This window comes from Coregonus lavaretus (assembly GCF_964263955.1).
Source record: "Coregonus lavaretus genome assembly, chromosome: 5".
NCBI classification, from domain to species: Eukaryota; Metazoa; Chordata; class Actinopteri; order Salmoniformes; family Salmonidae; genus Coregonus; species Coregonus lavaretus.
Genome location: NC_139992.1, coordinates 35,566,685 through 35,707,555, shown reverse-complemented (window position 1 = coordinate 35,707,555; position 140,871 = coordinate 35,566,685). Strand labels below are relative to the sequence as shown.

At 42.4% G+C, this 140,871-nt stretch overlaps 9 protein-coding genes and 2 pseudogenes across 18 annotated transcripts; 7 read left to right on the top strand and 4 right to left on the bottom strand.

Annotated features, from left to right (window-relative positions):
• Nucleotides 1-8,431: 8,431 nt before the first annotated feature.
• Nucleotides 8,432-15,786, top strand: strap (serine/threonine kinase receptor associated protein). The gene is made up of 9 exons (XM_084162560.1): nt 8,432-8,953; nt 9,207-9,342; nt 11,110-11,191; nt 11,379-11,451; nt 11,535-11,634; nt 11,980-12,117; nt 12,413-12,549; nt 12,779-12,928; nt 15,006-15,786. The coding sequence occupies exons 1-9, from the start codon at nt 8,842-8,844 to the stop codon at nt 15,071-15,073; spliced, it is 996 nt and encodes a 331-aa protein (XP_084018686.1). The 5' UTR covers nt 8,432-8,841; the 3' UTR covers nt 15,074-15,786.
• A 268-nt stretch (nt 15,787-16,054) lies between these two features.
• tmpoa (thymopoietin a) lies at nt 16,055-33,562 on the top strand. 5 transcript variants are annotated; one of them, XM_084161785.1, is made up of 9 exons: nt 16,082-16,662; nt 24,638-24,755; nt 25,186-25,335; nt 25,571-25,686; nt 30,847-30,912; nt 31,063-31,278; nt 31,596-31,727; nt 32,100-32,203; nt 32,418-33,562. In XM_084161785.1, the coding sequence occupies exons 1-9, from the start codon at nt 16,432-16,434 to the stop codon at nt 32,767-32,769; spliced, it is 1,485 nt and encodes a 494-aa protein (XP_084017911.1). In that variant the 5' UTR covers nt 16,082-16,431; the 3' UTR covers nt 32,770-33,562. The 5 variants fall into 5 exon arrangements, with proteins under 5 accessions (XP_084017915.1, XP_084017912.1, XP_084017913.1 ...); XM_084161786.1 differs by lacking the exon at nt 31,596-31,727 and having other exon boundaries at nt 16,057-16,662; XM_084161787.1 differs by lacking the exon at nt 31,596-31,727 and having other exon boundaries at nt 16,077-16,662; nt 31,063-31,161.
• Nucleotides 33,563-38,135: 4,573 nt separating this feature from the next.
• On the top strand, nt 38,136-44,361 carry LOC311130083 (solute carrier family 25 member 3-like). Of its 4 annotated transcripts, none has more exons than XM_084162737.1 (8): nt 38,179-38,227; nt 38,685-38,842; nt 40,989-41,119; nt 41,596-41,775; nt 41,995-42,176; nt 42,887-43,059; nt 43,419-43,529; nt 43,879-44,361. In XM_084162737.1, the coding sequence occupies exons 2-8, from the start codon at nt 38,701-38,703 to the stop codon at nt 44,037-44,039; spliced, it is 1,080 nt and encodes a 359-aa protein (XP_084018863.1). In that variant the 5' UTR covers nt 38,179-38,227; nt 38,685-38,700; the 3' UTR covers nt 44,040-44,361. The 4 variants fall into 4 exon arrangements, with proteins under 4 accessions (XP_084018866.1, XP_084018863.1, XP_084018864.1 ...); XM_084162738.1 differs by lacking the exon at nt 40,989-41,119 and adding an exon at nt 39,851-39,975; XM_084162740.1 differs by lacking the exon at nt 40,989-41,119 and having other exon boundaries at nt 38,136-38,227.
• Nucleotides 44,362-53,261: 8,900 nt separating this feature from the next.
• LOC311129896 (L-lactate dehydrogenase B chain) lies at nt 53,262-63,463 on the top strand. Its single transcript, XM_084162425.1, has 8 exons — nt 53,262-53,461; nt 60,132-60,271; nt 60,577-60,694; nt 60,926-61,099; nt 61,398-61,571; nt 61,919-62,036; nt 62,426-62,549; nt 62,695-63,463. Exons 2-8 carry the CDS (start codon nt 60,143-60,145, stop codon nt 62,860-62,862), a joined length of 1,005 nt encoding a protein of 334 aa, XP_084018551.1. The 5' UTR covers nt 53,262-53,461; nt 60,132-60,142; the 3' UTR covers nt 62,863-63,463.
• A 2,872-nt stretch (nt 63,464-66,335) lies between these two features.
• Nucleotides 66,336-77,742, top strand: LOC311129242 (glycogen [starch] synthase, liver-like; annotated as a pseudogene). The gene is made up of 17 exons: nt 66,336-66,456; nt 70,516-70,697; nt 71,081-71,272; nt 71,498-71,566; nt 71,668-71,775; nt 72,107-72,251; nt 72,457-72,575; nt 72,680-72,800; nt 72,903-73,033; nt 73,213-73,272; nt 73,576-73,654; nt 74,821-74,934; nt 75,921-76,026; nt 76,170-76,265; nt 76,528-76,695; nt 77,003-77,100; nt 77,510-77,742. The product of its transcript is annotated as a glycogen [starch] synthase, liver-like (transcript).
• A 2,113-nt stretch (nt 77,743-79,855) lies between these two features.
• spx (spexin hormone) lies at nt 79,856-81,021 on the bottom strand (the record flags this gene model as incomplete). Its single annotated transcript, XM_084161484.1, has 5 exons — nt 80,974-81,021; nt 80,700-80,838; nt 80,352-80,414; nt 80,093-80,179; nt 79,856-79,920 (listed from the first exon to the last, which is right to left on the bottom strand). The coding sequence occupies exons 1-5, from the start codon at nt 80,977-80,979 to the stop codon at nt 79,856-79,858; spliced, it is 360 nt and encodes a 119-aa protein (XP_084017610.1). The 5' UTR covers nt 80,980-81,021.
• Nucleotides 81,022-85,984: 4,963 nt separating this feature from the next.
• Nucleotides 85,985-89,269, bottom strand: LOC311129078 (vesicle transport protein GOT1B-like). Its single transcript, XM_084161347.1, has 6 exons — nt 89,113-89,269; nt 88,547-88,638; nt 88,015-88,193; nt 87,669-87,750; nt 86,892-86,924; nt 85,985-86,681 (listed from the first exon to the last, which is right to left on the bottom strand). Exons 1-6 carry the CDS (start codon nt 89,135-89,137, stop codon nt 86,586-86,588), a joined length of 507 nt encoding a protein of 168 aa, XP_084017473.1. The 5' UTR covers nt 89,138-89,269; the 3' UTR covers nt 85,985-86,585.
• A 344-nt stretch (nt 89,270-89,613) lies between these two features.
• LOC311128954 (ATP-dependent DNA helicase Q1-like) lies at nt 89,614-105,145 on the top strand. Its single transcript, XM_084161188.1, has 15 exons — nt 89,614-89,685; nt 94,144-94,216; nt 94,965-95,186; nt 98,270-98,449; nt 99,343-99,449; nt 99,559-99,757; nt 100,055-100,221; nt 100,399-100,480; nt 100,592-100,858; nt 101,113-101,251; nt 101,381-101,472; nt 101,646-101,862; nt 102,190-102,319; nt 103,386-103,508; nt 103,955-105,145. Exons 2-14 carry the CDS (start codon nt 94,195-94,197, stop codon nt 103,479-103,481), a joined length of 1,920 nt encoding a protein of 639 aa, XP_084017314.1. The 5' UTR covers nt 89,614-89,685; nt 94,144-94,194; the 3' UTR covers nt 103,482-103,508; nt 103,955-105,145.
• Nucleotides 103,547-104,647, top strand: LOC311129241 (uncharacterized protein; the record flags this gene model as incomplete). The annotated part of the gene is made up of 2 exons (XM_084161539.1): nt 103,547-103,588; nt 103,955-104,647. 2 exons carry the CDS (start codon nt 103,547-103,549, stop codon nt 104,645-104,647), a joined length of 735 nt encoding a protein of 244 aa, XP_084017665.1.
• A 709-nt stretch (nt 105,146-105,854) lies between the features above and the next one.
• Nucleotides 105,855-114,553, bottom strand: LOC311129536 (pyridine nucleotide-disulfide oxidoreductase domain-containing protein 1-like; annotated as a pseudogene). Its single transcript, XR_014615312.1, has 11 exons — nt 114,099-114,553; nt 113,935-114,015; nt 113,593-113,712; nt 112,019-112,136; nt 111,852-111,925; nt 111,462-111,756; nt 111,113-111,215; nt 109,570-109,682; nt 109,327-109,447; nt 109,038-109,175; nt 105,855-108,860 (listed from the first exon to the last, which is right to left on the bottom strand). The product of XR_014615312.1 is annotated as a pyridine nucleotide-disulfide oxidoreductase domain-containing protein 1-like (transcript).
• A 20,827-nt stretch (nt 114,554-135,380) lies between these two features.
• On the bottom strand, nt 135,381-137,303 carry LOC311129418 (islet amyloid polypeptide-like; the record flags this gene model as incomplete). The annotated part of the gene is made up of 3 exons (XM_084161703.1): nt 135,381-135,555; nt 136,602-136,736; nt 137,224-137,303. The coding sequence occupies 3 exons, from the start codon at nt 137,301-137,303 to the stop codon at nt 135,381-135,383; spliced, it is 390 nt and encodes a 129-aa protein (XP_084017829.1).
• Between the last annotated feature and the right edge of the window lie 3,568 nt (nt 137,304-140,871).

Below are 140,871 nucleotides of genomic sequence, written 5' to 3'. Positions count from 1 at the left end.
TTGAAATTCCAAATAACTGTTATCATCATAGCCATACCAAAGTTAAAATGCAAGACAATTGGATAATTGTTATGTAATTTGGTTTACGTGCTAACATTGCTTTTAATTTGAGTACAATAAAAAAAAAATTGTCATGACCCGGAAGTGTTTGGCCGCAGTTTTTGCTGCTGGTTTACACTAGTTTCCATCCATAATAGAAAGAAGCTTCATCTTTGTATCTGTGCCATAATTGCTTATATCATTATTTATTTATTTTTTGCCTGTTTTGCATGTTATTTTGGAATTAATACGTGTCACAAATCAGTTTGCAAACAATGTAAAAAATAATGTCTTGAGTTAATAAAGCCGCATACAAACATGGTCTCTTTTTTGCTTTCTTGAGTAAGGCAACTCCAAAATGCAGGTGTTTCAGCCTAGCTCAGTGCTTTCTGTGGTGGAGGGACAGCCAGCGAAAAATACAGTTGGTAATCTTCTCTAGTTGCGCCGTGATAGGCTCAGTGTTCTGGAACTCATGGGGACACTACGTCGCCGCAAAATCTACAGGGAGAGCTAGAAAGTTCAAGCCCCCTTGGGTGCTGCCATAGATTTACATTAGAAGTGCCCATCCAAGAAGTCTCAAGGTCATTGGCCACAGATAAAAGGACGTCAAATAACGTTATATTTATCGTAGCTTTGATTGGACTGATCACATCAACATCATACTTTCAAAATCTTAGCTAGCAAGCTAGACAAGCAGTCATCATCATGAATCACGTCCACAATCTACTGGCAAATCCTTTTCAATCATTGTCATATGAAGATAAATTATAGATAAAACATATCAGTGCTCATCGGCCATTGGTCATAAACATTAGACAACAAATTGGAAATCACAAATTCAACAATGAGTGGTTTGGAAGGAATCAGTGGCTAACTGCAAGTGTTGCAAAGCAATCACTATTTTGCTTCCCCTGCTATTCGGTGGTCCAAGTGTGGGTTTAAGGACTCTTTTCCAAGCTTAAAAGGATAAACATTCACACGCGCAACACCATAGGCCAGAAAAGGTTGAATACATTGGCCATGCTGTCAATCCAGCATGACTTCTGCCGCGTTCAAGACAACTGGGAACTCGGGGAAAAAACTAGCTCTGACTGGGAAAATACGTTTTGAACGGTCATCCAACTCGGAATTCCAGTTCGGGAACTCTGCCTCTTTCTAGAGCTCCGACCTGAAGATCACTGACGTCATGATTCAACCTTGTTTTTTTCAGAGTTCCCAGTTGTCTTGAAAGCACCATAAATCCAGAGAATGACAGACTTTGATGACCGCCGCACCACCCTCCTGTTCAAGTGAGCACAGCACAACGGTGAGTCAAAAATGTCTAATATGCTGTTGCATAAATGATGTAATATGCCAGGGAGATATGTATACTGTAGCTAAGAAAGTAATTCTAAGTGTATGTTGTGTAGTAAGCTGTTAGTAGCCCATGTGCCTCACCCTAATAATTTGGTCCCTTTCCCCCTCATAATTTAGCCTTCAGTCATTGGCTGATTGCTCCCAACCCATAGTAATCCCCACCCAGTTGACTACTTTGTCCATGATGAAAACAAGATACAGTGGGGAGAACAAGTATTTGATACACTGCCGATTTTGCAGGTTTTCCTACTTACAAAGCATGTAGAGGTCTGTAATTTTTATCATAGGTACACTTCAACTGTGAGAGACGGAATCTAAAACAAAAATCCAGAAAATCACATTGTATGATTTTTAAGTAATTAATTTGCATTTTATTGCATGACATAAGTATTTGATACATCAGAAAAGCAGAACTTAATATTTGGTACAGAAACCTTTGTTTGCAATTACAGAGATCATACGTTTCCTGTAGGTCTTGACCAGGTTTGCACACACTGCAGCAGGGATTTTGGCCCACTCCTCCATACAGACCTTCTCCAGATCCTTCAGGTTTCGGGGCTGTCGCTGGGCAATACGGACTTTCAGCTCCCTCCAAAGATTTTCTATTGGGTTCAGGTCTGGAGACTGGCTAGGCCACTCCAGGACCTTGAGATGCTTCTTACGGAGCCACTCCTTAGTTGCCCTGGCTGTGTGTTTCGGGTCATTGTCATGCTGGAAGACCCAGCCACGACCCATCTGCAATGCTCTTACTGAGGGAAGGAGGTTGTTGGCCAAGATCTCGCGATACATGGCCCCATCCATCCTCCCCTGAATACGGTGCAGTCGTCCTGTCCCCTTTGCAGAAAAGCGTCCCCAAAGAATGATGTTTCCACCTCCATGCTTCACGGTTGGGATGGTGTTCTTGGGGTTGTACTCATCCTTCTTCTTCCTCCAAACACGGCGAGTGGAGTTTAGACCAAAAAGCTATATTTTTGTCTCATCAGACCACATGACCTTCTCCCATTCCTCCTCTGGATCATCCAGATGGTCATTGGCAAACTTCAGACGGGCCTGGACATGCGCTGGCTTGAGCAGGGGGACCTTGCGTGCACTGCAGGATTTTAATCCATGACGGCGTAGTGTGTTACTAATGGTTTTCTTTGAGACTGTGGTCCCAGCTCTCTTCAGGTCATTGACCAGGTCCTGCCGTGTAGTTCTGGGCTGATCCCTCACCTTCCTCATGATCATTGATGCCCCACGAGGTGATATCTTGCATGGAGCCCCAGACCGAGGGTGATTGACCGTCATCTTGAACTTCTTCCATTTTCTAATAATTGCGCCAACAGTTGTTGCCTTCTCACCAAGTTGCTTGCCTATTGTCCTGTAGCCCATCCCAGCCTTGTGCAGGTCTACAATTGTATCCATTATGTCCTTACACAGCTCTCTGGTCTTGGCCATTGTGGAGAGGTTGGAGTCTGTTTGATTGAGTGTGTGGACAGGTGTCTTTTATACAGGTAATGAGTTCAAACAGGTGCAGTTAATACAGGTAATGAGTGGAGAACAGGAAGGCTTCTTAAATAAAAACTAACAGGTCTGTGAGAGCCGGAATTCTTACTGGTTGGTAGGTGATCAAATACTTATGTCATGCAATAAAATGCAAATTAATTACTTAAAAATTATACAATGTGATTTTCTGGATTTTTGTTTTAGATTCCGTCTCTCACAGTTGTAGTGTACCTATGATAAAAATTACAGACCTCTACATGCTTTGTAAGTAGGAAAACCTGCAAAATCGACAGTGTATCAAATACTTGTTCTCCCCACTGTATGTCCATCTAGAGCCCTATTTCTACCCCTATGTCACCACCTGAAAGACACTCAAGAAGCCCTCAATGGCAATGTCCATGCTAAAACTGTCACACCCTGATCTGTTTCACCTGTCTTTGTGACTGTCTCCACCCCCCTCCAGGTGTCGCCCATCTTCCCCATTATCCCCAGTGTATTTATACATGTGTTCTCTGTCTGTTGCCAGTTCGTTTTGCTTCGTCAAGCCTACCAGCGTTTTTCCCCTTGCTCCTGTCTTTTTCAAGTTCCTGTTTTCTAGTTTTCCCGGTATTGACCTCTGCCTGCCCTGACCCTGAGACTGCCTGCCGTTCTGTACCTTTTGGACTCTGATCTGGATTACTGACCTCTGCCTGCCCTTGACCTGTCATTTGCCTGCCCACTATTTCTATAATAAAGTTTTGTTACTTCGACACTGTCTGCATCTGGGTCTGATAGTACAAACTGGCCATTACTGACCCAGCAGACTCGGACCAGCTCCGCAACGCCATCTCCTCCCAAGGAGCAACCATTAGTTCACGGAAGGGTTCCAGACCTTGGCAGAACGCCATGACCGAGCGTTTAACACATTGCTGGAGCAATTCCGCGGGTTGTCTGTTAGGCAGCCTACCACGACGGTAACCTCCCAGCACCTCAGTAACCCGGCTGTTAGCAGCACAGCCTCCCTGGCCACCCCGATTTCCAGAGAACTCAGCTTACCTTCGCTGGAGAGTCGGGAACCTGTCGGGCATTTCTCGCTCAGTGTTTTCTCGTCATCGAGCTGCAGCCTTCCTCCTTCTCCTCGGACAGCTCTAAGATAGCGTACCTCATCACGCTGATGTCCGAGAGGACTCTCGCCTGGGATACGGCAGTGTGGGAACAACAGTCGGCCGTATGCTTCAGTCTGGAGGAGTTCATGCAGGAGGTAAAGAAGGTTTTCGATGCTCCATTGTCTGGGAGAGAGGCTGCCCGGAAGTTACTCCAGCTTCGGCAAGAATCCCGCAGTGTGGCAGACTATGCAGTAGATTTCCGCACGTTGGCAGCTGAGTGTGCCTGGAACCCGGAAGCGCTGTTCGACACGTTCCTGCACGGAGCATCGGAGGAAGTAAAGGACGAGCTTGCAGCCCGGGAACTACCAACGGACCTCGACTCAGTCATCACCCTGACCATTCGGGTCGATGGGCGACTACGGGAACGAAAGAAGGAGAGGAAGGATTCCACCTCACCTCTGAGGCATCCCGGAAGTCCCCGACGGCTCCGTTGCCGAGAGAACCCGAGTTTCCCAGAGAGTCTCCGAAGTCTGCCGATTCACCTCTTCCCGAGCCGATGCAACTAGGCAGAGCTAGGCTGTCTCCAGCCAAACGGCAATACAGGCTTCACACGAAGAGTTGCCTGTATTGCAGGACTACTGGTCATTTTGTGTCCACCTGTCCACTAAAAGACCAGGCTCACCGGTAGGAGCGAGTACTCTGGTGGGCCATACGGATAACTTTTCCTCTCCCCTTACTCACATGCCATCTTGCTGTGGGGGAACCAGTCGAAATCTCTCTGGGTACTCATCGACTCTGGGGCCGATGAGAGCTTTATGGACGCTACCCTGGCATCCGAGCTGGGCATCCTCACTCAGCACCTCTCCATTCCCATGGATGTTAGAGCGCTGGACGGGCGCTCTATAGGCCGGGTCACCCACAATACCACCCCCACAACCTATGAGTATCAGGGAACCACAGCGAGACGATCCAATTCCTGCTAATTAAGTCTCCTCAGGTTCCTGTGGTATTGGGTCTCTCTTGGCTCCAGCGACACAACCCCTTTATTGACTGGTCTACTGGTGCCATCATGGGCTAGAGCCCGTTCTGCCACCCTCATTGCCTGAAGTCAGCGCAGCCTACCCCAGGACGTCTTCCTGGGGGCTTGGAAGTTGTCTCGGACCTCTCCGCCATTCCCGCGGAGTACCAGGACCAACGGGAGCTGTTCAGTAAGGCCCAGGCCACTTCGCTTCCGCTGCAATCGACCTTCTCCCAGGCACCACTCCGCCCCGGGGACGACTGTACTCGCTGTTGGGTCCGGAGACCAAGGCTTTGGAGACCTACATTGAGGACTCCCTAGCTGCCGGGTTCATCCGTCCTTCTGCCTCCCCCGCCGGCACAGGGTTCTTCTTTGTGAAGAAGAAGGACAAAACCCTGCGCCTGTGCGTCGACTACCGGGGCGCCTCAATGACCTCACGGTGAAGAACCACTACCCGCTCCCACTCATCTCCTCGGCCTTCGCGCCGCTCCAGGGGGCCAACGTGTTCTCCAAGCTGGACCTACGAAACACCTACCACCTGGTGTGGATACGGGAGGGGGATGAGTGGAAGACTGCCTTCAACACGGCCAGCGGTCACTACGAGTATCTGGTCATGCCATTTGGCCTTACCAATGCTCCAGCTGTGTTCCAGGCCCTGATTAATGATGTTCTCCGCGACATGTTGAACCGGTTCGTCTTCATCTACCTCGACGACATCCTCGTCTTCTCCCGCTCCGCCCAAGAACACATGCTCCACGCCCGACAGGTCCTCCAACGTCTCCTGGAGAACCAGCTTTTTGTGAAAGTGGAGAAATGCGAATTCCATCGCTCCACCATCCCCTTCCTGGGCTTCATCATCACTGCAGGGAGTGTACAGATGGATCCCGGGAAGGTGAGAGCGATGGTGGATTGGCCCCACCCTACGTCCAGAGTGCAGCTGCAACATTTCCTGGGATTTGCTATCTTTTATCGCCCCTTTTCCGGGGTTACAGCACCCTGGCTTCCCCCCTATCTGCACTCACCTCTCCCAAGGTTCTGTTCACATGGTCCCCAGCTGCTGACCGGGCGTTCCGGGACCTCAAACACCATTTCACCACTGCTCCCACCTTGTTCCTCCTGACCCGTCCCGCCAGTTCGTGGTGGAGGCCGATGCTTTGGATGTCGGAGTGGGGGCGGTCCTGTCCCAGCGTTCGGGCCCTGGACTTCAAGTTACATTTATACATTTTACATTATAGTAATTTAGCAGAATGCATACATTTTTCATACTGGCCCCCTGTGGGAATCGAACCCACAACCCTGGCGTTGCAAGCGCCATGCTCTACCAACTGAGCTACAGGAGGCCTTACATCCCTGCGCCTTCTTCTCCCATCGCAACAACACCACAGAGAGGAATTACGTTGGGGAATCGTGAGCTTCTTGTGGTGAAGATGGCGTTGGAGGAGTGGAGGCACTGGCTGGAGGGGGCGGAACATCCGTTCATGGTGTGGACATACCACAAGAACTTGGAATATCTCCGCACCACCAAGCGTCTCAATTCCCGGCAAGCTAGGTGGGCCCTGCTTTTCACCCGGTTCAACTTCTCCCTCTCATACCGGCCAGGATCCAAGAATGTCAAGCCAGATGCGCTGTCACGCCACTATAGCCCCGCGGCTACACCCCCTGAATCCGAGACCATCCTTCCCACCTCGTGCTTGGCAACGGCACTCAGTTGGGGAATAGGGAAGCAGGTCCGGGAGGCGCAGCGTTCCCAGCCGAACCCTGGGGGGGCCCAGATAACCGGATGTTTGTTCCTGACGCTGTCTGCTTCTCGGTCCTGGAGTGGGCCCACTCCCCCAGGCTTGCCTGCCACCCGGGCTCCCGTCGGACCCTGGCCTTTGTGCGACAATGCTTTTGGTGGCCTACCATGGTTCCTGACGTCTCCGCGTTCATCGCCGCCTGCACGATCTGTGCTCAGAACAAGACTCCTCGGCAAGCTCCGGCTGGTCTCCTCCAACCTCTGCCTGTTCCTCACCGTCCCTGGTCTCACATATCCCTGGACTTTGTCACGGGTGTTCCCCTGTCTGATGGCAACACCGCCATCCTAACAGTTGTGGACCAGTTTTCCAAAGCCGCCCACTTCATTCCTCCCCCCAAGCTACAACATTTTCTATGCATTAGAATCATCCACTTCGTCACATATGCATTATTTGAATCGAGCATTGAGGACCAGCAGTTTTTTCCTTGAAGTTTTTTCCTTGAGGACCAGCAGTTTTTTCCTTGAAGATGAACTCGTGGATAGCATTTTTATGTCTCTGCGTGCAGTTTGAAGGAAGTTGCTAAATAGCGCTAGCGCAATTTCTAGTTAGCGTTGGCTCGTGAACTACCTCTAACTTCCTTCAAACTGGACACAGAGACATAAGAATGGTATCCACGAGTTCATCTGACTCTGGGGAAGTAGATAAAGACTCATTGGCAAAATCCTTAAGTATCCCTTTAACAAAAAAGCTTGAAAAGTAAAAACTTTTGTTTAATGTTCGCAAGTATGTACCCGGTATGTTAGTTTCCCTGGCACCGTTTCCACATGGTAACGTTTTAGCATTTGTGGCACAAATCCCATTCAAGTCATGGGACCGATTTTAGCATTTTTTGCGCATCATGTCCAAATCATCCCAAACTATCTCAAATGTATTGTGAAGCTCAACAAAGTCACTTATAGATGATTTGAACATGATGCACAAACAATTATAATATCGGTCCCATGACTTGAATGGGAAAGCATTTCATACCTTGTCCATAGACTGCTTACAGGGAAGGAAACCCAGTTTGATATTTTGTAATTTGGGTGAATTATCCCTTTAATATCTTTTGGCTGTAAGGGATGAAAAAATAATCAGCATCTGCTAAACAAGACTGCTAAATAGCTAATCAAATGGCTACACGGACTACCTGCATTTACCCTTTTTTGCACTAACTCTGTTGCACTGACTCTATGCACACACTACCCAAACACTCACACATACTTACACTGACACCCCAACACACACACATAACATGTGCACACAAGCATACTGACGCCACACACAAGCTTACATGTTATTTTCAACATCATAAAGCTCTAAGAGCTTTCTTTGCACAAATTGTACCCCTCACACTCCTGATGCTCTAGATTTTCATAGGTCCACCAAAAAAGTTCTGTAAATGTTATAAAATTATAATATCAAATGTAGCACATTAAAATAAGAGTCTTGATGATACAGATAAATACAGACAGGAGGATCAATCATTTGGAGTCTAAATGTAATGAATCAAATATTATCCCAAAAAGTTGGTGAAAACTTTTAAAATATTTGACAAAGTGCGAAATTATAGATGATTTCATTGTACCACCAATGATCTTGACCATTAACTTAGATCTGGAACTTTTATTTTGAAAAGACGTTTGCGTTCATGATACCGGAAGTATTTCTATATTTACAATGTTTTTTAAATACCTAAGGCCGCTAACTGCACGTTGCTAGTTAGTTGCAATATTGTAGCTATTAGCGCGTTATTTCCTAGCTGGGAGAGAAGCCCTTTGCCTTCACTGAAACATCAATATCTTCGCTTAATTCCTTCTCTTTTTTTCATAAAATCTAGTTAACGGTGGTTGCGTTAACTTCAAACTAGCTAGAATCGTAACTTTGGTTCCATTGGAAGCTAACGTTAGCTATTCAGCACTAGCCAGAGTTTTAGCAATCTCATTCCATACATTAGCTAGCCAACGTTAGCTAGCCAGTTGCAAGCTGTCATTTATATTCATTTACTAGCTCCATACATTTGGCGATTTTATTTAGCATTTTGTATTGTTAACTAGCTAGTCAGTCTGAAACCAAGGTGAGCATGGCAATGAGACAGACACCACTCACCTGCTCTGGCCACACAAGACCTGTGGTGGATCTAGCCTTCAGTGGAATCACCCCATACGGGTATTTTCTCATCAGTGCCTGCAAAGGTAAGATATATTTGCTAGATACGGTCCTTGTTGTAGTAGATAACCATAGATCATTGTTTAGAAAATATTGAATGTAAAGTTCCATCACCCCCTTTTCTTAGGGGGGAGTCAGAATAGAGAGGGGAATTGAATAGATGTATTTTGAAAATGATCATCATAGACTTTCACTTATGTATGTGCTACAGTTGAAGGTACTGTAGTTGTCTAACCACTTGTGAATGTACTAACCACTTATTAACGTTCCTTCTTGTAGATGGCAAACCCATGTTGCGCCAGGGAGACACAGGGGACTGGATTGGAACGTTCCTGGGTCACAAAGGTGCTGTCTGGGGGGCCACTCTGAATAATGAAGCCACCAAGGCAGCCACGGCTGCTGCAGACTTCACTGCGTATGTATTTAGTCCTACAACATAGCCTGGCCATGACCATGACCATGATATGACAACAATATAGAGAGCAATAGTAATGGTGTCTTTTTGTAGGCACTAATGGAGGCTAGCTCTTGATCATGACGCTCAGTTCCATCACATAAGAGTCATTGGACAAAGGCATCTTCTGAATGGGGGAGTTTTGTTAAGAGCCGCAACGCTCAATCTGAATCTGAACATTAACACGCGTCGCTTGAGGAACTGTTTTGGAAGAATAAGGACCTTATCTTTCATATCAGCGAGAAATAATAAAAATAAAAAAAGTTTATTTGATACACCTTGATAGGGTTAGTGTTGCCACACAGACATATTTCCATGTTACAGCGCTTATGGAAAACAGATGGAAGACAAGCGGCGACCACCTGTACTAATTGGCTATCTAGCATTCTCCGAAAACCTGTGTGTAAAATTAACTCGGGAGGTGTAGCGGAAGTGTAGTTTTGTCGGATGGAGGCACCCGTAGCTGTATGGATCTGTGCAAAAATGTTACAGTAAGTTTATATTTGATTTGAAGGATGCTTTCTCGCTGATGAAAGACAAAAGGCCATGTTTCAAAAGCTGTATTGCAAGCGATGGTTATTGGCATTTCTAAACGTTAAAACAAAGCATCAGGATTGTAGTTCACATGAGCCAGTCGTGGGCGCAATTTATGGCTGAAAACTGTAGGGAGAAGGCAGAATGAGTTTGATGGCTATAACGGAGTCTAACTTCGCCATGGCTCGTTGGCCAACGCCTATGGGAAAATTAATATTTTTGGTGGGATAAACGGCGAAAATAAAGTCTGTGGTAAAGAAGGGCTTAGGAGGTCTTATACGTTTTGTTCTATGAGATAATTATGAAGCATTTATGTAATGAAAACAAGGAATAAGCTAACAATATGTTAACATGTAAAATATAAAACTACACCTCAGGTCGCATACCTTTGATGTCTGGCTAACAGGCTTAGTTTACCTTATCTGAGTCAATTCTGGACAACATCGTTCGGGAACCAATAAAACAAGCACCTTCCCGCTGAAGAGATATGGTTGCAGCCTGGAGCAAAACAATATACCATCCTTGCGTTTTTGTTTGAGTTGGTAGCTAACTAGCTTTTTGAAAGACTAGTATAGTGTAGACTAGTTCGCGTGGTGATGTGAGACATTTTGCCACTTGTTGTAGTTCAATTTCTCTGACAGTTAGCGACTTGTTAGCAACTGACTTCTTTTGAGCACATAAAGGCTTCATAATTCATAAAGGTCATGTTAACTGACTAATATTATCTCATAGAACAAAACATATAAGATCTCCTAAGCCTGTGTTAACCTCATACCTTACTTTCGGCGTATATCCCAAAACCCCATTATTTCCCCCATAGGAATGGTGAACGAACCATAGGTAGAAAATGCCAACTCATTTCTGATGTTTAGGACTACAAGCTGGCGGGCTCTATAAGAGTTGGATACAGCACATACAGTATAGAACCAGGTTATAACTCTATACTGTACTTCAGAACAGAATGAGTGGAAAGTCTTCCAATTATTCAGATTGTTCAATGAGAGATCTCCAAGATTTCTGACATTATCTTATTACTCTCCTAGCCTGGGTGCTAGTCTGTCTGCTTTAGCCAACTCCTTTGTCATTTCAACAACAGAGTTGGTGAAAGCAAAAGCAAGTCTGGCAAGTGGTAACTAGGCCACTGTATTATTTTTCTTGGCTGATATACTGATAATGACTATCTCTGCTCTTCAGGAAGGTGTGGGATGCTGTGACTGGAGATGAGGTCCTCACGCTGGCACACAAGCACATTGTCAAGTCTGTCAATTTTACTCAGGTACTACGGTTACTTGGTACTAATATGGGTTTTACTGTATGTGTCAAATTTATGAGATTGAGGACTTACGTTTTCCCTGTCATGACAGTGTAAACCTGTTTACATGTCTTGTATCTTATTTGTTCTGGGGATATTGTTACTGGACTTTCATGTATTGGATATTTCCCCCTCTATTTCTCTCTGGCAGGATAGCAGTTGTCTGTTAACAGGAGGGAATGATAAGATAATACGCATATACGACCTCAACAAACCTGAAGCAGGTTCGTACCAATGCAAGCCCTCGTTTAATTGTTTGTCAACGTTTGGTTGTGTTTAGATAAGTATTGTATTTTGTTTCCCTCAGAACCGCAAGAGATTACGGGGCACACGTCTGCCATAAAGAAAGCCCTGTGGTGTAACAACGACACACAGATCCTCTCTGCCGCTGATGACAAAACCGTACGGTCAGTGCTCTTTGATCTACCTGGTTCTACATTTGTCAAGGATATTTTCAGGATGCCAAAAGGCTGATAGGATGACCACACACTTTATATCCTATCAGGAACATTTGGAAGCATTTGCAGTCATTTTCTCTTGGGGCAAAAAGTCTCTCCCACTATGAACACAGGAGGGCAGTGTGTGACTATCAACATTGAAAAGTCTTAAACATTCTATGGTCATACAAGTCTGGCCATCACTCGCTCTTAGATTTTTGCTGTCATTTCTTGATGGCTTTTCAATTAATAAAGTACTTGATCTATTGATCTAAAATAGCTATTCCTATGTATGGTCTCTATTCCCTTGTGTAGACTGTGGGACAGGAATTCCACTGAGGTTGTGAAGCAGCTCTCCTTCGACATGTCAGTCAGCAGCATGGAGTACATCCCTGACGGAGAGGTTTTGGTCATCACCTATGGAAAGACCATCGCGTTCTACAATGCCCTCAGGTACAATACAGAAAACCCAGGCATTGACCTCAGGCATAGCTTGAGGTAGACTTTGCCACTAACCACAGATCTAGGGTAAGATTTTTCCCACCCCCAATCCTAGCCTAAACCATTAAGGGAGTGATCAAATATCTGACCCTGTGTCATTGGTTAGGGACTACTTTTACCTACTCCTCAGGGGTGGTCATAGCATACAGTATATGACATAATTATAGTTTGATTTAGCTCATATTTTATTGTAATTGCTAGTGCTAAAGCTGTGTGTTTCCTTACTCTGACTTGTGTTTCTCCCTAGCCTTGACATGATCAAGACTGTGGATGCCCCTGCCTCCATTCACTCTGCCTCGCTGCATCCAGATAAGGACTTCTTTGTTGCCGGGGGAGACGACTTCAAGCTTTACAAATTTGACTATGGCACCAAGGAGGAGTTGGGTAAGCAGCAGCTCACACTACAAAAAACTTCACAAGGAGTCAAATAAAATCACACCAATTTATATAAGAGAATGCTCACTCAATCCTAACCATCTCGCTGACATTGACCGTAAACTGTTGGACATAAGTGGCTGCTTCACATGTATGGCTTTATAACCTGTGTGTGGACATGTTTAGGGTTAGGGTCATGTTTAACACTGCTGTGGCTCTCTCGCCACTCCTCCTGTAGAGTCGTACAAGGGCCACTTTGGGCCAGTACACTGCGTGCGGTTCAGTCCAGACGGGGAGCTGTATGCCAGTGGCTCTGAGGATGGTACGCTCCGGCTGTGGCAGACTGCGGTCGGCAAAACCTATGGCCTGTGGAAGTGTGTCCTTCCTGGTGAGTTTTCATGCTTAATTGCAAATTAATAGGGACTCCTAGTTCCTAGGAACTTTATCTGAAATGACTGGGTAGGTATAAGCAATATGGCAAATAAAATTACCTACAGTGCATTCAGAAAGTGTTCAGACCCCTTTACTTTTTCCACATTTTGTTACGTTACAGCCTTATTCTAAAATTGATGAATTTTTCCCCCTTCAATCCACACACAATACCCAATAATGACAAAGCAAAAACAGGTTGTTAGAAATTTTTGCAAATTTATAAAAAAGTGATATCACATTTACATAAGTATTCAGACCCTTTACTGAGTACTTTGCTGAAGCACCTTTGGCAGCGATTAAAGCCTGGAGTCTTATTGAGCATGACGCTACAAGCTTGGCAGACCTGTATTTGGGGAGTTTCTCACATTCTTCTCTGCAGATCCTCTCAAGCTCTGTCAGGTTGGATGGGGAGCATCGCTGCACAGCTATTTTCAGGTCTCTCCAGAGATGTTAGATCGGGTTCAAGTCCGGGATCTGGCTGGGCCACTCAAGGATATTCAGAGACTTGTCCCAAAGCCACTCCTGCGTTGTCTTGGCTGAGTGCTTAGGGTTGTTGTCATGTTGGAAGGTGAACCTTCGTCCCAGTCTGAGGGCCTGAGTGCTCTGGTGCAGGGTTTCATCAAGGATCTCTCTGTACTTTGCTCTGTTCAACTTTCCCTCAATCCTGATTAGTCTCCCAGTCCCTGCCACTGAAAAACATCCCCACAGCATGATGCTGCCACCACCATGCTTCACCGTAGGGATGGTGGCAGGTTTCCTCCAGACGTGACTAGGGCTGTTGCGGTGACCGTATTACTGCCACACTGGCAGTCACAAGTCATGAAGGCAGTCAAATTCCACGTGACCGTTTAGTCACGGTAATTAGGCTTCTCCAAGCTCTGATGCTGCTGCTGGTCATTAGTAGCCTACCAAACTTGCTAACTGCCTGGTAGTCAGCACTCCATTGTCCCTCTAATCACTCTGACATCAATACTGCCACCACCATGCTTCACCGTAGGGATGGTATTGGCCAGGTGATGAGCGGTGCCTGGTTTCCTCCAGACGTGACGCTTGGCATTCAGGCCAAAGAGTTCAATCTTGGTTTCATCAGTCCAGAGAATCTTGTTTCTCATGGTCTGAGAGTCCTTTAGGTGCCTTTTGGCAACTCCAAGCGGGCTGTCATGTGCCTTTTTACTGAGGAGTGGCTTCCGTCAGGCCACTCTACCATAAAGGCCTGATTGGTGGAGTGCTGCAGAGACAGTTGTCCTTCTGGAAGGTTCTCCCATTTGCACAGAGGAACTCTGGAGCTCTGTCAGTGACCATCTGGTTCTTTGTCACATCCCTGACCAATGCCCTTCTCCCCCGATTGCGCAGTCTGGCCAGGCGGCCAGCTCTAGGAAGAGTGTTGGTGGTTCCAAACTTCTTCCATTTAAGAATAATTGAGGCCGCTGTGTTCTTGGGGACCTTCAATGTTGCAGACATTTTTTGGTACCCTTCCCCAGTCCTCGACACAATCCTGTCTCGGAGCTCTACGGACAATCCTTCGACCTCATGGCTTAGTTTTTGCTCTGACATGCACTGTCAACTGTTGGACCTCATAGACAGATGTGCCTTTCCAAATCATGTCCAATCACTTGAATTTACCACAGGTGGACTCCAAGTTGTAGAAACATCAAGGATGATCAATGGAAACAGGATGCACCTGAGCTCAATTTCGAGTCTCATAGCAAAGGGTCTGAATACTTATGTAAATAAGGTATTTGTTTTTTATAAATTTGCTAAAATTTCTGAAAACCTGTTTTCACTTTGTCATTATGGGGTATTGTGTGTAGATTGATGAGGAAAAACATGAATTTAATCAATTTTAGAATAAGGCTGTTACTTAACAAAGTGGATAAAGTGAAGGGGTCTGAATACTTGCCGAATGCACTATATCTTATCGGAAGGGGTACTGACTTCGTTAAGACGCATGAAACCGAAATGGAACCAACCATGCATTTGTCACACACTAATAGCTAGAGGCAAATGTCATTGAGTGGTATTTTCCTCAACAGAAGAGCTGGTGTCCGAGAACTCTGACACAATATACTGCACTCCTGCTGCTCCTGAGATCAAGGCCTGAGCCAGGGGAGGAAATCAATGAAAGGAGAGCAGAAGAAGGAAGTAGGTGAGGAGAAGAACAGGGTGTTCCAATTTCTTCAGAACACCAAGCCCCAGCAAGGACCTGAGCCCCTCTTCACCAGGAACTGATCTGGAGTTGAGCTCCCGATTTACACACGTGTTCAGGCAGACCCAACACACACTCATGCAAGCACTAATACACACACACAAAATGGTAACTAGTGGTAATTAGAAGAACACACACACACACACACACACAGATTGGGCTCCAGAGGAAAGTAGTAGACCTGTGAGCATCAGGCTCATCGCTGCCTGCTTTCTCTCTGATCAGCTCAGTCTGTCCCCCCTGATCTGTCTGTCTGTTCAACACTGTGACCCCATGAGCAATTTTTGTTTCAAATGTATTGACTTCAGGGGCAATTCGGCTTTCTGTGATGTTTTTTCTCCATTTTACAATAAGGGAATACACACATAGTTACATGGGGGAGGGAAACCGATGCTATCTTTGAGAAGTTATGTTAATATTCTCAATGAAATTATCTTAAATTCAGTAAAAGTGGTATTTTTTCCATAGGTGTACCTTAAACTAGTATATGGGGAAATGTTCTGTAACAGGCGAGAGTAAAATTACTTAAGTTGTTTGCTTTGTATTTTTGTCCTTGGTTGCAACATTGCAGTTGTTATGTAATTAAATAAAGAGATGCATACATTTTATTTTTTTAAGCACAAAATGTTTTTTGTTGCGGCAAGACAAGTTCTTGTATCAATTAAATGATAGTGCTTTGCAGTGCATTGTGCAAATGGCTTGACTCACAGATGAATGTGCTGTATAAGTTAAAAATGTTAAGAGGGAAAATATAAATAATTTATGTATTTCGGTAGCTCATGAACGCCTAAGATGTGCATGTATCCTCTACCAATGGCAAAGGCCGATGTTGCCGCGCTTGCCCAATAGTGTCAGCTTTCACAGGGCAGTGGTTTTACACACAGATGGTTCCATTCTCACCCCATAGCTGTGTTCTCAGCGCGTTGGTTCCTTCAATGTTGGCAGAGGGCTGGTGTCCTAGCAAGCTAGCAGATATTAGTATGATAGCCCAAACCCACGTAGTTCAAATGGGAGGTTTGTCTTGTGTTTAGCGCTTTCACATATTCATTCTACTGAGAAGAGCTTTACAAAAGAGGAACCACAACGAGTAAGCTAACTTGCTAAAATTGATACAGGAAGCTTGAAGTATCAAGTTTATGTACACGGGTAGTTTTGCAGATTTAATCCAACGAGGCGCTAGTTAGCTAACATAGCCAGCTAAATACTTCATTTTGTTGTTACCGAGGCGGAGTTGCTTTTTCATAGCGAGCAACATGCCGGAATATCTGGATGACCCATCTGTTCTCACCAAAGATAAACTCAAGAGCGAGCTTTTGGCCAACAATGTTGCTCTCCCGACCGGAGACCAGCGAAAGGACGTTTATGTACAGCTGTATCTTAAAAACTTGACCGTGCAGAACAAGAAGATCCCTTCTACAGACGCCTTTTCTAGCGATGAGGAGTTGCCAGTCCCCGTAGTCTCAAACAAAAGTCGCTCGGGCAGGGTGAGTTGAGATTTTTCTTTCCCGCGCGCGAATATAATATTTGTAACAATGTTTCCAGTGTGAATTCTGCAAGTACATTTTTGAAGGAAAGACGTTATTGTTTTGTAGTGTGTTTTTAATCTCCCTTATCGATGTGTTTTGGACTTCTATGTAATTACATTTAATGTAAGATTGTTTTAAATGCCTACAATTAAAATATCCATATTTTCAATTACAGCGAGTTCCATCTCGTTTAAATATAAAAACAAACACATGTTGGCTTTATTGTATTACAAATAAGATGTAAGTTTCCCGCTTAAAATATCTGCCACTGCTGAATGCTTTATCTTGCCAGGTCGCAGTTGTAAATGAGAACTTGTTCTCAACTGGCTAACTGGTTAAAGGTAAAATAAAAAATGCATCATTATAGAAACATTTTATCGCCACACATTTTTGTGCATACTATCTAAACATTTCGAGATATGTAAGTAAACATGGCCATACTAACTCGAAATTTAGATAGTTGAACATACAGTGCCTTCAGAAAGTATTCATACCCCTTGATTTATTCCACATTTGTTGTTACAGCCTGAATTCAAAATTGATCAAATAGATTTTTTCCCCACACCCATCTACACAATACCCCGTAATGACAGTGAAAACGTGTTTTTAGAAATGTTTGCAGATGTATTTAAAATTAAATACAGAAATATCAAATGTACATAAGTATTCACACCCCTGATGCATGTTAGCATCACTTTTGGCAGCGATTACAGCTGAGTTTTTCTGGATACATTTCCAAGAGCTTTTCACACCTGGATTGTACAATATTTGCACATTCTTTTTGAAATTCTTCAAGCTCTGTCAAGTTGGTTGTTGATCATTGCTAGACAGCCATTTTCAAGTCTTGCCGTAGATTTAAGTCAAAACTGTAACTCGGCTACTCGATGTCATCTTGGTAAGCAACTGACCTTGTGTTTTAAAGGCGCTACATGGTCAATCTGACGTCTGCGTTGCCTGTACAGCATTTACGGTGATACGGCCTCTGCAGAAGTCAGGGCATTCATAGTTCTTGCACTTCACAAGCAGGGGAGCGCTGTTGTCAAGGAAGTGAGTTTGTGTTTATACAGGACCTACTGCACCCACCTATTGTCAACCAATCGTGTCAATACAGAGCCCTCCTCATTGTTAACAAAATTTGGGAGGTGCAAGGTGATGCGGTACTGAGCTAAATTTGGCCTCTGCATGCTCTCGGAAGCTCCGCAAATGCCTCCCACTACATTTTGGATCAAGCATAAATTGGCTTTTAGGTTATTGTCCTGCTGAAATGTGAATTTGTCTCCCAGTGTCTTTTGGAAAGCAGACTGAAACAAGTTTTCCTCAATGATTTTGCCTGTGCGTAGCTCTATTTTGTTTATTTTTATTTAAAAATACTCCCTAGTCCTTGCTGATTACAAACATACCCATAACATGATGCAGCCACCACCATGCTTGAAAATATGAAAAGTGGTACTCAGTGATGTTGGATTTGCCCCAAACATAAGACTTGGTATTCAGGACATAAAATACATTTCTTTGTCACATTTTATGCAGTTCTACTTTAGTACCTTATTGCAAACAGGATGCATGTTTTGGAATGTTTTTTATTCTGTACAGGATTCCTTCTTTTCAGTCTGTCATTTCGGTTAGTATTGTGAAATAACTACAATGTTGTTGATCCATCCTCAGTTGTCACAGCCATTAAACTCTGTAACTGTTTTAAAGTCACAATTGGCCTCATGGTGAAATCCCTGAGTGTTTTCCTTCCTCTCCGGCAACTGAGTTAGGAAGGACGCCTGTATCTTTGTAGTGACTGGGTGTATTGATACACCATCCAAATTGTAATGAATAAATTCATGCTCAAAGCGATATATTCAATGTTTGCTTCTTTTATTTTTACCCATCTACCAATAGGTGCATTTCTTTGTGAAGCATTGGAAAACCTCCCTGGTCTTTGTGGTTGAATCTGTTTGAAATTGACTACTCGACTGAGGAAACTCACAGATAGTTGCATGTGTAGGGTACAGGGTTGTGGGTTCGATAAAATAATGTATGCGCTAACTGTAAGTCGCTCTGGATAAGAGCGTCTGCTAAATGACTAAAATGTAAATGTACAGAGAGGTAGTCATAAAAAAAATGTTTAACACTATAATTGCACACAGTCCATGTAACTTATTATGTGACTTGTTAAGCTAAGTTTTACTCCTGAACTTATTTAGGCTTGCCATAACAAAGGGTTTTAATACTTATTGACTCAAGACATTTCAGCTTTTCATTTTTTATGAGTTTTTAAAAAAATGTCTAAAAACATAATTCCACTTTGACATTATGGGGTTTTGTATATACAGTTGAAGTCGGAAGTTTACATACACCTTAGCCAAATACATTTAAACTCAGTTTTTCACAATTCCTGACATTTAATCCTAGTAAAAATTCCCTGTCTTAGGTCAGTTAGGATCACCACTTTATTTTAAGAATGTGAAATGTCAGAATAGTAGTAGAGTGATTTATTTCAGCTTTTATTTCTTTCATCACATTCCCAGTGGGTCAGAAGTTTACATACACTCAATTAGTATTTGGTAGCATTGCTTTAAATTGTTTAACTTGGATCAAACGTTTCGGGTAGCCTTCCTCAAGCTTCCCACAATAAGTTGGGTGAATTTTGGCCCATTCCTCCTGACAGAGCTGGTGTAACTGAGTCAGGTTTGTAGGCCTCCTTGCTCGCACACACCTTTTCAGTTCTGCCCACACATTTTCTATAGGATTGAGGTCAGGGCTTGGTGATGGCCACTCCAATACCTTGACTTTGTTGTCCTTAAGCCATTTTGGCACAACTTTGGAAGTATGCTTGGGGTCATTGTCCATTTGGAAGACCCATTTGCGACCAAGCTTTAACTTCCTGACTGATGTCTTGAGATGTTGCTTCAATATATCCACATAATTTTCCTTCCTCATGATGCCATCAATTTTGTGAAGTGCACCAGTCCCTCCTGCTGCAAAGCACCCCCACAGCATGATGCTGCCACCCCCGTGCTTCACAGTTGGGATGGTGTTATTCGGCTTGCAAGCGCCCCCTTTTTCCTCCAAACATAACGATGGTCATTATGGGCAAACAGTTGTATTTTTGTTTCATCAGACCAGAGGACATTTCTCCAAAAAGTAAGATCTTTGTCCCCATGTGCAGTTGGACTCTGGCTTTTTTATGGTGGTTTTGGAGCAGTGGCTTCTTCCTTGCGGAGCGGCCTTTCAGGTTATGTCGATATAGGACTCATTTTACTGTGGATATAGTTACTTTTGTACCCGTTTCCTCCAGCATCTTCACAAGGTCCTTTGCTATTGTTCTGGGATTGATTTGCACATTTCACACCAAAGTACATTCATCTCTAGGAGACAGAACGCGTCTCCTTCCAGAGCGGTATGATGGCTGTGTGGTCCCATGGTGTTTATACTTGCGTACTATTGTTTGTACAGATGAACGTGATACCTTCAGGCGTTTGGAAATTGCTCCCAAGGATGAACCAGACTTGTGGAGGTCTACCATTTTTTTCTGAGGTCTTGGCTGATTTATTTAGATTTTCCCATGATATCAAGCAAAGAGGCACTGAGTTTGAAGGTAGGCCTTGAAATACATCCACAGGTACACCTCCAATTGACTCAAATGATGATTAGCCTATCAGAAGCTTCTAAAGCCATGAGATAATTTTCTGGAATTTCCAAGCTGTTTAAAGGCACAGTCAACTTAGTGTATGTAAACTTCTGACCCACTGGAATTGTGATACAGTGAATTATAAGTGAAATAATCTGTCTGTAAACAATTGTTGGAAAAATTACTTGTGTCATGCACAAAGTAGATGTCCTAACTGTCATGCCAAAACTGAAGTTTGTTAACAAGAAATTTGTGGAGTGGTTGAAAAACAAGTTTTAATGACTCCAACCTAAGTGTATGTAAACTTACGACTTCAACTGTAGGCCAGTGACACATCTCAATTTAGTCCATTTTAAATTCTGGCTCTAATACAACAAATAGTGGAAAAAGGCAAGGGGTGTGAATACTTTCTGAAGGCACTGTACCTGTTAATGAAATGTCAGACTAGAATGGCAGTTTTTTAAAACTCAACTCTACAGTGTGTTGTCAATTATCAAGGTAACACCTGCTACCTTCATGTGTAACAGTCTGGGTGTTTTTCCTAATCCACCAAGCCCCCCTTTCTTCTTTGGGTAAGTTGCGGGGCGGCTTTAATTAACTGATATTTGTGGATTTTTCTAAGCAAAGCATTTATGAATGAAACAGCTGTTCTTAGACCGTTATGGTTAGTGTACTGTATAGTAGGCCTACACAATTGGAATGCATTGTATGCGTGCTTCAAATAAAAATGTATTCAGGTGCACACACCTTGTCGCCCTGCATCAGTCTTGAATGACTGAATGAAAGTGACTTTCTGTCACACGGATAACAACTTTTGTTGTTCACACTAGTCTTCATACATTGAGGTAAGGTTAACGTCACCTCACCTGTATTTGCTCAGTTTTAGGTTAGGGAATACATAGAACCATTGACATTTATTGAGAGGTGTGGACAGTGAGAATATCAATCACTTTGTCTTCTGCCAACAGAAACACACTGAAACTTGATGGGTTGCAGCTTGCCTCAAAGGGCCTTTTTAGTGGCTCTCTATCCAATTCTATCCTTGTCTGTAGTAGTCAGACTAGTGTCACTAGAGCTGCTTTTAGCAACACTGGTGTATTTACGTACTCTAGAGTTGCTTCCGATTGTATTGGGTTGCACAAAAGAAGTCAGCGGGAAGCCAGAAGTTAAATCAAATTCAATTTCAACTTACTGTGCTGGTGGGCAGGACGGTTTGTCATTATGAAGGGGGGGAATTTGAGACTAAAGACAACAGACCCACGTTTGGAAAGTATTTTTAATAATATGTTATTTTAGATATTTTGTCTCAAATTCTCCCCGTTATAATGACCAAACGTCCTGCCCACCGATACAGTAAGTTGAAATTGAATTTTATTTGACTTCCCGTGGACTGTTTTTATGCATCGCAATACAATAGGAAGCAACGATGGTTTATGCAAATACACCGGCGTTGCTTAAAGCAGCTAGTGTCACTATAGTATTGAAAATGAGTCAAGTGGAATGTATGGAAGGGATGGAGCTGGACCTGATACGTTTTGTTTATGTTGGGGGGAGTAGCCTATGTATGAAGAGAAAAGGAACTTCAAGGAGTTTTGAGTGTGCTGGAATTGGGATTAAAGAAGAGGAAATGGGATTGAAGAAGAGGAAATGGGATTGAAGGAAATCGAGGCTCCTGGTGTGGTGGATAGAGCTATTTTCCTACTGGGTTTGGTCTCTTTATTGAGGAAATACTTTCCCTGGAAGAGGAATGTGTGCACAGACTATCACTACACAGATGTGTGTGGTTAACTGTGTGAATTGTGTGCGACAAGTGGGGGTGTGTAGGCTAGTACTTTTTTCATTAGATTTAATTGCTATCGTAGCGGTGCTCTTCCTGATGTTTTCATACAGTCACCTGACTCCCAGGCATGTCTGTCTGTGTGATTATAGTTTACTGATTAAGCTTAGGAAGCGTTTGAGGCAAACATCCACTGGCACACTCAGAACAGTACTGTTTTTCTCTCCTGAGGTTTAGTTCAACTAAGGTTGAATGGTTTATTGTCATTGAGTTTTTCGCTTGCAGCGGTCATGAGGACCACAGATATGAAAACGTATGTCTGCCATAACGGTGATTAACCATATGCACATCATCATTATTCACAGCCTAGCAGTTTGTTATAGTTTACCCCTAAAGCCACACAAAATAGTCAGTTTCACTATTACATCACCAAGCCACGATTTCTGAGTATAAACAACCACTCAGTCTGACTGAGAGCATTGTGAAAATCTAGGCGATCATGTGACTGACTAAACTATGTTAATCCATATTGTTCAGCAATGCATTGATGCAATGTTAATTCCATGTAATTTAAACCTCTAGTCTACAACCCTTCTGCAAGTAGCCTAGCGCAAAACAAAAAGCACAGGGATTGGCTGGTCCTTGGGGCTAGCCATGAGCTGAGTGTGTGGACACAGAGAGGAAGAAAAGTGAGGGAACAAACTGGAAGTCTGGAACTTTTTTCTTTTTTTTCTCCCCCCTCCTTTCTTCATTGGAATGCTGTGATAATGAAATGCGCTCAGCTGGGCTGAGATCCAGCTCCAACTTTACTGAGGCCTACAGTGAGGAGTCTCATAGAGGCTAGTGGGAAAATGATAGCTGCTGAATCCCGCTCTGTCTGTCTGGGATTCTCTCCCGGTCTTTCTCTCTCTCCTTACTACTCCCACCCCATCACATGTTCCATGGACTGGAGAACCATGGCAGAGTTCCAATGGAATGTGGCAAGAACCATAGAAAAAGTTAGAACTTCCCAATTCCTGCCACTTTTTTGCTTGCATCATTATAAGTTAGTCAGCCAGACTATTCCCAACTCCTACATGTTGAACTGACCATGGCAGAGATGTTAAGGAATTTCATTAATTTGTTATCAGAGGGGGAGTATTCCTAAACAAATTAGGCCGACATGCTTTATAAAATGAAATGTCTTACCGTCAGTACCATTTTTACATTGAGTTGAATCCAAAACTCATTGGATGGTGCTATATTATCATGGCTGGTGTGTTTGCTTCAAACAAACAGATTCTAGACTAAAGAGCAAACTGAGTAGCTGCGTGACCGGATTCTCTGGACTTCCTGATAGCTAAACAACTGTACCTTATGCGCATTTGCTACTTTAAGTACAAGGCACAACAGACTACTCTGGCAAATTTCAATGATGTGCTGTCTATCAAATCGTGCGGTGTTGCATGATCATTGAAAAGCTAAATAATAGTTATGTTATTTATGGTTAAAACAGTCCCCCCCCCAATTCATCAGGGCATGGACTCTACAAGGTGTCGAAAGCATTCCTCAGGAATGCTGGCCCATGTTAACTTCAATGCTTCCCACAGTTGTGTCAAGTTGGCTGGATGTCCTTTGGGTGGTGGACCATTCTTGATAAACACGGGAAACTATTGAGCTTCAAAAACCCAGCAGCGTTGCAGTTGTTGACACAAACTGGTGCGCCTTGCACCTACAACCGCACCCTGTTCAAAGGCACTTCAATATTTTGTCTTGCCCATTAGACCAATCCATGTCTCAAGCCTTAAAAATCCCTTGTTAACCTTTCTCCTCCCCTTCATCTACACTGATTTGAAGTGTATTTAACAAGTGACATCGATAAGGGATCATAGCCTTCACCTGGTCAGTCTGTCGTTGAAAGAGCAGGTGTCCTTAATGTTTTGTACACTCAGTGTATATGATGCATGTCTTGCATTAGGCAAACATATATTTCTGATGATTCATCTAAGCGGTGACTTGTTTCTTTACGAGCAGAGTTTATCAATCTCACGATGGTTTAGGTCAGGAGATGGCGTTTAAACTAGCTCTGCTGATAATTAGTGTGTGATTAGAAACCTGTTAAGGGGTTTAACATCTGGGGTGTTGCTTGCTAAAGCAGCCCAGGGAGCTGGGTAAAGCATACACTAATCTAAAGATCAGTCAACGCCCGCATACACACACACACTGCAGATTTACAAAACCAATACAAAGAGGTCATCTGGACATTCCAGTTTGTGGATTTCAAATGTTAAACCCTGTAATGTTCAGGCATGTTCAGTAGCACAACAGGGATTTCTTTGCTTTGCTTCTTTGGATTTGTGTTTAGGTGAGCTGCAGCACAAATCGAATCAGACCTTTTATTTGAAGTGCATTAAAGGAACTCAAAGAAATATAATTACTGGAACGAGCATTCCCATTCAAGTCATCGTTCGGTGATGGGTGGTAGGCTAATTCTGTGACTATAGATCTCAACACTTCACGTTACACCAATCTGACCTCTGATCCCTCTTTCACAGAAAGCCACGAGGAAAACAGACAAGCCTCGGCCGGAGGACCTGGATGTGACTGAGCTGACCAGTGAGGGCCTGAAGGACGAGCTGCTCAAGTATGGAGTCAACGTAGGACCCATCGTGGGTGAGTCAGTCAGTCTGCTAGTTCCTTTTTAAAAGGCATTGTTTTTAGAAAACATTGGGTTCATTCTGTGTTATTATCGAGTCTATAATCGCCTGTTATTACCTGTTGATTGTATGGTAGGTGGAATATGTATGTAATTGTGCTGTGCTCCTGTGTCCAGTCCATGTAAATAAAACGAATTGGTTCAATTTCTTTGGTCCAGACAAATAATGCCTTCTATATTTCTGCAGAAGGGAATTAATAGAGTTGTATTGAATTTATTTTAATAATGGCCATTATTGTTGCAGACTTCATTAGTTTATTAATACAGTTGTGTTGAATTCATTTGAAAAATGTCTGAACTTTTGGCAGCCTCCACCCATAAACTGTATGAGAAGAGGGATTAATATAGTTCTATTGAATTTATTTGAATGTCTTGTTGTCATGGCAGCCACAACCCGTAAGCTGTATGAGAGAAGGCTCCAGAAGCTGTTGGACCATGGTCCTCCTGAGACCGTGACTCTACCGATGGTCATCACTCAGGTAGACAGCAACCACAACGGCAACTCTGACTCAGACCGCTACAGCGACAAGGAGGAAGGTAAGAAACGTAACACTCAGTCATCCTCTTTCTTAGACCAGGTTTATTACAGATTCAAATCAGATTCATCTCGGCAGTTGACACATTAGATTACACATGAGATCTTTTTTTTCTGAGATGCCTACTTGCAAACCAAATTGGCCCTCTGGGATAATACGAATCATGGATTGATTGGTTGGTTAATAGACTGAATGACAGAGCATGACATTGATGGAAATTGTGTGTATGTGTTTAGAGGTGACGACAGTCCCAGAACCAGAGCCAGTCACAGTCCCCGTGGTGGAGAGACCTGTCAGAAGCAGAGGGAAGACCCCAGTCACCACCAGGACCCGCAGCAGCCAGCACAACCGGGTGAGTCCCTCTTTATTTAATCAGGGGACAAAAGCACATCCTCACGTTAGGCCAACTTCATGGTTTGCATTCCTTCAAAGCTCGCCATACAGAATGTGTTGAAATCTGAGTTAAATAGCATGCATATCTCAAGTTGTGATTTGTCCCCAAGTGCTACACATTTGGCAATGATTAGTAGTCACATTAGAGGCTATAGGATGCGCAGCGGCACATCTGGGGTCGGTTAAACCTGTCTCTAATATATTATTGAGAGAGAGGAGGTGTGTCCTTTATGAGACACCTTATAGGGGTGGAAGTTACGTGTCTGTGGAAAACGAAGCACCAAATGTGTCTGTCTGCTGGGAGTTAGTGCAGCAGGCTTTGATTTCACAACCTGCCACATTTACATTTACATTTACATCATTTAGTTGATGCTCTTATCCAGAGCGACTTACAAATTGGTACATTCAACTTATGATAGCAAGTGGGACAACCACTTTTTTTCTCCTTTTTTTTGTGGGGGAGGTGGGGGTAGAAGGATTGCTTTATACTATTCCAGGTATTCCTTAAAGAGGTAGGGTTTCAAGTGTCTCCGGAAGGTGGTCAGTGACTCCGCTGTCCTGGCGTCGTGGGGGAGCTTGAATGAATTGGATTAGCTTGTTTTCTCTAAGGCCACTATTTATTTTCCCTCTCTTTCACACTCTCTATCCCCCTTTCATTCTTTCCTCACAAGAACATACTTAAAAGCCCCTGCTTAATATTTTTTTCTTCACAAAACCTATCGTTTAAGTGTTTTTTAAATGTTTTTAAGCCCTTTTACTTTTCTCCTCCTGGTTTCTTGATACTTTGGGAGGTGTTGGTGCCATCTGGTGTCGAAATTCAGAACGTCCCAGATGGTAACCTACTCAACTGAAGCTGTGGATATTATAGCTGTGGATATTATAAAGGGATGGTTTGAGATTTTGTAAATGAAGCCCTGTATCTACTACCTCAAGCTAGCTGTTCCTGTGTGCTTCCAGTCATGAGCTAACTCTAGTTAGCATTGTCTCGCACCTCTAACTTCCTTCATACTGGACGCATAGACAGAATGGTATCCCAGAGTTCATCTGACTCTGGGGAAGTCGATGGGCTTCATTGCCAAAATCTCAAACTATCCCTTTAAAACATGTGTGTGCACTGCCAACTTTACTCACTGAAGTTGTGGACTTGGCTTTATAAGGCGTGTTCGTGAAGAGGTGGAAGGTCGGGTGTTCTGAGAAAAGTGTGTGTTTAGATCTATGCTCCAGACGATGATGATGATGATGATGATCTTGAGGAAGAACATCCTGTGTTAAACATAAAGAGACCATCGAGGAGGTCGTCTCGTGGAGTCGACCAGATGGTCCCTGCCAGCGATGATACTGTAATATACACTGAACCTATCCATCTCCCTTGGTTTGTGGTGCACTGGAGAAGTGTTCAGCTTGATAATCACCTTTTTTGTGGATGGTGTTAGTCATGTTATATATTTAAGGTTTATTTGGAATTGTACACATTTGCAGCTAAAAGCTGAATTGCAGCATACATAGGCCTAAGTAAGTAAAAAATAAAAAATGAGATGTAGTATACAATTAGTTAAGCAGCATTAAGCAGTCTCACAAAGTAAGGCATAGACCTATGTCTTCACTCACTGGGTTCTCTACAACCACTGTTGAATGTTATGTTTGGATTTGTTTGGGAAGGTACTCTTGTGTGGGTGGGTGTGTCCTCCCTTTCACCACATCACCTGGTGTCAGTGTCTTCCTCAGCTAGAGAGACCAATGAACACTGCACAGGTGGCAGGTCTCACCTTAAGCCTAGCTGCCTGATTGCCTCCATTATTACACCGCCGCCTCATGATCCTCCTCCTGCTCCAGGATGTCTCTGAGCTATCAGCTGGTGAGGTAGTTCTTCCCCCTCCCAGAGAGGCAAAGACCAAGGCACCTCTGCTTCTGGTGGGTTTGTGATCAATTGATATGGGTTTGTGATGTCCTGAGTAAACTTTCCACTGATCTCTTTGTCAGTCCCTCTATTTAACTTCCCTTCGCCTCGCTCTCCCCGTCTGTCATGTTCCAGGAAGTCCCTAAGGAACCTAAGCCTATACTGGCAGACAAGCCAAGCTCTAAGCCCTCTCCCTTACTGCAGGGCCTAGCCCATGCCCAGTCCCAGTCGACTAGGACTTACCATCAGGAGGTTGTTCTAACAGCCACGGCTGAGTCTCCCTCACCCAGACAGACTCAGGTACCTGTAGGTTCCCAGCTCAGGTGGTGGGGTTCACTATGGTTACTTGTCACTCACTGGTGCTATGAATGGTTGTTGTGTTCATGGCACATAGTCACAGTGGTGTCTCATAGTCATAGTAAGATATTTTGGACTGTGCCATTATGGATATATATTTGTTTTCTTATTGCCAAACCTTAATGTTGAAGAGCCACTCACCCACCTGATGTTTTGGCTATTTAGTCTAGTACTCTAAAGTCTCTACTGTGTCTAACCCTCCTCAGTCTGTCCCTGACCGAGCCTTCCCCCTGAATGTGAATGCTGCTGTGCTCTGGGTCCCCAAAGGCAAACCCAGCAGCCCCCCAGTCAAGACCCCCAGCCACGGTGTCCCTGAAGGCCACAGAGGTCCGGAGAGCCACCGCTCCCTCAATCCCAGGCAGACTAGTAGAAAGGTGCTTTCCTTGCCTACCTCACTTACTGGGAGATAGAAATAGCCTTTTGGTCAATCACTAGGAACTATAAATGATTTGTTCCATTTTAACAATGGTTTGTTAGTCTACATTTTTATGTATACATTTGTGTGTGGGCACACTTTACTAACTTTGTTGGTTTTGATGTGCTTCTCGCCTGTGCGACTTAACGTTAACTACGGAGACACAAGATTATGTAATTAGATAGTTGAGAGCGCCGCCTTCTTCAGAATCAGGATGTCTGTCCCAAGATGGAAGTGAGGTGTGGCATTAGATTGAGTTTATTAGTCACATGTACAGGGATGCAGATGTAATTGCAGGGTACAGTGAAATCTCATGAAATAACAGTGCATGTCAAAATAAATTAAAAATATAAAATAAAAGAGAAGTGACTATAAGAGAAAAATATGGATAATAATATACACAATAATAATATACAACTGTAGCAATGATAAATGACCGTTGGGTGGTGGGGACAGGGGAAGAGTCCGTTGGGGAATGTCCATAGGGGGAGCAGCAGGGAGGGAGTGAGAAGTGAATGGAACAGTAATATATTTTATTTATATATATATATTTACGCTGTAACAATGATACATGTCCATTGGGTGTGGGTGGGGGCATGGTAAATGTTTGTTGGGGGGGTGAAGGAAGCGGGGAGAACAGACCATGGCTCGGGTGGCTGGGGTCTACGATTTATCTTCTTGGCCTGCTAACAGGCAGATGGAGGAAGTAGGGTGTCCAATCAAAAACGCATATTTTGACCAATTGGTATGTTAATTGTGTAGATACTCCTCTAAGAAAACCCATAGTCCAAACCTCATGTCTCTATCATAATCTGTTCAAAAGTTATTGGCGTTTCTACCTATGTCGGATGGCCCAAATTAGGGTGACTAAATCAATGGAGGCCAGAGAAAAAAGTGGTCATAACCAGGAAAATAGCATTGAGTCAGCTAGGCTGGTTGCTGTGCGAGAATTGAGGCTAAACGGACAGGTTCGCTGTTGAACTCATCTTTCTTCTCGAATCCGGAGGACATAAAACAATATAGAGATGGATATCATTTTTGAGACATGACAGAAGATTTCTCACAAAAACAAGCTTATCTCTGTGAAATGCATTTTATTTTCAATGCCTTTTAAATGTATCGTTTCATGCTAATTTAGCTTTTTGCGACCCGCAGAAACATCTTTGCAGACTACCACTACAACATGTAAAATCCTCAAAAGTTCCTGTGAGAAAGCGGCAGCGCTCTGTCAACGGAGCTCGGTGCTTATCGGATGTATTAGGTTACGAAATCCAACTTTTTGGATATGTTAGATGTTATGTTATAGAAAGACCCCACTGAACGATTCAGAACATGAAGAATCATATTTGTCTTGGTAAAATGTATTTTATAAAATAAGGAAGTGAAAGTTCATCACCAAACCGTGTTTTCACTCACTCTGGGCGGAGTGGGTGGGGTTGCCCAACCATGTTCCTGGAGAGCTACCCTCCTGTAGGTTTTCGCTCCAACCCCAGGTGTTACTAACCTGATTCATCTTATCAACCTGCTAATTATTAGAATCAGATGTGCTAGATTAGGGTTGGAGCAAAAACCTACAGGACGGTAGCTCTCCAGGAACAGGGTTGGGCCGTCCTGCCCTAGAGGAAGCCAAATGAGGGGTGTGGCAAGAGATACAGCGGAAACCAAATAGGAAGAGAGGAAGTAGGGGGAGACTGAGAGTAAAACTTAAGGAACTATGGAAGGTATTCCCACCGCTCCCATTTGATAGTTCTAGCTAGTCTCTAGTCTCAGTATTAAAGTGGATGAGCTACATGTCAATGTTCTGTTCCAATGGGCATATCTTGACGCCAGCCTGAATTGGTTTACTGAACATGGTTGGTTGATTTGATCGTCTTCGAACTGAGTTTGGATGGGTTCGGAACAATACCTACCATGTGTAAATGGCGAGTGCAGCACAAAGCAAAACACCTCGACTGTTTCAATTCAATGGACAAGTTTGACCTCTGGTGTAAGGAGAACTTCCTGGAAGATTTTTCTGCCACCAAGACCAAAGACCTTTTCATCCACTTCGAAAATCTGTTCTCGTGACTTGTATAATGTTTGTATCAGTCTTGTGTGTGTATTGTTTATATAATCCGAAATCCACAACTGGTCTTTCCCCTCTGTGAAAAAATAAAGCCATTCTCTTCTATTCTACTTCTAGCTGTGCTGTGAGGAGGATGGTGGTCTTCCTCTCACTCTGACTACTAAAGCTCCCAGTCATGAGCCAACCTCCCTACTCAATATAGCTCTTATGGAGGTTTGGGACATCTCTCACCTGCTTTAGTACTTGTGACATCACTCTGTTTTGGGTGATTTGTATGATTTTGATCTGTTCACAATTTGCTCAATGCTCTCTCCTGGGTCTGTATGGATATCAACCAACCTCTTCTATAACTGATATTTCTAATCCATATTTCTGGTAATCTCAGGAACCTGCACCAAGTGTCCATGCTCCAGTAGGACAGAGCATTAGACCCCTGAAACAATGGCCTCTGGTGGGTATAGGATCTTAATCACACTGTCCTCTTATACCCACTACTGTAATAATGCTCACTGGATTTTAAATGCACCTGTTTAAGTGATGGCCAAACTCTACTAGTATAGGATACTGATCCAGTGTGTTACTTACCCTCTCCATGTTAAAGGGGGTACTACAGGAAGTCTGCCCGCTCCTAGTAGCCAAGCCTTCCTCACTACCTCGTTTGTCTGGAAGTGACCCCTTTGCCTCCTTCACCGTCAGGCCTGTAAGCTACGTCTCACACACCCCCTCATCTCCATCTCCTCAAGTCCTGAAGGAACAACTGGAATCCCTATCATCTCTCTCTGCCAAGTTTGACATGCTGTCCAATCGCTTTACTCGGGTATACAGTTTACAGTATATTGTCCAATAGTTCTCAATAGAGTTCTGTTTTCCTCACAATGGTTTGTTGTGGTGGCACCTGGAAATTGGAACTTAATTGTGGAGTGAAAGGGATCTCACTGTTTTTCCTCAGACATGGTATAGTTGTAAACATATGGGTGATGATTATGAATGGGGCTACTGTAGTGTGTGTGTGTGGCGCACAGCTGTCTGCCTGTACTAGGACAGCTGCATGAAAGACAGCTGATGTGAGGGGAGTGAAAGAAGACTCTAACCTCCCCGGCTCTCACTAACACGCATGCAACTCTCTCTAACCAGCAGGACCAGCATGAGTCTAAAAATGAACTCCAACCTAAGTGGAAACAGCAGAAAAACACCCCCTTCCTCTCCTCGGTCACCCCAGTGAGGGGGCAGGGCAGTGTCACCTCCAGTATCTCTAAGGAGCCATGGGTACGAAAGTAATCCATTGCTATGCCTTATGCATGTATCGCCCAGGGTCTGTGCTGGTTCGTTTGTCAAGGCAGTATTATTCACAAGACAAGGTAATGGTGTTTGTGGTCAAATGGGTTGGTCACAAGCCTTAGGTTTACTGCTGGTGTGGTCACATGGGCATAGGACTGCAACAGGGCCACCTAATGGTCTTTAGGTGTACACACCCTCTAGCCTATTCCAAAAAGAATACCCCTCTAGCCCTTATCTGAATGTGGCGGTTTTGGCAATGACTTTGTAACACGCAAATGGAACAATGTCTCATCCTAACCCTAATCGCTCCTTGTCGGCCTCAACGTTTAAAGAATGTGTACTAAAATATGTGTGTTGCAGGTGGAGAAGATAGCAGCTGGTGAGCAGACACCCAGCAGGGTGGATGAGAAGGATGTCCTCAAGGAGATGTTCCCCTACGAGACCAACACTCCAACAGGAATCAAGTAAGACACACACACGTTATTCTATCAACATACAAAAACTTTTATAAATCCTTGTTATATCTGGCAGACTGCCACCCACAGTCTTGTCATTCCTATAAAGCAGTGTCCTGTAACTAATTTGTTAAGAGCTTGATAGTAATTCTTGCCTGATGGCAACTCAAATGTGTGAAATGTCACAATGAAACTCAACTTTATTCCTCTCCCATCCCTCTAGCGCAACCTGTCGGCGGCCCATCCGAGGTGCAGCCGGCAGGCCCCTAAAGTCTGGTGACCTGTGGACAGATGAGACTCTCCTGCGTTCCACCTCTAACTCTTCCTACTCAGAGAGCCGCACCGCCACCGTCCACAGAGTCACCACCCTGCCCCCCTCCACCAGGCTGGTAACGTCAGTGACGCCCCCTGCTGGCAAGGCCGTAGCACCACCCCGTGGCCTGCCTTTCTGGCTGAAGCTGCTGCTCCTCAGCGTTGTAGCTGGCTTCATATTCTTTGTCTACCAGACCATGGAGACCAATGCTATGGCCCCCTTTGGAGGGTCCTCCGATTCCACGCAGACCAGTGACAGTTAGGTTAGCAAGTAAGGCTGGATGACGGTGCTCTGGCAGCATAATGTTACTGCCACCATTTTCATCATCGTCATTGTCCCTCGCTTCCTTGGCATTCTTGTTTTTTTTTCTTCCCTTGTTTCTGTCACTTATAATTGGTTAAATGGTCTGGTAAGGTAGCCTAATCTGTATCAACACCTCATGAAGACGACAATGTCCAATATGATATATTGAACCTTGAAGATGACCACCGCTTCTCATTCTGAAATGACAATACTGTCTTCTGTTTGTTTCAGTTTGTCCTTTTCCCATCTCTGAGCCTGTGAGGCTGAGAGAAAGCCGGTCACACCACTCATCTCCAGATAACATACATACACCGATACAATGACTTCCAAATTATGTGAACTTGCTTTATATGGTCTATTGTTTTATTTCTCTGCATGGTGTAGTCGTATGATTGCATTTCCTTTAGTCTGTGCGAGAGAATTGCCTGTGTGTGTCAGGTATGTGTTTCACACAGTTTGCTTTTGTAATGCTGTTATTGAAATCTAATGCAGTTATTAGCAAAAACAGTCAGGAAAAGACTGAAGGAATTTCAACCAATTTTAATCAGTTTTTTCTTGATCTAACAATCTGTACAGCGGGTATGTGTGTGTGTGACAGGGATTCTTAAAACTCATGTACACATATAGCTCTTGTATGCCCCCGCACCGTTTTTTTTGTTTTTGTCTTTTATTTGATTGAAATGGTCTATGTAGCCTAATTAATAATGTATGTATTCATTGTAATAAATAATGGAATGTCCTCTCAATAAAACTGTTGATATTGTAATATGTAAGGATAATTTGTCTATTGTGGATCAGACTTTTTTGTTGTTACTAAACTTGAAACAATAATAATACATGGGATTTAAAGCGCCATTCAAAAAACCCAAGGACCCTGTACAGCAAAGAGAGTAAAACAAAACAAGGATAATACGACTATAGCTGCGAGCAGCAATGAACAGGGTTCACAGCATGAAAGAAAGGAAACAAGATCAGTTGGATAACAAAGCAAGCACTATCACGTAGAAACAATCAGTGAAAGCATTACCAAGTTTATCTCTCAATACCACAAGGAGGACGCAAGTGAAGTTAAGTCAAGTGCTGTAGGTTGGTTATCTTTGAGTGTAGCAGGTAATCATTCTTAAAGTCATTACTTAATGTATTGATTTTATATACCAATTCTGGGGTCAATTTGACTAATGGTTTATGTTAAGATTAGTTAAATATTTTCAGCGTTAGTGTAAATATTTGTTAGTGTAAATGATTTAAATCTGTTGGTACACTCCACATTAACGTTCCAAAATACTTCAATACACTCTCACAGCTGTAATACGCTGACTGTGCAAGCGGCAGGACTTCCGGTTTCAAATTTTCCAAAATGGGTCTACTTTTCACTACGTTCAGACCACATAATAGGTAACAAAATGTGATTATACAGATATACTAAAAGATATTTCACATTGTGCGTCTGCATAATTTAAATGTAACATTAATTTGCATTAGACCAAGTCCACTTGATCAATAGTTATTGCTCTAGTATCCTATGGCGCCAGTGTGCCAATGACATCTATAGTGTCACCAATTGGTCTGGTGCAGCCATCTAAGTTTGCAGTGACTTTATATTCACACAGCTTCTATGGGACATAAGGTTTACATACCACATTTCATTGCCCCATGTCCATCGGTTCAGTTCTTATAGCCCTGGTGTGATATGATTCCATCTAGTGCTGTAGCGTGGCCGACTATGAATGCAGCAACTAATCATTATCAAAGCCATTACACTGATGTAATGAGTTTAAATACAAAATCTGGAGTGAATCTGAAGCATGGTTCATGAGAAAAAGATGATTGCAGATTTTGAGCATTAGCGTTACAAATGCAGAGAATTAGTTAATAGTTTCCTTGTTTTTTGAGATGTCAATACCAAATTCAGTGTGGTTCATCTTAGGGACGTCCATGATAGTGATGACAAGTTTCAGATGGAGGAAATTTACAGTGGTTTAAATGGACACGTAAAATCTGTGATTTGTCAATAACTCAGCCACCTTTTTAACTCAGCTTTTCTCAAACTAAGTTAAGACTAGCCATGGGCATACATTCCAAATATGGTGTCATTTGGTCCTATGGTTCATGAAAAGAAGCATAGGAGCAAGAATGTTTAGCATATTAGCATATATACTGGTATAGTGTGAATGCATCAACATTATTTTCTCAAACTCTTTAAGGACTATTATGATGAGTACAAAGAACACATTTGGAGTGAATCTGACTTTTAGTCCATGAGAAGAAGATTTTGTATGATTATTTTAAGCATTTGTTTTACATAGTGAAAACAGTTCATTGTCAATAGTTTCCTTTTTTTCATAGATATCAATGCAAAACTTAACATGGTTCATCATGGTAATGTCTTTGATGACCCTAAAAAGTTTGAAGTTGATAGGCCGTTGTGGAGTGGATTTACAGAGGATTTAAATGGACACAAAGTCTGATTTCCTAATTAACTTAAGGGATTGGTTAAGAGATGGCTGAGTTATTGATTAAGAGATTTACCATGGGCCTACATACCGAATTTGATGTTATTTGGACTGGAATTTTGTGTTATTTGGCGTTATATGGTTAAAAGTTTTCAACGTTTTTCCCAAATTTTCAAGATGGAGGAAAATCTATCCTGACGGACCTTATGAGTCCTTGAGGTAAATTTGTTCAGCATGAATAAAAACAACTACATACAAAGTTTCAAGTCTTTAGGTCAAACGGGGCAGTGGATATGAGGGTTTAGGTGAGACTGCTTATAACAGCACCACCTAAAGGCCAATCTGTGCCATTCTTTTTGATCGAGTTACTTATGGCCTCTAGTTTCTGTGCCAAATTATATAAAAGTTTCCAATCTATGCTTGATTTATTTGACCATGTCAAGATTTTTGTTTATATATATAAGATTAACAATAGGTTTCACAGCTTCTCTGTGAACCTTTATTAAAATTCAAATAAAAGCTACTTATCTTAAGCTAGGGCTGAGCTAAGCTGAGGGGAAAGCCAGACTGAACAGGTGGAATTTTAGTCAGCTTTTGAAGGTGGTGATAGTCAGAGTTGCAGGTGGCTTGGGGGGAGAGAGTTCCAGAATTTGGGTTCAGCGGTACTGAATGCCCGGTCCCCCATTCTTGTTTTAGGGATGGTGAGTAGTTCTGAGTCAGAGGAGCGGAGACAGCGGGAAGGCGTGTGTATATGGAGGAGGTCGGAGAGGTATGAGGGGCCAAGGCTATGGAGGGCCTTGTAGGTGAGGAGTAAGATCTTGTAGGTAAAGCAGAATTTGACTGGGAGCCAGTGAAGGTGGTGCAGAGTGGGGGGTGATGTGTTCCCAGGGTTTGGTGTGTGTGAGGACCCTGGCAGCAGAGTTCTGGACGTACTGGAGCCGCAGTAGTCCAGACTAGAGGTCTTCACGGGTCCACCCAAACCTGAAATTCTAACTTTTTCCTTGGGTCCGGGTCGGGTCCTGTTTGATTGTCATCGGGTCTCGGGTCTATGTAACCACAGCTCTGCATAGCTTGTAGCATATTTATTTTACGCTAATAAGGTGAATTTATTGACTTATAGAAGGCCTAGCCAACATATAAAGGTCAGGTCGGGTCTAGGTCTGGTTGTCGTCGGGTCCATTCGGGTTCGGATCAGATTTTTCTCAGGTCTGTTCAGGTCCGGGTCCCCCTTTAAAAAAATGATTGGGTCCGGTCGGGTCCAACGTTTTGGACCTGAGAAGACCTCTAGTCCAGACGTGATGTAACAATTGATGGTGGAAGAAGGCATATTTGGTGATTTATTTTAAGTGGGGCTCAAAGGAGAGCGTGGGATCCAGGATGACACCCAGGTTTCTGAACTCAGATGATGGGCAGATGGAACAGCCCTCAATGGACATTACGAGGTCGACCCACTTTCTTGAGGAGAGCCTTGGGAGCCACCAGCATGACCTGTTTTATTACTGTTGAGTTTGAGTAGATTGGATGTCATCCAGTTTTGATTTCCTGGAGGCAGTTGATCAGAGACGGGGGAGAGAGATGAGAGGTGGGTTTAGTGTGGATGTAAATCTGGGTGTCATCCGCATAGCAGTGGAAGTTGAGACCATGGCGGCGGATGATCTGGCCCAGGGGAACCATGTAGATAATGAAAAGCAGAGGTTTGAGAACGGAGCCTTGAGGCACTGCAGTACTTTCTAGCTGCAGAGGGGGAGTTGAGCCTGTCAATGATAAAATACAGGCCCCACTGAATACCCTCTAATTAGCCCAGAGTGGAAACCAGGAATAGTTTCACCTATTGCACTCATAGGACCCTGACGCTAATTTTAACTTCACCCAGACAACTACACACAGTCAGTCAGAAGCAGGATTGAGCTACCTACTGACTGACCATTGCCAAAGGAATGTTAAATATAGGTTGTAGTATAGGCATGAAGGCATTCTCTGTGGTTTCTGCTCTCTTATTTGATATTTATTAAACTGGTCCAATCATTCAGAAGTCCTCTTGATAAGAGCTCATAGGAATATTGAGCTAAACTGCAATGGATACATTAGGTACCGCAAGGTGTAATGCCGAGTTCACATGCTACTCGGAACTCTGACATTTCTGACTTGCTAACTGCTTGAACGTGGCATGTGTATAACTATAACCATAGCAAGTTGGAAATATAAGCGTTTCCTAGTTCCGACTAGCATGTGAACGTGGCAAAAGTCAAGACTGCCCTGACACTGATGACCTGTAGGGATGGAAGACTGCCCTGCTCCACAGGCCTAGATTACTACCATGGACAAGAATAGACTGCCAGGGCATAGTAATCTACTTACTCAGACCTCAGACCTCTCTCTCTCTCCCACATGCTCTCTCTCTGCCTCCCCCCCCCCCCCCCCCCCCCCCCTCAATTCAATTAAATTCAAAGGAATTTATTGGCATGGGAAACATATGGTTACATTGCCTCTCTCTCTCCCACTCAATCCCTCTCTATCTCCCACACACATGCACACACTGCACTCCATCATGTATCAACTAAAGTGTCTGGAATACAAATGTGATACAGCAAAAATCATTTGAGCAGTTTTTGAACACAAGAAAGCAACAAGCACAGCAAATGTGTTTAGTCTTCCATGTGGTTGGTGGCACTGTCACTTCTCCTAAAACTCGATTTAAAGAGCATTCTAGCATTGTACTTCTATGATAGCACTGACCGCCTAGGAAAGTCCGCCTAGGAAAATCCTATTTCGTGATTAGACCCCGCATTTTGATTGACTGCACTGTCATTCCGTATATCGTCCCTGATAGGACAGTATGCAGAAGGACTCGCCCACTTTTCTCCGTGACGTCAGGGAAGGACAAATGGATTTACCCCGAGGTCGTTCGGCCCCTGTGAGCGGTCAGTTAATAGAGCGGAGGCGCCATTTTAAGACACCGAGCGAGTGAGTGGAGTTCTATGAAATATTTAACATAACAATTCGATTTTACATTGTTAGAGTAGAATGGAATATGAAAGCTTGTCTTTACTGTAATGCTGTGTTTAGAATGTTTTATTTTGGTAGCTTGGCTTGTGTTGCGCAACCGTTCCACCTTGGGAAAGCTAGCTAACGTTAATCAGCTGCTAACTAGCTAGTACTAGTGTGAGCTAGCTAAGTTAGTTAGTTAACGTAATGTAGCTAACTAGCCAGAGAGTAATAGCTGCCAGCACCAACAATAACATGATGGAATACGGTTTGCCTTTCCATTCAACGTTGTCTGGTTGTAAAACTATAGCTACATCCCACGTGACATTCCAACCCCTTTCCGAGCCTGTCAGTGTCAGCTGTCTGACTGCTGTCTGATCGTGTTTCTATAGCAAGGTAGTGAGCTAGCTTGCTAACATTCGCTTTCATTCTACAGCCCGGTTTTGGACACCATGTATCCGACCACACTAACGCAGTTGTCCCGGGCTAATCCATTCAACGCCCCGCTCTTCTCCCTCCAAGAAATCGAGGAGCCCAAACAGAGCCTTCCCGCAAATGGACAGAGCCGCAACCTCGCTGCCGCAACAATCGCTGGTAAATCAAGGTTCTGCATGCTAACAAGTGCAGTTAGCAAGTAGCTAGCTAGCAAGCGAGCAAGTACGCAGCCAGCTGAATCAATGACAATGATGAGACGAGATACCGATTTTATTCACCATGTGTTATTTAATGGATATGACAGTTTGTTGGTCAAACGTTTAACGGTACCTAGCCACTGTCATGAAATGTGTAATGTCAAAGACAGGCTAGGCCTTGTCTATGGAGGACATGGAAGGGTAAATGTAAACTTTGAAATATGCTGCAGGTGTTTGAACTGAATTAATTTCGTCCCCCAATCGCTGTTTAAAACTAAGGTGAGAGGCCCCTGACTTAAAATGGCAAAGTAGAAGTTAGGCGAATGTCTGTGTATTGCTTTCTAGCACACCAACCAGCTAAAGATATGCGTGTGACCCCTAGACGGGGGCATTTCATTGGTTCTCATTTCAGATACGTTTGACAAGTTTTGTCAAGATTTAGGATCACTTGAAATGCTATCCCTTTTGTAGCCTAAAGCATGGCCTTCAACAACCCCTCAGTCATATTCTGACAACATTTCATTGTTGCTTTACATTTTTCTATGGAATATTTTTTGTTTTCACGGATTAGCCAGCCTAGTTTTGAAGGTGACATTAGCTATTTTTTAACCACGATATTTGGGTAAGGCTTTTGGTTCGTTTTAGAGCTTGCTGGCCAGTGCCCTTTTTTAAAATAGCATAAACACTGTGTGCTGGTTGGTTGATTAGTTATACAGCTAGTCTGCTCTGCTGGTACAGTGCCTGTTGCACAACAGTCTGCCCTCACAAGGAGTAAATGTTCTATTTGTGCATGGCTCTTTGCACCTGTGATATAGGCCTATGCAGACTACATAGGACAGGACACACACAATTAAGCTCCACTTGCATTTGCCCTTTAGCCTAGTGAAGATGCAGCTTGCTCTTACTACCACTTTTCTAATGATCAACACCAAGTCCCCGTTTTGAAAGTATTGCCTGACTCTTTCTTCAGAGGGAGACAGCTGTGAGTTCGGCTCACGGAAGTATTTACTCCTGTGTGGGTTTGGTGGCATCATCAGCTGTGGCACCACACACGCAGCCCTAGTGCCCCTCGATCTGGTCAAATGCAGAATGCAGGTCTGTCTATCCCTGTGGCCTGGTGCCACTTAAAACCCAACACACTGTTTTTCTTATTTTTATGCATTCATTTGCATGGGAGAATGGATGTATCAAGCAGCCCTGTTTTGTGCAGTCGTGGTGGAGTGTTTGTCATTGTTCCTCCTGTTTTATCCCACTTGATCACCTGATTTTATTGTTTTAGAATGACCCACATCGCATGTTAAGTGTGTGATTCACAATCACCAGTTTTATTGTTTAATGAACCTCCCTGCCTGCTACCATTCCCCTTCTCAATCCACAGTTAAAGGACTTGTAGGTCACTGGAAGGTCAGGAGTGACAATGGAAAAATGTGTTCAGAATGTTCACCCTGCTATTTATAACATGATCAAAGTGCAGCTATGCATTGCTAGAATGTAGCCTATAGCTTTATACTGTAAGTAGGTCCAAAGGCCCAAGTAATTTACACCTCAATTGAATTATTTCCAGCTTTAAAGTGAATAGAGTATAAACGATTTATGCAGGCTATATGTATTATTTCAACTAACTATACAGCTGATGCTTCAACAAAATCGTTTTTTTAAGTAAAAGCTGTTAGACATTTGAGTCAAGTTAGAATTCTCAACGTTTCTTTTTTTTTTAACCAATGATGTTTATCCCTAACTTATGATTAGTTGATCAATGAGTGAAAGAAATCATGGGTATATAATCACAATCAGTTAGTCAATTTAAAATCACAAGCAGGGTTGGGCTCAGTTCCTTTTCAATTCAGGAAGTGCATTGTAAACTGATTCAAATTGTAAGCAATTATCATAGAAAACCATTGAGGTAAATTGAAATTGGAATGTCAGTTTACTTCCTGAATTGAAAAGGAATTGACCTAAACCCTGATTCACAAGTGTTTGAAATTTGAACTGACTCATTCCCTGGTGTGTTCTAATGTAATGGTGGCATGTTTGTTGGTGATTATTATCCTGTGTTGCATGTGTCGTGACTGCATGGTGTGCACGTATTGTTGTGTATTTTGCTGCAGACTCTGCAGATGTGAGCTGTGAGTTTGGCTCAACAAAGTACTATGCCCTGTGTGGCTTTGGGGGTATCCTGAGCTGCGGCCTCACACACACAGCTGTTGTACCCCTCGACCTTGTCAAATGCCGCATCCAGGTTTGTGGTACCCCCTGTAGCTGTCTGCTGTGTGAAGGCCTCCATAGCTCCTGTAAGAAAAGGTGCCCAATCCCAAATCTACCCCTAAGAAGTTAGTTTAAACTTTATTGTCCCAGAGGGATTGTTCCACAATTGTGGCCTTACAATTCAAGACCTTGCAGTCCAAATTTACCCTTAATTCCTATGCACTTGAATAGATGAGGAAGAAATTGGGTGGAAAACTCGATTTGGGATTGGGCAGACGTTTCCTGTAGATTAGCAGCCATCAGGTAAATCACTAGCTATCAGTAGTAATGTTCACCTGGATAACCCCCTAGTTCACAACCTGAAACCTAGCTAGTATTATTTTTTTGGATATAAACATGGCTTAGAACCCTTAGATAAAATTACCTAGATTTCAGCCCATAAGGCTCTAGACTAGTCTACCCCTATTGTTCCCTTGACCCTCGACTAATCGATTGGTTTTTCTTCCTTAGGTGGACCCTGACAAGTACAAGAGCATTGGCAAAGGCTTCTCCCTCACATTGAAGGAGGATGGAGCCCGAGGGCTGGCTAAGGGCTGGGCCCCTACCTTCATCGGCTACTCCATGCAGGGTCTCTGCAAGTTTGGCTTCTATGAGATGTTCAAGATCTTCTACAGCGACATGCTTGGAGAGGTCAGTCAGGGGTAGGAACCAATGTGGGTAGAAACCAACACGGTGTTATTCCCTGGTTTACAGTGTTTTAAAGGGACACTTCACCCACCAAAAATGGTAAATTACATGCTAATTAGCAGACGCTTTTATCCAAGTACTGTACGTGACTTTGAACCCATGACATTGGTGTTGCTAGCCCACACTGGACCACAGCTCACCTCGCCCCCTCTCATCTAACAGGAGAACACCTACCTGTGGAGGACATCCCTGTACCTGGCTGCGTCTGCCAGTGCAGAGTTCTTCGCTGACATTGCCCTGGCCCCCATGGAGGCGTGCAAAGTGCGTATCCAGACCTGCCCTGGCTACGCCAACAACCTCAGACAGTGTGCTCCCAAGATGTTCGCAGAGGAGGGAGTATGGGCGTGAGTAGATATTGTATTTGTGTTTGAGGTGTTATATTTGTTTTGGAGGCTGTATAACCTGTAAAAGTATTCAACCCTTCTCATGGACAGCTACGAGGTGTGTATGCTTTTGTTCCTACACTAGGTGAACAAATTTGCTTCAACTTGATTAGATTATTTGGGTGTTTCTTGGCTGGTATGGAACATAAGCCTGCAAAAGTAATTAATTATTGCTCCCCATAGCTGATTTGTTAGGTTACCAAACAAACACGCTCCTTAGATCCACCTCTGGAGGGCACTCCTGTGCTGGTGCTGTTGTCTCTGCGTGCTGCAGCTCCAGCTTGGAGGCCCTCAGCAGCTTTTTGGCTGTACAGTTGGAGGTGCTTGAGTCATTGGCGTGTGAGAGCAGTCTACCTGCCTCCCAGCAACCCAGCTGCACTGGCAACCCTCAGTTCCACTGGCGGGACCCTACCAGTACAGCTTTGCTGGGGGATAGACAATCACCTAGGCCCTAATGGTATTTCCCAGGTTTGCGCCTTGATAGTCTAACATAGTTTGTTCTCATATTGTTTACACTCTTGTGTGGGGAAAAATGACTGGGGAAAGTCAGTGCCTTGTTAGTAACCACCGTATTGCTTTCACCTATGGTTTCTGATCAGAGAGACGAGAACAGAAATCTGAATGGAACTGACACTCTTCCTTCTCTCTCCCCACCCCATCCTTTCTCTCAGGTTCTACAAGGGTGTGGTTCCCCTGTGGATGAGGCAGATCCCCTATACCATGATGAAGTTTGCCTGCTTTGAGAGGACTGTGGAGCTGCTCTACAAACACGTGGTGCCCAAACCCCGCGCTGAGTGCACCAAGGGCGAGCAGCTGATCGTCACCTTCACGGCCGGCTACATCGGTGAGCAGTAGTACCACAGGAAATAGGATGAAGGTGGCCCACCTAGAGTCAGGATTGTGTTGTCCTTGTAAATAAGGTTAGGATTGGGGGAAGCGTAATATGATCCTAGATCTGTGCCTAATGGCAACTTCTACCCAGAGAAACCTAGGTCGTATTCATTAGTGCGCGCCATAGCAAAATGTTTTGCAACGGAAAATGAAAATAAGCGTTTCTTATTGGACATGTACAGGTAGTTGTCCCTCCGTTTCAATCAGTTTTCTTCCATTTGGTGACGAACAAAGATGACCCAGGCTTCTGTTTGATTGGATATAATGGACCTATATAAGAGTGTGTGCTGATGATTTGTCTGTCCCCTGCAGCTGGTGTGTTCTGTGCCATCGTGTCCCACCCAGCGGACTCAGTGGTGTCTGTACTGAACAAGGAGAGTGGCAGCACCGCCGTCCAAGTGCTCAAGAAGCTCGGACCTAAAGGTGAGCGGACAACCATAGGGCTTGTCTTACTGGCTGTACAGTTGGAGGTGCTGGAGTCATTGGTGTGTGAGAGCAGTCTACCTGCCCCCCAGCGCCACTGCTGCACTGGCAACCCTCAGTTCCACCATTGCAGCCAGGCTGGGGGGTGGATAACACTTGTTTTTGTCCCTTTGGAACAGTCCTGTAACAGTCAGTCTACTGAATATGGTCTTTTAAATCTTGCATTGTATGACTGCCCAACATTGGGTGTTTGGCCCGCTCAAAGAAACATAAAAGCAGATGTAATTTATTGATACACTTCCAACACCTCACCTAAACATCCCATCTCCCATTCTCTCCCCCTTTTAAGGTGTGTGGAAGGGCCTGGTTGCCCGTATCATCATGATCGGTACCCTGACCGCCCTGCAGTGGTTCATCTACGATTCCGTAAAGGTCTACTTCCGCCTGCCCCGTCCCCCTCCCCCTGAGATGCCAGAGTCCCTCAAGAAGAAGCTAGGGCTCACTGAGTAAAAAAACAAACAACCCAACTACACTCCAACCCCCTAACTTCATCTCCGGGGCCCCCTCTCGACTCTCACCTCACCACCCTGGCTGCAGCACACAGCTCTGTTTTCTATATTTATGTTCCTAAAGCAGCTCCTCTTCTCCAGGCCCAGGGCTGTTCCTCCCATGTATATTTAAGAGAAAGAGACTGGAAGGGAGAGATCCAAGTTCGTTCCCCCTCTGCACTGAGGTACGGGAGAATATACGTACTGTAGAAACATGGTCTGGTTTTATCGAATCGTGTCATTAGTTATATAATTATTAAAATAAATGATTCCCTCTAAAACATGTCCGGTTGTTTTAATTTCTTGAAGTTTTCCACTGCAATTAAAATAATAATTTAGGTATTGGGGTAAACACTGGTATATTGGTATACTATACATTTTAAGCTGCCTGACTGTTTCAGGGTGGCGTCATAGTCAAATTTGAGTTGGCAATAGCTTTGAATTACTTACATTACTTGAAATTACTGTCATGCAATACTGAGTGACACATGATATAGAGCAGGGGTTCCCAAACGTTTTCACTCGGGGGCGACCACTTCCAGCATTTGGGAACATCTTGCGCCCCCCCTAAGTGTGCCACATCTATTTCTATGGGCACAAGCACTGTTCATGACACAAACTGTTCACACCCCTCTTGTTGGTGGAGAGAATGTTGCAGGTTTATTTCTTGCAATTCTATACATTTTGCCATGTCTAAAGTGTATTCAAGGGATATTTGAGTGACATTTATTTTTACAATATGGGCAAAAAAAACTAAAAAAAACGTTAGCTGACATGGGCTAGTTGATCTGGACATTTCTGACAAGTTATAAATAGCTCTCTAAGGTATGCAATGACTAACATGACAACAGGAACTGATGATGCACTACCCAATTTTGAAATTGTACCTTGTGCATTCTACTAAAACTGTCAAGAGTAAGTTTAAAGCCAAACTGAGTTTGTTAAAAACAAAAAAAAAGTATACCTGCACCTCCCCTAGACTGCGCATGGACCACTGAATAGAGTACCACAGTATGAGTCATGGTACCCATAAAACCTAGCGGTCAAACAAAGAAATGGTTCCAATCATTTTTCCATAGGGGATTTTAGAAACGTGACGTTTTGATAACCGTGTTAACCTCTAGAACAAGGTGACTTGTCAATATATTCGCCAGTATATACCCCCCCCCCCCCCCCCTTTTTTTTTTTTTAAATGCTAATGTGGCTGTCATAAAGAACTACAAATGCCATGATCTGGACGAGTCTGCCGAATTGAGGCAAAGGTAAGAGTTGCTGGATTTACTATCTGATGTTAGCTAAATGTAGTAATAAATAAATTGGATACATTTCTTTAAATGTCTTGTGCAAGTTTTAAATTGACACAATACCTGTTAAAGGCGTCAGCTAGAGATGACGTGCAGGAGCTTGCAGGGATTTGTAGTCTTGCATGATGTCTACTTTGATGCTAATTAGCTGTTATGAGAATTATTTAACAAACTATTTCAGTGTCTCTGTGCGTCTCCCAAAAGGTTGTAAGTCTTTTGGATTTAAGAAACGGACAGAGTCCCAGTCTGCATAGTCAGAGATTTATTCATTGAGAATTCTGGGGCCTCACAACGAGGAACACCATTATATACACACACACATTCTTTGTCCCGAGAGACACTCCCTGACTTAGTTTCACAATATTACAACATAACAACAACAATTTCGCTCTCCATCCTCTTTCATAAGCTATTCTGATTTCTCAGACTAGACTTCCTCATTCCCCAAAACAGTTATGTTCTAACCCCATGATCGAAATCGCAACCTTTACTCTTTAGCAATTTACATTACATTTACATTTACGTCATTTAGCAGACGCTCTTAGCAATGGTACCTAACCTGTTTACCCACTATCTGGAGACAACAGTCTAAGCCTATATTGAAGAAAATGTTGAGTGGCGCAGTGGTCTAAGGCACTGCATCGCAGTGCTAGCTGTGCCACTAGAGATCCTGGTTCGAATCCAGGCTCTGTCGATGCCGGCCGCGACCAGGAGACCTATGGGGCGGGCACAATTGGTCCAGGGTAGGGAAAGGGAATGGCCGGCAGGGATGTAGCTCAGTTGGTAGAGCATGGCATTTGCAACGCCAGGGTTGTGTGTTCGATTCCCAAAGGGTATAAAAAATTTTTTTTTAAATAATGTAAGTCGCTCTGGATAAGAGCATCTGCTAAAAATGACAACACATTTTTTTAAATCACATTATGCAATATTGGTTAATTAATAATTAAAATAAGAACATTTCACAATTCTATTTAAGGGTGGAACATTTAGTCATTACTTTTTAACCTGTATATATTTAATTTCTATATCATTAGCATTTTGGGATCTGAGAGTAAATAGAGCTGAATATATATATATTTTTTTTGTGGTCCTCTGTAGCTCAGCTGGTAGAGCACGGCGCTTGTAACGCCAAGGTAGTGGGTTCGATCCCCGGGACCACCCATACACAAAAATGTATGCACGCATGACTGTAAGTCGCTTTGGATAAAAGCGTCTGCTAAATGGCATATTATTATTATATTGATAAAAGTCACCTTGTCCGGGAGAGATTTACTGTACATGGTTATCAAAACGTCACGCCAGGGTAAGCCTACACGAAACACAGCCCTTATTTTAAGAGTTTCTAAAATTCCCTATGGGGAAAATGAATGGTGGAAAAACAATTGGAACCATTTCCTTGTTTGACCGCTAGGTTTTGTGGGTATTATCTGTGCACCTCTATACCCTCAGAAATAGAAACAGGTGCAGGATCTGTTTCTGTTCTCTACATAAACACTAGAGGGAGCTATATACTATGTACAGCGTTTGTCAGAATGGAATTTAGTTGGGTTACAATGACCTGAATATCACATTTGTATTCCTTTGTGATATACAAAAAAATAATTGTCCCTAGTGATGCTCTTATCTGATGACTGTCTCTGGATAGAGAATCACCCCATTTATGAAAAATGCATCCTGTCAGAACAAAGTTGCCTGCGTCATTCTGCTTTGTAAAATGGAGGCCTGAGCAATGAGCATTGATAGTATGTGATTTGGGTGCAGGGCTAGGAGGTGAGCAGAACTGCCTGAGGCTCTGGGGAATCTAATGGACCCAAGAGGCATCACATCGACGGCCTCCCAATGTTAATCAGACCGCATTGTGACTCAGTAACCATGTCTTTATAATCTATTTGGTTGCTCTTAATAATGTGGTTTTCACATTTCCCTTCCCTGAAAGCAGCAGACACACAATGGAAGCGATGTTTCCAGGAAATTAGATGTGTGTTGTGTTTGCGTACTGCTGACTGTGGAGGTTGGGGGTGGGGTCATGGGATATGGATTCCCATTTCTCTGTGACCCCTTGGTGACCTCTGTCTAACGCGGTAACCATTGTGTGCTTTCAAATAGTAATGACTCAGATGTACTCTGCTGCTACTGCTGTTTGAAAAAAACATGGTTTATTTAAAGTGGGGGGATGTTGATGAGCATGGAATATACTCCCAAAATGTGTGAAATTCAGAAATGACTGTACAGATATTGATATCATGGTACGATTCATTCAATCAGTCAGTAACGGATTCATTTCTTAACTCTATTACTTGTGGTGTTATGTAGCCTAATGTATCATATGTCTACACTTTGTCTTTCATCCATTAGTCCTGGGAAGTACATAACAAGTACTAACTACCACCTCAAGCAACGTAACATTCCAGAGATGCTCAGTACTGCTATAGATAACTAGCTATCCTTTCAAGTTGTATTAGTCGTATGTACAGGATACACAATAATAAATAATACAATATAAGAATAAGAACATAAAGTAATGGCTCAATAAAATAGAATAAACATATAACATGTCCTCAAGTTAACATCGTCCTGTGGTGTAAACTCTAAAAGGATAGCTGCTGAGGGGACAAGCTCGGTTTGCTATTTTTACCCTGGTCCCTAATATATATCACTGTGGACTACTGAGGTGGCGACAGCTGCAGCCCATCAGTGGCAGTTCTCCCAATCCCCAGAGAGACAGGCCTGCCAATGTTTTCCCACTTCTATCTTCCATGTTGTTTTAATACTGCAACTGAAGATAAAACTGAAGTCCTGAAAAGCTTCAAATGTAGTACTATGGAAAAACATTTGAAACACAGGATATTGGAAATAGTCTAAGCCTGCCCTGGTGATATTGGAACTTGTTGCCGTCTCTTCATGATGTGACTGCACCACAGCTGACGACAGCACAGGAAACAGTTCATATTAATATCCTTCCTCTGTGTGTGCGCATGTGTGAATGTGTATGCGGTCATGCAGAGGTGTGTGTGTGTGTCGACTCCATTGTGTTTCTGCCCTTGTGTTGGTTTTGTGGAGGCCACTCTGAAACAGTAGCCAGTGTTCCTGTGTCACAAGAGCTGGGCCGAGTTAGGGGGTGGGCTGAGCCTGAGCCAAAATGGCACCCTATTTCCTATGTAATGAACAACCTCAGGCCAGAGCCTCATGGGCCTCTGTCATGTGTAGTATAAAGCAGTAGCTAGCAATTTAATGAGTTACTGTGTGGGAAACTTGAGGTGTATCATGTGACTAGTGTTTTTCATTGATCATTGATTGATTAATTGATCATGGCAAGTAATGATATAGTTGTGTGATACACATTCAGGGATTGTGAGGAGGAACAATGGCTATCATTGGGCGGATTGGATTATGCTGAGTCCCGGGGCATCGATCTATGGCCGTTACGTGAACGGGCAAAAGTGGTGAGGGAGGAACGCCCTTCTCAAATCGAAGAGTAATCTGCGCCGCTCGGTCATGTTGTCAACAAGGCAGCATGATGCATCTTCCAGAAACATACATCTCTTTTCTGTAAAATATGTTTGAATTTTCAAACTAGTTTTCATTGGGAAGGCAGATAAAGCATTTTTACCATACAGAGGTTGCCATACAGAGGTTGAACTTTTCTGTCATATTGCCCGTTCCCATCAAATTTCTATACAAATATTTGGTGGGATAAATTGAAGCCGAATCTCAAGTGCTTCACATTACAACAAGCATTGCTACCGCTCATGACCTTGTTAATGGTGGGACTGGACTGTTCTGTGTGTCATTGTGCCCTGTAATCACATGTACCCACCTTGTGTGTGATGATAAGGATATCTGACAGGGAGAGAGGGAGTGAGCGAGAAGAGGTGGGAGAGAGGGAGAAGTAGGGATAGAGAAAGAGAGAGGTGGGAGAGAGACAGAAAAAGACAGACAGAGAGAGAGGAATAGAGAGAGACAAAGGGAGAGAGCTTGGTGCACCACACTACACACTCCCTGCTTGCATGTTCACCAAACAATGCCCTTGCTGCAGCTGACTGGATGTCTTTAACAGGATCAGTGTCCTCTCACCTCATTGGCTGAGAAAGTAGGAGTGACTTAAACCCCATTGGGTGCTGCGGCTTCATGTGTGAGATTCATAGTATTGCAGCAACATCAGGAGAGGAGGGAGGGAGAATAGCCATCTAATACAGTATGTGATACATGAGTTTACCTCATCAGTTAAATGAATCTATTGGAGGACAGTGGAATAGATTATAGCAAAGTGGAATGGAGCACAGTGAAATGGAACGCCAAAACATTAGGCTAGTACAGAGTACAGTAGAAATGTAGTAGATTTACCATAGGCCTATGTTAATAAATGTCATCATTAAAATGCATGACATGATTTAAAGACATGTTTTCCTCCACCTACATAATCCCCCAAAACCTGGGAACACTAAAACATGACAAAGGGGAGGACAAACAATGTAGCACTGAGCCAAAGTAAACATCCTAGCGGCAAGGCGTGGTCTATATAGGAGACAACCAGTGTCTATTGTCTTTGCACTGTCTGAGTTCATGACATCATCACCCCTCTCTCACCAGTTGACCAAGTGACCGTTGGACCTGTTGCAATAGTTACAATAGGAGACCCTTGTAATATTATATAATCTTACTATGCCCTTTACCCATCACACTGCGAGGGAATGACAACAGTTGACTGTATGTCACTGAAAAATAAAAAAAAGTTAAGTCAAATTTAAAAAGTTTGTAACCTGGCTGCCTTAAAAATTTTAAGTACAATCTGGATTTCGTGTTGAGTTAACTCAATCTAAAGTTACTTCAACCTAGTAAATTAACTGGAATGGACAATTTGGATTTAATAACTTGTTGAGTGAACTTTATACTTTTAGTCAAATCAACTGATTTTTGTAGTTGTCCTAACAAAGCTACTCAAGTTGTTTTGACAAATCACGAAGTGGAGAGGAAGTATTTGATAGTCAGAAAAACATAACTTTTTGTTGTTTTATCTTACCGAAGTTTGTAACCTTTGATAATCCTTTTGAGATTAGCCTTATTCTAAAATGGATGAAATTGATTTTTTTCCTCACACAACACCCCATAATGACAATGTGAAAACAGGTTTTTAGAAATTTTTGCAAATGTATAAACAAATGAAAACATAAATAGCTTATTTACATAAGTATTCAGGCCCTTTGCTATGAGACTCGAAATTGAGCTCAGGTGCATCCTGTTTCCATTTATCTTCCTTGAGATGTTTCTACAACTTGTTTAAAGTCCACCTGTGGTAAATTCAATTGATTGGACATGATTTGGATAGGCACACACCTGTCTATATAATAACCCACAGTTGACAGTGCATGTCAGTGCAAAAACCAAGCCATGAGGTCGAAGGAATTGTCCATAGAGCTCCGAGACAGGATTGTGTTGAGGCACAGATTTGGGGAAGGGTACCAAAACATTTCTGCAGCATTGAAGGTCCCCAAGAACACAGTGGCCTCCATCCAAAATAGCTGTGCAGCGACGCTCCCCATCCAACCTGACAGAGCTTGAGAGGATCTGCACAGAAGAATGTGAGAAACTCCCCAAATATAGGTGTGCCAAGCTTGTATTGTCATACCCAAGAAGACTCAAGGCTGTAGTCGCTGCCAAAAGTGCTTCAACAAAGTACTGAGTAAAGGGTCTGAATACTTATGTAAATGTGATATTTCAGTTTTTTATTTTTTTATACATTCGCAAAAAAAAATTTAAAACCTGTTTTTGCTTTGTCATTATGGAGTATTGTGTGTAGATTGATGAGGAAATAAAACAATTTTATCAATTTTTGAATAAGGCTGTAAAGTAACAAAATGTGGAAAACGTCAAGGGGTATGAATACTTTCCGAATGCACTGTATGTATACTACCAGTCAAAAGTTTGGACACCTACTCATTCAACGGTTTTTCTTTATTTGGACTATTTTCTACATTGTAGAATAATAGTGAAGACATCAAAACTATGAAATAACACATATGGAATCATGTAGTAACCAAAAAAGTGTTAAACAAATCAAAATATATTTTATATTTGAGATTCTTCAAATAGCCACCCTTTGCCTTGATGACAGCTTTGCAAATTTTTTTATTTTTATTTTCTAAAATCAAACGCACCCCCTGCAACTGGACACAGACATTGATGAGATTCCTGTTTCCACGAATTGAGGATGAAGACAGTATCGCTAAGCTATGGTTGGTCGAAAATGTTCTGTGCTACACCAATCAATATCAAACCTGTAACTCACAGTATAATGGATGCCACATTTGTTTTGTGTTAAATCACATTATCTGGTGTTACAATCTGTAGCTAAGACCATTGCAGCTTATGAGTCTACTATCAATAAGGTCTACCTATATTAGAATCACGTGTTGTCAATCAGCATAGGCTTTTAAACTTGCAAACTTGAACATGACATCTCTCTTTCTCTCTCTTTCCCTCCCTCCCTCTCTGTAGGTGCTGAACACCTTGGATATGCCTACAGTTTTCCTTTTCATATTAAAGTCCCTTGGACACACCTAGTTGTTGGTGTCCACATCACCAACAAACGGTCCAAGTACACCAAGACAGTCGTGAAGAGGCAACGACAAAACCTATTCCCCCTAAGGAGATTGAAAAGATTTGGCATGGGTCCTCAGATCCTCAAACGTTCTACAGCTGCACCATCGAGAGCATCCTGACTGGTTGCATCACTGCCTGGTATGGCAACTGCTTGGCCTCCGACCGCAAGGCACTACAGAGGGTAGTGCGTACGGCCCAGTACATCACTGGGGCCAAGCTTCCTGCCATCCAGGACCTCTATACCAGGCGGTGTCAGAGGAAGGCCCTAAAAATGGTCAAAGACTCCAGCCACCCTAGTCATAGACTGTTCTCTCTGCTACCCCATGACAAGCGGTCTAGGTCTAAGAGGCTTCTAAACAGCTTCTACCCCCAAGCTATAAGACTCCTGAACATCTAATCAAATGGCTACCCAGACTATTTGCATTGCTGCTACTCTCTGTTTATTATCTATGCATAGTCACTTTAATAACTCTACCTACATGTACATATTACCTCAATTACCTCAACTAACCGGTGCCCCCACACATTGACTCGGTACCGGTACCCCCTGTATATAGCCTCGCTATTGTTATTTTTACTGCTGCGCTTTAATTATTTGTTACTTTTATTTCGTATTATTTTATATTGTTTTTTTTGTGGTATTCTTTCTTAAAACTGCATTGTTGGTTAAGGGCTTGTAAGGAAGCATTTCGCTGTAAGGTCTACACCTGTTGTATTCGGCGCATGTGACAAATAACGTTTGATTTTGATTTGATTTAATAGGCCTATCATATACCTACACAGTACAATAATAAAGCATAGACTTGATGATACAGTACATGCACATGACGTTTTGTAACAACCAGAGATTAAGTCCTTGGGAGATAAATTGAATTAATGTATTTATATGTAGTCGTCGCTATAACAGAAGAGCAGCCCTTAATTTCCTTTTATGTGTGTGTGCAAATGTTGAACGTGGTCCAACGGTCACGACTGGAAGGGATACGGTTTTTGTCAAATTAACGTCAAAGAGAAAAAAAAATTAAAATTGTTTTAGCTAATCCTAACCCTTTCCTAGTTTTAAACAAGTCAAATCTGACAAACGCTTTATCTCATCGAGACAAAACCTGGTCCAACCGTCTATTTCACAATCTCAATTGCATACTTCTCGCGTCCTCTCTCATAGTCCTCGCTTTCTCAAAACCCATTGGATGAGAAAGCCAGAGGTTCCTCCCCTCTGACCTTCTCCTCCAATGGGTTTTGAGAAGGAGGAAACGAGAGGATGCGAGGAGTATGCAATTGAGATTCTCCCCGTGTCAAACTCAGCCAGTGGTCAAGCCCTATGATGCATCCTCCTCCTTCTCTTGATAAAAAAACTTTAAACCCCGCACTCCACAAGTGAAGTCATCACGCCCTCTTACTACCTGCCTTCCGACGCTGCTTCACTCGCCTTCCTCTTTGGAACAAAAAGGATATAACCGCTCTTTAAAATCTGCTAAAGGTATGTATCTAGCTACGGCCGGTGTTTGCTTTGAATTTTCATACATTTTCTCTTCTGTCATGTGACGCACTTACTCATCACTTTGCTGTATGCTATGAAATGCACGTAGGCCTACACACTTTTTGGATACATTCTGTAGCTTGCAACCTGGTTGCAACAGCCTAAATAATGTTATTGATGTGCATACATGGTTTGGGATTTATTGACATTTGGAATAGTCGATGTGGGCTATTGCAAAACCTTTTTAGATCGACTTTACGGCTGAATAAATAAATAATACATTTAATTTAGCAGACGCTCTTATCCAGAGCGACTTACAGTTAGTGAGTGCATACATTTTTTTTATACAGAAATGTCTATTGCCGCGTTTGTAGGCTGTCTAGTCCTATGCTACACAAAGCCTAATGGCATGCTGTGTTTTTGCGAGGTAGCCTAGCTCCCTAGAACAACCTAGTCGATCGGTTCTCGCAAAAGTGAAAGGGGTGGATGTCGCTCACTTTACAGGAAACGGACATCTTTTCCTCGTTGAGCTTCGTGAGCGACTTGGTTTTGAACATGACAAAGTTCTCGTGTTACGGAATGTGTCATTTGTATACGTGGTTAATGATTGACTACTTTAATATTAGCTTGAACTGTGCAGAGTGTTAATGGAATGTGACAAACGAGGTGGAGGTTATAGATTTTCTGCCATCTTGCAGCCGACTAGTACAAACAAGCATCCGGCGGTCAAGGACGATGGAAGGACAATTGCGTCAATATGATTACTAAAGTGTATTAAACATTGGCCTGTAAGGACATAGCTACGTTTTTATACGGAATTATAATTTACCTATTGTGAAGTCAGTTATCGCATGGCCGACATCTTGAGGCTTCAATATTTTTTTATATGATCAAGCCTATTAGTATTAATAGGCCTCTATAGGGTGACTCCAGGCCAGCAAGGCCCGAATATATTTTTGGTATCTCAGATTGTTCTGGCAATCATCACACAGACACTTAATTGGGACGAAGTATGTTTGATATCCTTTTCACATTTGTATCCTAAACCATTTTTGAGAAGATCATGATGAAAGTGGCAATTTTAAGCCCTTTTTAGACTACATGCCTTCTATGAACCGTACACGATACAGACAACATCTTGGTGTTATCCATTTTAGTCATTTAGAAAACTCTCTTATCCAGAGCGACTTGCAGTAAGTAGTGACTGCATACATTTTTCGTAGCTAGAGGTCCCCCGTGGGAATCAAACCCACAACCCTGGCGTTCCAAGCGCGCGCCATGCTCTACCAACTGAGGCACACTGGACCCATTATAAAGAGTCCTTAGTGTGTTCTAAATATGGATGTCTAGATTCTGAAATACATTTTTCACATTAATATTTTTAATGTTGAATAAATTGTGTATCTCAAGTACCCTTTTTGATTTTGTTCATATTAACACATATTGTTTTAAACAATATACTCTACAAGTACATCACATTTCCAGAGTGCATGCCCTGTAACCTTTTAAATTATGATAAATGTCATGAGCACCACCAACACAGGGAATGGGAAAATTGATTTAAAGGGAACTCCCTCTGTTGGCGGTTTGCTGAATGTGCAATCCTGAAGGAGGGCTGGGATTGGTTAAAGGGGAAGTTTACTTTATTTAAACCAAATCTCTCTTTTTGTTGTAAAATGGCATGTTTATAGACTTATTTTTTAGGGGAAGATCAGCTTGCAGATTGTGGCTTCTAGCAATGTAATTGTCTGCATGATTTCATATATATATGTGTGTGTGTGTGTGTGTGTGTGAATCCCCAAACCATCACACTACCACCACCATGCTTGACCGTTGGTATAAGGTTCTTACTGTGGAATGCAGTGTTTGGTTTTGGTTTTCGCCAGTCATGATGGGACCCATCTCTTCCAAAAGGTTGACTCAAGTTTGCCAAAAAGCACCTGGATGATCATCAAGACTCTTGGAAGAATGTTCTATGAACAGATGAGTCGAAAGTATAACTTTTTGGACAACATGGGTCCCATTGTCTTGCTGGGTCCCATGAATTCTACTCCGTATCAGAGAATTCTACAAGAGAATGTCAGGCCATCCATCTGTGAGCTGAAGCGCAGCTGGGTCATGCAGCAAGACAATGATCCAAAACACACAATCAAGTCTACATGAAAATGGCTAAAAAGCAACAAAATTGAAGTTTTGGAATAGCCTAGTCAAAGTCCAGACCTAATCCTAATTGAGATGTTGTGGCAGGACTTGAAACTAGCAGTTCATGCTTGAAACCCCCCAAATGTGGCTGAGTTAAAGCAGTTCTGCATGTAAGAGTGGGACAAAATTCCTCCACAGCGACGTGAGAGACTGATCAACAACTACAGCGTTTGGGTGGAGTCATTGCAGCTAAAGTTGGCACAACCAGTTATTGAGTGTAAGGGGGAAATTACTTTTTCACACAGGGGCATTGGGTGTTGCTTATGAAATAAGTATGTCATTGTTATTTGTTAATTCGGGTTCCCTTTATCTAATATTAGGTTTTGGTTGAAGATCTGATAACATTCAGTATCAAAAATATGCAAAAGTAGTGGAAATTAGAAAGGGGGCAAATACTTTATCACAGCACTGTACATTATTGTGTGTTGCTGTATTTCTGATACCTTCAGACTTCTTCTGGTAGATGTGTTTTATCACCCCTTTCCATTTGTTTATCCAGAAATCAAAGCCTTTACTTATGCCTAATTTTTAAGATGGAAAATGGTTGAAAATGTATCTGTTTTCATTTCCCCAAAATATAGACTCCTATCTTTCATTTGACACCCAATTTGATATGCTCCTATGAACTTCACATGTTGGTGCTCATGGGTCCTTTTTGATGGAAATGCTCATTGTTCCAAAAAATTTCTAAGCAAAATCAAAACGTTTTTTTTTTTTTAATGTCTGAATCTAGAAAAATCCATATTTAAGAGCACACTATGGAGTATAATGTCTGTATGTGCGGTTCATGGATCATAGGGTCTTACAAGAGGCATGTATGGGCCTAAAATGGCAACTCTCATTATGATTTTCAAAAAAATGGCTTGTGATAAATGTTGAAAGCATATCAAACATCCTTCCTCCCAATGAATTTTCTATGTGAGAATTGCCAGAACAATCTGATACCAATTTTTCTTCGGGCCTTCCTGGTGTAGAATCGCCCTATAGAGGTCTAATATAAGCTACTAGAACATCACATTTGAAATGCTATGTTATAGCTACGCTGAACAAAAATATAAACGCAACGTGAAGTGTTGGTCCCGTCTTTCATGAGCTGAAATAAAAGATCCCAGAAATGTTCCATAGGCACAAAAGCTTATTTCTCTAAAATGTTGTGCACAAATGTTTACATCCCTGTTAGTGAGCATTTCTCCTTTGCCAAGATAATCCATCCACCTGACAAATGTGGCATATCAAGAAGCTGATTAAACAGCATGATCATTACACAGGAGAATCTTGTGCTGGGGACAAATGTCCACTCTAAAATGTGCAGTTTTGTCACACAACACAATGTGACAGATGTTTTGAGGGAGCGTGCAATTGGCATGCTGACTGCAGGAATGTCTGCCAGAGCTGTTGCCAGAGAATTGAATGTTAATTTCTCTACCATAAGCCGCCTCCAACGTCGTTTGAGAGAATTTGGCAGTACATCCAACCAGCCTCACAGCTGCAGTATGGCGACGAGCGGTTTGCTGTTGTGAACAGAGTGCAATCATGGTGGGGTTATGGTATGGGCAGGCATAAGCTACGGACAACCAACACAATTGCGTTTTATCGATGGCAATTTGAATTCACAGAAATACTGTGACAAGCTCCTGAGGCCCATTGTGAGGTCCTTTTTTAAATGTATTTATATTTATTTAATGTATCTGTGACCAACCGATGCATATCTGTTTTTCCCAGTAATGTGAAATCCATAGATTAGTGCCTATGAATTTATTTCAATTGACTGATTTCCTCATATGAACTGTATCTCAGTAAAATCGTTAATTTTTTGCATGTTGCGTTTATATTTTTGTTCAGTATACATAACAATGATGTGTCTTGGGATTGCCCCTTCAGTCCACAGTGAATAGGCATCCTCTCTGACCCCAGCCATAGGGCCATTATCCACCCATTTGTCTAGTATTTTGTTAGCCAATTTCTATAGGATTGTTCTGTGATTGACTGACGGGGGGAACACATTGTGCCAGGCAAGCAGTCCTCAGGGGCAAACCTCTGTTTCCCTCTCGCCGTGTCTAGACTTGACAGTTCATGCAGCTTTAGTATTCTGATCATAGAGTACTGATTATGGAATTCCGAACGCATTATGCGTCTACGCCTACATTTAAATGTGTCCACAGTGTGTCCGGATTGGCTTTTCCCACGCTATATAAAGTTCCAGAGTGGGATCTCTGCTACTTTTAGAGTTATGATCCAATTTGTAAGCATTACGGAAAGTATTCAGACCCCTTGACTTTTTCCACATTTTGTTACGTGACAGCCTTGTTCTAAAATGGATTAAATGTTTTTTTTTCACTCAATCTACACACAGTACCCCATAATGACAAAGCAAAAACAGGTTTTTAGAAATGTTGCTAATTTTATAAAAAAATTAACTGATATGACATTTACATAAGTATTCAGACCCTTTACTCAGTACTTTGTTGAAATACCTTTGGCAGTGATTACAGCCTTGAGTCTTCTTGGGTATGATGCTACAAGCTTGGCACACCTGTATTTGGGGAGTTTCTCCCATTCTTCTCTGAAGATCCTCTCAAGCTCTGTCAGGTTGGATGGGGAGCGTTGCTGCACAGCTATTTTCAGGTCTCTCCAGAGATGTTAGATCGGGTTCAAGTCCGGGCTCTGGCTGGGCCACTCAAGGACATTCAGAGACTTGTCCCAAAGCCACTCCTGTGTTGTCTTGGCTGTGTGCTTAGGGTTGTTGTCCTGTTGGAAGGTGAACCTTCGCCCCAGTCTAAGGTCCTGAGCTCTCTGGAGCAGGTTTTCATCAAGGATCTCTTTACTTTGCTCCGTTCATCTTTCCCTCGATCCTGACTAGTCTCCCAGTCCCTGCTGCTGAAAATCATCCCCACAGCATGATGCTGCAACCACCATGCTTCACCGTAGGGATGGTGCCAGGTTTCTTCCAGACGTGACGCTTGGCATTCAGGCCAAAGAGTTCAATCTTGTTTCATCAGTCCAGAGAATCTTGTTTCTCATGGTCTGAGTCCTTTAGGTGCCTTTTGGCGAACTCCCTGACCAAGGCTCTTCTCCCCCGATTGCTCACTTTGGCATGGCGGCCAGCTCTAGGAAGAGTGGGTGGTTCCAAACTCCTTCCATTTTAAGAATGAATGAGGCCACTGTGTTCTTCGGGACCTTCAATACCACAGAAATGTTTTGGTACCCTTCCCCAGATCTGTGCCTCGACACAATCCTGTCTCAGAGCTCTACGGACAATTTATTCAACCTCATGGCTTGGTTTTTGCTCTGACATGCACCGTCAACCGTGAGACCTTATATAGACAGGTGTGTGTGCCTTTCCAAATCATGTCCAATCAATTGAATTTACCACAGGTGGACTCCAATCAAGTTGTAGAAACATCTCAAGGGTGATCAATGGAAACAGGATGCACCTGAGCTCAATTTTGAGTGTCATAGCAAACGGTCTGAATACTTATGTAAAGTTATTTCTGTTTCTTATTTTTTTAAAAGATTTGCACAAATTTCTAAACCAGTTTTTGCTTTGTCATTATGGGGTATTGTGTGTAGATTGAGTTTTGTTTTAAAGGTAATCCATTTTAGAATAAGGCTGTAACAAAATGTGGAAAAAGTCAAGGGGTCTGAATACTTTCTGAAGGCACTGCACGTTGACCAATAATGGTTTGAAGGAATGCCAGTTTGCTAGTCTTAAATTGGGCTACAGTATATCAAGCTATATACACTAACTGCACTAGAGTAGCTCAAGAAAATAGCAGGACATTTTAGAAAAGTGACATGTAACCCACTATATACTATGCAAAATGGTTTCCAAAAGGTTAGGAAATGTGTGTCAGAACAAGACCTGGATAGGGTTTTTCCTGACCCTTGGCCTCAGACACTAGGATCAGACCTAGGTTCAAATACTATTTAGTGTAGGCTATTTCAATTACTACAAAATGTGTATTTGGATATGTTTTCTTTGAAAATAGGCTACAAGTAGTTGAATATTGGAATACATTTTCAAATATTTAAATACTCCATGCATTTGAACCCAGGTCTGTTTGGTCCTTGGGGTATTTTAAATAATGTATTTGGAAATTAGTAGTTTAGGCTGTTTTTATAGGAAGTTATTTAAAAATACTTTAAGATATTTCAAAAGTAGCTGATTTGGCCACATTCTTTAAAAATACTTACATTTATTTGAACTCAAGTCTGACTAGGATATTGGTTTTGAGTCAGTCTGGAGTAAATCAATTAAATACAGTAGTGTTTGTTTGATTGGCTTAAGAAATAGATTCCTTGGGTTGGATTCCCAGACACAGATTAAGCCTATGCCTGGACTAAAGAGTGTGCTCAATGGTGAATGTCAATTTGCTTGCTTTTCACAGCAGTTTTCAGTTGACGAACCTTGATTGATAACTAGACTAAAGGTTAAACGCTATCTCCTTCCTTCCCTCCCTCCCTCCAGCGTCGTGGATCATGTCGTCTGTGATGCAGAAGTTGATCACCCCCATGGCCAGCGGCCCCGCTGAGCCCCCTAGGAACAAGGTGACCGTGGTGGGGGTGGGCATGGTGGGCATGGCCTGTGCCGTCAGTGTCCTCCTCAGGGTAAGTCTGACTATCACTGCTACTTTACAACTGCATTACTACTCTTACTATTGCGTTATAAGTACTTTACAAGTACATTAGTACGAGTTTACTATGAGTTTACCTCTGAATTACTACTACTACTATTGTGATACCAACAAATAGTTACTACTCAGTTATTATGTAGACTAGTTGTAATTGTGGATTTTACCATGTCATTTCTAAGTAAATACCAGGTATTCATGACCAAACTATCCTTCCTCTCCTTCTGGCCCTTCTCCTCCTCTCCACCCCTACCTTCTCCCTCCCCCTCCTCCTTCCTGTAGGACTTGGCTGATGAGCTAGCTCTGGTTGATGTGATGGAGGATAAGCTGAAGGGAGAGATGATGGACCTGCAGCACGGCAGCCTCTTCCTCAAGACATCTAAGATAGTCGCCGACAAAGGTAAGAGAATCCCCTTTTTGTGTATGCCACTGGAGTGGCTCAGAGTCAAAATGGCAGAATATGTATGTATTTTGCCATTGAAAGTGTAATGCAGCCTTTTTTTAAACAAGTCCTTGCCAGTTTAAGGTTGATTGCCATTCATTGATTGCCATTTTGACATTTTTTTCCTGCTAAATGTGAAATTTCAAAATGTATTCTTAATTCAATTCCTCTTTCCCCATCTCTGTCCAGACTATGCCGTGACGGCTAACTCCCGCATCGTGGTTGTGACCGCTGGCGTGCGTCAGCAGGAGGGAGAGAGCAGGCTCAACCTGGTCCAGAGGAACGTCAACATCTTCAAACACATCATCCCCCAGATCGTCAAACACTCCCCCAACTGCACCCTTATCGTGGTGTCCAACCCAGGTACACAAACACACACACACACAGACAATTTAAATCTTGGACACAAGCTAAGTTGTTTCCATCATTATCCCCTAGATTGTGTTTTCCAACTCAGTCCCAACATTCCACCCTTATCAACTACTACAGTATCACACCACTCCACATTACAAGATGAAAGAGAGAGAGAGAGGGCACTGTGATGAGTGGGTGGCAGGGATGGGCAGTCATTTGTTAACGTTGTCAAGGATAAGTGTGTATTCATCCGTGTGTGTTTGTGACCCCTATCCCTAACTCTATCCCCATCTCTCCCTACCCCTAGTGGACGTGCTGACCTATGTGACATGGAAGTTGAGCGGCCTGCCTAAACACCGTGTCATCGGCAGCGGCACCAACTTGGACTCCGCCCGCTTCCGTTTCCTGATGGCTGAGCGCCTGGGCATCCATGCCACCAGCTTCAATGGATGGGTGCTGGGAGAACACGGCGATACCAGCGGTGAGTAGTGGTGATGAGTGGTGATTGGTCCTGGTAGAGCACAGAGACACCAGCAGTGGGGATGATGGTGATAAGAATGGTGATGTCAGTTGAGTGCGTACTTTAGTGGGAATCTGAGTGCATGTGTGAACGTCTTGTCACACCCAGTAAGCCACAAGGTTGTTGGCAGCTTTTAACGGCTTTTTAAAACAAAAGTACTTGTTTTGGCATTTTTACGTCACTCTGCACATCCAGTTATCTGGCAGAAATAATTAGTTATGAATGAGTTGAGTCTGCTTGTGTTTAAATGGGAAATTCAAATATATTTTCTAGGTAAATGAATGAATAAATAAATATCTGTGTGTTAGTCCCTGTGTGGAGCGGTGTCAATGTGGCTGGAGTCAACCTGCAGAAGCTGAACCCAGAGTTTGGCCTTGACGGAGACAAGGAGGACTGGAAGGCCACCCACAAGGAAGTGGTCGACAGGTAAATACCCTAAACCTATCCCTAGCTCCGTCCACAGTCTAAATATGCGCCTCTGACTCAACCTCACCCTGGTAGTAAAGCTGGAGTTTACACCATATTGCGCACCACCGTCTGATTCATTCATATCTACTGGAGTTGTCAAGGTGTAAGGGCTAAAATAAGGATGATATCAGGCTGGTCTAATTTTTGGTATCATTAATATATCTAGTTCTACTGACATTGTATACTAGAATAAATATCAAAGCTCGCACTCCCTTCCATTTTGGATTTTGAATTAACCTTTTATTTGAGTTAATGTTCATGCAGCTTCCTCTCATTGAGAGAGACCTGTTCAAGTCGGACGTAGATGTTGACTGACGGTGATTGTTTTGTTTTGGGTGCTCCTCCAGTGCCTATGAGGTGATCAAGCTGAAGGGGTATACCAACTGGGCCATCGGCCTGAGTGTGGCTGACCTCACTGAGAGCATCATCAAGAACATGAGCAGGATCCACCCTGTCTCCACCATGGTCAAGGTGAGGGGATTACACCCACAGACACATGTGTGCAGACACACACACAGTTACACACACATTATGCGCATGTAAACCCACACAGAGCGAATCAAACGCACACATTTCTATGCGATAATGACTGACGGCTGTGTTTTTGTTTCCCCAGGACATGTATGGTATTGGTGAGGAGGTGTTCCTGTCCCTGCCATGCGTGCTGAACAGCAACGGAGTGGGCAGCGTGATCAACATGACCCTGACCGACGCGGAGGTGGGCCAGCTGAAGAAAAGTGCAGACACACTCTGGGGCATCCAGAAGGACCTCAAGGACATCTAGACACAACACACACCAAACCAACAACCCACAGGCGGACGGACTTCACACCTCTACCCTCCCTCCGTCTCCGATGCAGTGACTCCCAGACCTAGTTCCAGCCCCCTTCTGATCTACTGTATCCATCCCCCTTTCATCTTAATCTGCTGGTATAAACTCTTCCTTTCACCCCCGACCTTTCCCTTTGTAGGATGAGGTTGGTGTGGTGTTTCCATGCTAGGTACTGTGTGAACCAGTATGACTGTACGTACCCTCATTGGATTCATGTGTTGAAGCTATTGTACTATGATCAAAAGAAAAGTGTTGGCTTTATCCTCTTTCATTTGCACTGTTCTGTTCACTCCCTTTAGGGATTGCAGAAACAAAGACCCTATTACTCAGTCACATCCTGTCAGGGAGCAGTGGTGTTGGTTATTGTGCTAGGTGAGGCGAGATGTTCAGTATGTTTCTTTCTGGCAATCAATGGCAAAGGGAGAAAGAGGGCAGAGGTGGAATCAATCAAAACATCCTACTTGAGTTATTATATCATACTGTAACTGCCATGTTGATTGTGTAATGAATGACAACAAACAATGAGTAACTTTAATAAATATTTGAACCTTTATGAAGAATTGTGTCCAATGACTGAAATGTCCCTCAGTAAACTGGGCTACAGAACGCCTCCCTCTGGTTAGATATCGCAACTAAATTATCTGACATTTAAAGATCCCTTGTCATGCTTTTATTCACATAAACCATCAAATTAATATTGACAATATGTTCAGTAAAGAAACATTCTGTCAATTAGGCAACACTTTTGCATGTTCAATCACAGAACCATATTGGCTTTTACATTGCTTTCCTTCCCAACCAACAAATTGCTGCGCTGTCCACTGTGTAGTGGTGCTGAAATGCATCTAGCCGATTCAAGGCAATTATTTTTCCTTATCATCATTACAAGGTGTAAGAATTACATTACACAAGACAAGAACAAAACTTTTATTCAGCAGACTTATGCATTTCCCAAACCCACCTTTTATAAGTAGACACACAAACTCTTTACCTTATGAGTGACTTGTTATAACGATGCTGCTATAACAGTAAGAAATTGACCATATCCATTTGTTCCTTCTTTGGAAGAGAAACTGCTTGTCCATTTAGGCAGGAACTTCTAGTTCTCGGAGGTAGAGTAGAATAGGCAACAGTTTGCTTGTCCTGGATCTTATGAGGTTGGCCTTGGATGGGTTAAATTTGTCGCGCTTTCCAAATCGGAGCCCAAATGGGTTGAAGTTGAATTTGCTGGTCCGAGTTAAACGATGTTTGCAGATCATTTGTCGCTGGTCTTCATCACCCTCTTTCAAAAGGTAACAAATGTTAGCATCTTCAGGTAAATTCGGACTGACAGCCTTGCTTCTCATCACCACAGAGTGCCCCTCTTGTACCTTAGCAGGTGTATGTCCTGAGAAAAGAGAGAGCATCAAATTATAAAATAGAATTTTCTTAGCTTATTACTTTACGATATTGAAAAGTTTGCCTCAGGACATTATGAGAAGAAAATGACCTATAAGATGTCAATATATTAAATTAACCAATTACCTGGGATATCCGTCCTCCCAAATCCATGCATTGGAGTCCCCAATGTTCCATACTGGCGAATTATCGCACAAACCAGGAAAAATGCCAGCATTCTCATTCTGTCAAAATCCAGTGATCACACTTCGCATCCAACCAATGCAGCAAGAAACTATATGTGGTCATCTACACTTGGCTGTCTTTCTTTGATGCATGACGTGTATTCTCTGCCTTTTTATATTTCCGTCTGTATGCCCCGGATTGTTAGGAGCTAGATGACAGCGGATGAGTCGCTGTCCACTGCTCTTAGTGGTGCTGAAATGAATAATTCATCACCTTCTAGGAAATGTTGACAATCCGCAACAAGGGATGACTTTTCTCTGAAAACATGACGATCAGATGTGGTTGTTGTTGAATTGATGCAGTTTGCTACAGTGCATGAGAGGATTGAGGGATATGGGAAGATTTTGGGCAGCAGTTTAGACACTAGCCAAATATAAATTATGTGTAAATAATATACATCTATATAACTTACTTCACCCATGATTGATTCTTGTAATGTTGGTCCATCAGAATTGCATGCATTCTGTTTGACCAACATTCAACCACATGTATAAAACTCACAACTCATTCAGGACGCATGGGGGTGCCAAGTGTTTGCATAGACAACACAACATATAGGGCCTATTTCTGGGAATGAAACGAGATTTCTTGATGAGAAATTATGCCATAAACCACCAATAGGCCTACCTATAGGCTAAACCACCTATAGGCTAGTCAACATTGAGAAATAGGACTATGCACTTGAAAAGGCTACGTGGACTGAACATGGATTAAGAGCGAGGTCAGGTTTCAATGTGTGGAGACACACTACACAGCCCTAACTATTGGCTGTCACTGGGTATTGTCCAGTTAAACAAATGAATGAAAGTTCAAGCGAACATTGCGCCACGTACACTTTCTGCGTCATCATCAGCGGAAATGAACTGTAGGCTACCTAGGTTTTATTTTTGTCGCAATTACTGTTTTTTTCCTAACACAGACTATTGTTTTAAAACAAAAGTGTAATTTGTGAAATTATTTAGGCTACTGTAATTAATGTCGAGGTCCCTCAATTGCAGACATGATATGCATGATAATAAGACTCCAGTAGGCCTAGTATAGTTTACATCGCCTAAAAAGGGAAACCATAGCCCTATAAATAGTAGGGCCAAATTCATGATATAAATAATACAATATCGAAATGTGAATGAGTATTCTTAATATCATGAATTTGGCATACTGTTTAAGGCTAGGGAAACCATAGAATAATACATGTGAACTTTGATTTTTAATTTATGTAGGATCTTCATTTGATCACTCGTTTGATGCTGAGAATTATCCTGCACAGCACGAAATTCAAACGTGTAATGTATTTGAGTTTTAAAAAGGCTTCTAAAGTTTGCAATTTACAGTAACGAAAAAGTGATCAACTCCTATAAAAATTTCCATTAATTAAAATCCACATAATAATTCATATTTCCTGTTGCTGCAGGATTATTTTCCTGCTGTAGCAAACTGCTTCAAATTAAGATCCTACATCTGTATATTCTCCACTTTTGCTCACCTTTGATGTATTTTGATGTCTGTGTGTGGACTTCAGTCCTGTACATGCAGCCAGGGAATGTTGACTTTCTGTTCACAGACGAGGGTCGGATTCAATTACAAAAAGTAGGCGGGCTGGACAGTGGACTGCTAAGAGTGAGGCACTGGGACCATGGGATGTATGTTGCATCCTCTTCTGAGTCCAAGTGAACTCCAGTGGAATATTCGGATGTGAGAAGATAGACAGTTTACAGTTGAACCTACAGAGGAGAGGACCAACAAACTGAGAGAGCATCAGTGGCACTTATCTTTTCTTTACTTAAAAACGTGTTGATAGCAACATGCCCCTGACCCGTTCCTTATCCATGACGTCACTGAGCGGTCTGCGGCTGTGGGAGGAGGAAGATCTACCTGTAGACGACCTGCTGCTGTTTGAGGTGGCCTGGGAGGTCACTAATAAAGGTTAGTATTACCAGACCAATAATTATCTGCAAGGAGACAGACAATTCACTGTAAAGTCTCTTCCAATGGTATGTGTCTGTAGAGTATAACTGTTTTGTGTTCCTCCTCAGTAAATGTAATAGTGTCAGTGGATGCAATGTTGCATGCATTGTCTATAGATGTCATTGATGTTACTTGTCCATTCATTCATTGCATGATCTTGCAATTTTAATAGTACATCCTTTATTTTAGGCAGTATTACTACTTTTGTGTAATGATGGGTTGCAGTGAAGTGTACAAATATGGAGCAACTCTTAAGCCATTTTGCCACAACTTTGGAAGTATGCTTGGGGTCATTGTCCATTTGGAAGACCCATTTGCGACCAAGCTTTAACTTCCTGACTGATGTCTTGAGATGTTGCTTCATTATATCCACATAATTTTCCTTCCTCATGATGGCATCTATTTTGTGAAGTGTACCAGTCCCTCCTGCAGCAAAACACCCCCACAGCATGATGCTGCCACCCCCGTGCTTCACAGTTGGGATGGTGTTTTCCGGCTTGCAAGCCGCCCCCTTTTTCCTCCAAACATAACGATGGTCATTATGGACAAACAGTTCTATTTTTGTTTCATCAGACCAGAGGACATTTCTCCAAAAAGTACGATCTTTGTCCCCATGTGCAGTTGCAAACCGTAGTCTGGCTTTTTTATGGCGGTTTTGGAGCAGTGGCTTCTTCCTTGCTGAGCGGCATTTCAGGTTATGTCGATATAGGACTCGTTTTACTGGGATATAGATACTTTTGTACCTGTTTCCTCCAGCATCTTCACAATTAATTTGCTGTTGTTCTAGGATTTATTTGCACTTTTCACACCAAAGTACGTTCATCTCTAGGAGACAGAACGCGTCTCCTTCCTGAGCGGTATGACGGCTGCGTGGTCCCATGGTGTTTATACTTGCGTATTATTGTTTGTACAGATGAATGTGGTACATTCAGGCGTTTGGAAATGTGGTACATTCAGGCATTTTTTTTCTGAGGTCTTGGCTGAATTATTTTGATTTTCCCATGATGTCAAGCAAAGAGGCACTGAGTTTGAAGGTAGACCTTGAAATACATCCACAGGTACACCTCCAATTGACTCAAATGATGTCAATTAGCCTATCAGAAGCTTCTAAAGCCATGACATAATTTTCTGGAATTTTCCAAGCTGTTTAAAGGCACAGTCAACTTAGTGTATGTAAACTTCTGACCCACTGGAATTGTGATACAGTGAATTATAAGTGAAATAATCTGTCTGTAAACAATTGTTGGAAAAATTACTTGTGTCATGCACAAGGTAGATGTCCTAACGGACTTGCCAAAACTATAGTTTGTTAACAAGAAATTTGTAGAGTGGTTGAAAAACGAGTTTAATGACTCCAACCTAAGTGTATGTAAACTTCCGACTTCAACTGTATATGAACCTTAACCATACTGGCAAAATAAACGTGTTCCTGGAAAATAGACTGAACTAGACATGAGAGTCCCAATGATCAAAGAAACATGATGTACTTTTTGTAGTATAGGGCTCTTCAGTTCTGTGTACTGTATACGGATCGGTTGTCTGAGTCTATCCTGTTGTTGTGAAGAATTCAGAGGTTATCATTTATGCGGTGTTGGGGAGTAGTGAACTACTGTATATGTAGTTCAACTAGTAATTTAACTACATTTTGCAGTAGCTTAGTGGTAGATGAACTAAATGCAAAACTTGGTAGTGTTTTCAGTAGTTAATTACTTCTTTTTTTTACGTAGTGGTGTAGCTAACTACTGGAACTACACACTACTTTTTATGCAAACATAAAATAAAATATGGGTGAAGTAAGCAAGAATTTCCTTTCTTTTTCGGTATCAGACCTGCCTAATTCTTACTTGAAACATTGTTTTTGTATTTAATAGACTAAATTACACATTCTGTTAACATAAGCTACCCTTAAGAACAATATAGTTTACTTAACTACAGTTACTACTTTGTGAAACATTATCATATCTAAATCTGAAATGTCATAGACTACAAATTGCAATAACAGATCACTTTGGGGTCATTAGTGTAGCTTAACTTCTTCCAGTGTGAAGTAATTGGTAGCTTGGTAAACTACACTGCTCAAAAAAATAAAGGGAACACTTAAACAACACAATGTAACTCCAAGTCAATCACACTTCTGTGAAATCAAACTGTCCACTTAGGAAGCAACACTGATTGACAATACATTTCACATGCTGTTGTGCAAATGGAATAGACAACAGGTGGAAATTATAGGCGATTAGCAAGACACCTCCAATAAAGGACTGGTTTCGCAGGTGGTGACCACAGACCACTTCTCAGTTCCTATGCTTCCTGGCTGATGTTTTGGTCACTTTTGAATGCTGGCGGTGCTTTCACTCTAGTGGTAGCATGAGACGGAGTCTACAACCCACACAAGTGGCTCAGGTAGTGCAGCTCATCCAGGATGGCACATCAATGCGAGCTGTGGCAAGAAGGTTTGCTGTGTCTGTCAGCGTAGTGTCCAGAGCATGGAGGCGCTACCAGGAGACAGGCCAGTACATCAGGAGACGTGGAGGAGGCCGTAGGAGGGCAACAACCCAGCAGCAGGACTGCTACCTCCGCCTTTGTGCAAGGAGGAGCAGGAGGAGCACTGCCAGAGCCCTGCAAAATGACCTCAAACGGTCAGAAACAGACTCCATGAGGGTGGTATGAGGGCCCGACGTCCACAGGTGGGGGTTGTGCTTACAGCCCAACACCGTGCAGGACGTTTGGCATTTGCCAGAGAACACCAAGATTGGCAATTTCGCCACTGGCGCCCTGTGCTCTTCACAGATGAAAGCAGGTTCACACTGAGCACATGTGACAGACGTGACAGAGTCTGGAGACGCCGTGGAGAACGTTCTGCTGCCTGCAACATCCTCCAGCATGACCGGTTTGGCGGTGGGTCAGTCATGGTGTGGGGTGGCATTTCTTTGGGGGGCCGCACAGCCCTCCATGTGCTCGCCAGAGGTAGCCTGACTGCCATTAGGTACCGAGATGAGATCCTCAGACCCCTTGTGAGACCATATGCTGGTGCGGTTGGCCCTGGGTTCCTCCTAATGCAAGACAATGCTAGACCTCATGTGGCTGGAGTGTCAGCAGTTCCTGCAAGAGGAAGGCATTGATGCTATGGACTGGCCCGCCCGTTCCCCAGACCTGAATCCAATTGAGCACATCTGGGACATCATGTCTCGCTCCATCCACCAACGCCACGTTGCACCACAGACTGTCCAGGAGTTGGCGGATGCTTTAGTCCAGGTCTGGGAGGAGATCCCTCAGGAGACCATCCGCCACCTCATCAGGAGCATGCCCAGGCGTTGTAGGGAGGTCATACAGGCACGTGGAGGCCACACACACTACTGAGCCTCATTTTGACTTGTTTTAAGGACATTACATCAAAGTTGGATCAGCCTGTAGTGTGGTTTTCCACTTTAATTTTGAGGGTGACTCCAAATCCAGACCTCCATGGGTTGATACATTTGATTTCCAATGATAATTTTTGTGTGATTTTGTTGTCAGCACATTCAACTATGTAAAGAAAAAAGTATTTAATAAGATTATTTCATTCATTCAGATCTAGGATGTGTTTTTTAAGTGTTCCCTTTATTTTTTTGAGCAGTGTATATTTTAGGAGTAGCTTCCCCAACACTGCTTATCAGGTATGCTGAGTAAATGTATTTGGCACAAGGGAAAATTCTTATGCACCTATGATGGTGTGCAGACGTAATACAGTGGTTTGTGATTGTTGATGGTCCTCTTCACAAATACTTCACAACTGTAGCTTATCTTTTCTATGATCATTTGCAGCATTTTCAAGTTTTTTTTGTTATTTATATCATGGTCTTTGTTTTTGTTAATTCCAGTGTATCTTAGACTATTAATCATGCAAAATACACAATATTATGTAGAATTATATCTTAATATGTGGACACACTCACCCCCCCCCCCCCTTATGGGTGTCATAACAAGTCACAAGTTAGAAAGTTTGAATCTCATGTATATTATATATATTTCCTCTAGTGGGTGGGATCTACACAGTGATCCAGACCAAGGCCAAGATAACAGTGGATGAATGGGGGTAGAACTTATTCATGATGGGGCCGTACTACGAACACAACTTCAAGACCCAGGTGGAGCAGTGTGAGCCCCCCAACCCAGCCATCAAGAAAGCCATGTGCGCTCTCATTGACAACGGCTGTCTGGTACTCTACTACAGACTTATTTTATTATATTATTTTCTATTCTATTCTATGGGTATGACATGCAAGTGGAGAATACACAATCCTGTAGTAGTACTTTCTGTCCAGAAGAGGGCAGACATGCACTTCTACAGAAGTAGGCCTACGCTGTTGACGCCAATAGAGTTAGATAGAGATTATGAAACCACAAGATGGCAGACAAACACCATCTCCAGAATCAGAAACAAACAAATATATCAGCAGCTTCATAATCTATTATTTAGTAGTATTTCAGCTTTGCCCCATGTGTTTGATACTGTGATTGTGGGTCTCATGTGTTGATTGGTACTGTCTTGTAGAACCACACATATCTTTCCCTTGTGTTGGGGTTCTACTGTATGTTTTAGGTGTACTTTGGGTGCTGGCTGATCGAGGGCAGTCCCTATGTGATCCTATTTGACATGGGGTCAGCAGCCTGGAACCTGGACTGATGGCAGGGGGATCTGTGGGACACCTGTGGTATCGGCCTGCCCGCCCATGACAGAGAGGCCAACGGCTCACTCATCTTTGGATCCCTGGTTGCCTGGTTCTTTAAAGAGGTCATTTGTCAGCTTGTTAAGGATGCTGTGAAAAATACTCTGAAAGAGGTTTAAAGATTTGTTTAAAGTCAAGAATATCTGCTTGATGTGAATACCTTAATGTCAGATATCTTTAAAAATAAATGATACAGTAGCCTACTTCTTTTTACTTAAATCATATTCACCCTCTTGGGTAATATGAGATTTCAGAGCTAATTATTAGTAATGAATTGCTTTAATTTCTAGTTAACCGACCAGCTTGGAGACTCGCCCAATGTCCTCGTCCATTTCCATGAGTGGCAGGACTTATTCTCTGTCTTTGTTATTCAAATGCCTCACAAAACGTTATCCTCTTCACAGAGGCAGGTGTTTTTGTTAGATTTAGTGTTTCTCATAGTATCTTCCCTGTGTGTCAGGGAGCTATGGGTCTGTGTTGTGTTGTGTTTATGCTGGTGTATGGTACTGTAATTGGCCCTCAGGCTAAGTGTAAAAAGGTCATTGTGGACCTAAAGGTCATTCACTGGGTAGGCTGGGTAATTGACAGCATCTTCTCATTATGGAGAGGAAGAGGAAGCCTCCTCATCACTGGCAGACAGGAGACTCAAGAGAGATCCTACTTCAAACATTTGTCAAACTGTTTGATTGACAGATGCCCAACGAACTCAAAATGAAGCCCATAGCCCCAATACTAGTTATTGTAGATCTCAACATATGAGGTTTTATTCACAGGTTTCATTCACTATTCACCTGATATTTACTTAGAATGTGCATGACAATAGGTCATTACACAATAGTTATCTCTTAATAATGACCTATTAATGACTCTTGTGTTGATTTCTGATGTGCCCCTGTCAGTTCAACATAGACCAGGAGGCTGGTGAGAGGCAGATCTACCATCGCTACTGTCTGGAGAGAGTTGGTGTCCATTGTGCCCATGTCTTTACAACTGTATCCCAGATCACTGCTGTAGAGGCTAACCACAGGCTGCACAGGAAACCAGGTGAGGTGGCCAGGGTCCTGTACATTACGGTCCACTGTACCAAAACCTTTCGAAATGGAGGAGGTAATACCTGAAATTGTCAACTTATGTCCAATAAGAATGCTCTTTTCACGTTTCAAAATGTTTTCTCCTATTGAACAAAAAGTGACAGAGCAGGGATATTTGATATTGAAGTAAGCTGTGTTTCTCTCTATCTACTGTACAGATGTGGTGACTCCAAAACGGATTGAACATCAAGAAGATCTCATCCACGCACGAGTTCCAGAACCTTCACTCCACTAACAAGGGTCGGAATCAGGAATTCATCAGGGGACACTTCTATGGGTAATACTTAAGTCCTTATTACGTTTTCAAGTTTGTTATCCAATATACTGCTAACTATATAACTATTGGCTGTTTTAAAACTATTATCCCTTGTTTCTTGTCAGTCATCTAGACTTCAATCTGGAGAAAACCCTCTTCTTCTTCATTGCTGGACAATATGAGTTCTCCAACAAGAGAGCTGACATCTTCCTGGAGTCACTGTCCAGACTTACCTACCTGCTGAGGGTATGGGCATCTAATCAATACTGCACATGTACTGGTCTCTCTCATAACAAAATGACAGTTTCATCCTAAATTCTTCATCTCATTTTTTCCCTTCTCTCCCAGGTGCATAAGAATGACGTCACAGTGGTGGCGTTCTTCATCATGCCAGCCAAGACCAGCAACTTTAACGTGGAGTCACTGAAGGGACAGGCGGTACGCAAACAGCTCTGCTACGTCTCTGCAACCCCAAAAATGTACACCTCATGGAGTTCTGCAAAATGTCTGCAATGTTAGCACCCAACATTTTATGGAAATAACATTCTAATTTGCATTCTTAGAAAATTGCCTTGGAACTTGTGTTGCCAACATGGTTCGCATTAATATGTTACATCTTAAACAATTTGTTGATTATCTACGTATATCTCTCTGACAGGGACACTACTCACACTGTGAAAGATAAGTTTGGCAAGAGGCTTTCCGAGGCTTTGTTAAAGTAAGTCAATTTAAATGTAAGTAAAAAATACAGAGAACCTGTACTGTATGTCATATCAGTGTAACACCCCTCTATTTGACAACCCTGCCATTTAGCCAGGCAATCCTTAGCAGGCTCTTGTTATGAATGAACTAAGGCTTCACTTAGTTCATTCATGCGGATGGTGCGTGACCTTTGGGTCTTCCACATTACCAACGTGTGGAACGAACTTCCGTGTTAATGAAGGGCTTGTCCATGCGGGTTATAATGTGATTACTTGAGTGTTGCCTTACTAACCTGCTGATGACCTCATGATGTCTTCAGAGGAGACATCCCTGATATGAACACCATCCTGGACAGAGACGACTTCACCATCATGAAGAGAGCCATCTATGCCACACAGGTAGGAGTTGAAGAGACAGATAATGTATGAAATATACTCAGGTAAAGGTTATAGTATATCATAGTTGTAAGAGGTGCATTATACACAGTAGTAAAGCCATAAGGAGTTAGGTTATCAAGAATGCTAACAGTCTCCATATTGTAGATTCGGTGAGGTCTACATTATGATTAAAAGACTGGCGTATAGACATTTGTATGGTGAACATCAAATAAAACAGAGTTGGGGTGTGAGACAACCAGAGTGGTAGAAAGACAGAGAAAACTGGACAACAAGGTAATGTAGAGATGTATCGTCCAGAGAATCCCAATACATTGTACCCTGCTGTTTTATGAAAGGAGTAACTTAACATTGACGTGGTGGGTCAATGTGAGGTATGCCCTTGTAAGGTGATCAATTCAGAATGGGACTGGGGGATTCCTGGTGCTAAAACTATGAATGAATGGTCCCTGCAGTTATACAGCCCAGCGTGAATCATTGAACCGTCATAACACCAGGCCATGGGTCAATAGATTGGATGGTGTTGCAGTATTTAATAGCAAAGAGCCAATAGAAATGGCGTTGTCACTTAGATTTATTCATGTCACGTGTGTAGGCGTAAAAATTACGACAGGTGTTTGATTGGTGGACAGATTGTGGCCGTTGTTACTCTCACTGCCATTTTTATTGACCCTGAGTCCCATTTGTGTTAGATGTACCAGTACAGAAATACTTGTCTGTCTGCACTTTTGCTGCATTCACACAGTGGTTAGAGTGACAAATGGCTTTGCATGTCTGCTAAGTTCTTACGCCTCAAAGTTGATGTGAGATGTAGCCGCCTGTTCACTTGTGACATGTTTTTAGCATTACTGTCTATTCAGCAACTCTTTTACATGCACGTTAATATCTTCTGAGATAAAGGCTTGTGTTTCTTTTGAGGGTAATCCCAAGAGAAGAGAATCATTAAATATCATTAGGCCAATGGTTAGATACTCTTCTTCAGATCCATATTCCTGATGTCTACCCGTAAAGGTTATTAGTCATGGATCAGTGACTTATAGATGTTGATACGCGCCATGTTTACTGCTCAAGGCACGTGCACAATGATGACGCAGTCACAACACGTGCACATGCACGCACGCACACAGACACACACACACACTGTACTCTGTCTGTCTCTCTCTCTGCAGAGACACACCCTTCCTCCAGTGACCACTCACAACATGCTGGATGACACCTCTGACCCTATCCTGGCCAATGTGAGACGCATCGGTCTCTTCAACGCTCGCACTGACAGAGTCAAGGTATGCAGGATGTTTGTTTGATGTCCATGTTTGATAGTGTTTTGCCTCGTTTATTGTGTTAAACCAGTTGAAGAATTGTCTGGAAAAAGCCTGGCAGCCGAGACATTGACTATATAAAAACACCATAAAGGCTCATACGTGCTTATGATAAGTAATACCTGTTGCGTTTATGTGAAGTACTATCAAAGTGTTCTTTATTCCGTTACAGCAGTGGTTCCCAAACTGTGGGTCGCTGCAGTGGTCCAGGTGGGTCACGGGAGGACATTGCCCCCCCCCCCCCCATTTGTTTTATTTTATTTTTAGAAATACATATTCGGTATAGAAAAACGCTTTCATTGTAAACTTAAATGACTAAAACCAAATAGAAAGGATGTAGAAAAGATAATGGACCTATACATTTCTCTATAATAGCTTATAATTTTTGAGAATTTAAAATCAACACAATAAAAGCTAGACAATCAGGACCACATTGATTTTGTTATAATGTTTGAGGATAAGAACACAGCAGTAGCCATGCCAAAATGCGTAGAATTGTAGGAAATTAGCTTTAAAATTGCAACATTTTCTTTCAGCTCCATGGCAGGATGTGTGGAATTGCAGGAGATTCGCTTTGGAACTGCAACATTTTCTCTCCGCTGCCACGATAATATATTTGACTTATTCTTTGGTCTGTGTATGTTTTTTCACCACATAACACTTATGGTGGGTCGCAGCTCAAAAGACACCTCGATTGGTGGGTCACAAAGCAAGAACGTTTGGGAACCCCTGTGTTAGAGTATACTGTATATGCCATCTAGCAGACGCTTTTATCCTAAGCAATTTACAGCCATGAGGTCATAGATTTTACGTCCCCCTATCTTACCAGCACCATGCTCTACCAACTGAGCTACAGAGGACCCTTAGAGCACACAGTATAGCCAGTGTAGTACTGATCTCTATATTTTATTCTAAATGGTACTAACAGACATGTTCCCGGATACACTCAGATAGTGTCCACCAGTCCCCTGCTTCCTATGGACTATGAGGAGTTTGTACGAGGCTGTAACCTGGGGGTCTTCCCTTCTTACTACGAGCCCTGGGGACACACACCACGTGACCTGTCACACTTACAAAGCCTGCGAACATAAACTCCATCACTTGGGTTTTCTCTGGCAAATGTTTCTATCATTGTTTTTGTGTATTCCTTCATGTGTGTGGAGAGTTGTATGTTGTGTGAGTGTACTATTAGGTTGTAGTTGTTATTGCTGTGATGGGGATACCCAGTGTGACCCCCAACCTGTCTGGCTTCGGCTGCTTCATGGAGGAACATGTGTCAGACCCCACAGCATATGGTATGTACGTGCATACAGACCTCTCCAGTTTCATCACCAAATCAGTGCACAGTGTGATTGACCTCTTATGGAAGAGCTCTGATATATTTTGGGAGTTCCCCGAAACCCAGAAGAACAGAGTGACTCTCTTTTTATCAGTGAAATTCTAGCCCTTACTTCCTATCAGTCAGCAGTTTAGAACAGAAGAAATACTCTATTTATAATAGAATGGAATACTTTATTCCTGCGTCTCACTGGTCCGTTCCTGTCCCGTTCCTCTCAGGGATCTACATAGTGGACCGGCGGTTCCGCTCGGCAGATGACTCATGTAACCAGCTGACCCAGTTCATGTTCGGGTTCTGCCAGCAGTCCAGACGACAGCGCATCATCCAGAGGAACCGCACAGAGAGGCTGTCGGACCTGCTGGACTGGAGGTACCTGGGACGAGTGAGTCGCTATAGGTCCATGTCCCTGTTTCCCTAATGGTTTGAAAGGCACAATGCAACAAAGTTTAGTTTAGGAAACAAAATACTATGACCACCATTGAAACATACTGAAACTAATTCCACTGAATTGCGTACTTTTGGTGCTAGCTTCATTGTTATTCTTTGTTATTTGTAAGATTTCCTTTTGTAACATGTAATATAAGCAATGTCCCTTCTTTCCTTAGAGAAGTATTTTATTGTTCCTTGTTCAGACTAGTTCAGTTGATTTGTGATTAGTTCAGTTGTGTTTTAGTTGTGATTTATTTGATTCAGTTGATTTATGTTTGGAATTCTACATGCACGCCTGGAGCCTGGCTCTCAGCAGGGCTTTCCCTGACAAGTTCAAGATGGAGCTGCTGGCCCCGCCACGGGTGAGATACGGAGGAGAGTCTGTCTTCCTCTGACTCTATTGATTAACACTATAGATGCGTCAGAGACTCAGAGTTCATCCATTCCCTGAGCTTAAATTGACAACCTAACATTTTAGTAAATGACAAGACATAATTTTGTATTTGTCCAATCTGTTACTACTGTTCTCTAATCACTGCCCTCTTGAGTAAAACAATATCTCCCTGTCTCTCTCCCACTCCCTGTCTCTCTCTCTCTCTCTCTCTGCTCATTTGTTCATGGTTTGTATGATGTATGTATTGTACAGGTACAGTTGCACTGTGGTTTTTCCACAGAAGTGAATAATTTGCTCTCCTCTCTCTCTCTCTCTCTCTCTCTCTCTCTCTCTCTCTCTCTCTCTCTCTCTCTCTCTCTCTCTCTCTCTCTCCTCAGACAGAGGGATTCCGTTACCCCCGCCCCGGCTCTGTGCCCCCTCCCCCTCGGCGTCGGTACACTCCACCCCCCACCACAGTGATGAGGAGGAGGATGATGAAGAGCCGTATGATGAAGATGAGGAGGCGGAGAGGGACAGGCAGAACATCAAAGCCCCCTTCACTCTGGGTTCCACGCCCGAGGGCAAGAAGACACACCCAGGAGAGTCTGCCAACTGAGAGATTTCTCACTACTAGCCTGGGATGGCCAACCCTGGTCCTTGAGAGCTGCAGTATGCGCAGTGTGTTTTTGTTCCAGCCCAGAACTTTCCATATTAGCTTTGTTGTAGGGACACTGAGCCTCAAGCAGCTGTTACACATACTACCTATGTATATTTTCTAAGAGAAAATGCCTATTCCTTTGATGATAAAAGTCCCCTCACGCACATAGGAAATGGGACATTAATAGTTTAATCAATAGTTATATACAGTGGGGGAAAAAAGTATTTAGTCAGCCACAAATTGTGCAAGTTCTCCCACTTAAAAATATGAGAGAGGCCTGTAATTTTCATCATAGGTACACGTCAACTATGACAGACAAAATCAGAACATTTTTTCCAGAAAATCACATTGTAGGATTTTTTATGAATTGATTTGCAAATTATGGTGGAAAATAAGTATTTGGTCAATAACAAAAGTTTCTCAATACTTTGTTATATACCCTTTGTTGGCAATGACACAGGTCAAACGTTTTCTGCAAGTCTTCACAAGGTTTTCACACACTGTTGCTGGTATTTTGGCCCATTCCTCCATGCAGATCTCCTCTAGAGCAGTGATGTTTTGGGGCTGTCGCTGGGCAACACGGACTTTCAACTCCCTCCAAAGATTTTCTATGGGGTTGAGATCTGGAGACTGGCTAGGCCACTCCAGGACCTTGAAATGCTTCTTACGAAGCCACTCCTTCGTTGCCCGGGCGGCGTGTTTGGGATCATTGTCATGCTGAAAGACCCAGCCATGTTTCATCTTCAATGCCCTTGCTGATGGAAGGAGGTTTTCACTCAAAATCTCACGATACATGGCCCCATTCATTCTTTCCTTTACACGGATCAGTCGTCCTGGTCCCTTTGCAGAAAAACAGCCCCAAAGCATGATGTTTCCACCCCCATACTTCACAGTAGGTATGGTGTTCTTTGGATGCAACTCAGCATTCTTTGTCCTCCAAACACGACGAGTTGAGTTTTTACCAAAAAGTTATATTTTGGTTTCATCTGACCATATGACCTTCTCCCAATCCTCTTCTGGATCATCCAAATGCACTCTAGCAATCTTCAGACGGGCCTGGACATGTACTGGCTTAAGCAGGGGGACACGTCTTGCACTGCAGGATTTGAGTCCCTGGCGGCGTAGTGTGTTACTGATGGTAGGCTTTGTTACTTTGGTCCCAGCTCTCTGCAGGTCATTCACTAGGTCCCCCCGTGTGGTTCTGGGATTTTTGCTCACCGTTCTTGTGATAATTTTGACCCCACGGGGTGAGATCTTGCGTGGAGCCCCAGATCGAGGGAGATTATCAGTGATCTTGTATGTCTTCCATTTCCTAATAATTGCTCCCACAGTTGATTTCTTCAAACCAAGCTGCTTACCTATTGCAGATTCAGTCTTCCCAGCCTGGTGCAGGTCTACAATTTTGTTTCTGGTGTCCTTTGACAGCTCTTTGGTCTTGGCCATAGTGGAGTTTGGAGTGTGACTGTTTGAGGTTGTGGACAGGTGTCTTTTATTCTGATAACAAGTTCAAACAGGTGCCATTAATACAGGTAACGAGTGGAGGACAGAGGAGCCTCTTAAAGAAGAAGTTACAGGTCTGTGAGAGCCAGAAATCTTGCTTGTTTGTAGGTGACCAAATACTTATTTTCCACCATAATTTGCAAATAAATTCATTAAAAATCCTACAATGTGATTTTCTGGAATTTTTTCTCTCAATTTGTCTGTCATAGTTGACGTGTACCTATGATAAAAATTACAGGCCTCTCTCGTCTTTTTAAGTGGGAGAACTTGCACAATTGGTGGCTGACTAAATACTTTTTTTCCCCACTGTATGAGGAATTGCATTGAGAGGTCTCTCTCTCTATAGCCTGGGATGGCCAACCCTAGTCCTGAACACATTACTTATATGATCAGATGTACCCTTAGACAAGTGTTGCTATGAATTCAAAATAATTTTATTAAACATTTTATTAAACAATACATTCAAACATTTTCAGTCCAGTGTTTTTCTCACATCACATTAAATATTCTACATCCAACAACAAGAGATCAACAGATGCAACAGATTAGAATGTTATCAACAATAACAAATACATTATAAAATACATCAGAAGTACTCTCTTTTCCATGCCGGCAAGTCTTGAAAGTACAGTTGTTCAGGATTTTCCTCTCCTGAAATGAAAAAATATAACAGTGCAATTAACTTTGTGGCCATTTCAAACCTATAGCTTGGATGTAGTTGGGGGAACCCAATGCCTGAATTGGTGCCTATTGAGGTGGGTTTCCAAGCTAGCTTGGTTGTATCCTTAACCAGTACTGTAGGTTCCAATATGACCCAACTCACCGTCCTCCTTGGCTTGCTGCAGGAAGTTGAGCAGGACTGTGGCTGCCTGGTTCACAGTGAGTTTCTCTGTGTTCTGACTGCGAGTCTCTGAAAAGAGGATGTCATACAGAGTAATGATAGGTAAAAGTAAAAGATGATGGTAAAATCTCAAATCACCATATTCCCCATACAGTGCACTACTTTACAGAGCCATACAGTAGAAGAGCCATACAAAAGAAGAATGTGTACATACTGCCAAATACAAGTGTATTGTATTTACCTAAATGTAATGTGTCATATACATCTCCCTCTTTTCTGTCCTCGCTGATAAACCGCCGTCCCTCTGTAATAACAACATACCCACAGTCATACACAGTTATGAAATACAATATATTTTAGTTGCATTCATGAATAAACATACATAATAAGGAAATCATTGGACAACTTCAGATTTAAATTATAATGTTAATCTCTTTACATTAATGATAATTATAGTTGTGCCACAAAAACAGCTAATAAATGCATATTATTTCCAATTACTCTCTGTGGGGGACATAAATGCAGAAATACATTTAAAAGGTGTGTCAAAGGAATGCAAAGTATGATTAGGCTAATAAAGTAGACATACGGGTGCCCTTGAGGTACAGCATTGCCTGAGGCGACCAATTTCTCCTCTGGAAACTGCCCTTCGGTGCGCTCAACGAATGGGAGACGAGCGTTGCCAGAAATAAAAGAACAAGTGCATAAGCTGCAATAGTCCTCACACCCTGAAACAGTTAAAATTAGAGTTATGCTGTATGAAGAAGCGGACAATGTAAAACAAATATGCGTTCAAAATAAATGACAAGAAGGTAATCATTTGTGTGCGCAAAGATCAAAATGTACCTCAATAGGCAACTTACTTTCATTGCGACGGAGGATATTAGATCCCTGTTATGCCCGTAGAGATCCGTTTCAAGTGAAAAAGGGCAGAAGTTGTGTGCCTTGACAAGTGTTATCCCTGTATTTATATTGGACGGGTGGGGGAGACCTCGTAGCCCACAGCGCAAGGGGTTATGGATGTCAACAGCGATAGGTCATGTCAATTTGATGAAAGATAGGTGGACTCCAAGCGCAGAGAGGAACCAATCAAATCATTACTCACATTTGAATGTACACAATACACATTTTATGAATACAGTTAGCTGCCAAAGGCAATCATAGATCTACAGTGCCTTCAGAAAGTATTCACACCCCTTTACTTTTTACACATTTTGTTGTGTTACAAGGTGGGATTAAAATGGATTGAATTGTCATTTTTTGTCAACGATCTACACAAAATACTCTGTAATGTCAAAGTTTAAATAAAATCTAACATTTGTAAATAATTCATGAAAAATAAAACAGTAATATATCTTGATTACATACTGTAAGTATTCAACCCCCTGAGTCAATACATGTTAGACTCACCTTTGGCAGCGATTACAGCTGTGAGTCTTTCTGGGTCTCTAAGAGCTTTGCACACCTGGATTGTACAATAATGCATATTATTATTTTCAAATTCTTCAAGCTCTGTCAAGTTGGTTGTTGCTCTTTGCTAGACAGCCATTTTCAAGATGATTTAAGTCAAAACTGTAACTAGGAACATTCAATGTTGTCTTGGTAAGCAACTCCAGTGTATATTTGGCTTTGTGTTTTAGGTTATTGTCCTGTTGAAAGGTGAATTTGTCTCCCAGTGTCTGTTGGAAAGCTGACGGAACTAGGTTTTCCTCTAGGATTCTGCCTGTGCTTAGCTCTATTACATATATTTTTATCAACAAAAAAAAACTCCCTAGTCCTTGCCGATGACAAGCATACCCATAACATGATGCAGCCACCCCCGTGCTTGAAAATATGAATAGTGGTACTCAGTGAGTTAGGAAGGACGCCTTAATCTTTGTAGCGACTGGGTGTATTGATACACCATCCAAAGTGTAATTAATAACTTCACCATGCTCAAAGGGATATTCAATGTCTGCTTTTATGAGAAAGAAAATCCCATCTACCAATAGGTACCCTCAGAGATGAGACTTTGAGACTCGTATTTATGCCCTCATTCAAAAAGAATGTTAAAAATCTATTACTGAGTCCATGCAACTTATTATGTGACTTGTTAAGCACATTTTTACTCCTGAACTTAATTAGGCTTGCCATTACAAAGGGGTTGAATACTTTGAAAATGTTCAAAAAATATAATTCCACTTTGACATTATGGGACATTATTTGATATTATGTAGGCCAGTGGCAAAAAAAAAATCTCAATTTAATCCCTTTGAAATTCAGGCTGTAAAACAACACCATTTTGAAAAAGTCAAGGGATGTGAATACTTTGTGAAGGCACTGTATAAGGTCATATTTTATCAAAAGTCAAGAAAGAAGCCATTTAATGCAAAATGCTGAGACACTATCAGTATTCTTACTGTTGTAAAAAATGAAAGTAATTGCTTTGGAAATATTGATATGTTTTCTTCTTGTGCACTGAAGCGGTTCATGAATAGATGCCTGGTCGTTTTTATGAATGAACAGCTGACAGCCTCGCAATGAATGTAGGAGTGTTTGATTGGGATAGACTCAGGGAAGCTGGAGGTGATGGGTTCCCTGGGATTCTCATTGACATTACCATCAATTATTATACCTAGCCTAATGCTGGTAAACAATCCACAACTAAAACTAAACAATTGCAGAGAAGTAGACAAGTAGGCCTAGCATATGCCGACAATGTAATGTGTATGGAGACTAATAATACATTATTCCAAATGTTATTCATACATTAAAAATGAACCAAATAATAGTAGGGCCATCTGCACTTGCTTAGTTAAATATAATATAATATAATATATAATATGCCATTTAGCAGACGCTTTTATCCAAAGCGACTTACAGTCATGCATGCATACATTTTTGTGTATGGGTGGTCCCGGGGTTCGAACCCACTACCCTGGCGTTACAAGCACCGTGCTCTACCAGCTGAGCACGGCGCTTGTAAATAAAAAAAATACAAATAAAGCACAACAATCTTACATTCTCTTTGCATAAATGTTGGGATAAAAACAGGCCTGCCATTATAATGTGTTCCATTTTCATAAAGTCCATTCATGTGAGTAGTGATGTCATGTTATTGACCCTGTGACCTGTGAGTCTATTACCATAGTGTATGCAAGTGCCTTGTTTGGCATAGGCTAAATAGACATGCTGAAATGCCCCTGGTCCAGCCCCAAGGTTATCCTGCCATCTACAGTGCATTTGGAATGTATTCAGACCCCTTGACTTTTTCAACATTTTGTTACGTTACAGCCTTATTCTAAAATGGATTCAAATATAATAATCCTCAGGTGCATCCTGTTTCCATTGATCATCCCTCAGATGTTTCTACAACTTGATTGGAGTCCACCTGTGGTACATTCAATTGATTGGACATCATTTGGAAAGGCACACACCTGTCTATATAAGGTCCCACAGTTGACAGTGCATGTCAGAGCAAAAACTAAGCCATGAGGTCGAGACAGGATTATGTCGAGGCACAGATCTGGGGAAGGGTACCAAAAAATGTTTGCAACATTGAAGGTCCCCAAGAACACAGCGGCCTCAATCATTCTTAAATGGAAGAAGTTTGGAACCACCAAGACTCTTCCTAGAGCTGGCCGCCCGGCCAAACTGAGCAATCGGGGGAGAAGGCCCTTGGTCAGGGAGGTAACCAAGAACCCGATGGTCACTCTGACAGAGCTCCAGAGTTCCTCTGTGGAGATGGGAGAACCTTCCAGAAGGACAACCATCTCTGCAGCACTCCACCAATCATGCATTTATGGTAGAGTGGCCAGACAGAAGCCACTCCTCAGTAAAAGGCACATGACAGCCCGCATGGAGTTTGCCAAAGGGCACCTAAAGGACTCATACTATGAGAAAAAATATTTTCCGGTCTGATGAAACCAAGATTGAACTCTTTGGCATGAATGTCAAGCGTCACGTCTGGAGGAAACCTGGCACCATCCCTACCGGTGAAGCATGGTGGTGGCAGCATCATGCTGTGGGGATGTTTTTCAGCAGCAGGGATTGGGACACTAGTCAGGATTGAGGGAAAGATGAACGGAGCAAAGTACAGAGAGATCCTTGATGAAAACCTGCTTCAGAGCGCTCAGGACCTCAGACTGGGGCAAAGGTTCACCTTCTAACAGGACAACTACCCTAAGCACACAGAAAAGACAACGTAGGAGTGGCTTCGGGACAAGTCTCTGAATATCCTTGAGTGGCCCAGCCAGAGCCCGGACTTGAACCTGATCGAACATCTCTGGAGAGACCTGGAAATTGCTGTGCAGCGACTCTCCCCATCCAACCTGACAGAGCTTGAGAGGATCTGCAGAGAAGAATGGGAGAAACTCCCCAAATACAGCTGCCAAAAGGGCTTCAACAAAGTACTGAGTAAAGGGTCTGAATACTTAAGTTGTTACAGGAGGGGGTGGCAGTTCCGGAGTGACCCACTAGGTGTCATCCTCTGACAACCTTAGGCAACTCCTCACTCACAGTCTGGACTAATCATTATCTTATTTGTGTCACCTGTGTCTACCTGTTCACCTGTGTATTTATGCTCTCACTTCCTTGTGTTCCCTTGCTCAGTTTTCTCTGCTAGTTTCTCTATGTCCAGCAGTACTACTCAGTGTCTGATCGGAGACCTATGTACAGGTACTTGAGAAGTGTTCTCCCTGTTTCGGTATTTGTTTCAGTCTTAGGTAGTATTTCGTATTTTGGCTGTCAGCCGGTTTTTGGAGACTTATTTGCTCCGCCTTTCTTTTATCGTGATAAGTCCGTTATTTTGTATTCTGGCTTTGGGACCACCAGTAAAGATCCTTGTTTCACCATCTCTGCCTACTGCCTTCTATATATCCTGCGCCGCACCTGGGTCACACCTCACACCAACCTGTTTTTTATTGTTAATAGATTTGCTAAAATTTCCAAAAACCTGTTTTTTCTTTGTCATTATGGGGTATTGTGTGTAGATTGATGAGGGAAAAAAACAATTTAATCAATTTTAGAATAACGCTGTAACGTAACAAAATGTGGAAAAAGTCAAGGGGTCTGAAAACTTTCTGAACAACAATATAAACGCAACATGCAACAATTTCAACGATTTTACTGAGTTACAGTTCATATAAGGAAATAAATCAATTAATTAGGCCCTAATCTATGGATTTTACATGACTGGGCAGGGGCGCCCACCCACTGGGGAGCCAGCCCCAGCCAATCAGAATCAGTGTTTCCCCACAAAAGTGCTTTATTATAGACAGAAATACTCCTCAGTTTCATCAGCTGTTCGGGTGGCTGGTCTCAAACGATCCCGCAGGTGAAGAAGCCGGACGTGGAGGTCCTGGGCTGGCGTGGTTACACATGGTCTGCGGTTGTGAGGCCGGTTGGATGTACTGCCAAATTCATTAAAACGACATTGGAGGTGGCTTATGGTAGAGAAATAAACATTCATTTCTCTGGCAACAGCTCTGGTGGACGTTCCTGCAGTCAGCATACCAATTGCACGCTTCCTCAAAACTTGAGACATCTGTGACATTGTGTTGTGTGACAAAACTGCACATTTTAGAGTGGCCTTTTATTGTCCCCAACACAATGTGCACCTGTGTAATGATCATGCTGTTTAATCAGCTTCTTGATATGCCACACCTGTCAGGTGGATGGATTATCTTGGCAAAGGAGACATTTTCACTAACAGGAATGTAAACAAATGTGTGCACAAAAGTATATAAGATTTTTGTTCGTATGGAACATTTCTGGGATCTTTTATTTCATCTCATGAAACATGGGACCAACACTTTACATGTTGCATTTATATTTTTGTTCAGTATATTTTCAATTTGACACAATCAAAACACAATGAATGACAATGGCACAACGCAAGTTTAAAAAAAAAAGTGTAATTACAAAAGTGTCAGACAAAACATTGTCAAAGTATTGTCATTTCACATGTAACCATTCCATTCAGTACACTCCGCTTAAAAAAAAAAAAAAGAATCTACAGAAGTTCTCTCATCCAGTCATACACAGAAATGACAGAAAAATAAGGGGACAATATGCAACTGCCAGATCTGGTACTCATAACAGGCGTGAGAGAAAAGGAAAGTAAAGCTATTTTCTCAAGTTTTAGTCCAGTGTGAGAAAGTACAGGCACCATAAGTAGGACCAGGAGTCTTTCCAATACCTGACCAGGAAACCACCTATAACTATGGCTTCGAGTTTTCCCCGGTCTGATCATATGGTCAAGAAACCCTAACATGGTCTAAGATCTGGCCCCATCTATAATGTAACAATAGGACCAGTGCTCCTCCTCCACACCTCTTCTGAGGATGTCCAGAGGCTGTCTTCAGAGGCGATGACATGGTGAGTTTGTCTACATTCAATAGCAGAGTAAGAGAGCGAAAATGGACGCTGGCTCTCTTCAGTCCGTTAGAGGAACTCTGCTTCTCATGGGGAGTTCTCCAGCAGAGGAGAGCAGCATTCAACAATGACATGTAAAACATTCTGGGGTAGCCATCGTAACCAACTCCAGATTCATTAGTAACAGTCGCCCGTAGCAACCAGGACTGGTACGGACCTTAAAATTGCAGAATCAAGATACAGAAAAGCAGACAGTTTTCCCTTTAAAAAATGGGAAGAGGTCTTAATATATAAATTATCATGAAAATGACCTAGCTAACTGTTGGAGGTAAGCGATTGACCAATGGGGGTAAAGTGGCTTTATGAGGACTTCTGTATTATAAATATAATTTTTATTTTCTTAATAAACAAAAAGTCACCGTTATACCATGGTGTTGCTCTCTCCCACTTTGTCCACGAACTGAAAGACAGAGAGAAAATACAAATATAAGTCAACAGTCTACCGTCCCCTTTGCAAAGTAGAGCAAAATAGATGACATCGAAAAGCTTGACTAAAACATTTAGTGCATAGTTGTACATGGGCAATGAAATGTTTGCTTGACGTGACTGATTGAGTAGACTATACAAAATGGTGTGTAGGATAAATGCTGTTGCCCTAGTATAAATTATTTCCAATACCAATGATTCCCTACTCTGGTCAGGCATAAGGAAACATTACAGTATGACATACATTATAAACAGATGTGAATCATGCTCACATGCAAGGGAAAATCTGCAGCGACTGACCAAGACTGCGGATTGTCCTCAGAGTTAATTACGAAGGCTTTAAAGAGACACATTCTCATCAAAACAAGTGACTCCACGAACATACACCTCAAAACACACACACACACACACAAACACACACTCTTATATGATAGAAGATTGAGTGACACAGTATGAGACACTACAGCCTTCCAGAACCACTGTCAGAGCCCAAGTGGACCATGTGTTGTCTTTAGTGTAACTACCTCAGCCCACACAGCAACCACTGCATTGTAGCTCCTGTTCCCATCGTTTTACTCACTCAGTGGTGTAGTGGAGGATAAACACAAGTAAAACACAGTTTACCCACCGGGAAAAATGCATTGAAACTATAGGAGCGTTACTTTTTTCACCGTAACCGGCGATCAGATTTTTTTTACCACTACATCACTGTACTCACCCCACTGATGAATGGGAGGTTTAGCAGGGAGCCCAGGATGGGTATCCTTCTGATGAAGCCTACTGCCACTGGGAAGAAACCCCTGGAGAAGAGAAAGAGAAAGAGAGGGGGGAGAGAAAGAGAGCGAGTTAGTTGACAACAGCAAGCACATGATGACGGACTACGGATCTTTACACGCAGCAAAGCCCTTGCATCAAATGGGGGCTGCGCTCAACAGGGGGCGGGGGCAAGACACAGTTGACAGGACAAACAAAGCTTTCCTTGGCTTGTTTCCCTCCAGACTGGATCTTATTCTAAAGATAAGCTTAGCAAACTGAGCCTGGGGCCTGTACTGTACTGTACCCACCTGAATAAAAGGAAAAAACCATAGACCTCCAGGACCACGCCCACAATGGGCCAGCCAATAAGAACGATCAACACTCCACCCAGGAAGAAGCTGGTGGCCTTCATCTTGTGTTTCTGGAAGAAGAAGCGGAAGGTCCTCTCCAGACCGATAACAAACGACAGGCCAGCCACAAACAGGATCTATAGAGAGAGATAGAAGGGACAGGGAACAGACAATGTCAATGTTTGTTGACAATGACAGAGTACTTCACAATTAAACCCTACAACTCTCCACTACTCTATAAGGTGGTGATTGTTCTCAGTTGAGAGAGAGAGAGAGAGACAGAAAGGCACACACAGAGTGAACAACCATTAACCCTCAGACAAGGAGCTCTGACTCTGCAGCTGTGTGTTTCTCAGTGTCACTCAGAGATAATGGAATTGCAGATCACACCAACGTCCAATAAATAGTGCAAAACGTAAGCCTTGTGTATGTAGCTGCAGAAGGTAGGCAAACATTCTGAATATGAACTGTGGATGGTGAAATCACTCACATTTCCTATTGCAAGGAGGGCTTTGTCAAAAAACAGGATCATTCCAAAGAAGAGGAAAAACACACCGAAGCCTGTTAGTCCCATTCCGATCTCTGCAAGAAAGAGGAATCATATTATTTCAAGTATCCAAGCACACTAACGTTCATATGTTTCAATCACAGGAGGCTGCTGAGGGGAGGACGGCTCATAACAATGGCGGTAACGGAGCGAATGGATGGCATGCAACATACCATTCCACATATTCCACGAGCCCGTCCTCCCCAATTAGGTGCCACCAACCTCCTGTGGTTTCAATTGACATCCTCGCTCCCTAGCTAGCCATCTGGCTCAGAATGAATATCATTAATTAGCTAGCTAACGTTAGCTGTCAATGGTCACTCTATCTAGCAAAAAAATACTATTCAGCTAGTTAGCTATTTCTAGCTGGTTTCCTCACATTAAGAGAATAGCCTAGCTTAACTTAGCGTTAGTAATGTAGCTGAGGCTAGCTTGCTAACGAACGTTAGCCAAAGAGCTGGAACAAGTTGGCAAGCAACAACCGTTAGATAAAATAGAAATCGCCTTACTCTGTGAGTCCGTTAGAGAGATCATTTTGACAATGAATCTACAGCTTGTAAAATATAAAGGTTGACACTGTTAATTGTATTTTACTAAAATACACGTTCAAGTGCTATTACAACAGCTGCCACTGTTGCACTAGCCACGTCTTCCGGAAACACGCCTTCTTGGTTACATCAAAAATATTATTCTTCCGGACAATATCAGGGGTGCATTCAACATTCTAAAGGGCTGTCTCGTGAAAAGGTTAAGGAGAGCACGTCTCTGCTGAATATAACTAGGTAGTTGTTGGAAAATGTCTACCCTGCCTACATACACATGTGAATATTCTGGATGGAAATGTTTTCTAGGTTGTATTATATTGTAAAATTGAATAAAATAAAACATTGGTTCAGCGTTGATTGCAGTTGTTTTGTTGAATGTACCCCATACGGTGGAGAAGGTGAAAGCAACCGCAATCTGATTGGTCTGCACAACATTTTTTTTTTTCACCGGCGCGAGCTGTCTAGCAACCATCAAGAAAAAAGGGAGTGCAAATAAACAGTGCAAACTCAAGTAGTGGGACGAGTGAATGGTCATCGGTGAGTGTTGCTTTGCTTTGTTCTTTCAATTCCTCTTTCCCTTTTCCTTCCTTTTCCATAATTTCGTTCCACACGTTAGGATCATTATTGGCTAGCCAAATATGTAGCTGTCAAAAAGTTTAAGTATAATTTGCTAGCTAGTCAGCAAGGTTGGCTAACATTAACATTAGCTGTTTGGAGCAGGTGGCTGATTCCGGATGGATGCTGGTTAACGTACTGCTAGGGTGGTTGATCATTGGCAATCAATTAGCTATCTAACTATCATTGGCTAGCTATCTAATGTGGTGAAGAAAAATCTAAGTAAAAGAGTAAAGCCACATGGAGGAAGAGGAAGGGTGGGGGCTTTCCCGGTTCACACAAATGTCCGTTTACTTTACACAATAAATGTTTACATTCCGGCCTGCTTGCCAAAAGCTCAAGGAAACAGCTTGTCCATGTATGGATAGATTCAAAGTGTATTTTATGCATACATTTTAGAATATATATTTTGTTAATGCACATTATACCATGGTATTGTTGAATACTTGTTTCTGATTGGATTGAAGGGCATTCTAGAGCGTGCATTATTTCCCTTTATAAACTGGGTGGTTTGAGCCCTGAATTCTGATTGGCTGAAGGCAATGGTATATCAGACCATATACCAGGGGTATGACAAAACATGTAGTTTTACTGCTCTAATTACATTGGTAACCAGTTTATAATAGCAATAAGGCTCCTCAGGGGTTTATGATATATGGCCAATATACCACGGCTAAGGGCTGTGTCTAGGCACCACGTGTTGCGTCGTGCATAAGAACAGCCCTTAGCCATGGTATATTGGCCATATACCACACCTCCTCGGGCATTATTGCTTAAATAACGCACAGTATATTTGCACGGTAGAATTCAATGGCAATAGTCCATTCTTACATGTTCTAATTTATGTTTGAGCTGCTTTTGAAAGCAATAGTCGAATTGAAAACATTATTGGCATTGTTGAATTCGATTTTCATAATGGCAAGCTAGGACTGATGCTTTGGTTAGCTAAACTAGCAGGTCTGTTTGTTTGGTTACCATAGCAACTACTGTAGCTCTCTAGTAAGCTTGCTAGCTACCTCAGTGGATGATGAATACATTTCTAGCGGCAAATGTGTTAAATTATAGCCATGGTATAAAAGGGATAATCAACCCGGGACTCTGCGTTCTCTAGAAAATAATGCAACTTCTTGGAAGGTCAGTTCCACTCTGCTAGCATGTAGTGGAATACACCTTCCACCTCATTCATTATTTTCCATAGCCCCTCGTTGATTATCCCTTACATATCCAATGTTGAGGGAGAAAGATTGTAAGCAATGTATTACATGTTATTTATGTCTCCCGAGTGGCGCACTGGTTCGAATCCAGGCTCTGTTGTAGCCGGCCGCGACCGGGAGACCCATGGGGTGGCGCACAATTGGCCCAGCGTCGTCCAGGGTAGGGGAGGGAATGGCCGGCAGGGATGTAGCTCAGTTGGTAGATGGTTGTGGGTTCGATTCCCACGGGGGGCATAAGTATAAACACCCCTTTATTTTTTCCACATTTTGTTGTGTTACAAGGTGAGATTAAAATGGATTTTAATTGTCATTTTTTGTCAACTATCTACACAAAATACTGTAATGTCAAAGTGGAAGAAAAATTATAACATTTGTAAAATAAAAAATAATAAAATAAAATAATAATCTTGATTACATAAGTATTCAACCCCCTGAGTCAATACATGTTAGAATCACCTTTGTCAGCGATTACAGCTGTCTTTTTGGGTAAGTCTCTAGAGCTTTGTATACCTGTATTGTGCAATATTTGCACATTATTATTTTAAAAATTCTTCAAGCTCTTTCAAGTTGATTGTTGATCATTGGTAGACAGCCATTTTCAAGTCTTGCCATAGATTTTCAAGCCAATTTGTCAAAACTGTAACTAGGCCATTCGGGAACATTCAATGTCGTCTTGGTAAGCAACTCCAGTGTATATTTGGCTTTGTGTTTTAGGTTATTGTCCTGCTGAAAGGTGAATTTATCTCCCAGTGTCAGTTGGAAAGCAGACTGAACCAGGTTTTTGTCTAGGATTTTGCCTGTGCTTAGCTCTATTCCATTTATTTTTATCTTAAAAACCTCCCTAGTCCTTGCCGATGACAAGCATACCCATAACATTCAGCCACCACCATGCTTGAAAATATGGGGAGTGCTACTCAGTGATGTGTTTGTTGTGTTGGATTTCCCCTAAACATAACACTTTCTTTGCCACATTTTATGCAGTTTTTTATTTTAGTGCCTTATTGCAAACAGGATGCATGTTTTGGAATATAATTTATTCTGTACAAGCTTACTTCTTTTCACTCTGGCATTTAGGTTAGTATTGTGGAGTAACTACAGTGTTGTTGATCGATCCTCAGTTTTCTCCTATCAAAGCATTCAACTCTGTAACTGTTTATTTTTTTATTTTATTTAACCTTTATTTAACTAGGCAAGTCAGTTAAGAACAAATTCTTATTTACAATGACGGCCTACACTGGCCAAACCCGGACGACGCTGGGCCAATTAAATTAAAGTCACCATTGGCCTCATGTAGGACTGGGATATATGGCCTAGAAATCACATCTCGATTTTGTTTCAAACTTATGGGCGCTTCTCGTAAAAAATATAATGTTTTCTCTAAATATGCATTGTTGTACTATTAAAGGTCAAATACACTGCATTTCAAACAGTCAGCAATAATCTAATGAATTCAGGGCTTGTGAAGTTCGGCTATAAGTAGTACTAAATATAAGCCTTCCACACCCATAAGACCCACTAATAATGTTATTGTTTTATAAAAATAGTTTAACCTGTGTTTTTTTTGCAATAATCACTGATCTGGCTTTCAAGTCTGTCTATGAAAATGCCCTTTTTTGTTACACATGTAACTAGAACACATTCACTAATAATGACTAACATCTTGTAGCAGGCATTAGGCTATAGAAAATGAACACAGGTCACATCAAGCCTCTTGGATCTATTTGCCTCTTGGATCTATTTGCTAGCTAACAAGGTTAAACAGTTGAATTGTTATGAACACACCCTTTTGTCTGTCTCCAACTGTTTGAAAAGCATGTTTGCATGTCCACTTTGTTCAGATGTTGAAATCAAGTGGCCTACCTTATTTCTCAGAATGAGAACGAGTTGCCAATTCCTTTTATAATTGTGTTTTATGCTTATTGCACATTTATTCATCACAGACTAGACAGCTAGTATAATAACAGCCTTTGTCTAAAATGCTACTAGCGGTACCCGGTACCCCAATGTTCATTGATACTCTCGTTTTAGTAGTCTGCTCTGTGTGCAATTTGAGTAGTTGAGACAACTTTTCTAACGATAAACTTTTTAACTTCTCCTCTATTACAGTAAAATAATGTCTCAATGTGTTTTGGTGTCCATATGACCGATTCTGCTGGACCAAACCTCAAATGCAAATAGTGAGTTGAAACCGCTTGTCAGAGAGGAAGCTGTGATCTCTCAACTTTGTTGGTGTGAGATGCAGGGGGAGGGGCTTGGTGTGTGTGTGTAAACCATAGAGGAAGAGACAAAGCGAGAGGTTTCACTTTTGCTAAAATCTGTCCAAAAATAAGGCCAATGTGTTTCTATGGGCTTATTTAGGATCTAAGCTTCCCTGCCTTCCCGCCTTTGGGACAACGACTCCCATTGTTAGGGCGGAGACGTGCATCTCGTCATTATATACAGATCTGTTGTGTAAATGGGAAGGTGCATAAAGCACATCTACCAATAGGTGCCCTTCTTTGAGAGGCATTGGAAAACCTCCATGGTCTTTGTGGTTGAGTCTGTGTTTGAAATTCACTCCTTGACTGAGGGACCTTACAGATAATTGTATGTGTGGGGTACAGAGATGAGGTAGTCATTCAAAAAATCATGTTAAACACTATTATTGCACACAGTGAGTCCTTGCAACTTATTATGTGACTAGTTAAGCACATTTTTACTTCTGAATTTATTTAGGCTTGCCATTGCAACTTATTTAGGCTTGCCATTGTGGTCCTCTGTAGCTCAGCTGGTAGAGCACGGCGCTTGTAATGCCAAGGTAGTGGGTTCGATCCCCGGGACCACCCATACACAAAAATGTATGCACGCATGACTGTAAGTCGCTTTGGATAAAAGCGTCTGCTAAATGGCATATTATTATATTATTGCAAAGGGTTTGAATACTTATTGACAAGACATTTCAGCTTTTAATTTGTACAAATGTATAAAAACATAATTCAACTTTGACATTATGGGGCATTGTGTGTAGGCCAGTGACACACAATCTCAGTTGAATCCATTTTAAATTCAGGCTGCCTGTAACACAACAAAATCAGGAACAAACTAAGGGGTGGGAATTCTTTCTGAAGGCACTGTATCTTGCTAGCTACATTGCATAACACTGACATTTAACCCCCTCATTCAACAGAGTGATACAATTCTGCAAGGTGGTTGATTGCTTTGTAGATTTGCCTTGGAAATGGACAGTGACAGTGCCAATGGTAAGTGACTGTGATCTCACATTTCTCTCCCCCTTTCTCAAAAGTATGGAACAAAACCCATAGAGAATCAGATCTCATCATCCAAGGTATTGGATATGTTATTGTTTTTGCGAACTGAGCTGAGCAGGTGAGTCCAGAGGGACAGGTGCTACTCTATCCTCCCCCAGGGGGTATAATGGTGACTGTGAGAGAGACTGATGTGTGTCTGACATCATTAGTGCCCTACCTGTGAAACACAGGTCGTTAGTGACTTGGTGGTGTCAGACCTGACAGTCTCCTCGTATAGCATCACATGGGATTGGTCCCAGAGGAAAGCTAATCAGGGCAGATTGTGCCAAACTTTGAAATGGATATCATAATTGATATTAGGCCCTAGCCAACATATATTTACAGTGTTTATCTACAAGGATTTAGCACAGCATTTAAAAGAGAAGTGAGCTTGCTGTTTTCCATTTCTGATTCATGGTACCACTCTTGTCTTTGCGCATGTGTGTTCAATTCATATTCTATATTATTTCTATGTAGGGCCTAGATACCGTAGAGAACTTTGATGGCAGTGAATGAAAAAGTCATTAAAAGATCAAATGGTGATTAGCCTATTGTTCTCCTCTCTACCAGAGGGTCATGTGTGTTACATGAATGCTCAATCGTAAGTAGTAGATACCATAGAGCACATTGACTACAGCATATAAAAAAACCTTTGTTAAATAAGGATGGTTTTATTTGTTGTTAATATTCTCCTCCCCAGACGTGCAGGCAGAGCTGGACTCTGTGGAGGCAGAGCTGGAGGTGGTGGAGCTGCAGATAGCTGAGCTGCTGGAGAAGCAGGCTAGCCTGACCTCCAGGAGGAAACGACTGCTCCGCAAGCTGGAGGAGGCATGTGACTCCGCCCAGCCCTCTGGATCCTCCTCAGGCTCTGGACCTGGACCTGTAATGACCAAGCAGGAGCTGCTGCGCTATGAGAATGATGGTACAGTAGAGGCTACAATGTATAGGATGTGGCACATATGTACAATATACGCTGAGTGTACAAAACATTAAGAACACGTTCCTAATATTGAGTTGCACGCCCTTTTGCCCTCAGAACAGCCTCAAATCGTCAGGGCATGGACTCTGCAAGCGTTCCACAGGGATGCTGGCGAATGTAGACTCCAATGTTTCCCACAGTTGTCAAGTTTTCTGGTTGTCCTTTGGGTGGTGGACCATTCTTGATACACACGGGAAACTGTTGTGTGAAAAACCCAGCAGCGTTGCAGTTCTTGACACACTCAAACCGGTGCGCCTGGCACCTACTAACATACTCCGTTCAAAGGCACTTAAATCGTTTATCTTGCCCATTCACCCTCTGAATGGCACACATACACAATCCATGTCTCAATTGTCTCGGCTTAAAAATCCTTCTTTAACCTTGTCTCCTCCCCTTCATCTACACTGATCTACACTGATTGAAGTGGATTTAACAAGTGACATCAATAATGGATGATAGCGTTCACCTGTATTCACCTGGTCAGTCTATGTTAGGGATGCAAATTTCAGTCAATTTTGTTGTCGACTAACTGGCCCTCATTAATTGGTCAACAAACGGTAAATAAATATCAAAACTGTCAAATAAACGTGACCAACAGAAAATACTATCAGAGATCTGTATATAATGACGAGATGCTTATGTTTCCGCTCTAACAATGGGAGTCGTCCCAAGGCGGGAAGGCAGGCGACAAGTTTAGGCCCAAAATAAGCCCATAGAAACGCGTTGGACAGATTTTGGCGAGAGTGAAACGTCTCGCTTCGTCGCCTCTTCCTCTCTGATACTATGCATGCATACAAGGACCGGAAATGTTTCATTAAGAGGTTAATGGAAACATGCAACAATAGCAAGCCTATCGTCTTACTGTCAAAAGTTGATAACCTATTATTTAACATGCAACTCCTGTAATGAAGCAGCTAATAAAACCTCATTTTCAAATATTTGCCCAAATGCAATTCGCGGAAAAACACAGTTCTAAAGTGCGCACCTAATTCCATATGTGACAGAGATGAAAATCTCAGTTAGAAACGTAGAAAGAGGGGGAATCTAATAGCAACTACTATGATGTGTTGCTAATATGACTAGGATTGTGCCTTTGGCTTCTGGACAACAAAAGAAAGTTAAATGAAAACCAATAGAACAGGAGAGAAATCCTGGTTAAAGGCATGATGAAGTCTTTATAAAATAATTGCCTCCACGTTTCTATGGATGGATTTTCGCAAGGCTACTTTGAAGTATGGTAAGACATGCCTCATTATTTGAAGTAAAGTAAAACGTTCAGGTTTCAAACAATGATCTGCCACAAGCTCACATTGCAAAGTGGTGGGTGACGCGCTGATAGTCAACGGTTGGCAGGCTAAAGCCTATGTATCCGAATGGCGAATGGGAGGCACGCTTTACGAGTTCAGATTGAGAAATAAAAATAGCTATTTTTTAATCGTGGCCACCAAAATTAACACGCGATTGCATTTAGAATTGTTATTTGTTGCGCAATGACAAAAGCAGGTTTCACTCCAGTAGCCTACAGGCTTTTTGAGGAGCAACTCTGTCTGACAGGTGGTAGGCTACTCCGCTCCTCAAACTAGGCTCTGTATGCTATGCGCGTGTGATAAATAGAATGCATGACGACTAAGGAAAATACACATGCGCCAAATTAATTCCACAAAATTATGCAAGTTAACCTATAGACCGAGAAGCATTGTATTTTCGGCTAACCGATTAACACTTAATCTTAACATCCCTAGTCTATGTCATGGAAAGAGCAGGTGTTCCTAATGTTTTGTACACTCAGTGTATATTGCTGTGTGTATGTATGCATGTATGTGTGTGTGCATATATATATATATATATATATATATATATATATATATATATATACAGTACCAGTCAAAAGTTTGGACACACCTACTCATTCAAGGGTTTTTCTTTATTTGTACTATTTTCTACGTTGTAGAATCGAAACTATGAAATAACACATATGGAATCATGTAGTAACCATGTAGTAGCAATTTTACCAAGAATGAGAGTGATGGTGTGCTGCATCAGATGACCTGGCCTCCACAATCCCCTGACCTCAACCCAATTGAGATGGTTTGGGATGAGTCGGAGGGCAGAGTGAAGGAAAAGCAGGCAACAAGTGCTAAGCATATGTGGGAACTCCTTCAAGACTGTTGGAAAAGTATTCCAGATGAAGCTGGTTGAGAGAATGCCAAGAGTGTGCAAAGCTGTCATGAAGGCAGGGTGGCTATTTGAACAATTTCAAACTTTTTTGGTTACAACATGATTCCATATGTGTTATTTCATAGTTTTGATGTCTTCACTATTATTCTACAATGTAGAAAATCGTAAAAATTAAGAAAAACCCTTGAATGAGTAGGTGTGTCTAAACTTTTGACCTGTACTGTATATATATATATATATATATATATTTATATTTATTAGTTTGTTAAATGAATTGAGAATCACAACCAAACTGCTGTGTGCATAATATGTTCCAGACCTGGGTTCAAATACTATTTCAAATATCTCAATTACTTTCACATACATTTCTAAGTAAGTATTCAGATAATTTTTATTTGAAAAGACAAGTAGTTGAATATTGGTATGTATTTGACAGTACTCATACGCTGACTCAAATACACTCCCATGCATTTAACCCAGGTATTTTGAAAAAAGTATTTGAAAATACTTTCAAATAAAAGGCTATTTATAGGAAATGAACATACTTCCAATAGAAGTAGTTGATTCGGGCCACATTATTAGAAAATACTCAAATACATAGAAAATAAGTATTTAAATAACAAATAATCGAATACACATGTATTTTAACTCAAGTCTGATATGTTCACATCCAAGAAGATAGGCTATCTTTCCAGAAGCTGAATTGAGCAAACAGTTAAATTAAAGCAAAAATAAACATGTAGATTGTGTCCAAAGTGCTATTTTATTAGGTAGGCTACAATCTTGAAGGCTGAATATATTGCAGTATTGTATTTTGACATGCTTGAATGTTTTCTTTCCAAACCTAGATTTTCCGTGGTCTACAGAGCTGGAGCAGAATCTGAAGGATGCGTTCCAGCTCTCTAAGTTTCGTCCTCTCCAGCTGAAGGCCATCAACCTTAGTATGTCTAATAAAGACCTCTTCCTAGTGATGCCCACTGGACGAGGGAAAAGCCTCTGCTATCAGCTACCTGCAGTCTGCTCTGAGGGTAAGGGGAGAACGCACAAACACACGCACACAAAATACATACATGCATACAGACACATACACACCAGGTGACGTGCATATACTGAAAACACTAAAGTTACAGTTCATTAAATAATTGTGTGTGCTGTGCAAACACGTACTGTAGACAGGGCTATAAATTAAAACATTTCATTGGTAGCACTGGTGCACCCAACTTAAAAAAGTTAGGAGCACCACATGAAATTGAGGAGCACCAGAAAATATGATTTTTTAAATTGATTGAGATACAGCCTATATTGGGCCTATATGGATTTCTCTTACTTTTGAAGCACATGTTGTGCCCTAGAAACTAATATGTAACACTGTAAATGCATTTGTTTATTATAAAAGCTAAAATGTTGATACGAATACCTATCATTGAAATTACAAAATAATTTGGGGAATATTAGGTTTCTACATGATGTAAAAGCACTATTTTCCAATTGAGATGCATTACATTAAAAATGATACACTATCTTTAAGAACGTCAGGTTTGTGTTGACATGCAGGAAATCTGTCATTCATTCATTCATTGCTCTCCTGAAAAAGTTATCCCTTTTCCTTTGTTTCTATGTTTGGATATCCTGGTGAAGTTACCAGGGTGTTAGCTAGCTAGCCAATGAGGTAACATGACTGAACAAAGTGTAAACAAATGGTTAACAAATTCAAATAGCTTTAGAACGGCCCATGACATAGTTTATGAATGTAAAATGCGGTCCCGGTGATCTGCTATAGGAAGATTAAAATGTTGCCCTGGTAATATGGGTCAGATCTTTTGACCTGGTTGGTCTAGAAGCAAGCCATCTCCCTGACTGCAGATGGTTGCAGCCATTACTCGCTGCAGTGTTCTTCTAACGTGTGTTTGTGTGCTGCCAGGTTTCACTCTGGTCGTAACTCCTCTAGTTTCTCTGATGGAGGATCAGCTCATGTACTTAAAGTCCATCGACGTTGAAGCCGTCTCTCTCAACGCATCCAGCAGTAAGGTAATAACCAACACAAACACTTTCTACATATTATTGATACTTGGCTGGTATTGATTAGGATTATAGCTGTAGGATTTGTGTTTGATTAGACTTCTGATATGTACCTCAGGAACATGCTAAAATGGTCCTAGCTGGGATGACCGACACCAAAGCGCCTTTCAAGCTGCTGTATGTGACTCCAGAGAAGATAGCGAAGAGCAAGCTGTTGATGTCGAGGCTGGAGAAGGCCTACAATGTAGGCAGGCTTAGCCGTATTGCTGTGGACGAGGTGCACTGCTGCAGCCAGTGGGGACACGACTTCAGACCTGGTGAGAGACCGTACATCTGTACTGTATATGGGCTACTTACTTTTTATTAGTCTCCTTACTTTGTTTTGGAAGGTAAAGGGCTACTCCAACAAATCACTCAAAGTAGAATTCTAATAACGCTATGTTTTAAATTACAATACCCAAACAAGGATATCACCATATAATTAAACAGAACACTTCAATGTATCTCTATGCATACCACTTAGAATGCATGCCCAGTAGATCGCTTCATTCTAAGTAGTATGCTGTGAGTTTTGTGTGGGGCTGTTAGCCAACTACCCCCTCCTCTCCCGCCAGACTACAAGCTCCTGGGGATCCTGAAGAGGCAATTTCCAAAGGTTCCGTTGCTAGGGCTGACAGCCACGGCAACCAGCAGTGTTCTAAAGGACTGTCAGAAGATCCTGTGTGTCCCTGAGCCAATCACACTCACCGCCTCCTTCAACCGCACCAACCTCTACTACGAGGTGGGCGTCATGGCAACCATACACACCTGGTCTCCACCTGCTTGGCAAACACCTGTTGATGTTCTTTTGACCTTTAAATATACACACGCTTGTGTTACTAAAGGGAATGCTTGTTAGATTCCCGCTGTATCTCTGCACTGAAGTATTGAGGATCTGTACTGTTTTTGTGTCTCTCAGGTACGCCTTAAAGACTCGAACAGTGATGATTCAATCAGTGACATCTCAGCACTGATCAAGGAGAGATATAAGGACCAGTCAGGTACTTTGAAAGGAAAAACTAAGGATAGGTCAAAATTCAGTTTGTCCTATTTTCAAAATCATCACCAGCTTGTTATCCAGACTTGAGGTATTATGCTTCTGCTTTTGGCAGGGATAGTGTACGTGTTTTCCCAGAAGGATGCAGAGACAGTGTCAGCAGACCTACAGAAGAAAGGCATCAATGCAAATCCATACCACGCTAACATGAATCCAGAGGACAAGTCACGGGTTCACCGCAAATGGGCCACCAACAAGATCCAGGTGGTGGTAGCTACTGTGGCATTTGGGATGGGGATTGACAAGCCTGACGTCAGATTTGTCATCCATCACACCATCAGCAAGTCCATAGAGAACTACTATCAGGAGAGTGGCCGAGCAGGTAGACAACTCTTTTCTCCCTACTCAGAGATTGTATAATTTAGGAACAACACCTGATCCCTTGACCTCAGAAATGGAGGAATACTATTTCTACATTTAAAAGTATTTTTTCCCCTCTGATTTTCCAATTGCACTTTATCTTCGACCGTAGCCATGGGAGTAGCCATTTTGTTTTTAAACACTTTTCCTCTTAAAACTCTTAACTTCTTTTTCTCCTACCTTATCTTTTCCATGGTCCTCTCTCCGTTCCTCCAGGCAGAGACGATAAGCCGGCTGACTGCATTGTGTACTTTGGCTTCAACGACATCTTCAGGATCAGCACCATGGTTGTCATGGAGAACGTAGGACAACAGAAGCTGCTGACCATGGTCGACTACTGTCAGAACGTAGACAGGTACTGAGCTGGACCAATCACAACGCTCTCGTTGACATCACTAGATTACTTATGTGACAATTTCAGTTGTGTAGATAGCTGTGTGAGGATCTCAAGGGTACAGTAGGTGTGTATCTCTATTGTTTTAAGGTGTCGGCGCTCAGTGATCGCTGTTCACTTTGATGAGGTTTGGGATGATGAAGGATGCAACGAGATGTGTGATGTCTGTCGCCATGGCAATGGTATGTGTACAATATGGTGAACATACCACTTTTCAAATCCAACGTACATGGCGTGCTAGGGGCATAGGGGTAGATTTGGAATTGGGCATATGAGTTACTCTCCCATCTAATAGAAAGATCTGGCATCATTTATGTTGAGTCTTCATACCTAGTCTACCTGTGTTTCCATCCAGACTACATCACGGTGGACATCACGCAGCATGCTAAAGATGTGGTCCAGATTGTGGAGCTGGCGGGCTCTCTGGACGAGAAGCTGACCCCCTTGAAGGTGACCGAGGCCTGGATGGGGAAGGGTCCGGCCAAACGCAGGAAGATGATCCAGACCACCACCCTGTCTCGCCTGGAGGTGGAGGCCATCATCACAAACCTACTGCTGCAGGGATACCTTAGGTACTGACTGACTTAACGTTAAACCCTTTACTAGTTCAATACGCTTACTGCTGCAGGGCTACCTCAGGTAGGCCTATGACCTAGGGCATGTTCAGTTGGGCACACCATAGGAAAAACTTTTGCAACAAAAAATGTCTCCATTTCAGGCAGTACCTCCCTAAAGAACACATCCTTGTCTTACATCAGGTACTGACTAAGGACAAATAGGGTTGTCAAAAGAGTCTGGAGAGAATTGTGAGGAGGTCACAATGGACTTGTACTACTGCACAGCTGGTTGCTTTTAGAATGTTGATCTTTGTTTACCCCCTTTTTTTCTCTTCTCCGCAGTGAAGACTTCAGTTTCACTCCGTACACCACCTACTTCTACCTGAAGCTGGGTCGTAAGGCCCCACTGCTGAAGAACCAGAGTCACTCCATCACCATGAAGATGAGGAGGACAGGCCTGGACGCCAACACGGTCAGTACTACACAGCAATCGGTACAGGAATCATTAAAACAGGAAAGCCTTTGGGTGCATCTCAATAGACTAAAGTGGCCTCCTTCATCTGCACAGAATCGATATGATAAATTATATTACTACTCGGTAATAGCTTTTTTTTGGAAATTTTTCTAGTCCATGCAGACTAAGGATAGGAAGCTACTTTTGTCTGAAATACCTCATCCAGGGATGTCTTTTCTGCTTATCACATTTTATTTGTCTATTTCTCCTTCTGCACTTCTGACTGAAATATTTCAGTGTAATGTAATTATTTCCCTGTTTTAAAGTAGTACTTTACTCAACCTGTTTCTCACAGTCTCAATCCTCATCTCCTTGTATCTCTTTGCCCCGTCTTCTCTCTGCCTTTTCAATCTGTTTATTTTGTCTTCTCTGTATCTACCTCTATTGCTTACTTGTCTACTTACCTGCAGGTAAGTGAACTATGTTGTCAGTTTCTTTTCCTTTCAGGCCATCGGATGAAGGATCTAGATTCTTTTTCAGCATTTTGATTGATTGTATTATTTATTCAATCACCAACAAAATCAGAGCGTTTTCCCTTTTCCCTTTTGTCTATGTTAATTGTTATTTTAAAGATTTTGAGTAGAATCATTCTTACCACCATCACGCTTGATTGTTGTTAGAACGCTTACTGTAAACAAACCAGATTTCCCTAATCACTGTAGTTCTAGTGCTGTAGTGTTTTCTAAACAATGTAGTGTTGCGTAATACCAGACATGCGCCGACAACAGGGCCCCAAGTGCAGTACAACAGCTGTAGTTTTGGGTGTTGCTGAGATCTAGGCCTACTTATCTAATCCATGTTGATATTTGCTAAAGGTGACCAAGGTGCCGGTAGTGGTTGATCATAATCATCCTAACACATTGATATGGGAATGATTCATGTTTCTGGTTCTCCCATGTCAATCCTTAAACCCTTCTCTGCTTACGTTATTACCCACATATAGCTTAGGTGAGTGTGTGTGTGAGAGAGAGAGAGAGTGAGAGAGAGAGACAGACAGGTTAAAGCTGTTGTTGATGACCTACAGGTAAATGTGTCCCAGGTAAAGACCAAAGAAGGAAAGAGATCTGGTGACAATGCTGCAAACTCCCCTGTCACCAAGAAAGTCAAGAAAGACCTCTAGTGCCCCCCTGAAGAGACCAAAGAAAAAGTACAGTTCCCTGATTCTCTATTCAACCCACTGCATCTATGGCATGGCACTGTCTGGGCAACCATGTGTATGTCAATCAGGTTAAAGACAAATATGTAACGTTGGGTCCTGAACGATTTCCTTACAGAATGCATCATTATTCATAAAATAATGAAATATGCATGATGTCATATTTCTGTAAACACTTATAACCATTGTTACAGCTTTCATAGTTTGTGTCCTAACTCAGTCCTGTGTGTATGTCCTATCAATGTCTACACACATTGCTGTAGATTCATTATGGAGCATGCTTTCACTAACTCACGCTATGCCACACTAACATTGGGGTTCACTAACATGGTTCTGTATAACAGCATGCCCAATCCCAAATTAACCATCTTCTTCGATTTAGGATTGGTTCTTCAGTAAAGTCAGAGGTCACTGACACTTCCTGTTGTCTCCCACAGGAGGACCAATTAGCTGCTGGAGCTAAAGAGGTGGTGGTGACCTCCCAGTCCCCTCCTCCCGTTGCCCCCAACGACAGCAGCACTCCCCCTCCCAGACACAACAAACTGATCAAGATGGATAAAGAGCAGCAGAATCTGGCCAGGAAACAAGACAAGGACCATGACCAGACAGAAAGCCAGACAGGGGAGGACCAGAATGACCCTGCTGCTGCCCAGCCCACTGCCATTGAAGTAGACGTAGAGATCAATATTATAGAGAAAGTTAATGATAGTGAATCCCCACTACCGCCATTAAAACTCCATTCAAAACCTAAATCAACAACCCCTCAAAAGAAGCGGAGGAAACCCTGTCCTGCTGCTCTTGCTGTGGTCCAAGCACCCTCAGGTGCAGTTACAGACTCTGGCCACCAGAGGCCAGCATTGGTCAACTCTCCCTCCCAGGTCTCCATCATCTCCGAGGCTGCAGTGGAGGAGCTCTGTGACCTTAGGAACTATTACAGCAAACAGCTGAGGCGGATAAACTACATTTCCCATGAGTACTTGCAGAATCAGGGGTGCTCAGACCCAGGGGTGCTGGCCTGTATCAGAGAGCCACTAAAGAGCCTGCGCCTCCCCCGTGGCTCAACAATCGCCCGGACGGCACGCAACCTGTGGACCAGAGTCAGCTCCAGAAGGAAACTCATCCAAAGATGACCCTTGACCTTCCCTGGGACAGTTGACATTCAGATGTGGACACTACTGTACCTCTATTTTTCAGGTCCCACATTGCCAGACCTAGAGCCCTGGGGCAGACGCGTGTACTTTGTTTTGTAACACTTGATGTTCTATTTTTCTGAAATGGCTTTGACTGAGAGAATATCCCCATCCAAGTTTGTTTGTAATATTTTACGGTTGGATCAATACAACTGTTAGCCTAAGATAAAGAATGAAGAGCTGTTTTTGTTGACATTTCAATATTTTACTTTGGATAAACTACCACACATGAGCTGAAAGGTTTGTTGAACTGAAAAATGTTTTCACTATGTATTATCTGTCACTTAAATATTTGAGTATTCCCTAATCTAACAGCCACAATGTGCACGCTAGTGAATTTAATTCACTAATACGTTTTATAATACTGCACTGCAGCTTTGGGATAAGAACACAGTATATATCTTTAGCTGTCATTAATAAAAATTTGATTTAAAATGGAAATGGTCACATGAAACATTTATATATTTTGATTGTAATATTTGATGTTTTTTGCACCCGCTTCTGGTATATTTTCTAAGAATTCCTTTGTGTTCCACTAACCCCCCCAAAACACAGTAAGAGCTCGTATCAGAAAAATAATTACATTAAAACAATAATATTGAATCTACATACGCTGTAAAAAATGATGAATCTGCTTAAACAAATGAAGGCAACAATTTACACAATATTATTGAGTAATTACCTATGTAATTACCTATGTATTTGAATAAAAACACTTCAATAAGTTATTCAAATGTACACAATTAAAGTCCAGGGAAATAAGAATAGCCGTAATATGAATGAGATTTACTTCATTTCTGATTAGTTACTTTCAGTGATGGTGTCTTAATGTTTAACATTGTTTAATGTATTTGTTCATTTGCCATTTACCAGCTTTGGCAGGTATTCAGTACTACTTATTCAGTACTCAGCCCAGTCAAAACTGTTCGCTGCTCTGGCACCCCAATGGTGGAACAAGCTCCCTCACGACACCAGGACAGCGGAGTCACCTGACCACCTTCCGGAGACACTTGAAACCCTACCTCTTTAAGGAATACCTGGGATAGTATAAAAGTAATCCTTCTACCCCCCCCCCCCCCCATAAAATATATAACAAAATAATAATAAATAAAAAATAATTGTAAAGTGGTTGTCCCACTGGCTATCATAAGGTGAATGCACCAATTTGTAAGTCACTCTGGATAAGAGTGTCTGCTAAATGACGTAAATGTAATGTAAATGTATTGTTAAGTGCTCAATCCACCTGCAGTAACTGGAGGTAGAACTGCAAGCATTACAATGTGCTGCATTTGCCTCTGTCATTTAGGGTGCTGATGGTGGAAATGGGTGGTCTCGCCATTGAATGACTGTTTTAATATCCGTTCATCATGATCCATTACACAACAAGCTGCTTAATCCTAATATATAAATATACTTTTCTTTCTTCAAACATGTATACAACATTGTGTAAAAGAAAGTCTACAAATGTTGAATTACCCACAATCCTCTAAAAACTTTGTTGCAATAATTTATCCATATATACTTCTTTTATGCAACATATTGATTTTGATTTATTCTTAACTTGTTTGGTAAAATGACTTGGATACATTTTTTAAAAGTATATGTTGGTTCAATTCACCCCAGATTTTTTTTTCTTACAGTGCACAGCAGATTAATCATAATAACCCTTGGCTTGTAAACAATGTTAATTTGAGGTTTGATATTGATATGCAAATCTGTTCTTGGCCTTGCAGGACTCAGTCAAGAGCCCCGTTTATACCTGGTGCTAACACGTGTCCTGATCTTGTCCACATTTTTAGACAGGTTTAGACAATTCAAATAACTGATTGTGATCAGATATTCCGGACTGTCTCCAGAGGTACTCAGGGACGAATTGATTGGTTGGATGAAAGCTCGATGGACAGGTCAAAGGGTGGAGTGTACAGCTGAGAGTCAAATAAAGAAAAGCCTTCTTTAGGGAGGTAAGTTCGAGGGTGTTAAACATGGGTTGCGACACACAAGGTTGCCAGTTCGAATGCCAATGCAGCTTTTGTTCCAACCTTACTAATCACAATTCTACCTGACTGAACAGCTTTATATATGTGAAAAAATAAGTTGTGCCCTCCCAATTGCTTGCGCAGTAGACTAGGCACTGGGATAGGGACCAGAACGTCACAGGTTCTAAACTTGCCAATTCCCTTTCTCAACAAAGGTATATTTATAGCCCTGGTTACACCTTGCATTAAAATGTGGTTTTCGTGCTAAAATCAAGATGATCCAATCATTATTAGCGTCTACACATGGATCACACGCGCGGGTTGACTCATAACCCGTGTGGATGATGGGGGAGTTGGTTGCGTGCAGGTTGAATAAAGAGAAACCAATGCATAAAACAAATCCATAAATGGATAATTATTGTGCAATTATTTTCTATAGGCTACATTTAGATTTTTCTTTCATTTTTTAAAATCTGGCATTAATGTGTAGGCCTAAGCTTTAGGGCCTAACTGTACGCGCACCAAATGCTTTTGGGAACTTGGCCAGAAAAAGTTAACTTCGATCCACTGAGGCAAAAAGGACAAAAAAGGGAACTGTACAGCGCATTTTCTATATTTGCAGGTTAGAGTCGGCTGTGGGCCTCAGATTTTCACTATCACATATTGTCGGGCGGTTGCGGATGGGTTATTAGCAATTGCTGGTGGGTGCTGGTGAACAAACAGCTGACCCACGCATCACTAGTCTACACATTTGCAGCATCTACACATGGTATTAAAATTAGTCTCTTAAGATCACATTGGCAGTTTGAAGTGACAAAAATATTATTATGCATATCTGATTTTAATCTGTTATTTTTCTTGCAGTCTGAACTGCCAAAAAGCACATGGAATCTGATATTTCAAACCACCTTCGTAGGTGATTTGAATTAAGATACAAATCTGATTCCTTGCCATATGCGACTTGTGTCTGAACGGTCAAATCTGATTTATTTGCCTTCAAGTGGTTTTTAGACTTATTTGGCATATCGTATTGCTTGCTAGCTACTCTGTTGACAGTTTGACAAGAACATGTGGTAGTGAACTAGCTTGTTAATTGTTTACAAACAAATTAGTGAATGTGCTAGAAAGCTAAACGGCTACCTAGCTAGCTAGCTTCTGTTCTTATACTATGATTTTGAACACTCAAAGCAACTGGGAAACGTCCATGGCAGGCATTGTTGTCACTTTAGTTTGCTACAGTACATCACTTCTGAGTGATAGGAAGCACAAGCAAGACCACCAATCAGCCTACACCACTGTGCATACACCTGTTGGTACTATGACAACTAGCATAGCCATGTTAGCAAATTACTGCTGTCTGAACACACACATCCGATTTGGTCACTTGTAACTTTGCTGTTTGGACAGTCAGTATTCCAAAATGGATTTGAAAAATAAACTGATTTGAGCATTAAGGGCTGCAGTGTGAACAAGACTATCTATCCGCTGTGTCTGCATTGTTATCAGATGACCTGGACCCTCCCTGTATGCAAATTATTTGAGAGCTATTGTTTCAAAATAATAATGTTTTACGTTAAAACAAATATTGACACATTGAGTCAATAGTGCCACCTGTCAATGATTTTAGAGGGACAATTTCAATGGTTTGATATTCCAGATCTGTTTACACTCTCCAGATACAATGTGTCCCTGACTACCTCCAGAGGTGGCCAGGAAGATCTGATCACAATCAGTTCTTTTAATCGTCTACACCTGTCTAAAAATGTGGGCAAGATCAGGACACGTTAGCACCAGATATAAACGGGGCTAAAACACGACATCCAGTTTAGTATTGATTTACGAGGAAGTTCTTGGCCCCTCAGTCAAAGTAGTCCTCTATGTTGGGGTTGAGTAGTAACCCCCGTACGGTGTTAGCTACACACACGCTCAGTCAAAGTAGTCCTCTATGTCTATGTTGGGGTTGAGTAGCTCTTCTCTCCGTAGGGTGTTAGGTCCATCTGGTTGAGGATGAGGTTCTCAAAGGTCTCCTCCAGATCAGTCTCTCCAATAAGGACTGCTCCCAACACCCTCCCTCCGCTCAGCACCACCTTGATGTACTCATGGCCCTTGGTACAGCGCACCAACAACTCCTGGTTCAGACCCAGACCCTGGCCGTTAAACTTCCCCAGCAGAACCACCTGGAGGAAAAACAGCACAGCAAGTGGTCACACATTATTTAGCATTTCAAGTCAAGTGATGATTTATTATTACAACGTGACAGGAAATTCATCTAGTTGCAGGGAACACACCATTAAAGCAGATTCAACACATAAACAACTGATGTAGAAAGGCATTGCAACTTTGCCTTCACACACCTTGTAGTTGAAGAACTTTGTAATGTGAGAGAAGAGTTCAAAGCAGAAGTCCAGCTCTATGGTTTCAGACAGGACATCAGCAGCCATACATCGCCCTGCGTACCAGCCCATCTGACGAGCCTGCGTCCACAAACGCATCTACAGAGAGATGTATACAGGATATCATGTCATATATCGCAACTGAATTGATGACAGGATAGTTCACCACAAAATCCAAAGGCCTCATACCCAAAGGAATAGTCAGGTGCAGCATAACGTGATTAAAAGAGATTCAGTGTGGTCTGTTTACCTGCTGGCAGAGGTGGCTTGGCTCCCAGCCTGCTGTACATACGTCTCCAGCAGCGTAAATGTCTGGTTCTGATGTCATCATGTGGTCGTCCACTCTCTACCCAGTCCTCAGCCAACGCAAACTGAACAGAATATGTATGGACAAATATTGGTAAATATTGCTTCTGAGTAGAAGTGGCCTGAGTTGTCATGAAACAATGGATGACATGAAACATCTAGCATCTGTTTTACTTATTTTCCTTACGTGGTTTCCATGGAGAAAAGGTTCAGTGTTTGGCACGACTCCTGTGGCACTGACGATGAAGTCACAGCCAAACGTCTTCCCATTGGTCAGCTGAGCGTACACTGGCCAAGAGCCTATAGTAGGGGGAAACAGTACAGTGATGAAAAGATAAATGAACTACACTGAACAAAAATATAAACGCAACATGTAAAGTCCCCTGTAGCTCAGTTGGTAGAGCAATGCGCTTGCAACACCAGGGTTGTGGGTTCGTTTCCCACGGGGGGCCAGTATGAAAAATTTATGCACTCACTAACTGTGAGTCGCTCTGGATAAGAGTGTCTACTAAAATGTCAAATGTAATGTTTTCTTGAGCTGAAATAAAAGATCCCGGAAATATTCCATATGCACAAAAAGCGTATTTTTCTCAAATTTTGTGCAGAAATTTGTTTACATCCCTGTTAGTGAGCATTTCTCCTTTGCCAAGATAATCCATCCACCTAACAGGTGTGGCATATCAAGAAGCTGATTAAACAGCATGATCATTACACAGGTGCATCTTGTGCTGGGGCCAAAACGCCACTCTAAAATGTGCAATTTTGTCACACAACACAATGCCACAGATGTCTCAAGTTTTGAAGAAGTGTGCAATTGGCATGCTGACTGCAAACATGTCCACCAGAGCTGTTGCCAGAGAATTGAATGTTAATTTCTCTAACATAAGCCGCCTCCAACGTCATTTTAGAGAATTTGTCAGTACGTCCAACCGGCCTCACAACCGCAGACCACGTGTATGGCATCGTGTGGGCGAGCGGTTTGCTGATGTCAACGTTGTGAACAGAGTGCCCCAGAGTGCCCCAAGCTATGGACAACGAACAAAATTGCATTTTATCGATGGCAATTTGAATGCACAGAGATACTGTGACGGGATCCTGAAGCCCATTGTCAAGCCATTCATCTGCCGCCATCACCTCATGTTTCAGCATGATAATGCACGTCCCCATGTCGCAAGGATCTGTACACAATTCCTGGAAGTTGAAAATGTCCCTGTTCTTCCATGGCCTGCATACTCACCAGACATGTCACCCATTCAGCATTTTTGGGATTCTCTGGATCGACGTGTACGACAGCGTGTTTCCGCCAATATCCAACAACTGCGCACAGCCATTGAAGAGGAGTGGGACACAACATTCCACAGGCCACAATCAATAGCCTGATCAACTCTATGTGAAGGACATGTGTCACGATGCATGAGTCAAATGGTGGTTTTCTGATCCACACCCCTACCTTTTTTAAAAAAGGTATCTGTGACCAACATATGCATATCTGTAATCATATGTGAAATCAATAGATTAGGGCCTAATTTATTTATTTCAATTGACTGATTTTCTTATATGAAAATCAGTAAAATCGTTGAAATTGTTGCGTTTATATTTTTGTTCAGTATAATTCATTATTTGATTAATGGAAATGAACACATTTTCAGCACATCATATTCAGTCACTTATTTCCATCTCTTTCACACTGGTATATGTTCCATTGTCATAGAGTCATAGGTTCCTCCCACCAGTGTCTGCTGTCTGTAAGGCAAGTGGTGACAGCAGGAAGTCCTGGTGAGTGTAGATCTGTTTCACCTCAGACTGGTACTCCACTGACACCCTGTGAGACACCTGGCCACAGCAAGAGTTAAAACAACTTGGGCTACTTTGAATTACTATTACTATGAACTCCAGGCTGACCTTTCTTTCCCCGTTCCAGACAAATTCCCATCTCTGGATGGACACATTTCAACCAACGTGTTATATCTGTTTATAACAGATTCATAAACCATCTATAAACTAATACAATTGTTTTACTAAAACAATATAATATTAAAGTTGTGTTCTATAATTGTGAACACACAGAGGCACACTGACCTCCTCTGCTCCTCTCAGACTGATGCCTTCATGCCAGTCTGGTCCCAGGGCACTGCCTGGCTCCTCCAACCCTCTACTCTGGCCTTGTCTGTCGCTACCTCCACCTACAGCAAGGCCCTGCGTAGCTGCAGGCCCCTCTATTGTGTAGCGAGCCCTCTTACAGGTAGCAGCTCTCTCTGGTTTGTCTGTGTCCAGGGAGGGGATGAGGAACTGGGCAGCTCCCGCGTCGAAGAAGGTGTTTCTTATGGCCTTGTCTTTCACTGCCCAGATCACCTCACAACCTTCCACCTCATACCTGAACACAATATACAGTACATTTAACTATAATATATGAGATTTTAGAACAAGACCAATTCAGACAAAAGAATGGCAGAATGTCGATATACTCACACTAGTTCCAAGGCAATCCCTCCGTTTCCAACGACTACAATTCGCTTGGCTTTGGATAACCGCTTCTGAAACTCCTGCCAGCACAAAAGACATCATGAGTACTAGATTAACTGAAGTGAATGGGTGCTAAAGAAACAAATCTGTACTGGGAAGCCATTGTAAAGTACCTGGGCACTGTCTGTGTCTCGTATCCCCAGCACATTGGGTAAGGAGTTTGGGTCTGCCCCCGCTACAGATACACAGCTTCTCATAGTGGATCTCCAGACCATCCACAGTCAGCAAAGTCTGAGAGAAGCAGGAAGGAAGATCACGTTATGCTTGCATTTTCATAGCACATACTGTACTGTATGCATGCTCTGTATGAAATGGGTGACATAGTAATTCACGAAAAGACATCCACAAGGTGGTAGTGTTGGATAGGGATTTATGCTTGGGACCTAACGGTACACTGCATTACAAAAGTATGTGGACACCAGTTCAAATTAGTGGATTCGGCTATTTCAGCCACACCCGTTGCTGACAGGTGTATAAAATCGAGCACACAGCCATGCAATCTCCATAGACAAACATTGGCAGTAGAATGGCTTTACTGAAGAGCTCAGTGACTTTCAACGTGGCCACCTATCCAACAAGTCAGTTCGTCAAATTTCTGCCCTGCTAGAGCTGCCCCGGTCAATTGTAAGTGCTGGAATTGTGAAGTGGAAACGTCTAGGAGCAACAACGGCTCAGCCGCGAAGTGGTAGGCCACACAAGCTCACAGAACGTGACCGCCGAGTGCTGAAGCGCCTAAAAATCGTCTGTCCTCGGTTGCAACACTCAGTTCCAAACTGCCTCTGGAAGCAACGTCAGCACAAGAACTGTTTGTCGGGAGCTTCATGGAATGGGTTTCCATGGCCGAGCAGCCGCACACAAGCCTAAGATCACCATGTGCAATGCCAAGCATCGGCTGGAGTGGTGTAAAGCTCGCCGCCATTGGACTCTGGAGCAGTGGAAACGCGCTCTCTGGAGTGATGAATCACGCTTCACCATCTGGCAGTCCGATGGACAAATCTGGGTTTGGCGGACCCCAGGAGAATGCTACCTGCCTGAATGCATAGTGCCAACTGTAAAGTTTGGTGGAGGAGGAATAATGGTCTGGGGCTGTGTTTCATGGTTCAGGCTAGGCCCCTTAGTTCCAGTGAAGGGAAATCTTAACGCTACAGCATACAGTGACATTCTAGACGATTCTGTGCTTCCAACTTTGTGGCAACAGTTTGGGGAAGGCCTTTTCCTGTTTCAGCATGACAATGCCCCCATGCTCAAAGCGAGGTCTATACAGAAATGGTTTGTCGAGAACAGTGTGGAAGAACTTGACTGGCCTGCACAGAGCCCTGACCTCAACCCCATCGAACACCTTTGGGATGAATTGGAACGCCGACTGTGAGCCAGGCCTAATCGCCCGACCTCACTAATGCTCGTGGCTAAATGTTCCAACATCTAGTGGAAAGCCTTCCCAGAAGAGTGGAGGCTGTTATAGCAGCAAAGGGGGGACCAACTTCACATTAATGCCCATGATTTTGGAATGAGATGTTCGACGAGCAGGTGTCCACATACTTTTGGTCATGTAGTGTACATTAATACGTTTTAAAGGTTATATTAATATAGATATCTATAATATAACTGTATACATTATTATAAATATACCATATATTAGCCTAATCTAATGCATTTCAGCCTGTGTGTGTTTACTATTTAAACTCACGTGTTGTTGTGCATGAAGGGCCTTCACTGCAGACTGGATGACTCTCAGGTTGGGGTACTTTTCCTCTAGAACACTGGAGGGCCTCTCCTCCACATCAAACTCCTCCAGCGTTTTAGATACCTGGCCAGGGAGGGGAGTGTATGGGTTACCGTTAGGGCATAAGGAATTACTGGATGAACTATGGACAGATCTATTGTAGACATAGCTATAGTATTAACTCATAAACAAATGTTATTTTGAACAGATTAGTAGTCTATAATAGAATATAGTCTAGTAGAATATAACTTTTATCTTTGACACAATTCAATAATCATGATAGCTAGTCTTTCTGTGTATGATCACCTGTTTGAAGTTGCAGACTGCTTTAATCAGGGGTGCTGCTGTCAGGAGAGCAACATCAGCTGATGGGAACTGGGAGGCCAGCTGTTAAAGACAATCACACAACAGTTTAACATGTCAAGTTGACAATGTTACAGGCAGTTTGACAAAGTGCACAGTGGTCTCACCTGCTCAGCACACGTTACACCTGCAATGCCACCACCGACGACCACAAACTTGAATGTATTTTCTTTTGTGGTCCTCTGTAGCGCAATTGGTAGAGCATGGCGCTTGTAACGCCAGGGTAGTGGGTTCGATCCCCGGGACCACCCATACGTAAAAATGTATGCACACATGACTGTAAGTCGCTTTGGATAAAAGCGTCTGCTAAATGGCATATTATATTATTATTTTCTGTATTTGCTGCCATCACTGTTCAGCTAAGCTAGCAAGTTAGCATGCCTGCATTGACAGAAGTTGGAGTTCTCGCGCAATGTCCTTAACCCATAATACCCAATTTCATTGTATCAGTTTCTACTGGACTGCACTGTATACAGCCAAATTGTTTTATGTAAAATAATCTAGCAATACAGTGTTTAAATGCATTTCATTCACTAGTTTGTTGCTCTGAATTTTCAACGTAATGCACTTCCTTGTTTGTAACCAAACTATGGCAAGCTGCTAGGTCAAAAGTACATTTCATTATGCAGAGAGAAACCTGTAAATACTGGATCGTAAAGGACAGGGAATAAGGATTTACTCCTTTGCAAATTGAAAAAAAACTCTCTACTAGCAAAGCATGCATGTTTTACTCCAGAATATTTTCAGAATATTCAAACTATATGTTTATTATTTTCAAAATTGGGACAGTTCAATCAATGGCTGTCTCTCCTCTAGCAAAACAGTGATGCCACCAGCATGCATCACTAGTTATATAAATAGAGAGTGGAGGCATCCAGACAGAAATAAAAACCTTCAGAATGAGAAAAACTACTTTGGAAAAAGAAAACATTGCAGAAACAGTGATAAGGAATGCCCTAGTTTCCCCCCATCAATATAGGGAGAGTGGCTGGGCAATCTGTCATGCATACAAACCAACATTACCACCACCCTGACAGTTTCAATTTCAGCCCCTCCGATTGAATTCCTTCTCAACCTAAACTCTTGGGCCACAATGACCTTTGTAGGGGGCTATCCTTTATTTGGGGATCAGGGTGTGGGTGAGCATATTTGGAAACATGATCTCATGTTTTAACATGTGATACCACGAACCTACACATGTGACAACATTTTAGCACATGTGAAAACCCAGGTGTCAAATGTCAATGAGAATATTTTATTTTAAAAGGCATAATTGACATACATTTTATTTAAACAGTCATGGTCCCCTGCAGGTTTTGTCTTCTTCCCGGTTTGTTACAGGGACGTCCCCAAGAAAATGTTTAGAACGTTCTTAGAACACTGTGTCATGGTCCCCTGGAGGTTTTTGTCTAGTTGCGGTCAGTGCTTTACTTGGACTGAAATAGGTGCCGGTACTCATTTTGGGTGCCGATACTGTTTACATTTAGGTGCAGGAGTTCCATAATATTTTTGAGCTAATATTCTATAAGAGGTGCAGGAGCTCAAGCAGTAGAACATTTGAGGAGCCGGTACTCAGCTCAGTTGAGCTCCTGCCCAAGTCAAGCACTGGTTGCAGTGAAAATACAGTAGATCTACAACAAGTTACTGTATTTCTTACAGTTAAATTAAGGTGTTAATGTTAAAGAACAGTATGCTGTTGTATGCTGATTACTTGGGCCTCAACCTCACTTGGGATTTGAACTCACAACCTTTTGGTTGCTAGCTACCTGAAGTTCCTGCTGCATCACCAAGTCTGTGGACATAATGGAGATTGGCTATAAATATACAGTTTATTAGGTACACCACCCCATTCACGAAAATGGTTTGCTTCTACAGACAGTAAGTCACGTGGCAGTGGCTTGCTATATAAAGCAGGCAGACAGGCATCGAGGCATTCAGTTAGTGTTCGATTGAACTTTAGAATGGGTAAAACAAGTGACCTAAGTGACTTTGAGCGTGGTATGATCGTCAGTGCCAGGTGCGCCGGTTCTAGTATCTCAGGGCATTTCACGCAAGACATTGTCTAGGGTTTACCGAGAATGGTGCGACAAACAAAAAACATCCAGTCAGTGGCAGTCCTATGGGCGAAAACAGCTCGTTGATGAAAGGTCATGGGAGAATGGCAAGAATCGTGCAAGCTAACAGGTGGGCCACAAACAGGCAAATAACAGCGCAGTACAACTAGTCGGTTCTTGTCATGGATGGGCTATTGCAGCAGACAACCACACTCCTATCAGCTAAAAACAAGAAAAAACGTATCCAGTGGACACGCAATCACTGGACAATTGAGGAGTGGCAGAGTAAGGATTTGGCATAAGCAGCATGAGCCCCATCCTGCCTGGTGTCAACGGTACAGGCTGGTGGCGTTGGTGTAATGGTGTGGGGAATGTTTTCCTGCTACACGTTAGGTCCCTTGATACCAATTAAGCAACGTTTCCATGCACCGAAGAATTCAGGCTGTTCTGGAGGCAAAGGGGGGTCCGACCCGATACTAGATGGATGTACCTAATAAACTGGCCACTTAGTGTATTGCCAAGAATATATTTGCCTAAAGTATATACAACAACATGAAAGTGTTATTTCTATAAAATGACAGTATGCTACTGTATTCTGATTTCAATTAGTGTAAAAAACTTGCATAACTTTGTAAGCTATACCACAATAAACATAAAGTTCAAATGCCGAGACTCCGAGATCATTGATTGAATGCTTTTAAGTGACAGGTTGGCGAGAAATCTGTAGCCTATCTCTGCTGCGCTGTATCAGAACAATGGACAGCGCCCTACTGTTTTACCATAATAATGCAAACTAAATGCTGAAAGTAGTAGCCTAATTATTCATGCATGCAAACAAAAATACTGAATTTTGGCTTAGAATACTGACATAACTGCAAATGCGAATGAATGAATGCGAACAGAACAAAACAGCGGTACCAAGTAGGCTTAGTAAACAAAATATCAGATCGATAAAAACATGACACAATCTATATTTAGGCTAGTTACATTAACAGTAAACAAACACAGTAAACAAAGAAATCATGCTACTCATGAGTACAGCAACACGTTGTGATATGGCACAATACAGTGACACGTTATTTTTGCTTTGGCTCTTTGCTCCAGCACTTTGGATTTGAAATTGTACAATGACTATGAGTTCAAAGTGCAGACTGTCAGCTTTAATGTGAGAGCATTTTCATCCATATCGGGTGAACCGTTTAGAAATTACAACACTTTTTGTAGGCTACATAGTCTCCCCATTTTAGGGGACCAAAAGTATTGGGACAAATTCACTTATATATGTATTGAAGTAGTCAAAAGTTTAGTATTTGGTCCCATATTCCTAGCACTCAATGATTACATCAAGCGTGTGACTCTACAAATGTATTGGATGCATTTGCTGTTTGTTTTGTTTGTGTTTCAGATTATTTTGTTCCCAATAGAAATTAATGGTAAATAATGTATTGTGTCATTGTGGAGTAACCTTTATTGTAAATAAGAATTGAATATGTTGCTAAACACTTCTACATTAATGTGGTGCTACCATGATTACGGATAGTCCTGAATGAATCGTGAATATTGATGAATGAGAAAGTTACAGACGCACAAATATCATACTCCCAAGACATGCTAACCTCTCACCAATAATAGGGGAGGTTAGCATTTTTGGGGCGTATGATATTTGTTAGTTGCTTTTGACTGGAATAATTTGTTTGGGGGATCGAGAAGACAGGTTTCTGTGCACCATGGTGGCTGTAAACTTAAAGCCGGGGTCTGTTACCGCTTTCAGCAGCCCTGTAGCCTCGATTCTTACATCTGTGTTGTATGAACGCGTACAGTGGCTTGCGAAAGTATTCACCCCTCTTGGCATTTTTCCTATTTTGTTGCCTTACAACCTGGAATTAACGCACCACAGGAACCACAGCGATCCAATCACTATAGAGACGACCATGGAACTCTCCAGCAGGGTTCTCTTAGATGGAACCTCTCGCTGTGGTTCCTGTGTGCAGCTCCAACCAAACTCATCAAGTCTGTTTTACCCTGCTTATAGAGCCCCATGGCTGGGTGTTTTTCAAGCTCCACACCCTCAGCTGACTCCTGGTCTCTCTGGAGCTTCCTCTTGATCAGCAGGATGACAAGGCCCAGTAGCACGTAGGCACATGCATCCAGAGCCAGCACCACACCTAAGAGTGAAAGAGAGAGGCTGATCTGTCATTTGGGCTGATCTGTGACCCGCTAGCCAGCCTGGTCTCATAGACTAGACGTAACATAGTAAATGTAAATCCGGGGACTGGGACACTACGATTTGGTATTATATGTTATGTTTGTTATGGTTAGATACAGTGGCTTGCGAAAGTATTCACCCCCCTTGGCATTTTTCCTATTTTGTTGCCTTACAACCTGGAATTAAAATAGATTTTTGGGGGGTTTGTATCATTTGATTTACACAACATGCCTACCACTTTGAAGATGCAACTTTTTTTTATTGTGAAACAAACAAGAAATAAGACAAAAAAAGCTGCAAGTCTCTTGGGGTATGTCTCTATAAGCTTGGCACATCTAGACACTGGGATTTTAGCCCATTCTTCAAGTCAAAACTGCTCCAGCCCCTTCAAGTTGGATGGATTCTGCTGGTGTACAGCAATCTTTAAGTCATATCACATATTCTCAATTGGATTGAGGTCTGGGCTTTGACTAGACCATTCCAAGACATTTAAATGTTTCCCCTTAAACCACTCAAGTGTTGCTTTAACAGTTTGCTTAGGGTCATTGTCCTCCAGTGAACCTCCGTCCCAGTTTCAAATTTCTGGAAGACTGAAACAGGTTTCCCTCAAGAATTTCCCTGTATTTCAATTCTTCAATTCGGACCAGTTTCCCAGTCCCTGCCAATGAAAAACATCCCCACAGCATGATGCTGCCACCACCATGCTTCACTGTGGGGATGGTGTTCTCGGGGTGACGAGAGGTGTTGGGTTTGCGCCAGACATAGCATTTTCCTTGATGGCCAAAAAGCTAAATTTTAGTCTCATCTGACCAGAGTACCTTCTTCCATATGTTTGGGGAGTCTCCCACATGCCTTTTGGCGAACACCAAACATGCTTGCTTATTTTTTTCTTGAAGCAATGGCTTTTTTATGGCCACTCTTCCGTAAAGCCCAGCTCTGTGGAGTGTACGGTTTAAAGTGGTCCTATGGACAGATACTCCAATCTCTGCTGTGGAGCTTTGCAGCTCCTTCAGGGTTATCTTTGGTCTCTTTGTTGCCTCTCTGATTAATGCCCTCCTTGCCTGGTCCGTGAGTTTTGGTGGGCGGCCCTCTCTTGGCAGGGTTTGTTGTGGTGCCATATTCTTTCCATTTTTTAATAATGGATTTAATGGTGCTCCGTGGGATGTTCAAAGTTTCAGATATTTTTTTATAACCCAACCCTGATCTGTACTTCTCCACAACTTTGTCCCTGACCTGTTTGGAGAGGTCCTTGGTCTTCATGGTGCCGCTTGCTTGGTGGTGCCCCTTGCTTAGTGGTGTTGCAGACTCTATACCTTTCAGAACAAGTGTATATATACTGAGATCATGTGACAGATCATGTGACACTTAGATTGCACACAGGTGGACTTTATTTAACTAATTATGTGACTTCTGAAGGTAATTGGTTGCACCAGATCTTATTTAGGGGCTTCATCGCAAAGGGGGTGAATACATATGCATGCACCACTTTTCCGTTATTAATTTTTTAGAATTTTTTGAAACAAGTTATTTTTTTCATTTCACTTCTCCAATTTGGACTATTTTGTGTATGTCCATTACATGAAATTCAAATAAAAATCCATTTAAATTACAGGTTGTAATGCAACAAAATAGGAAAAACGCCAAGGGGGATAAAAACTTTTGCAAGGCATTCGATGTCAGAGAGGAACTTCACAATGCTGTCACAACTTTTAACAACCACTGACACAGTAACCAGGTGTCCCCTTCTCCTTTGGCTTTGTTTGGATACTTTGGCGAAGCCAATTTCTGATATCCATAGTGGCAGTGGCAGATTACCTGGTTCGAGCTAGCTAAATAGGCCGCTAAGACTAATAACACCAATGCTTTAAACAGCTAGCTAAGACGCTAACTAAACTCTGTAGTGGTAGGAGGCAGAGCTGAGTGAAGCAGCTTCAACGATAAACTTGACCCCACCCTTATAAATCAAAATCAAATATTACAGGTGGAGGCGTATCACGTTATTCACTTAAGATGAGAAGCTTTTTTTCTAGCTTTTTATGGAAACCCAAAGGAGTCATACCACCCCAGTTGCTTTCCATAGCCCACCTACACACACTGCAGCGTGCTATATCCATTGTGCTGACACAGCGCAGCAGAGATACAGATTTTGCACCAACCTGTCACTCAATTATTTGAAATTTTTTGCTATTTTTATATAGGGACATAAAACAATTTTTATATAGGGACATCAAATCTAATGGAGTCAGCCAGGACCTATGGCAAGATGACGCCGACGAACATGCTAGCCTCGCCTTGAACTTTGCAGATTTCTACTTTTTCTAGTGTTTTTTCTAGTGTTTTTCTCTAATTTTCTTACTCTGTATTGTGTATTACTTATTGGAATATGAATTGATGAGTACTCACTGTGGCGGAACAATGGTCTAGTCTCTTCGATGAGGCGCCGGGTAGCCTGGGAGTCCTACCAGAGAGAAGGAAAGGAAGACGCTGAGAGAGGCAGACGTAGAGGGGTCTTAGTGAGTTTGAGACGCCGGGCAACCCATCCTCCATTACCGAGCATACTACTTGCCAATGTTCAATCATTAGTGAATGAACTTGGAGAACTCAGAGCGAGGTACTCCTTACAGAGGGAGATCAGATTCTGCAACATACTCTGTTTTTCTGAGACTTGGCTTTCCTCCGACATGCAAACGGAATATATACAACCAGCGGGTTTTACAGTTCATCGAGCGGATAGGAAGCGGACTCTCTCTGGCAAGAACAAAGGCGGTGGTGTCGGCATCATGACCAATAACTAGTGGTGCGATGGGGGAAACGTACAGGAACTTCGAGCTTGTGCTCTCTCGACTTCGAATAATTGATCATCAAATGCTGCTCTTTTTACCTTCCGACAGAGTTCTCAGGCATTATCGCCACGGCTGTGTACATCCCACCCGAAGTCGACACCAGAAATGCTCTCAAAGATCTTCATTGGACCCTAAACAAACTGGAGACCTCGTACCCGGAGGCAGAGTTCAGAGTTCATTGTCGCGGGGGACTTTAACAAAAGTAATTTGACGTCCTTGCTCCCGAATTACTATCAACACATTGACTGTCCAACTCATGGAAATTCCATTGCTACACGCCTTTTCGACAAGGATCTCTCCCGTCCTCCTTTCGGCAAATCTGACTACGACTCCATTTTGCTCCTCCTACAAACAAAGACTCAAGAGGGAAGTTGCGGTGGTCAGATCTGTACAACGCTGGTCTGACCAATCAGAATCCATGCTCCAAGATTGTTTTGATCACGTGGACTGGAATATTTTCCAGGGCGACTCTGGGGATAACATCAATAAATATGCCAACTCATTCACCGGATTCATCAAAAAATGCATTGATGATGTGTTTCAAAACTTACCCAAATCAAAACGTGGATTGATGTCAGCCTTGTCGGGGAAACTGAAGGAGAGAGATGCTGCTTATAAACACGGCAAGGTGACCAGGGACAATTGTATGGTTAAACAGTGCAAATATGACCTACGCAGATCGATCAAGATGGCGAAACAGTATGTAGCAGGGACAAAGTATGTAGCAGGGGCTTCTATCAATCCTGGATTACAAAAAGAAAGCCAGTCACGGCGCAGACACCAACCCCGCCCTACCGGACGAGCTAAACACCTTTTTCTCACGCTTCGAGTATAACGACTCTGAGCTGCCGAGGAGAGCCCTTGACGACAACGAGGGCTACGTGCCTACGGTCTCCACGGAGGACGTACTGTATGTAGTCATTCAAGCGTGTCAACCCTCGCAAAGCTGCCGGGCCAGACGGCATCCATAGCCATGCCCTCAGAGCATGTGCAGACCAGCTAGCTGTTGTGTTTTCTGAAATTCTCACTACAAAGCTCACGGCCCTGGGACTGAACTCCTCCCCATGCAACTGGATCCTGGACTTCCTGACGGGCAGTCCCCAGGTGGTGAAGGTAGGCAACATTACCTCCTCCACACTGATCCTCAACAATGGGGCCCCGCAAGGGTGCGTCCTCAGTACCCTCCTGCACTCCCTGTATACCCACGACTGCTGGGAACCAGGCTGGGCAGGAGGCTCAGGAGGCTGAAGAAATTTGGCCTGTCCCCGAGGGCCCTCACAGTGTTCTACAGGAGCACCATCAAGAGCATACTGTCGGGCTGCATCACAGCCTGGTAGGGCAACTCCACCGCCGCTGACCGCAAGGCTCTACAGGAGGTGGTACACTCAGCTGAATGCACCATTGGGTGCACACTGCCTGCCCTCCAGGACACCTACAACACCAGATGTAGCAGGAAGGCCAAGAAGATCATCAAGGACCTCAGCCACCCGAGACACAGCCTGTTCTCCCCACTTCCATTACTCAGATGCGGGCAGTATAGGAGCATCATGGCAAAAACTGTCAGACTGGCCAATAGTTTCTACCCCCAGATCATCAGGTTGCTGAATATCCACCACTAGGCAGCTACCTGCTCCCCCTGTCCCCCGTCCTGCCCCCCAATAGCTTTCACCCCCAGACCATCAGGCCGCTGAATGGTAGTGATGTTACGTTTGATACTGGAGCTCCGAGGCATGTGTCGAAATCGCTAAGCAGTTTACTTCGAAGCAGTGTGCCGATGGTTGTATCACTTTATCAGAAACACGTGATCAATGACGTCCGAAGCTTCGTTTTGTTGAACAACCACCTGAAGACAAAAAGGCTACCCTGCGCTCGCATTACGGTGTGTGCGATGTCATCTATAATAATATGCTATTCTAAATTATTTTGACCAGCAGGTGCCACTCGTGTACAACGTGTTGATCAAAGCCTTGAGTAATGAACCTATTTTCGACACAATTGGCTGGAAATGCTCAATGCTTCAGGAAGCTTTGTTTCCACATCACTACTGAATCGCCACCATTAGGCAGCTACCTGCTCCCCCTGTTCCACTCCTGCCCCCCAGACTTCCTACCCAGAAACCTCACATGGTACAGTTTGGTACCTTGTAGGTACAATGGGATAATTTTCTACCCAATATTTTGAATATAAGGTACGATCATCACTGCGCTTTGGTAGGTGGGGGCAATGTACAGGTGGGGCTCAGTAGTATATTTGGGGCGTGGTCAAATATATGTGTATTTGTGCCAACTGTCAGTGGAAGTGTTGTAGCAATTTAAGTGTTTGATGGTTATGCCAATACAAGTTGAGCACCTCCTTTTTTCGCTGTCTGGTCTGCAAATGTTTTATAAGGATGTGTCACTGATGCGCTGTACTTTAAAGATGTTCCAGTAATTTAATGGCAACTTGTTGCCAGAAGTTAGTGTGAATTAGTAATTTCTTAACTGGAAACCATTTGTCAGTAAGTTATTGTACAATTCTAAATCAGTTACTGGCAAATCGTTTCCAGTAACTTACAGGCAACTTACTGCCACTAGCAATACATGCCAGTAACCTACTGTGCTTTCACTGACTCTTCTGTTGACAACATGCAACATTACTTGTGCCAGAAAAAGGTTTATTACTCTGAGGTTTTAACACAATGCACATTAGTGACATCTGCTGGTCAGCAATGAAAAGCAGTTGAAGTTCATAAAGAGATTTATTCCACAATATATCAAATCTCCAAGACGCAGTGGTTAATCGTGGGTCTTAGTAGCCTACTATCTGTTACAGGTTCGCACCTTCTGTGATGTGTCCCTTTTTTGCTGTGAATCCCAATCCCTTTTTTGTTGCTGTAAAAAACTGTGAATCTATGGCATTATTTAGGATAGAAGCTTATACTTAATAAAACAAATAGTTTGAACAACAATGTGCAGAAAGTGTGGTGTCACAACTATTTTTCTAAATAATATGCCTTCACCAAGATTTGACACCTTTCCCTGTCGTCTGTGAGTGTTCTGGTCCCGAAGACCCTGATTCTACTTGCTGAGCTACCATTCAGGTGACTCTGCATAATAAATCCCTAACTATATATTGTAAGTACAGTGTCAAGTAGAGGTCAGTGTTTGAAACCAACTTGGAATCGAAGCACCGTAACCGCGGCAAAATCAATTGGATCTCCCATTTTTCAACACACGGTTTGAAAAACCACGTGATTAAACGAAGCTTTGGACATCTTTGATCACGTGATAATGATACTTGTGAAACGGGCATCGGTACATTGTGGCGACTCAGTAGTGCTTTGAAAATTACATCGGAGCATTGGAATTCCGGGAATCAATCATCCCATTACTAGTACACTGCAAAACCGGATAAGTTCTGGCTACTCAAACATTTTAAGGAAACCGATTAAGTTAAGAAACTTAAATAGCTGAAGTGAGCAGTACTACCTTCAAGTGAGTAATACAAATGCAGTTTTTTTTGTAAGGCATACTTACATTTAACACCCCCACTAAGCCACGCCTCCAACAATTTCCCAGTGTGCCTTTTCGATTGAATTGTAGAGTTACCACCCATGACTGTGTTTGCTAGTGACAGAGACATTGTAGAATTCATTCATTTTCAGTCCTGTGGCCTTCACCAAGTGAGTTCCTAGGTGAAAGTTATCATAATAATTGAACCATTACATATGTCATAAGGCCTTATACAATGGCCTGAAACTCATAGTTTACAGGCCACATCAGCCCTGCAAGTACGGTTGCAAAATTCCACAAATCTTGGGACCAGGATTTCTGGAAAACATTGGAAATTTACCAGAATTTTGTAAACTGTAAATCACATTATGCTGGCTTACATAGCGTTAGGCTAGCCAACAGTTGACATTTGTATTCACCTGCAACCTGCTTTCATTATGACTGCCAGGGTTAAGAACAGTGGGAGGTAACTACCATTTCAGTAACCAGTGCAGAAATTCAATGATTGGATTAGTTTAGAAAACTATTATTTAGCTTTGTGTAGCATAACATTGACTCAATCAATCACTCAATGTACATGCAAAAACACAGATATGAAAAACAATTCCAAAAAAATCAACCCGCAGTAGAGCATGCTGGGAAAGAAAGTCCATTTGTTATCACATCTTTAAAATAAATAGTTGGTGTGACTTCTCATTTAGTTTTGAGTCAGTACCACATACAAATTGTAAGTAATAATGACTTTTCATTGACTTTGAGTACAACTTACTAGAAGTATTTTAGTTGCCTAGTGTAGCAGCGGCAGCCTATCAGAAGATTGCAGGTGTGGCTTATTAAAGGGGCATTCAGCTAGCTCTTTTTGATCTCCCATGAGAGGGAATGTCGTTCCAGTTAATCTGCTCTGTTGGTCGGTGCTATTGCCATACCAAGCAGTGATAAAACCAGTCAAGATGCTCGCAATGGTACAGCTGTAAAACTTTTTGACAATTTGAGGGCCCGTGCCAAACCTTTTCAACCTCCTGAGGGGCAAGAGGCACTGTCACGCCTTCTTCACGATTGCGTGCGTATGTGTGGACCATTTTAAGTTCTTTTTTGGACACAGAGGAACTTGAAGCTCTCGACCTGCTCCACTGCAGCCCCGTCAATGTGGATGGGGGCGTGCTCGCCCTCCTGTTTCCTGTAGTCCACAAACAGCTCCTTGGTCTTACTGACGTTGAGGGAGAGGTTGTTGTTCCGGCCCCACGATGCCAGGTCACTGACCTCCTCCCTGTAGGCTGTCTCATCGTCGCCGGTGATCAGGCCTACCACCGTCGTGTCGTCAGCAAACTTTATGATATTGTTGGAGTCATGCGTGACCACACAGTCGTGGGTGAACAGGGAGTCCAGGAGGGGACTAAGCACACACTCCTGTGGGGCCCCCGTGTTGAGGGTCAGCGTGGCGGAGGTAATCTTGCCTACCCTCACCACCTAGGGTCGGCCCGTCAGGAAGTCCAGGATCCAGTTGCAGAGGGAGGTGTTCAGGGTTCTAAGCTTGGTGAGGAGCTTGGAGGGGACAATGGTGTTGAATGCTGAGCTGTAGTCAATGAACAGCATTCTCACATAGGTATTCCTCTTATCGTCTATGGATCTGTTGGGGCGGTATGCAAATTGGAGTGGGTCTAGGGTGTCTGGGATGATGGTGCTGATGTGTGCCATAACCAGCCTCTCAAAGCACTTCATGATTACATATGTGAGGGCTACAGGGAGGTAGCCATTGTGGCATGAAGCCTTAGAGTTCTTGGGAACAGGAATGATGGTGGTCATCTTAAAACATGTGGGGATTACAGACTGTGACAAGGAGAGGTTGAAAATTACAGAGAATATACCTGCCAGCTGTTCTGCACATTTTCTGAGAACGCGCCCTGGTTAAAGACTCACGTCGGCCTCTGAGAGTGAGATCTCCCAATCTTCTGGGTCGGTGGCGGCCCTCACATCCGGCATGATGTTGTTATTATCAAAGCGTGCATAAAATGCTTTGAGTTCGTCTGGTGGAGAGGCATCGTTGGGCAGATCACGGCTGGGTCTTCCTTTGTAAATCAGTAATGGACTGTAGCCCTTGCCATATGCGGCGGGCAGTGGAGCCTGTGTAATATGGTTCCACCTTATTCCTATATTGTGCTTTTGCTCATTTGATGACTCTGTGGAGGTCATAGCGGGACTTCTTGTACTTGTTCCTGTCTTCAGCCATAGCCTCTGGGTTGTCTGCGATAGCCCTGTGTGCGGTAGCCCTATCCTTTAGTTTAGCACCAACCTCAGTGGTAATCCAGGGCTTTTGATTGGGGAAGCAGCAAACCTTAACTGTGGGGACAACGTCGCCGATGCATTTCCTAATGAAGCCGGTGATGGAGGTGGTTAGCTTGTTGTCTGTCGATGTTATCGGCGGAGTGCCGAAACATATTCCAATCAGCGCTAGCAAAGCAGTTCTGTAGCATAATCTCTCATTCTGGAAACCATTTCTTAATGGAGGTAGTCATGGGTAATTCCTGTTTGAGCTTCTGCTTGTAAATAGGAAGCAGGAGTACGTGAGTCATGATCTGATTTGCCAAATGACGGACGTGGGAGGGCCTTGTATGCTTACCTGTGGGTAGAATAACAGTGGTCTAGGACTTTATCACCCCTAGTGGTGAGGGAGACGTGTTGATGGAAGTTGGGCATTACGTGTCTTAATGACGTGGAATTAAAATTGCAGGCAACCAGAAAAGCAGCCTCTGGATGTAAGTTTTCCTGCTTGGTTATAGCCTCGTACAGTTTGTTAAGTGCCAGCATGTTACTTTTCTTGTCCTGAGCTGGAATGTATAGAACAGTCACAGCTGAAAACTCACTTCGGGAGGTAAAAGGGTCAGCATTTGACCATCAGGTATTACAAGATGGGTGAACAATGGGTCAACACTTCCACCACACTCGAGTCAGCACACCAGTTGTTGTTGATGAAGAGGCAAACTTCTCCCCCCTTGATTTCCCCGACAGCATTGTCCTGTCGGCATGGTGAATGGAGAATCCATCAAGTTGGATAGCCATGGGGGGTTTCTTGTCCGAGAGCCATGTTTCAGAAAAGCAGAGAATATTGCAGTTTCGAGAGTCCTGTTGGTAGCAAATCCGCAATCGGAGGTCATCCATCTTATTATCAACTGACTGGCCAGTAGAATGGAGGGAAGAGGTGGCCTGTTCTCCCTTTGCCTTAATCTCACCAGGATCCCTCCCTCTCTTGCCTCTGTAACGTTGGTGTTTCCTCTTGGGTTGCCTGAAAATTGGGTCGGAATTACAGAAAGAGACCAGGGCAGATGAGTCGAAGTTGAAGCCGGAATTGAGAAAACTGCTGATCTGATGTTCAAAAGTTATTGTCGGTTGTAAGAAATTATAGAGGATACATTTCGAGAAAATTAAGTAAAAGTAAACGACAAAAGAGTCACATAATATACAGTACCAGTCAAAAGTTTGGACACAGCTACTCATTCAAGAGTTTTCCTTTACTTTTACTATTTTTTACATTGTAGAATAATAGTGAAGACCTCAAAACTATGAAATAACACATATGGAATCATGTAGTAACCAAAAAAGTGTTAAACAAATCAAAATATATTTTATATTTGAGATTCTTCAAATAGCCACCCTTTGCCTTGATGACAGCTTTGCACACTCTTGGCGTTCTCTCAACCAGCTTCACCTGGAATGCTTTTCCCACATATGCTGAGCACTTGTTGGCTGCTTTTCCTTCACTCTGCCATCCGACTCATCCCAAACCATCTCAATTGGGTTGAGGTCGGGGGATTGTAGAGGCCAGGTCATCTGATGCAGCACTCCATCACTCTCCTTCTTGGTAAAATAGCCCTTACACAGCCTGGAGGTGTGTTGGGTTATTATCCTGTTGAAAAACAAATGATAGTCCCACTAAGCCCAAACCAGATGGGATGGCTTATCGTTGCAGAATGCTGTGGTAGCCATGCTGGTTAAGTGTGCCTTGAATTCTAAATAAATCACCGAAAGTGTCACCAGCAAAGCACCCCACACCATAACACCTCCTCCTCCATGCTTTACGGTGGGAACTACACCTTGACATTTTCCGTATTGACTGACCTTCATGTCTTAAAGTAATGATGGACTGTCGTTTCTCTTTGCTTATTTGAGCTGTTCTTGCCATAATATGTACTTGGTCTTTTACCAAATAGGGCTGTCTTCTGTATACCCTCCCTACCTTGTCACAACACAACTGATTGGCTCAAACACATTAAGACGGAAATAAATTCCACAAATTAACTTTTAAGAAGGCACACCTGTTAATTGAAATGCATTCCAGGTGACTACCTCATGAAGCAGGTTGAGAGAATGCCAAGAGTGTGCAAAGCTGTCATCAAGGCTAAGGGTGGCTATTTTTTGGTGTTAATACATGATTCCATATGTGTTTTTTCATAGTTTTGATGTCTTCACTATTATTCTATAATGTAGAAAATAGTAAAAATTAAGAAAAACCCTTGAATGAGTAGGTGTGTCCAAACTTTCGACTGGTAGTGTATATAAAATATTTGAATTCACAACCTCCTGATTTGAGCTGCACTGATCTTTCTGCTGTTCCACAAAGTCTGTAACATTCCCCTACACATTCCTTACCTGTAAAACATCTCTGCACTTAGCAAAAGAGTGCCATCTGCACTGCTATTTTAGTTATCAGTTAATCTGACTCCTCTCATCATTGATTTAATTTACTTATTTCAGCAATTTAAGGGTTTTCTGTTTAGTTGTCTAATGTTGGTGCGGCATATTATTCTGTTTCAATGTTACTCCTGAATCACTATGATAAATATAATAGTTTTTCTTGAGTGTATTTTTACCAATGCTGCAGGAATACAGGTGAAATCAGTCATTGACACAGATGTGGTGGCACAGCAGAAAGATCAGAATGCTTTGAACCAAGAGGTTGTGAGGACATGTTGAATAATAATTACTGTATATATAAACATGCACAATATAGTAAAGTGTAAGTTGAAAACACTGTATGTTAAAAGCACTGTGTATGTATCATAATGACACATTTTAGTTTTTACATGTGAAGTGTTCCAAAAACACGTTTTTCACATGTGAAATGTCACGTGAAGTGTTCCAAAAACACGTTTTCACATGATTTCACATGTGAAATTTGAAATGTGAAATCATGTGTGTGAAATCATTCATGTACAGTAGGCTATAGGTGGAAAATCCTTAGAATGGAACTTTTACTCTCCTGCTGTTTAAACGTTTTTCTTGGCCCTGGAAACAGTCACAGAGTTCAGACAGAAAGAAAGACCTCACCAGATTTCATCACCAATCAGGGCGTCATACTCTTATGAGTGTGCCAATGTGTCAATTAGTGATACTAATCAGAGTTAAACAGACTTCCATTTTTACATACAGACTAGAGTAGAATTCAATGAATGTGCCGAGCATGTTAATTACCCTCTGACAAGGGACCGTAACCTCTGACCCTTCTGATATGGAGTTATGTAGACGCTTACGTCAGTGTGAGAGCTATATAACAGTGTGTGAGATATAATAACCAACCAGATATCCATGACTGCTGCTATATGTTCTATTAAGGGCTAATCAACTCTGTCAGAGGCTGTGGTGTTGTTTGATATGCTGGGATTATTAAAAGAGAAGCGATCTGACATTAGAGGGTAAAACACATTTCCGTTAGCTGTCTGGTATAATTACGCTGTGGGAGTATAACACAGGTGAAGTGCTCACATTAGAATGAATGGGCCGCTCCGCTCTGCTCCATTCAAACTATTTTTAGAACAAAGTTCTGCAGTATTAGTAAAGATATGATCAATACACTTGGATGATATAGTTCCTGTACTGTTTGTAAACGCTCTGGTAGGATGATAACAGCTCTATCCAGCTATTTGAGTAATAGGCTACACTATCAACAGTATTGATGGAATTAGCTCAAACACTCCATAGAGATAAAGCTAATATCAACCTACCAGAGTGTTTACAAAAAGTACAGGAACTACATCAGTGTCTTGATCATATCTTTACTAATGCTGCAGAACTTTGCTCTCAAGCTGTATCCACACCCATTGGATGTAGTGACCATAATATAGTGTCTATATCCAGAAAAGCCAAGGTTCCAAAGGCTGAGCCTAAAATATTGTATAAGAGATCATAAAAAAGGTTTTGTAATGATTCCTATGTTGAAGATGTAAAGAAGATTTGGTAGCCTGATGTTTGTAATGAGGAGCATCCAGATGCTGCACTTGATGCATTTATGAAATTGTTACTTCCAGTTATCAATAAGCATGCACCTATTAGGAAACTGACTGTTAAAACTGTGAAGGCCCCATGGATTGATAAGGAATTGAAAAACTGTATGGTTGAGAGAAATGAAGCAAGGGGAGTGAGTGGCAAATACGTCTGGCTGCACATCTGATTGGAAAACATATTGCAAATTGAGAAATTATGTGACTAAACAGAAAATTGTATTATGAAACTAAGATAAATTATAAAAAGTATGATGGAAAAAAGCTTTGGAGTACTTTAAATGAAATTATGGGTAGAAAGACTAATTCAACTTAATCTTTCATTGAATCAGATGGCTCATTCATCACAAAACCTTTTGATATTGCCATTTCATAAATGACTATTTCATTGGTAAAGTGGACAAACTTAGGCATGAAATGTCATCAACAAACTGTGACCATCATATTCATGCATAAAATACCAAATAATTGAAGAAAAGCATTGTAATTTTGAATTTTGTAAAGTTAGTGTGGGAGAGGTGGAAACATAATTGCTGTCCACAGTAATGAGAAACCACCTGGTAATGACAACCTAGATGGAAAGCTACTGAGGACGGTAGTGGACTGTATTGCCATTCCTATTTGCCACATCTTTAATCTGAGCCTGGAGAAAAGTTTGTCCACAGACCTTTAGGGAAGCTAAAGTAATTCCGGTACCCAAAAATGTGTAAAGCTCTCTTTGCTGACTTTAACAGCCGACCAATCAACTTGCTGCCAGTTCTTAGCAAACTTATGGAAAATATTGTGTTTGACCAGATACAATGCTATCTCTGTGAACAATTTAACAACTGACTTTCAGCATGCTTATAGGAAAGGACACTCAACATGTACTGCACTGACACAAATGACTGATGTTTGGTTGATGTCCTGTGTGAATTTAAGTATGCTCCCTCTAATTCTCTCTCTCTTCCTCTCTCTCTCCCCTTCCGGAGGACTTGAGCCCTAGGATCATGCCTCAGGACTACCTGGCCTGATGACTCCTGGCTGTCCCCAGTCCACCTGGTCGTGCTGCTGCTCCAGTTTCCACTCTTCTGCCTGCGGCTATGGAACCCTGGCCTGTTCACCGGACATGCTACCTTGTCCCGGACCTGCTGTTTTCGTCTCTCTCTCTCTCTCTCTCTCTCTCTCTCTCTCTCTCTCTCTCTCTCTCTACCGCATCTGCTGTCTCGACCTCTGACTGCTCGGCTATGAAAAGCCAACTGACATTTACTCCTGAGGGACTGACCTGTTGCACCCTCTACAACCACTGTGATTATTATTTGACCCTGCTGGTCATCAATGAACGTTTGAACATCTTGAAGAACAATCTGGCCTTAATGGCCATGTACTCTTATAATCTCCACCCGGCACATTTGATTGATTGATTGATATCGATATCATATTATTGACCATCATTTCTTTTGACATCATCTGCCTTTTCATGGCTAGAGAGCTATCTACCTAATAGAACATAGAGGGTTTTCTTTAATGGAAGCTTCTCTATCGTAAAACATGTAAAGTGTGGTATTCCACAAGGGAGCTGTCTTGGCCCTTTACTGTTCTCAATTTTTTACAAATGATGTACCATTAGCGTTAAACAAAGCCTGTGTGTCTATGTACGCAGATGATTCAACACTATTCAGCACCCACAGCTAGTGAAAACCCTAAATAAATAGTTGCAGTCAGTTTTAGAATGGGTGGCTAGGAATCAACTTGACGTGAACATACATGATTTAAAACCAAAAACATTGTATTTGGCACAAATCACTCAATAGGTACTGGACCTCAGCTGAATCTGTTTATGAATAATGTGGCTGTAGAGCAAGGAGAAGAGAATAAACTTCTTGATGTTACCTTCGATTGTAAACTGTCATGGTCAAGGCATATTGATTATATTGTTGTAAAGATGGGGAGAGGTTAGTCTGTGATGAAGAGATGCTCTGCTTTTTCAACATCGCATGCAACCAAACAAGTCCTGTAAGCTCTGATTTTGTCACATCTTGACTATTGCCCAGTTGTATGTGCAGGTGTGGCAATAAAGGACCTAGAAAAGCTGCTGCTGGCCCAGAACATAGTCCAATGCCAATAACATGCATGTCAGTCTCTCCTGGTTCAGAGTGGAGGAGAGATTGACTGCATCACTCAATGTTGGTCTTTGTAAGAAGTATTGACGTGCTGAAAGTACTGAATTGTCTGTTCACCCAGTTAACGCACAGCTCAAAAACCAATACATACCCCATAAGACATGCAGTCAATGGCCTCTTCACAGTCCCCAAGTCCAGAACAGAGGCTGGGAGATGCACAGTACTGTATTGAGCAATGGAATTCCCTTTTTCACCGCAGGTAACTCAGGCAAGCAATAAAATCAGTTAAAAAAAACAGATAAAACAACACCTCAAGAAACAACGAGGACTGTGAAGAGACACACACACACACACACACACTCTACACACACTCACATACACGCACGCACGCACACACATACACACACACACACACACACACACACACACACACACACACACACACACACACACACACACACACACACACACACACACACACACACACACACACATTATTCTTAGTACTATTTATTTACTTTTTTTTAAATAGTCGTATTGTTCTTTAGTCGTAGTGTTCAAAGTTTAAATTTGTGTTGCTGTTCCTGTCCATTAGTGTTCTGTATTTTTTCATGTTCTATGTTTTGTGTGTACCCCAGGAAGAATAGCTGCTGCTTCTTCAACAGCTAATGGAGATCTGAATAAAAATCATAAATCAATATCTGTATTGTTTACAAGGTTGAAGGCCTTGATGTTTTCATTATATTACGAACCCTTAAAAAACATGTCTATGTGATGCAATGCTTATAAGGTCTGCAGTGCACTTCTGAAACTGAGCTTTCTGTTTCAATATAATAATACAACATATCCAAAAGTCTTTCAGGGTAATAGTTCTCAGTCAATGGCAATTCTCAACTTGAATTGCATGTATATTAAATGGCCATTGAGGCAAATTAACAAAGATGGCCTGAAAAGCAAAGGTTGTACTTGGCATCTCTGTACTTTTTAATCATGCAGACACTTATGGTTATATTTGACAAACGAATGCTCAACCTGTGGTGCCTGAAGGTGCTATTGCCACACTGAATTGGTTATTTCACTCATACTCTGTCCCTCCCTGCCGTGATATTGATGTATTTTATTCATTTCTGGACCTCATACCTATTTATGAAAATGTTATGAGCTGTTCGGAAGGGCCTATTCTTTTTCTTATGGAGTGCTATTAAAATACATGTCCAACTTGCTGTTAGCAGCAAGCAATGGTCTCTAAATGGAAGGAATATGGTGATGTGGTGTGAGAGATGGCAGCCTGCTTGACTGCCGAGCTGGCTGGCTGGTATGAGAGAGAGAGAGAGAGAGAGAGAGAGAGAGAGAGAGAGAGAGAGAGAGAGAGAGAGAGAGAGAGTATAATGGAGTAGTTCAAAGTGTCATCTGTGGTATTGTCACAGATAGACAACTCTCATCAGCAATCAGTATTGCAATGCATCAACAACATCTCCATCGATGTGAATTACCCCTGTCTAATTGACTACTCTTGATGTACATTATCCTAGAGGTAGGCTATATGCGTGTTATTCATATGAAGAGCTTGACACACCTCTGACCCCTATCACACAGTTTCAGCCATGTTTGGGGGCTTAATGGCTGGTCTGTGTATGGCATCATCAGCTAAATTAACCTCTGTGCTATTTTTGGATATCCTCTCATGTCTGGGTTAAAAAGCAGCGGAATACAGGTGTAATTTTCTGCTCCCATTGGGAATGGTATTAATCAAACACAGGTTAATATAGTGCATCACACCTCCCTCCAATAACTGAAATTACATATATCTGTTGAGTAACTCATGTATTATACTGTATGCCTGTGTGTATAATATGTATGCCTCTTTGAGTCTACATGTTGCCTTTCATTTATAAGTATTCACAAGCATAATAGTTTGTTCATGATAAGTTAATGCTTTATTTCAGATAAAAAAGAGCTCAACATTGCATCTGCATGACTGAAACTATTAATGATGTGCAGTGAAACCAACCATAATTCTTTCAACTTTATTACAAAAAACAACAAACCTACACAACAGACAAACAGAAGGACAAAACTTGTATTTTATATGCCTTATGCACCCGTTTACTATTTTTTTTTTTACATTACATTTTATTCACATGCCATTGTGGGGTTACTGTTGAGTTGAACCAGTTAGGCTCACAGAACAGAGACTAGTATCTCAGCCTCTAGTCTGATTTGTGTAACAAATCCTTCTGTATTATTATTCCATACCAAAAGGCACTGTTTTTTTCTGAAGTTTATAAAAGAACCAAAAACTAAAGTTAATGATACATAACCATCATTGTTGTTTTGAAAAGTATACATTGGCCTTTACATGGTGGTGTGGTCATTTCAGCTGAGCATATCCTACATCAGTGGGCTTGAACCCATGCATCACTAGAGAGGCAGATAGCTGGGAGGCTGCAGTAGATCCCGTTTCCCATAGGTGCTGGAGCCTACGTTGGTGGGGGTGTACACCGTGCCGAAGGTGTTGCTGGAGCGGGTCAGGAAGTCGGCCAGTCGCTGCGTCACACAGGTAGCCGTGTTGCACTTCCTTTTCTCTATGTGGTGGCTGATGGGATATAGGAGGACGGCAATCAATTAATCCAATATGTCAAACAAATTTTGCATTACTTATCTAAACATTTATAGAGTGGTTTAGATCAGGAAAATGTAGCAAAGTTATTGGCCTACCAGACATACTGTAGGTAAGTGGATAAAAATAGCCACCATAACAATAGCCATAACATGATACTAATATGATAATATCACTACTGCAGCTACTAGTAACAATAATAGTAATAGCAATAAACTATTATTATTATTAAGATCACTATTATTTTATTTAATTTATAATATTTGAATCACTATCAATTGAAATATTAGGTGATTTTTCCTCCTAATATTTCAGCTTAGTTCAATTCTGATCCACATGAATCTTCACTGTAACAAATAATTATTTAGTTACTGGTTCCACAGCCTTTTGTTTTGTTTACTCAACTTTCAGTCAAAGTGTTACCTGAACTTACATTTTTTAGTTGGCTCAAACTGAGCTCCAACTTGAAAAAACGTAGGCAAAAATTTGGTTAGGGACACCCACACACACAGGGCTTTTAACATACAATGTTTTTAACCTATATATTTCACACATATTGACATACATGATGGCATTGTGAATGTTCATTTATACATAGTGGTGTAGCAGGAAGATAGGAATGCCGTGAACCAAGAGGTTGTGAGTTCAAATCCCAGGTGAGGACATGTTGAATAATAATTACTGTATAAAATAACATGCACACATGTTTATGTCAATGTGTGTCAAATATGTAGGTTGAAAACATTGTATGTAAAAGCACTATTTGAATGTGTGGGTGTCCCTAACCTAGATTTTTCTTAAGTTGGAGCTAATTTTGGGCCAACTAAAAATGTTCAGTTCAGATAATATTTCAGCATATTTTGACTGACGAGTTGAGTAAATTAAATAAAGGCTGTGGATCAATTTACTAAACAATAATGAGTTGATTTTTTTTACTGTGTTTTGTCCACAAAATTATCAACATTTGCACATCAACAAATCTATAATTGAGGTGCAACTTATATAATAAGGCGCAACCTTACCTGTTGACAGATGTGAGCCCTCTCTGCAGCCTCGTGCCAATGAGGCCGAGGAAGGGGTTGGAGACGATCCCGGGCACGAGCCAGCCTTCTCTGTCCGGGAGCGCGCTTTCCTGCTTGCTAGATGAGGTGAAGTACCTGAATCAGGATGAGGAAAGAGCCAAACCGTCACTCCGACCGGTGACTGATGCCCACTTCAAAACACCAGCTCAATTCTCAAGGGCGCAATGGAGTGGCCACTAGTCCCCCTCCAGTGCGCACTTGATCACTTTTACGCGATCCACATATTCCTGTCTCTGCCTTGGCAAGACAAAACCCGACCTCTCGGATGTCACGATTGCAATGGATATTTATCTCAACGATCTCATCAATGTCATTAGCCAATTGTAGAGTTAGACTACCCACATCGTTAATTGATTTCTTACGGTTCAAGATGGATGTGCCAAATTACGCACAGCTTAAAACCGGTGCTATATCAGTTGAGTGATTAATTCACCTGCGAAATTAAACCCGCTTCCTAGTGACAGTTGAACTTTGGGCGACACTGCACGACACTTGTAATTGTACATCACAGAAGTGGCACTCAGAAATAACGGAAATAACTGATGCAGCTTTGCGCTCTCACCTGTTGCTTGGGGCGGTGGCGACAACGCGCAGCAGCACGAGAGGCACCAGAAGGAACACGGGCAGCTTCAGGTAATACATCGTACACGCGGGATCCCTGCATGAAAACAAAAGATGGAAAGTCAATAATCACACACGCCATCGAATTACACGAGTAGAGGGATACACATGCCTGTGAATACTGGAACCTGCACCCATCAAATATGTTCAGTGTATGCTACTAGAACACTTTAGACTAGAATGACAGCAGAAACAGTAAAAGCTCTGTAGTCTAGAGAACCATGCAAACCAAAGACCACCAAACAGACAAGCCACACAACAGCCTACCCTCAACACCACAGGGAAAAGAGAGAAAAAGACTTGGGATAGTATAATGTATAATGGTGTCCTGGTCTCCAACTCTCTCAGTTCAAATATGCATCCTAATGGTCTGGTTAACTCACCCTTAGTAGTTAAACCCAATCGCCAGTGGTTCCAAAGACAGACACGGCTACTGTCAGTGGTTTCTCAGACTGTCACACACACACACGTTCACACAGATATAGGCTTCACCGTCAACCACTTGTGACATCACCCCCTCCAAATATAGTCCTGCGTTTCCATTATCAGGGATGAGGTTCACTTAAAGAAACTTGAATCCACAGCAAGAGTCACCTACTCCACACATACGTCATCATCTTCGTCATTCTCATTATCAGCGTCATCGGTTTGCTGTAGTTGTACTGGCCTGCTGTAAACTCACACTGTGGGAGACAACACAGCCGGGGCGGAAACCACACATTCTTTTTACATCAAAATATTACATTAAGTTCTTAGTGCACAAAGTTAGACTGTGTGTTTTTAGATACCTCCAATAATGGAGGTAACCTCTTGGCAAAATGATGGGATAACAACTAGAATATTGCGGATAAAGGAGATAACATCTACAATATTGCGGATAATGGGTTCAGGAACTAGGTTTCACCCCCAGTTCATTTCCAAATGTATTTACTGGTGAGTTTATGGAGATTTCTTTAAGAATTAGTATGTACTATCAATACCTCATCATGTCACCCACTTCTCCTCCATCCCACTACCTAGTCTCCAGTACCTAGACCACACGCTCCACAACTCACTCATCTGGTGAGAGGGGAATGATTTAAGAGATTAAATTAAGGTAGTAGGAAAAAGGAAATTCCACAGTAACTATACTGAACAAAAATATAAACGCAACATGTGAAGTGTTGGTCCCATGTTTCATGAGCTGAAATAAAAGATCCCAGAAATGTTCCATAAGCACAAAAAACGTACTTCTCTCAAGTTTTTGGTGCACAAATTTGTTTACATCCTTGTTAGCATTTCTCCTTTGCCAAGATAATCAATCCACCTGACAGGTGTGGCATATCAAGAAGCTGATTAAACAGCATTATCATTATACAGGTGCACCTTGGGCTGAGGACAATGAAAAGCCACTCTAAAATATGCAGTTTTGTCACACAACACAATGCCACAGACGTCTCAAGTTTTTAGGGAGTGTGCAATTGGCATGCTGAGTGCAGGAATGTCCACCAGAGCTGTTGCCAGATAATTGAATTTTAATTTCTCTACCATATACCTCCTCCAACGTAATTTTAAAGAATTTGACAGTACGTCCAACCGGCCTCACAACCGCAGACCATGTGTACCCACTCCAGCCCAGGACCTCCACATCCGGCTTCTTCACCTGTGGGATCGTCTGAGACCAGCCACCCGGACAGCTGATGAAACTGAGGAGTATTTCTGTCTGTAATTAAGCCCTTTTTTGGGGAAAAACTCATTCTGATTGGCTCCCCAATGTGTGGGCCTATGCCCTCCCAGGCCCACCCATGGCTGCGCCCCTGCCCAGTCATGTGAAATCCATAGATTAGGGCCTATTGAATTCATTTAATTGACTGATTTCCTTAAATGAACTGTAACTCAGTAAAACCATTGAAATGTTTGCATGTTGCGTTAATTTTTTTGTTCAGTATAGTTCAAGTCAAACTCCATGGAAGTTGCTATCATGACTGGCTCTGAGGTTGTTTGTGCTCAGACACACCCTGATTACTCAGAGTCCTCTCCTCAGAGACTCTGCCTACACCACCACCGACATGCCCCATAGGGGGTCTGCAGACAGAGACAGACAGAGACAGGCTCCTAGTTAGGTGCAGAGTTTTACCCACAGGCCTGAGTTAGGCGAGAGGTGACTGACGCCCACCTGTGGTTTAGCTAGGCCTGCTGGATGCAGGATTCTCCCCCAGTCTCCCCAGTGATCCTCAACCACACACACACACCCCATTCATGGAAGTGTTTGGCCCAAAACTGTTCTACCATGATGTACTTATATTTATATAATTCTAAAGTTCCATGAGATAATATGATTTCACACTCAGAAAATTTTATATTACATATGTTTTATTATAAGATAATGCATCATGGTTATTGTGAGACGTTTCTAATGCCTAATGAATGAAAAGGAGACTGTTGAGAGTGTTACTGATGATCTGGTGAATTGAAAGATGGTGAAAGGGTGTGTTAAGGAGATTGGAAAAGGAGAGAAAGAGGTGGTGAAGGAGTCTGGGGTGTGAACGAGTAGGAGGTGGAGAGACAACGATGACAGAGCAAAGAGAGAAAATACATGTATTATAACATTTTATGAGTCTATCAAAGTTGTGATGAGCTAACAATATGGCGTTCATACTTAGTTCTTGACACAAGAACTGAGGAAAGAGACAGGCATGCAAACATGAAAAAGGACACCAGGCACATTCTGAATGTCTCATGTAACAATTAGTCTTTGGCCAAATAAAGATGTGTGAGGCTCTTTTTGATAAAATATTATGACAGACATGACCACATCAGCTCTGTGCTGTCACCAAGTGGTGACTAAAGTTCATTACAGTAATAGCTGTAATCATAATAATAATAATAATAATGGAAATACCTGAAAACAAGAGCGGAAAACAAGAACACCAACTCCTTAAAACAACAGTTGTTGAGACAAATAACCTTTAACCTAGCAGATGGTTATTGTTAAAAGTAGTGCTGCACTAGACAAATGTAATTTGAGATGCACCCTTAGAAAATGGATAGAGCTGGGTCGAAGAACTCGGAACGCACCACAGGAACCACAGTGATCCAATCACTATGGAGACGACCATGGAACTCTCCAGCAGGGTCCTCTTAGATGGAACCTCTCGTGGGAATCTTGAGTGGTTCTTAAGTTCTTAACAGAGTGCAGCGCCAACCAAACAGTCTGTTTTACCCTGCTTATAGAGCCCGATGGCTGGGTGTTTTTCAAGCTCCACACCATCAGCTGACTCCTGGTCTCTCTGGAGCTTCCTCTTGATCAGCAGGATGACAAGGCCCAGTAGCACGTAGGCACATGCATCCAGAGCCAGCACCACACCTAAGAGTGAAAGAGAGAGACTCCATTTGGGCTGATCTGTGACCCGCTAGCCAGCCTGGTCTCATAGACTAGACGTAACATAGTAAATGTACATCCGGGGACCGGGACACTACGATTTTGTATTATATGTTACGTTTGTTATGGCTACATAAGACAGGTGGTTACTTAAGGCAAAAACGAAAGCAGGGTGGATGGATTGGCATATAACGCGAACATCTAACAACCCAAAGGTTGCGAGTTCGA

Excerpts from the sequence above, each read along its gene's own strand:
- strap (XM_084162560.1), top strand. The coding sequence starts at position 8,842 with ATGGCAATGAGACAGACACCACTCACCTGCTCTGGCCACACAAGACCT. Across the intron at positions 9,343-11,109 it reads GCTGCTGCAGACTTCACTGC|GAAGGTGTGGGATGCTGTGA; the intron begins GTATGTATTTAG and ends TCTGCTCTTCAG. Across the intron at positions 12,550-12,778 it reads TGGCACCAAGGAGGAGTTGG|AGTCGTACAAGGGCCACTTT; the intron begins GTAAGCAGCAGC and ends CTCCTCCTGTAG.
- tmpoa (XM_084161785.1), top strand. The coding sequence starts at position 16,432 with ATGCCGGAATATCTGGATGACCCATCTGTTCTCACCAAAGATAAACTC. Across the intron at positions 31,279-31,595 it reads TGTCCAATCGCTTTACTCGG|CAGGACCAGCATGAGTCTAA; the intron begins GTATACAGTTTA and ends CTCTCTAACCAG. Across the intron at positions 31,728-32,099 it reads GTATCTCTAAGGAGCCATGG|GTGGAGAAGATAGCAGCTGG; the intron begins GTACGAAAGTAA and ends TGTGTGTTGCAG.
- LOC311130083 (XM_084162737.1), top strand. The coding sequence starts at position 38,701 with ATGTATCCGACCACACTAACGCAGTTGTCCCGGGCTAATCCATTCAAC. Across the intron at positions 41,776-41,994 it reads ACAGCGACATGCTTGGAGAG|GAGAACACCTACCTGTGGAG; the intron begins GTCAGTCAGGGG and ends CTCATCTAACAG. Across the intron at positions 43,530-43,878 it reads CAAGAAGCTCGGACCTAAAG|GTGTGTGGAAGGGCCTGGTT; the intron begins GTGAGCGGACAA and ends CCCCCTTTTAAG.
- LOC311129896 (XM_084162425.1), top strand. The coding sequence starts at position 60,143 with ATGTCGTCTGTGATGCAGAAGTTGATCACCCCCATGGCCAGCGGCCCC. Across the intron at positions 60,695-60,925 it reads TAAGATAGTCGCCGACAAAG|ACTATGCCGTGACGGCTAAC; the intron begins GTAAGAGAATCC and ends ATCTCTGTCCAG. Across the intron at positions 61,572-61,918 it reads AGAACACGGCGATACCAGCG|TCCCTGTGTGGAGCGGTGTC; the intron begins GTGAGTAGTGGT and ends TCTGTGTGTTAG.
- LOC311129078 (XM_084161347.1), bottom strand. The coding sequence starts at position 89,137 with ATGATCTCTCTAACGGACTCACAGA. Across the intron at positions 87,751-88,014 it reads GGTTTTTTCCTTTTATTCAG|GGGTTTCTTCCCAGTGGCAG; the intron begins GTGGGTACAGTA and ends TCTCTTCTCCAG. Across the intron at positions 86,925-87,668 it reads ACCTCCCATTCATCAGTGGG|TTCGTGGACAAAGTGGGAGA; the intron begins GTGAGTACAGTG and ends TCTGTCTTTCAG.
- LOC311128954 (XM_084161188.1), top strand. The coding sequence starts at position 94,195 with ATGGACAGTGACAGTGCCAATG. Across the intron at positions 94,217-94,964 it reads GGACAGTGACAGTGCCAATG|ACGTGCAGGCAGAGCTGGAC; the intron begins GTAAGTGACTGT and ends TCTCCTCCCCAG. Across the intron at positions 98,450-99,342 it reads ACCTGCAGTCTGCTCTGAGG|GTTTCACTCTGGTCGTAACT; the intron begins GTAAGGGGAGAA and ends GTGTGCTGCCAG.